The sequence below is a fragment of the Myodes glareolus genome, chromosome 8 (assembly GCF_982192425.1).
Source record: "Myodes glareolus chromosome 8, mMyoGla1.1, whole genome shotgun sequence".
Taxonomy (NCBI): Eukaryota; Metazoa; Chordata; class Mammalia; order Rodentia; family Cricetidae; genus Myodes; species Myodes glareolus.
In genome coordinates this window covers 42319146-42462875 of record NC_142033.1, presented here as the reverse complement: position 1 = coordinate 42462875, position 143730 = coordinate 42319146, and the positions used below count along the sequence as shown (strand labels likewise).

Genomic DNA, 143730 nt, shown 5'->3' with positions numbered 1-143730 from the left:
CTCCACATGTGCACTGTGGCACAAACACATATGTAATACACAAATGGAAACTGAAATTTAAAAAGAAGAAGATTGCTCATGGATCTTGCTGCAGACAGTGATTCCACGCATCCAACGTCTCTTCTGAAGATCTGTTCTCTTGTGGATCTGCGCTCAGGGCCAAACTTAATCAGTCACGGTCTGTGCAACTATTACGCCATCATTCGACTTTTGAAAGGTTTTCCATCCATACAATGAGGCTTGTGCAAAGCTGCATAATGAGAAAGTCCTTTAGCCGTACGCTGACCACACACAATAATTATCAGTTCTCATAGCCAAGGGCAGGACAAGGCTAATGATACACTACTTTTAAGGCGTTTAGCAAAAGCTCAGTCATCAGGATGAATAATGTTTAAATCAAAATTAATGTGAAACCTACATTGAATAAATATCAAAGCTTTCCACAAAGACAGAGTTGGGCCCTCGGATCCCCTCAGGCACCGTTTTGGCTTGGGAAGGTCGCTGGGCTGACAAGGGCGAGGCTGTGTTTTCATGTCTCCGAGCTCTTAGATGGAGAGTCGTGGTCCTTAAAAAACCACAGCGACGCCCACCCTGCTACTTTATGTGGGATCACTTGGCCGGGGATGTCAGAGTTTCTCTCTCTTGAGTGAGGCTTCCTGTCACCCAACGTCACAACCTGCTGTGGAGTTATAACGAGAGAGGAAGCAGCTCCCACTGAACTTCTCTTAATTTAAAGAAATAAGAAGTTCCTGTCCCTCAGGCAATTCACATGTCCTGTGGCATCTCATTAAAGCATTCTGAGTGAGGCATTGACATTACATTATTGCTATTGTTGTACAGAGGATTAAATCAGGGTCACAGGCACACCAAGCGCACACCGTACCATGGAGCTATGACACTCACCCGGCATAAGGCCTCATGAAAGACGCATCCAGTCAGAAAGCAGTACGTACTGTCCCTGCATTGACGCTATTGTCACTGTGCTGAAAGCCCCTGAAAGCAGAGAAAGTCCTCCATTAACAGTTTATAACGCCAAACTCCAACCCAAAGACACTACACAATAGCAGTTGGTAGTTTGCCAAGAAATGTATCCCGGGTCATTTTCCCCTTAATAATTCTAGTAAATGGAGAAAAGCTTAAAAACCCACCATAGGTTGAGTGATCTTGCAAAGTGAATAAGAAAGAGCACTTTTTAGTGTTTCTACATGTCTGACACAGAGCTGTTTGTTTTCCATACACCCTTTTAAAGATCCTTTCAATAATCCAACAAAACGGTGGCCACTATTATTCCTGTTTTTCAGATCCAGAAGTGGAAACTCAGAGATTAAGTAACTTGCCTAGGGCAGCCTAGAAAGTGGTAAAATAGGAATTTGAGTTTGGATCTGTCTGGTCCCTTCCGGCGGGGGTGGGGGGGGTTAAATCCCAACCAAAGCCTTTTCAAACTGACGGAGGTGAGCTCCACACACCTGGCCAGCGGCTATGGGAGCTTTCTCCTCTCACCCCAGTGTCTTCCTCAGTTTCAGTATTGCCGCCTGTGAGGGGATGCTGTGCTACATGTCACACATCACAGAGACTTGGCCTGCATGTAAAAATATATTGAGAGTTATCAGTTCATAAGGTCAGCCCAGGCACTCTGTGAGAATGCTCTTTAGCCCCCAATTCCTCAAGACACCGCAGCAACCCCTTAGCCACTTTTGACCACTTCAGATGCTGGGAGCATCCTTTAGAGCAAGAACTGCAGTGTTGAAGACCCATCCGACCAATCTTTAGACATACAGTGAGGTGCAGAACTTCCCAACAGTAATGGAGCTTTAGGTTGTTGACAGAGAAACTCACCACAATCCCTAGGACCATCCACAGTGGGCAGAAGAGCTGGTCAGGTGCAGTCTGCAGTAAAAATAAATCCAAACCCTCAAGCCCCTGCAAGATAATTCCTCTGATCAATAGCCTATGTTCACTAATCATTCAGCTTTAGGCAAAACAGTAACCACAAAAAACAAAAACAAAAGACAAACCCTAAGTCTGTATGCTCTCATCTGTATTAGCTCTTTAAAAGATTCGGACAACCCCTATTCTTTTTCATGAGTGTCTCTGCAGTTCCTAGCCCAGCTTGCAGGCTCCTGTCTCAGTAGAGATGGAGGTGTGCAGAAGGTTTCTTGGACAAGGTCAGAAATGGCTGTGGGAACAGTCTGAATCAGAGTTCCCTCTAAGGGTCAGACATTTCCCCCTCTGCTGCATGTCGATGGCATTACATGTTACATCAGCTAGCACGGAAGAGCGCTTCTTGTTCTTTTCTTTTTTAATTGAGGCAAACTACACATTAAACTTGCCTTTAAAGACTGTCATTCTGGGTGTTAAGAACATTCCAGAATGTTCTTTTCGTCGTTCATCGTCACAAACCGACACTTTGTGCCCATCAGCACCAGCTCCCCGTTTCTCTCCCTTTTGTCCTCTGATATTTGCTGATCTGTTTTCTGTCTCAAAATATGATGGTTTTAGCTGGGCGGTGGTGGCATACGCCTTTAATCCCAGCACTCAGGAAGCAGAGGCAGGTGGATCCCTGTGAGTTTGAGGCCAGCCTGTTCTACAAGAGCTAGTTCCAGGACAGGCACCAAAAACTATGGAGAAACCCTGTCTCAAAAAAAAAAAAAAAAAAAAAAAAAAGATGGTTTTAGATGCCATCTGTAAGTGAACTCAGACAATATTTGTTCTTTTTAATTATATAGGCTTATTTATTTCACTTAGTGCCTTTCCAATTCCCCACCAACCCACATTCACATTCCAGTGTGCCTCAGAATATCCCCCCCCTTCCAGGATTTCTCTGTGTAACATCCTTGCCTGACCTGGAACTTGCTCTGTAGACCAGGCTGACTCACAGAGATCCCCCTGCCTCTACCTCTCGGGTACTGGGATTAAGGGTGTGTGCCAGCCCGCTTAGTTTACATTTTCTTTTTAAGGCTGAATGATACTAAGTGCACAGACCACATCCTGCTTGTCATCAGACATTCGGATTGCCTTAGGACTCTCGTGGAAAACGCTGCTGTGAACATGGACATTCCTGCAAGTAGTGTCGCTGGATCACCAGGTGTCTCAGGCTTTCTTATCGATTTAACAGAACTGCCATGCTGGCCTCCGAGCCTCTTGGAACACTTTGGTGGTTCTTCCTTCCAGGTTCAGATCAGTTACCTTGCCTCTCAAACTAGGTGGACTAGCAAAAGTAAGAAGAAAGCAGTTCCAGCAGTCAGTTGTGAGAGCGTGGGGAGTAGGCAGAGACTGTCTATTGGAGCGAGTCCTTAAAACAAATGTCAGTCAGCGCCCAGTCACTAGGACAGCTCTGGGAAATCAGCTTACAGAAGAAGAACTTCAGTCTGGCAGATAGAGGCTTCAGTACGAGGTTTCATCGCCCTGTCACTTGGAGTCTGTGCAAAGCGGAACATCATGGCATGGGAATCATTACGAAACAAACATGCTTATCTTGTGGTTCCCATGGAGCAGGTGGGAGGAGGTGACGGGAGGGGATGGGAGGGAAGGAAAAAAGAAGGGAGGGGAAGGGCACCAGAGGAAGGGACTAGAGACAAAATATATCTTTAAAGGGCAGGTGAATACTCATATATATTCATATATATATATATGTGTGTGTGTGTGTGTGTGCACACGTGTACATACATATATATCCACACATATGTGTATATGTATACACACATGTGTGGTATATATGATATATAATGTTGTGTATATTATATTTGTAATTTTATATGTAATACATTTATATATGTAATACAATTATACATAGGTAATACATCTTTACACACACAGAGTGAATAAGGGGTTGACAAAGAGAAAAGAGGAAGGAGGGAAAGTCTGTAAGTCTGTATTTCTCACTAGATGAGTACTTTTTTTGGTTTCGGTTTTGGAGAGTTTGTGTGGGTGTGGTATGCATGTGGGTGCGCACACCCGTGTGAATGTTCATGGAGGTCAGAGGTCAACATCAGATATCTTTCTAAATCACTCTCTATCTTATTATTTTTTCTTTTTTGAATTTAAAAGTTTTAAATTCATTTTACATTCCAACCACAGTTTCCCCTCCCACCCCTCCTTCAGCCCCCACCGCCGCCTCCCCCTCATCTCACCCCCATTCACTCCTCTGAAAGGGTAAGGCCTCCAATGTGGAGTCACCAAAGCCTGGCAGGTTGAGACAGGCCTCTCCCCACTGCACAAGGCTGAGCAAGGCATCCCATCATAGAGAATGGGCTCCAAAAGGCCAGTTCATGCACCAGGGGTAGATCCGGGTCCCACTCCAGGGGCCCCCCAAACAGACCAAGTTACACAACTGTCACCCACATGCAGAGGGCCTAGTTCGGTCCCATGCGGGCTCCCCAGCCGTCGGTCTAGAGTCCAGGAGGGGCCCCTCAAACCGATCAAGCTACACAGCTGTCGTTCTGAAGTGTGTGAGTCCCCACGAACTTGGTTCAACTGTCTCTCTACACCTTGTTTTCTGAGGTAAAGTCTCTCACTGAACCTGCCATGCACCCAGTTTTTACATGGGTGTTGGGGACCCAAATGCAGGGCCTCATGTCTCTGCAGTGAGCACTTTGCCCACTGAGCCGTCTCCCCAGCCCCCCTTCTTTGAGCTTTTTGTTTGTTTGTTCTCATTTTTTGTTTTGGTTTGTTTTTAGGCACAGAGTTTTTTATGTAGCCAGGGGTGTTCTCAAATTTATAGCCCTTTGCTTCAGTTTCTGGAGTTCTGGGATTTCAGGGGTGTGCTCCACGTCTGGCTTCCAGCCCCAACAATGTGTTCTTGTTTGTGGTAGTGGTGATGCTGGGTTTGTGGTAGTGGTGATGCTGGGGATGGAAGCGAAGGTCATGTGTGTGATGGCAAGTCCATACCACTTAACTACACAGGGTACCCAGGAGAGTTGTCTTTGAGACCATGATCGGGAGCTACTGTGGATCTGAGGTTGAACTGCAGAGGTTCATGAGACAAATGGCTTGTCAGACACTTGACTGAGCTCAAGGATTTCCCCCAAGATCCCCTAGTTTGCATGGAAGCCACGTACCATTGCTTTCATTGGATGTGGGAAAAGCCCCACTACACACTGAGTCACGCTTACTAAGAGCTTTTCTAAGGCATACAGGTTTTTATTAACTTGTGAGAGTGAGCTTTTAACTTTCAAGGACTTTGTGAGACAGTTAAAAGCTGCCAGCACTAAGAATGGAGTTGGGTCTACTTGGTGTTTGAACAAATGGCCTTAAAACAAATACCAGAAAGTCCTCCAAGCTCTTCACTGCCTGATCATTCCGTCGTGTGCTCACCGCGGTTGTACCTGATCATTCTGTCGTGTGTTCACCGTGATTGTACCTGATCATTCTGTCGTGTGCTCACCGTGGTTGTGCCTGATCATTCCGTCGTGTGCTCACCATAGTTGTGCCCTAGAGAGCTCTTCTGGCCACTGCTTCAGCATGGGGAAAGCGCTATACTGGGACATTCATGCCTTTCTCATTCCAACTCTACCTTCAATGATATTACAGTGACACCTTGAAATTGACCATGGAGTGTGTGTGTGTGTGTGTGTGTGTGTGTGTGTGTGTGTGAGACAAAATTAGCAAACACTGATCAGAATTTTATTCAATGTTTATTAAATTTCTATATAAAATAATTAAGAGAGTATTACTGCTATTTCAAAGCCCCTCTCCATTGCCAGGCATTTCTCAGCCAGCTGCTGTATCTGTGTTGTTTACATCTGCCATGAAAAAGTGAAAACACTCAGGCTTAGTGGCACACTTTTAAATCCTGGTAGTGGGGAGGTTGAGGCAAGAGGATCATCCTCAATTACATAATGAGTTCAAGGCCAGACTAGAATGTATATGACTCTGTCTCAAATACGAAGCGAAGGTTGGTAAAATGGCTCAGGCAATGAAGATGCTTTCTGTACAAGCCCTGAGTTCAGGCTCCAGAGCCCTGCAAAAGTGGAGGGGGAGCCAAAGTTCTTCTCACATCACAAAGTTGTCCTCAGACATCTGCACACACACCACTCCCACATATACAGAAATAAATAGATAAATATTCACAAAAGAGCATTTCTCTCCCCCCTCCCATTTTTTTATTTTATTGAGCTATACATTTTTCTCTGATCCCTTCTCTTCCTCTCTCCTCCCCTCCTCTCCCCTCCCCTCCAACCCTCTCTCATGGTCCCCATGCTCCCAATTTACTCAGGAGATCTTGTCTTTCTCCACTTCCCATGTAGATTAGATCTATGTAAGTCCCTCTTAGTGTCCTCTTTGTTGTCTAGGTTCTGTGAGATTGTGATTTGTGGGCTGGTTGTCTTTGTTTTATGTCTAAAAGCCACTTACGAGTGAGTCCATATGATATTTGTCTTTCTGGGTCTGGGTTACCTCACTCAATATCCTATTTTCGAGGTCCATCTATTTGCCTGCAAATTTCAAGATGTCAATATTTTTTTCTGCTGTGTAGTACTCCATTGTGTAAATGTACCATATTTTCCTTACCTGTTCTTTGGTTGAGGTGCGTTTAGGTTGTTTCCAGGTTCTGGCTGTGACAGACAATGCTTCTATGAACATAGTTGAGCACATGTCCTTGTGGCATGACTGAACATCCTTTGGATATATACCCAAAAGTGGTATTGCTGGGTCTTGAGGAAGGTTGTTTCCTAATTTTCTGAGAAATCGCCACACTGACATCCAAAGGGACTGTACCAGCTTGCACTCCCATCAGCAATGCAGAAGTGTTCCCTTTACCCCACAACCTCTCAAGCTTAAGTTGTTATCAGTGTTTTTGATCTTGGCCATTCTTACAGGTATAAGATGAAATCTCAGAGTTGTTTTGATTTGCATTTCTCTGATGATTAAAGATGTTGAGCATTTCCTTTAGTGATTCCTTTAGTCTTTCGGTGATTTTAGATTCCTCTATTGAGAGTTCTCTGTTTACATCTGTACTCCATTTTTTTTTTACTGGATTATTTGTTCTTTTGATGATCAATGTCTTAAGTTCTTTTTATATTTTGGAGATCAGTCGTCTGTCCATTGTGTGTTTGGTGAAGATCTTTTCCCATTCTGTAGACTGCTGTTTTGTCTTATTGACTGTGTTCTTTGCTTTATAGAAGGTTTTCAGTTTCAGGAGGTCCCATTTATTAATTGTTTTTCTCAATGTCTGTGTAACTGGGATTATATTTAGGAAGCAGTCTCCTGTGCCAATGCATTCAAGTGTATTTCCCACTTTCTCTTCTATGAGGTTCAGTGTGGCTGACTTTATGTTGAGGTCTTTAATCCATTTGGACTTGAGTTTTGTGGTGATTGATATGGGTCTATTTTTATTCTTCTACATGTTGATATTGAGTTATGCCAGCACATTTGTTAAATATGCTTTATTTTTTCCATTTGATATTTTTTGCTTCTTTGTCAAAAATCATGTGTTTGTAGGTGTGTGGATTAATTCTGGGTCTTTGATCCTCCTGTCTAGGTTGGTTTGTTTGTTTGTCTTGCTTTGTTTTGTTTTTTCGAGACAAGGTTTTTCTGTAGCTTTGGTGCCTGTTCTGGAACTTGCTGTGTAGACCAGACTGGCCTTGAACTCACAGAGATATGCCTGCCTCTGCCTCCTGAGTGCTGGGTTTGAAGGCCACTGCTGCCCGACCTCCTGTTTGTTCTTATGCCAGTACCAGGCTGTTTTTAGTACTGTAACTCTGTAGTAGAATTTGAAGTCAGGGATTGTGATGTCTCCAGAAGTTCCTTTATTGTACAGGATTGTTTTGGCTATCCTGGGTTTTTTTGCTTTTCCATATGAACTTGAGTATCATTCATTCACAGTCTGTGAAGAATTTTGTTGAAATTTTGATGGGCATTTCATTGAATCTGTAGATTACTTTTGGTAAGATTGCCATTTTTACTATGTTAATTCTACCTATCCAAGAACATGGGAGATCTTTCCACTTTCTGGTGTCTTCTTCAATTTCTTCAGAGATTTAAAGTTCTTGTCATACAAGTTTTCCACTTTTTTGGTTAGAGTTACTCTGAGATATTTTATGCTATTTGCGGCTATTGTGAGGGGTGATGTTTCTCTGATTTCTTTCTCAGCCCATTTATTGAGTACTGAGCTACTGAGGGTTTTTTTATTTTTTGTTTTTGTTTTTGTTTTTTTGTTAATCTTGTAGCCTGCTACATTACTGAAAGTGTTTATGACCTGTAGAAGTTCCTTAGTAGATTTTTTTGGGGGTTGTTTATGTAAACTATCATATCATCAGCAAACAGTGAGATTTTGACTACTTCTTTTCTGATTTATATCCCCTTGATCTTCTTTTGGTGTCTTATTGCTCTAGCTAGGACCTCAAGAACTATATTGAATAGATATGGAGGAAGTGGACAACCTTGTCTTGTTTCTGATTTCAGTGGAGTTTCTCTCCTTTTAGTTTGATGTTGACTGTTGGGTTGCTATATATTGCCTTTATTATGTTTAGGTATGTTCCTTGTATCCCTGTTCTCTCAAAGACCTTTATTATGAAGGGATATTGTATTTTGTTAAAGGCTTTTTCGGCATCTAATGAGATGATCATGAGGTTTTTATTTTTCAGTTTGTTCATAAGGTGGATTACATTGACAGATTTTCATATGTTGAACCATCCCTGCATCTCTGGGATGAAGCCGACTTGATCATGGTGGATGATTTTTCTGATGTGTTCTTGGATTTGATTTGTCAGTATTTTGTTTAGTATTTTTGCATCAATGTTCATGTGTAACCTGAGGGGCCGGCTTGTTGGGGTATCTGTCTCACCCGGTACCCCACAGACAACAAGTCCCAAAGAAAATCACTCACAAGACTCCATAAGATTATAAACTGATTGGCACATTAGGTTAGGCTACTTATTAGTTCTTATGACTTATCTTAACCCATTATTCTGATCTATATTAGCCATATGGCTTGGTATCTTTTTCAGCTGTCAGCTCACATGTTGTTTCTTTGGTGATCTGGGCAGGAATGGTGGAGGGACTTTCTCCTTCCTAGCCTTCTCCTCTCCTGTTCTCATCGCCCCGCCTATACTTTCTGTCTGGTTGACCCGCCTATACTTCCTGCCTGGCCAATCAGTGTTTTATTAAAGTACATGATTGACAGAATACAGACAATTCTCCCACACCATTTCCCTCTTCTTATTTTTTAAACAAAGGAAAATACCCATAGTCCATTTGTTGGGAATGTGGGTGCAGTATTTCAGGCTACTTCCTGCTGGTTGGGGGCGCTGATGATCTTAAGGGAACCTAAAGAAAATTTAGAGTTATAATCAAGTTCTGACTGGAGTATCCTGTGAGTCTCAATCATCTCAGGCAGGAGTCTTGAATAAGTTCTGGATGTAGAACTCAGACATCTGGGCCATCTATTCCTACCGGAGATTTTTCAGGTGGCCTCCCTTGGTCAAAGATGATTTTTCTTAACTCTGAATAAATCCAGAGCCTCTCATTTTCTGTGGAAACAAAAGCAAAATCTCTTCTCCAAAGTAACATACCTTTTGACTTCAATTTTGAAGCCAAGGTGTTTTCAAAGTACCTATCTTGGATTAATTCTGCAACATTTATAAGCAAATGTCTTTTGGCAACTGTTGCTCCTTTCTCAGCATTCAAACAATTAAAAGAGAGCATAATAGCATACAGTATCAAGATTCTCTGTGTATTTTCCATCTTTATGCAAATTTACTTTAACCTCTATTTCTTTTATTTTTACTTTGGTTTTTGAGACAGGTTCTCTATATATCTTTGTCCTGGAATAACTCTGTAGACAAGGCTGTCCTTGACCTCACAGAGATCCACTTGCCTCTGCCTCCCAAGTGCTGGGATTAAAGGCGTGTGCTATAACACCTTAAACTCACAGAGATCTGTCTGTCTCTGCCTCCCAGGCATTAGGATTAAAGGTGTGTGCTACCACACCTTGAAGTCACAGAGGTCAATCTACCTCTGCCCCTTGAAGTCACAGAGATCAATATACCTCTGCCTCCCAAGTGTTGGGGTTAAAGGTGTGTACCACCACACCCAACTACTCTCTGTTTTCTTTAACTTTTAGTCTGCATATATTTTTAACACATAGTAAACCATTTAGAGGTTTTTTCATTTTTGAATCTCTCTTTACTGTATATCTCTCCTTTTTTCTGACCACATGAGTCTTTAATGGGTAGGACTAAAGCCGTAGCTTTGACCACTGGATACAGCCCATTCCTTAGCTTTCCAGCCTCATGGCAGAGGTACCGCTGGAGCCATTTTTATTGCCACAACTCTGTGGCATTTCAAGGTCCCTGCCAGCAAGCAAACTGCAGCATTCTGCTCACAGACCACATTCAAATCCTCCATAGTCGGACTGCCTGCCTGAAAGAGGCAGAGTTTGCCCTGGCAGGATAGCCCAGAGAGCCAGCATTTTAAAACAGCATGGCTTTTTTCCTGCTACAACTGAAAACCGAAAAGCATACGTTCAGCTTTTCATCCACATCGTTCATCGTTTAAGTGTTTCGTGGCAGGACCTCTTAAAAGAGCTGCAAGGTTTTGCAGCTAAAGCTGAGTCAGGAAGCCTCTCTTAGATGAGAGCCTTGCTTGCCTCTAGCAAGCAGAGCAGACCCGGGAAATTGCTGCTACCTTGCTCTAATCTGATGATGCCATCGATCATGAAGGCTGACATAGCTGAGAAGGTAGGGGAAACTGCTCTGAAGTGGTGAGGAACCACTGGAAGAAATGATTGGCAGAGAGAACAAGTGTGAACCAGGGAATCCAGCTCCTTTCAGAATTCTAGCAGGCACTACTTTCCTGTCGCCATGCAAGTTGGGAACTCAATGGTTTTACTTATTAGTGAAAAGAAAACAAATGGCTTGTGACTTAGTTTGGTGGGTAGAGTGCTTGCTCGTGTGGACCAAACTCTAGATAAGCTGCATTCGGAAGGTGGAGCAGGGAGAATGACCAAAATTCCATCCTCTGTTACACAGTGACTTTAAAGCCAGCCTGGGCTATGTGAGGCTTGTCTCAAGGAAAAGAAAAAGGAGAGGTAATACCAAAGAACAATCCTTGGGGATACTTCTGGGGACACTTGGATGGGACCAAATTCAGATGAAACCTTTAGTCATTAATTCTGGGTCCATTTGAACAAGAAAACACTAGTGTGTCTATTTTACAGACAAGAAAAAAAGAAACTCCAGAAGATAAAGAAATTTATTCAATGGTACAGAGTTATTGGAAATTGAATGAGGATTTAATAAGAGAAATGTTGTAGGAATTCACTTAGTCGATAGCTTTTGGGGTACCAGCCCTTTGGGCATGGTCTGAGGGGCTACTTGTGAACTGACAGGGCAGAGAAGTACACTTGCTGTCTTGTGTGGTGATTGGAAATATGATGGCAGTTTCCAGCACCTCTAGGCCAGGGACCATGTCAGCTCTCTACCTTATTGTTATTTGTGAATGTACCACAATAAATATTTGATATCCCTTTATTTTAGGATCTCATAAACTCACTTACCCATGCTTATACCAAAGGAGTATAGATGGGATGGGATAATAGGTAGATTAATATATCTACTTGTGAATTATTAGTTATAGACAACTTACATTTGTATAGATTTTTGTATATTAATACATATGTGAAATTATTTTTTAATTCTTGTTTGATACAAAATTCAAATCATGTTTGTTATATTATATTGTATATATTACTATTTCTGTTTACAATGTTTTATACACAAGTTTGAAGCTATTTTGTCATACTGTATATATATTTCTACCTCTGCTTAAGATATTTTGTATATTTATGCAATTTAAGGATATTTTTATTATATTGTATTATAAATTTCTACCTCTGATCAAGATACATTTATATTGATACAATTTCAAGGTCATTGTCCTCATGCTGCATATCTGCTAAAGACTGTTTATGTCATACATAAAGCTTTAGTCTTTTAGTTACACAGGTTATTTAGGAATTACAAATTAATAATCACCCATGTTTGTTGTAATTATAGTTATGTTAGTTAGGTTCTCTAGATACACAAAGATGTACTACAAATAGATAAGTAATCTTCAAACACTTCAAAGACCTACAGAATTTGACATTTAAATATTTTAATAACTCAGGATTCTGTTGATATGATACACAATTGCTCCTGGCGGCACTGACCTATTCCTGAGAGAATGTTTGGTACTAACAATACTCTACTTGGAGTTCGTTTTCTTCTTGGCAAAACTGGCTTTAGGTTAAAGAACTACCCTTGCCTAAACTGCTGACAGTATCCACACTGCCCAACTGGGCAAGCAGGATACAAAAAAGTGACTGTCAAACCTTTCTAAGACAGGGTAGGACAGTCTTTCAAATTTTTCTGCTTCTGAAAATGGTCTGTCAGATAATCTAAGCTGTAGCCAAAGTCATTGTCCCAATGTTGCAAATGAGACCTTGGGTGGCTGTCCAGGTAGCTAGCTGTTTCTGTCATTTCTTGCACCTTTTGGAAGTCACTTGCTTGAACTTCCTGCCTACTTAGGTGATGTGGGATTCCCCTTTTATGCTGTGAATACCATTGATTAATAAAAAGAAACTGCCTTAACCTGTTGATAGGACATAGTAGAACTAGGCAGGAAAAACTAAACTGAATGCTAGAAGAAAGAGGGCAGAGTCAGAGAGAAGTCATGGAGTCACCACCAAAGACAGATGCGCTGAAACTTTGCTGGAAGGCCTTGACCTCATGGTTATGCACAGATTAATGAAGATGGGTTAAATTAAGATGTAAGAGTTAGCCAATAAGAAGCTAGAGTTAATGGGCTAAGCAGTGATTTAAATAATAAAGTTTTTGAGTGATTATTTGGGGAGTTCGGGGAAGTGAACAAGCAGCCTCATAACAACAAATTGGCACACCAATATGTGATACCTAAATCTACATAAAACCTGAGAGGGCTTGGAAAGGAATTCTAGACACTACAAGTCTTTGTCAGGATTCACTTTCTGCCCATAATTTGTTAATTTCATCATTATTAACAGGTATGATAATTTCTGCTGGGTCTATTCCTGTTAATTGATGAAGTATCAATTTCCTTTTAAGAATTAACTCAGAGACCTTTTCCACATAAGTTTTAACTTTTTAACTCAGTTTATGCAGTAAAAAGATCAACTCTAAGATAATATCTTTCCTCTGAATTAAAATTCCTGTAGGGGAATGTTTGGAGGGTAATATGACCAGAATGCAGTTGAGTTTTGAATTCACAGGATCCACATGTGTCTTCTATAATTTCTCTTATATCAAACTCAATTCTCTCTCAGCTTCAGATGATAATTTTCTGGGACTATTTGAGTCCTTATCACCTTCTAAGATTTTGTTTAAATTAATCAGGCCATCAGGATCTATCCCAATAGTGTGCCATAGATGGGAAATTACTCCTAGCAAACTTTGGAAGTTATTAAGAATCTACAATCAATCTTCCTAATTTGCACTTTTTAGGGTCTAACTTTTTTATAACCTATCTTATATCCTAAATAATTAATAGGATATCCTCTTTGTATCAATTTTTTCAGGAGCAATTTATAATCCCCAACAAAGCGAAATTTTTTTCTTCAAACATTCTTTCTAAAGTATCTACATTTGAATCAGATAGTAAAATGTTGTCCATATAATGGTAAACTATAGATTGAGGAAATTGCTTATGTATCATTTCCAATGACTGCCATACAGAATATTGGCACAGGGTGGGGCTATTTAACATTTCCTGTGGGAGAATCTTTCATTGATATTTCTTAGCAGGCTGAGAAATATTATAAGTAGGCATCGTGAAGGCAAATTTTTCACTGTCCTTTTCTCATAAAGGTATAGTGAAGAAGCAGCTTTTTAAATCAATAACTATAAAAGGCCATTCTTTAGGCAATAGAGAAGGCAAAGGAATCCTATACTGTAGAGAGCCCATTGACTGAATCACATTATTAACAGCTCTTAGATCTGTTACCATTCTCCATTTTCCAGATTTCTTTTTAACAACAAATACAGGAGAATTCCAAGGGCTGGTTGATTCTTCAATATGCTGAGCATTTAGTTGCTCCTGCATCAGCTGTTCTAATGCCTGCAGTTTCTCTGTTTCTTAACCCCTACAAGTTTGTCTGTCAACCATTTTAAAGGTAGGGCTGTTGGTACCTTTGAAAGATTAACAGCTGTTATGCCCTATTCTTGTACAATCTTAATGGCCAGTGACTGTTTTTTATCATATCTTGTAATATTTTTCTCAGAAACATATCTTAATTTATGGTTTGGTTCTAAGATTTGGAGAATGTTAATTTGAGTATTCCATTTTAAATCATGTCCCCACAAATTCATTGCTATGCTAACAACATATGGCTTTAATTTTTCCTCTCTGTCTTTCTGGTCCTATACATTTGACCCATCTCATGCTATGTTTTACCTGAGATAAAGTTCAGTCTCTAAAAGCTGAACATTTACCTCCTGGAGAGGTTAATTTGGATGCCAAAATTCTGGTGAAATTATTGTTACACTCACACCTGTGTTTACTAGACCTTCAATGACAATGTCATTTATTCATATTTTTTAATTTGATTCATTTATAGAAGTTTACAAAATACTCACTCTATGGTTTCTCCTGAATTTTTTTTTCTCTTATATAGTTGTTCTATTATCCAGAGCAGTATGATTTCTTACAATAGGCGCTGGAAATGAGTTTCTTCTATGGCTACAGAAAATGACTGAACTGAATTTGTCACAGGGTCCTGCAAGAGGCCCCTCAAGGAGTTTCTCATGGCAAAGGATTACCTTGAATATCTCTTGCTGATCTACATTCATTAGTCCAATGCCTGCCTTTGTCACACCTTCTGATTAATCCAGAAGTGAGGGGCATTCTGAGTGGATTATGCTTAGAAAAAAAAAAAAACCATTGTTTCTAGGACCACCCTGCTTACAGTCCCTTTTAGGATGACCTTGTTTGCCACAACTGAAACACTTGATATTTAAATTTTTCTTCAAACCTCTGAAAATCACTTCTATCCAAGTAACATCATGGTCATGAAATTTAATATTGATTGTATCTCAGATCCAATCCTTCAACAGTGCTGATCTTGCCTTTAAGAGTCTAATTATCCTTTTGTATTAAGAATTAGCATTTCCAAAAGCCAGAGATTCAATTATCATTTGTCTAGCTTTTGAATTTGGTATCATTCTATTTACTATTGATGTCAATCTTCATAAGAAATCTGTGAAGCTTTCTTTTGGGTCCTGTACGACTTTAGTAAATATTCAATATTTACTAAATTATTCAACATTTACTAAAATATTCTTCTTTCCTACTTCTTCAATTCTGTCCCAAGCATTCAAAGATGCTCTGCATGGCATAAACCCAGGATGTGACTATCATATAGAGATTGTCTTTCTATGTAGCATAGTTTCATTCTCCAAGAAGTTGCTCTTGGGAGATTTCCATACCTCAAGCTTTACTCCATTGTTCAACAGTCTTTGAGCCTGAGTGAGCCTGAACTCCTGAAAAAGGAGCAAGAAGGGCTGGCAAAGAAGGTGAGGAATCAGCTCAGTGGATGGAGAACCCTGAATAGAAAACCAGTCAAACCTCGCCCCATGAGGGAAGTAATCGAACTTAGCAGGAAGAGGGTCTCTTCTCCAAGAAGGTGAATGAAGCTGAGGAAAAGAAGCAGGACTCAGAACTCGCAGCAGCAGTTGGAAACAGCAGCTTCCTTTCTTTTAACGTGAAGAGAAAATAAGTACACATATTCATACCTAGTTTTCTTTGAAAGAATGAGGTATTATTTTTAAAATAGTATGCTTTCTATATTTTTTAAAAAAGTAAAATATTTCCCTTTACACTATAAGATCATTATAGAATACTTAAAACATACAGGGAAGATATTTAATAAAACAAAAGCTATATGTATTGATCAGTACCCCACTGGAGAGTAACACTGTAGAAGTTAATTACTACTAATGTTATATTTTCCCATGTGTATGGGTATGCATATTGTCTTAGTTACTTTTCCACTGCTGTGATGGAACACCATAACCAAAAGCAATTGGGGAGGAATTTGTTTTCCATAGCCTGGATCAATAGTTCATTGAGCAAAGCCAAGGCAGAAACTCAAGCAGGCAGGCACCTGGAGGTAGGAGCTGATACAGAAGCCATTTAGGGGTGCTGTTTACTGGCCTGCTCCCCATGCCTTGTACAACCTGCTTTCTTATAGAACCCAGGACTGTCAGTCAAGGGATGTCCCCACCCACAATGGACTGCCCATCCCTCATCAGTCACTAATTAAGAAAACTACAGGCTTGCCAGTTTACAGTCCAACCTTCTGAAGCCATTTTCTCAACTGAGGCTCCCTCCTCAGAAGACTATAGTTTGTGACAAGTGGACCTAAAACTAGCCAGCATATATTTACATATATGTGTGTGAATATGTATGTATATACAGCATTTATGTGTACATATATATAGATTTAGTTTTGAAAACAAAATTCAATTTACATTATATATGTTCTCTGTCTTGTTTCTCACTTTTTGTTACACTGTGAGCATTTTTCCAGGCCAGGAAATGTGCTATGTGTACGCATACATGAGTACACATATGAGTGCATGTGTGTACATACACATACATGTAGAGGCTAGAGAACAGCCTCAGGTGTCATCCTTTGGGTGCTGTCCACCTTTTTAATTAATTTGCTCATTTGAGACAAGTCTCCCCACTGTTTTGGAACTCTCTGGGCTAGCCTGAGACTTACTTGGGCTAGCCTGGCTAACCAGCGAGCTACACAGATCCACCCATCTTTGCCTCCCCCACACTGGGCTTACAAAGGCATTTCACCACACCTGGGCTTCAAATCTTAGTTCTGGAAATCTGGGTCCCTGTCTTTGTAAAGCAAGTGCTTCATTAATAGGGCTATCCCCTAACCTCCAGACCAGTGACATTTTAAAAATCTGACATTAACACAGAACATCCTGCCTACTTCTGTTTGAAGAACCCCACTTTGGATAGAGGACATGATAGTATGTCTCTTTAAAATATTCCCCAGCACCTGCTAAGGGTGGTCCTGACATTCCACTCCGAGCAATTAAGAGATGGACCTGAAAGCCTGCGCAGTAAAGTTGCTGGGTTTTGATGTAAAGGGACAGGCTCGCCAAGCTTGAACCATTGCCCTTAGCTCTTCATCCTTCTGGGAGTGACGATGAAATGAAACCAAGGGCCATTTTAAGACATAAGAATGGGGCCTATTTGCTTTTGGCAGTAATGTGAAAAGGCTGAAGAGGCTTGGACGGTGAGAGTACGTACCAGCTTCGAACGGCTGACCTGCAAAATCAAGGTATGTGAAGAATAACCCCCCTGCTCATTTCAGCAGAGCACTGTGGAGCTGGGTTTTGTTCTTCATGGGTCCTAGTTACGCCCCAAAGGGAAAGGTGTATATCTCACACTCCGGTGCTAAGAAATAGAATGGAGCCCCCATGGAAAGCTTGTAATTTGGGGAACACGTTTGAGCAATTTTAAATTCATATCTGGAAATCTAGAGGTGTTGACTAACTCTCTTAAGGATACTTTTTGAAAAAATCTCTAATATAAATACTAAGATCAGCTTAGAAGGTTGAAGTGGTTTGTTTACGGTCATCGCGAATGAGAGCAGAAGCTAGAGCTGAAACCCACACTGGGTTCATTTGAAATCTACTTTTCTTTTCTTTTTCTTCCTTTCTTTCTTTTTTTTTGGGGGGGGGTTCGTTTGTTTGTTTGTTTGTTTGTTTGTTTGTTTGTTTGAGACAGGGTTTCTCTGTGTAACCCTGGCTGTCCCAGAACTGGCTCTGTAGACCAGGATGGCCACAAACTCAGAAATCCATTTCCTCTGCCTCCCGACTGCTAGGATTAAAGGCCTGTGCCACCTCCACTTTGCTGAATTCTATGTTTCTTACTTTCATTGCTTTTAATCTGTGCTTTGACCCAAGTTCTTCATCTCTCGGCTTGGAATTCTTGGACGGAAGAAGCCAAAAGTGCACCTGCAGACTCTTGGCAGCCCCGGTGAAGCTGCACATGAGTTCCGCTGTCTACATAGAAGACTTGATTTAATGTCTCAACATCCTGACTTTGCTGGATAAACTCTGGGAGTCTTTGAATCATTGCTTCTCACTACAGAGACCGCCTTTTAGACTTTGAGGTGTTGGGGTTGAATTGTATCTTCCAAATTCCTAGGTTGCACCCTTGAAACTCAGTACTTCCGAATGGGGCCTTTCTTGGAAATGGGAACATTGCAGTTATAATTAAGAGAGGAATATTCATATCGGACCAAGGCCAGACCATAGATTTCTATATGGAAATGGGAAATTAGAACATAGAAGCAGACGTGCAAACAGGGAAGACAAAGTGAAGAAATATAGGGAGAAAATAGCCAAATGCAAATCAAGAAGAGACAGGGAGCAGGTCCTTCCTTCCCTCCTCTCACGAGGAACAGACCCCACCCTTATCACGACTGTGAACATCAAGCCCCAGAACCCTGAGACAAGAAACTTCAACTATTCAGTCTGTGAAAACATGGTCTCTGCACAGAAGTGCCCGAAGTTCTATAAAATCAGAAGTTGAAACTGCATTGTAAAATCTAGCAGCATAATTTGGGAAGCTGAGCGGTCCTAGGGGACATGGGAGAATCCAGTTAGAACAACTGTTGCATCACGGAATAACAGGTTCATGGTTGGTGTTCACCCCCACTGTGCTTCCTAGATGTTAAGTTGTGTTTCTTAAATCCCCAGTTCTGACTCAGTAGTCTAATTAGAACCATTGACAACATGCTCCTCCTTTCCTTTGTCCTCCTCTTCCTCCTGGAGACAGGCTCTAACTATGTAATCCAGGCTGGCCTAAAATTCGGGAACCTCCTACCTCAGTCTGGAAGTTACTAGTATTGCAGGCATGACTGCAATGTGGTTTTATTTAACTGCCAACAGCTATATACTAGTTTTATTTGTCGTGAACCTTCATATCCTAGCACAGTGGGACACCAGTCCCAGAATAAGTCTGGGTATCCTAGCCTTTGATCTCTTTATTGTAATGGACTTTCCGTGCTTCCCCATTACATACTGTGACTTCCTTCAACACCCAGCGGAAAATCTAACCCAGGGGCTGGAGAGATGGCTCAGCAGTTAAGAGCACTGACTGCTCTTCCAGAGGTCCTGAGTTCAATGCCCAGTAACCACATAGTGGCTCACAACCACCTATAATGAAATCTGGTGCTTTCTTCTGGCCTACAGGCAGGGTGCTGTATAAATAAATAAAAAAATCTTAAAGAAAAAAAGAAAATCTAACCCACCATTTCTAATTTTTCTCAGCTTTATTTGTGCTTATTTTGAGACAGGGTCTCTCTACAGAGCCTTGGCTGTCCTGGAACTTGCTCTGTAGATGAGGGTGGCCTTGAACTCAGAGATCCATTCACCTCTGTCACCTAGGTGCTGAGATTAACTACCTATTATTTCTAAGATGGCCACACTAAATAATCTCTGAACTCCACTGTATGTTCTTGTTTCATTATTCCTTCTGAATCTGGGGACACACAGGCCTTACTGTGAGCTCCTCAGAAGAAGGGATTTTATTCTGCACACACATGCAGTCATGCATAGACTATGCCATCCTCTGCCCTTCAACCCCTCCATTACATGGAAACCGAGACAAGAGCTTCATGTGCAGGCAATGTATGTGGGAAAAGTACTATCAGGACCTAAGGGTGAAGGGCCTGGCAGGGTGAAGCGAGAAAGAAGGATGGGAAAGTCAACCTGAAGGGAACTGAGTCAGAGTTCGTCTACGGCTGACCTAGCACACAGACACACACACATCTGCAGAAGAAAGGGCTGCTCCCGAGTCTACAGTAACTTCCATGACTGTGGTTATAGCAAAGAAGCCAATGAATCCCTTAAGTGTTTGAAACTGGTTTGGGGCTGGACTAGAGCACTGGGTGCTCTTTCCGAGAACCCAGCTTCGATTCCCAGCACCCACATGGCAGCTCACAGCTACCTGGAACTCCGGTGACTCAAACACCCTCTGCTGGTCTCTGAGGGCACCAGGCATGCATGTGGTATACAGAAATAAATCAGGTAAGATACAACATTTATATACACAAACAGTATTTGTTTTAAAAAAAAAGAAATAAATGATTTCAACAAATATTAAAGTACTCCACTAATTTTTATTACCACACTCTAGTGGTGAACTTAAAAGCACAAATTCCTACATCATAATGTCAAATTATTTTTAGGTTCATGCTGATGCCAATGGCACCACTATCAGAACTGCCCAAGGCAGCAACCTGGAAGAAGTGAATATTCTTATCTCTGTATGTGACATGTGGTTTCTGCTTGGCTAACCAGCTTGACATTAATGGTTGCTCTTAGGTTTGCCCAAAAAAGTCTATGTTTGCTATTCTCCATAGGCCATTCCAAGTAAGTCCTCTGAGCCATGAGAGATTTAAGTTTGTGGTACTTGCTAGGGATGGAGTACTGAGGAATGGACTCCAGCAAGATCAGGATTAAGTTATCAGACCCTTCGTGGAAGAGATTGTGATGGGCAAAGTAGAGCTCATAATGGCACCACTCACTCTGGATGAAGTGGGGAGACAACACAAAGATGGACTTGTAACTCTTCTCGATGAAATGGATGATGTTCTCCATGATGCTCTTGCCAGGGATAAAGTTTCTCTCATGGAGGCAAATCTGTATGCCATCTTTCTCTAGGTTTGGTAGTAATTCATTCTTCACCCAGGTGGAATCATGTCCACTGTATGAGACAAAAGCATGGAATTGGAGTTTCCTCTGGAGTTCCTCTTCAGGGATGTTCCTGGCCCTGTGCCGGGTCTGTGTCCACTGACATATCATCCTTAGGTACCAGGGCAGATCAAAGTAGAGCCAGAGGAAAGCCATGATGGCAACCAACCCCAGCAAAGTGGCCCCGACGGTGACAATCAGCAGAACAGTATCACAGGACAATGGAGACATGTGGAAGTCCTGCAGTGGGGTCCCCTTAGCGCTTTCTGGGGAGTCACACCTGTAAGCATCGGGCCAGCCCTCTACCACTTCCCCTGATATGTGGCCTATGTTTCTGATAAACTCTCTCAGCTCACAGGTGCATCGGAATGGGTTGTTCCCTGCTGTTAAGGACCTGATCTTCTGACAGCTCTGGAAGAAATCCACTGAGGGGTGGGAAACTAAATTATGCTCGATGACCAGCACAGAAAGGCTGCTGAAGGCCCTGCATCCGGGAAGGTCCGTTAAAGAATTGGATGCAACATTGAGTTCCTGCAAATCTTGCAGGTAGGTGATATCTTTAGGGATGCTCATGATTCTGTTGTTGTGAAGGTCAAGGACCTTGACCTTGGGGGGCAAGCATGTGAAGACAGAGTCAGTAAGCATATTTGAAGACAAATTTAAAACTAGCAAACTCTCCGTCCAGGAGCATAGGTTTTCCTCCTCACTGTACTGCAGAAAATTCTGGCTAACATCTAGTTTTTCTAGTGATTTCATCTCCGCAGACATAAGAATTGTATTTTCAAGTTTTTTCAACTGGTTCTTTTGTAAACTCAGTGTTTTCAATTCAACTAAGTTTCTGCAATCTTTAAAGACCGTGTCTGTTAAGAGGTTATCTGTGAAGTCCAAATACAGAAATGGGCTAACTTTGGACGGGCAAAGCATGTGGAGCATGCGTGTTCCAGACACTGTGAAGTTTTGGATGTTCATATTGGAAAAGATACCATAAATGTATTTTTGTGGCAAACTGTACACTTCACTGACAACTTGATGTATTGACAAAGCCTTCAGAGAAGTGTCAGAATAATTGAAATTTCTAAATTCAACTTGCCCCTGTAGTGTCATGTTTGAAATTGAGAAATACTTTACGGGTGAATGCCAAACAGACTGGAGGATCTCAAGGAAGGAATTCCAGGATGTTTCAATGTTGTTTAAGGTAAGACTTGATAGCCCCGGATTCTTTCTAAGCTTTAACAAAGCACTTAAGAAATGAGAACACGTCGAGTTTTCATGTCCACACTTGATGTTAGACAGTTCCAAACTGTTTACAGTGCTGACTGATACATCCAGCATAAAACTAAATTCTCTTTTCTCGGGGAAAACAATATGCAGAGCCCCAGTGTTAATGTGCTGAAGACACTCAGGGTCTTCTCTCTCCCCGTAAGTGTCTCCTAACACCAGCAAAACCTCTGAAATATTCAAGTGAGCAATCGGCTGCACACTCGCACTTTGCACCTGACTACCACTCAGTCCCAGGAAGTTTAACTGGGACATGTTGCCAAACTCTTTGCATATGGGAAGGGCAGCAAACGCATTGAAGGAAAGATCTAAATGCTTGAAGTTGACTGTGGGGTGGCAAGAAATCACCCTTAACTCATTGTGGGACAAATCCAAATATTCCAGTTCCGTGTTGAATTCGAAAACGCCAATATCAAGATACTGGAGTCTGTTGTAGGGCATCATCAAGGCCCTCAGCTTGGACAGCGAGAGGATGTCGGAAGTCTGAAGTTCAGATATGTTGTTTTGTGATAGATCTAAAGTAGTTGTTGTCAAGGGTAGGTCCTTGGGCACATGGGTGAGGTTTGCTCTTGGCCTCTTAATGATGAGTTCACTTCCATCAGATAATTGGATTTTGATAAGTATCAATCCCAAGACAATGATAACATAGAAGATGACAGAATTCATTTTAGTCATTGTATGGCAATAAACATTCCTGCGGCAGCTGTTATATCCTTCAGAGCACTTTCGACATGGGTACAGATCCTAGGAAAAATTCACACGAAATGATTATATGAAGTCAGACATTAAACAGCTTTTGTTATTAGAGATTTATGACGTGAAGGCTACATTCTTTAGAGTTATACAACCCAAAATCAGGAAGACTGATAAATTTGGTAGATGGTGGATAGATGAACAGTAGGTACTGTGTGTGTGTGTGTGTGTGTGTGCCTGAGGTCATGTGTGGAGGAAACTAGTTTATATACCGTAGGAACTGGAGAAAGTCACAGAGAGACCACAGCTCCGCTGATGCCTGTATTTTCAGTCCCCAGAATAAATTACTGTTCTTTTAAGCTACTAAATTCACAATGGCTTATTGCAGGAGCTGTAGAATTGGAACACAGATGGGCCCACGGAAACCCCTTTTGTTGTATAGTTGGATGTTAACTGGACACAAGCTAGAGTCATCTGAAAGGAGGGGACCTCAGTTGAGAAAAAGCCTCCATAAGATCTGGCTGTAGGAATTCGCAAGATGACCCCAGCTAAGACCATAAGCAATAGTGGAGAGGTGCCTGAACTGGCCTTCCCCTGTAATCAGATTGACGATTACCTTAATTGTCGTCATAGAAACTTCATCCAGCAACTGAGGGAAGCAGATGCAGAGGACCACAGCTAGCGCTGGGCCACGCTCCCAGAGTCCAGGAGGAGAGAGAGAAGGGGTCAAGACCATGATGGGGGTGCCCAGAGAAACAGCTGAACTGAGCTAGTCGGAGCTCACTGACTCTGGACTGACAGCAGGGGAACCTGCACAGCACCAAACTAGGCCCTCTGAATGTGGGTGACAGTTGTGTGACTGGGGCAGTCTGTGGAGCCACTGGCAGTGGGACCAGGATTTATGGCATTTTTGGAGTCTATTCTCTTTGAAGGAATACCTTACTCACTCCAGATATGGGAGGGGGGCGGGTGGCTTGGTCCTGCCTCAAAGTGATGTGCCAGACTTTCTTGACTCACCATGGGAAGCCTACCCTCTCTGAGGAGTAGGTGGATGGGTGGGAAGGTGCGGGGAGAGGGAGAAAAGGAGGGAGAGGGAGCTGCAATTGATATGTAAAATGAGAAAAGATTATTTTTAAAAATAAGTTTTAAAAAGGAAAGGAAAGAAGAAATAGAATTCAAATAAATATTTCAACGCTTTTACAAAGGAAAAAAAAGATTGGGCAATAGGGCATTTTCCTAACTAGTGATTGATAGGAGGGGGCCCAGTCCATTGTGGGTGGTACCCTCCCTGGGCTGGTGATTCTGGGTTCTACAAGAAGGCAGACTGAGCAAGGTGTGAGCAGCCCCCCTCCATGGCCTCTGCATCAGCTCTGGCATTCAGATACCCACTCTATTTGAGTTCCTGCCCTGACTTCTCTCAATGACGAACTATGGTGTGGAAGTGTACACCAAAGAAACCCTTTCCTCCCCAAGCTGCTTGGCCATGGGGTTTCATCTCAGCAGCAGTAATCCTAATTAAGACAGTTCCCTGGCTCTGGCCCTGTCAAACACTCATTCAAAACCAAAGCTGAGACTCACTTTGCGTCCTTTAATGCTTTGACGTGGAAAGTTCAGGTGTCCCGTGACTCTCTGAAGAGACCCCCTGGGTGGCAGAGTCGCGACTACCCTGGCATCTCTCGCATCACTGTGATTACCTGTATAAAGTCTTGGACCCAACTTTGGTTCCACTCAAGCTGATAAAGATCACAGTAAAGGTTGTTCATTCATTCATTCATTCATTCATTCATCCAGCCAATATGTATGAGTGTTTTGGGGCCCAGACACAGACCAGGGAAGAAGAGCAACTTCTGTCTCTCAAAACAAAGCCCTGCTAATAAATAACTCATTTTAATTTCATGCAGTAGTTAAAGAGTAATCTAGAAAAATGAGTCAGGGTAACTTCAGGTCTGATACAGTGCTAAGTAATTAGTTTTGACTAATTCGCTGGAGAAAGCCTTTTGAGATGACCTTGGGGTAGAAATTGAAATGAAGCCAAAGAGCCCTTCTAGCAAAAAAAGGGGGGGCAAATATAAAGTCTTGAGATGGACCTGCAGTGAGCTGCTCTGAGGGACAGGGTGGCCAGCAATAGTCCAGGGTAAACAAACGCAAGAGGCCTTGTTGGTCATGACTAGGAAGCAGGGTTAGATCCCCTATTAGATACTTCTGTTGCTGTGATAAATACCCTAACAAGAGCAGCTGAAGGAACAATTGGGTTTATTTTAGTTTGCGGTTCTAGGGGGAAAGAGTCCTAATGGTGGAGAAGGAAGAGCCGCTGAAGGGGCTCCAGGGTTATGGTGGAGAAGGCATGGATGTTGGAGTGGCTGGGGAGGGGGACACAGAGTCATCATGGTGGAAAAGGCAAGGTCACAGGAGCAGGAAGGCCTGGCGATCACCTTTCCATCCATACACAGGAGGCAGAGCGAGAGGAAGGAAGTGAGGTAAGGCTATTAACCTTCAAAACCCATCCCCAGTGACAGATATACTTCCCCCACAAGGCTCCACCTCGTGAAGATTCCATCACCTCCCCAAAGAACACCAACTGGGGACCAAGTGTTCAAGCACACGAGCCTCTGGGGGACATTTCACATTCAAATCCCAACAGATCCTACGAGTCACAAGGATACTGAATCACAAGAATAATTCACTCTTTCAATATTGGGGGGATTCGAGGATGGAAAAACTTCAGAAAATCTTTTTTGTTCATTCATCAAATGAATATGTCCCTCTCAGACATGCCAGACATTTGGGGCTGTGCTCATTGCTCTAGTTATCAGCCCCTACGACCTTGGATGCTGTCCTGTCCCCTTTCCAATGGTGTGAGGGCAGAGGCAGCTGAGTTGAGATAAGCATTAGAGGCTCTTTACAGGCTGCAAGCTCGGCAGCTGTCTCAGGAAACTGATTTAACCCCCTAGACTGGCATTAAAGACAAGCCACCAGGATACCAACAAAGAGCCAAATCCTGTCCACATCACCAGTCATCAAAGGGTGCAGACAGACCTAAAGAATTCAATTCTGAGATGTAGCCCTGTGCTATAAAAGTTCCCCAGGTAGACATGCAGAGGTCTCCCTGGGCTGACCTTTCTGCAGGGGTGTCCACGGATGTTCTGGCTATCTTGAGTTCTCCACCAGCTGCATTCAGGAAATCTCTGAGCAAGAAAGATGACCGCATTAACGTTCACGTGAAAAGCAGGACTAGCCTTTGCACCACATTGATTGCCCTGGGAAAGGCCGAGAAATGCCCCAATTATTCCGCTCCAGCATCCCACAGACCTCCACATGTGCACATGCAAACGCAGGCACACACTCCAGATAAAGAAATAAGTGTTTTTCAAAAAAAATGAAAGTATTATAAACATGAAGAAATCAATTTTAGATATTTGTTGTAGATACTTTTAGACATTTAAATAAATTTAGATATTTGAAGCTATAAATTATAGATAATAAACTTGCTAAAGCCACTGAAAATCAATATCTAAATTTTCTTGTCCAAACAAAACCAAATTCCTGTTGTTGCCATTTTTGTTCTTGAGACTCCTCCCAATATGTAACCCTGGCTATCCTAGAACTTACTTTGTAGCTATGTAAAATGGATGGTCTCAAACTCACAGTGATCCTCCTGTCTCAGCTTCCAAAATGCTGGGATGTATGTAGCACCATGCCCTGCCAAAACATTGTTGAGCAGAGTCTTAACAATAGTCACTAACACCCATTTATTTTAGAACCTCAAAACCATTTTACCATTAAGTAGAAAAGGATGATTCATTAACTGGACAGTGAAAGGGGACTTTCAAAGCATAAAAGCCTTCAGATACATGTACGTCCATTTTTATGATCCAGGACAAGCTTAGCTGCCATCAAATGACACAAGGAACTAACGTGTTTGCGTTACCTCTGCTCAAAAACTCTGGGGATATCAATCAGGGTTTGGTTGATCTTAAATAGGACAACACCCCCACAATGAACCTGACTCATTAAGTTCAGTTCTTCAAACATGTGTGAAGAGTTTTCCCTGAGCTAGGGTAACTATTAACCAGCCCTGGAAGGTCTGGACGGAGGGCAAGCATTTCTGTTGGCTCCCTGTGTGTCTGCGCAAACTCCTGCATTCATCTACTTGGATGTGGCTTGGGGAGCATTTCAAAGTCAAACTTCCACCTCAACCTCTAGCTCCCCAGAACAGTTTCCATAGTCTGGGAAAACATCAAGAATATACAGTAAGAAAAACCCAGAATAAAAATGAAAGTAACCCTCTCCATTAACAAGGAGCTGTTTTGTGTGTTTACAGCGCTTCTCCCAGAGAAACTGAGTTCCACTGTGCAGACTGTTTTCCCTGGTATAACGAAACGCCTGAGACAGACTGCTTGGCAAAGAAACGAAGTCAATTTTACTTACAGTCTTGGTCTACAGTCAAGGGGTCACATCTGGCAGTGACCTTGATAGCAGAATCCTAGGCAGCAAAGGGGCATCTCAAGGCAAAAGATGGGGACATATATATGCATTCTGGTTACTCCCCTCTGCTTTTATTTAGCCACCAGTATTCAACCGTGGGCCTCTACTCTGACGATCTGATTGAATCCAATTCTAGTTTCCTCCCAAAGGGCCACCTCCAAATGCCATCGTCAGATTGAGCTTCCTCTCTCTTGGCGCCTCACAGAGGGTAGTAAGTTCCAACATGTGGAATTCTGATCATTACTTACTGTGACTGTGTGGTCACTCAAATGTATGCAGGTCACAGCTTGTCCATTCTCCTGAACGTTTCATTGAAAGGACTATGGATGGGAAACAGGAGAGGAAAGGGGAAGGGAGAGGATGAGAGGGAAGAAGAGAGAGGAGAGGAGAGGAGAGGAGAGGAGGAGAGGAGAGGAGAGGAGAAGACAGGAGAGGAGAGGAGAGGAGAGGAGAGGAGAGGAGAGGAGAGGAGAGGAGAGGAGAGGAGAGGAGAAGACAGGAGAAGACAGAGAGGAGAGGAGAGGAGAAGACAGGAGAAGACAGAGAGGAGAGGAGAGGAGAAGACAGGAGAGGAGGGGAGAGGAGGGGAGAGGAGGGGAGAGGAGAGGAGAAGAGAGGAGAGGAGAGGAGAGGAGAGGAGAGGAGAGGAGAGGAGAGAAGAAGACAGGAGAGGAGAGGAGAGGAGAAGACAGGAGAGGAGGGGAGAGGAGAGGAGAGGAGAAGACAGGAGAGGAGGGGAGAGGAGAGGAGAGGAGGGGAGGGGAGAGGAGAGGAGAGGAGAGGAGAAGAGAGGTCACTTAAAAAGCAAAAACACCTGTGACCAAATGCTTCTCTCTCTCTCTCTCTCTCTCTCTCTCTCTCTCTCTCTCTCTCTCTCTGTGTGTGTGTGTGTGTGTGTGTGTGTGTGTTACTCCCACTCCCCCACACCCCCACATCGCCCAACACGAGCTGTTAAAAACAAATCTCACAAGATGAAGGTTTTCTCTGCTTTAAGTTGGACAAACACTAGTTTCAAGCCACACAGTTCACAGTAAGTAATCACCAGAAGCAAGCCTACTTAGAGAAACATGCACAACTTGATCATAGAGACATTTTCTATTTCCACGTGGCAACAAGCATTGTCCTTATTTCTAAAGAGAGTAAAGTAATTTGTTTTACTTACCAAGACAACATGCCTCTCTGGCATAGCAATAAGAAATTCAAGCACTTCCTCAACCTCAAGCTTTTTTTTTTTCTTCTGGCAACTGCTTTCAGCATTGCAAAAAGAGACTCATTACTGCCACCTACTGTTAATTACTGGAATTACACCACATTGAAAACTTCAGCCCAGGTTCTGTTCTCTGGCCTATGAAATGACTTTGTAGACTTGTAGTCAAATGCAGTAATCTCGCTCTGCTTCTGTCTTTATCTTTCACTGCAGTAAGTAGGCTCATTTCTGTCTCCACGGGTGAAGCAGCGGTGTTAATAATTCATAGACCGTTGTTGGCTCAATTCAACCTGCTTACGGTGGCCGTTGTGGCAATGCTGTTGTGTTTCTGGTGCGTCTCATCTGCTTTGCTTTTCCTCTGCTCTTTCAGTTTGCTTGTTTTTCGAGACAGGGTCTCTCTGTGTAGCTCTGGATGTCCTGGAACTCATTCTGTAGATCAGGCTGGCCTCGAACTCGCGAAGACTAGCCGGCCTCTGCTGGGATTAAAGACTTGTGCCACCGCTGCCCAGCTTCCTCTTTCGATTAGCTCACTGTCCAGTAACTGAGCGGTAGAAGTCAGGAGGCAAGATTAAAGTTTTGCAAGAGATTTTTTTCTTTCTTCTCATAGAAAAAAGGTGATTTGTGAGCGGTTCCTAGGACAAATGCCAGCCTTTCGATCACTGGCTTTCAGATGCCGTTTGGTACGAGGCTTTCCCATTAATATTTTCTAACTTTCTTCAGAACTTCATCTTCAGCTTTTAAAGTTCTGTGTGAAAAAAAATCAGACAAAACCAAAAGAACCTGCCACCAAAGCCAAGGCCCTGTTTTCTCAAATAAGACCCTCGATACTTCCACTGACTTGATTTCAGTTAGCAAACTCAAATTCTTATCAAACGACCACAACAAATGGGCAATCAAAACTAAAGGATGATGGTGGCCTCCACACTTGTCTGGTCACTGTGTGAATGCGGAGACAGCAAAACCCCTTCCTTCTGCCCCTCCACACATCTCTACCGGAATCAGCTTTGCTACTGGACACACAATGAGGTCTACTTCCCTAAACCGAGAACTCTGGGATTTCCTTTTGACCTCTCTTATGTTCCCCATCTCAGAATCTGTTTAACGGAGAATGTTTAATTCCAGGAGTCGAGCTGGCAACCAAGAACAGCTGCCACAGTTACCAAATGATCCATCGCCACTGCTCGGGGAAGTATGTGGTTAAACATGTTTATAAAACTGAGAAAGAAATGAAGCACACACCCGCCCCATCACTTCTTCCTTTAAAATCGTAACTGGAGACAGAGATGTCTTTGAGAGCTCAGCTCTGGGCTCCTGCATTAGTCAGGGTTTTTTAGACGAACAGACACGACAAAATGCGTCTGTATTTATACACAGGAGATCTGTGGGAGTGGCTTACAGGCTGTGGTCCAGTTAGTTCAGCAATGGCTATCTAAAACAGAAAGTCTGAGAATCCAGTTGTTGCTCAGCCCACGAGACTGGATGTCTTAGCTGGTCTTTAGCACACATCAGGATCTCGAAGAAGTAGGCGCTAAGAACAGTGAGGGAATGAACTTCCCTTAGTCGGACTTTTCCTGTCCTGCCAGCCAGCTCCCAAAGAACCACACTTCTTATTAATTATGAAAGCTCAGCCAATAGCTTAGGCTTGTATATAACCAGTTCTTATAGCTTAAATTAACTATATCTTTTAATCTACATTCTTTTTTTTAAAAAAAATATTTATTTATTTATTATGTATACAATATTCTGTCTGTGTGTATGCTTGAAGGCCAGAAGAGGGCACCAGACCCCCATTACAGATGGTTGTGAGCCACCATGTGGTTGCTGGGAATTGAACTCAGGACCTTTGGAAGAGCAGGCAATGCTCTTAACCTCTGAGCCATCTCTCCAGCTCCTTAATCTACATTCTTTTACGTGGCTTGGCTACCTTTACTTTGTAAAGCCCATGCTGCTTGCTCTGCAACTTCTGGTGTCTCCTCTTGACTCTGCCCCTATACTTCCCAGAGTCCTCTTTGCCCCAAAAACATTGCCTAGCTATTAGCCATTTAGGTTTTTTATTAAATCAATCTGAGTGACATTTCTTCACAGTGTACAAAAAGATTATTCCATAACACTTGTCAGTGAAGCGAGGCAAGTAGGCAAAGGGCAAAATCTTCCTTCTTTCTTATCCTTTAAATAGACTATCATAAGAAGGTGTGGCTCAGATTTAGGGTGGGTCTTCTGATCTCAAATTTAAGGATTTAAGGTGGATCTTCCTACCTCAAAAGATCCAGTTAACTAAAAATCCCTCATAGCAGCTTGAGTTTTCAGTGAATTTCAAATGGAATCAATTTAACAACCAAGAATAGTTATCACAGGTCCTAAAGGCACAGGCTTCAGGATCCATGATCTAAAGAAATGCCTAAGGATGTGCCTACTGGTGCAATAGAGGCCCAAATGTTATGAGGTAATCAACCATTCTTGAGTCAGATCTAATTAACTGGAAGGAAATCCTTCCTAGTACCGTAAACTTGGCCAAACAACTGTGAGTCAGGAGGTTATAGGCCCTATGGAGGAACTTAGACAGCTGTTGTCTTGCTAAATGAACACTTTGTCAAACTGGCTTCTAAATACTAATGTTTATAAACAGAGATTAACGCTGCCTTCACCCTTAGCCAGAGGAGCCTCTCTCTGCAGTGGTCAGCGCTTAATGAAGAGACTCCTCACTCATCAACGTGCTGAGAATAAGGGACTTGAGTGCTCGCCCTAAAAGGGCATCTCTAGCAACCTTCACCCAAGGCTCAGGGAACATCGTGGAAGACAAAGCACTGAGAGCTGAGGGATGGGGAAGAAAGCTGTGGAATGGGGCCTTCAGGACATCCCGTGACCACGCTCCCGAACTCACCACAGGTATGTCTGCTCACGTGAGATCACGAAACCAAGGCAACATCAGTCCACATTCCAACAGGCAGCACTAAAGTATGATGGGAGAGGAGAGGAGAGAGAGGGAGGGAGGGAGAGAAGGAGGGAGGGAGAGAGAGAGAGCCTGAAAAAATGTGTTGGGGGTGGAGAGTTTGAGTAGATATGACTAATATATGTTATAAGCATAATACAAAACTGTCAAAGTATCGAGATACTCTGTTTAAAAAGAAAACGGCCCAAGAAAGGAAATTAAGTAGAGCTCAAGACAGCATGTCATCATCCTAGTGTCCCTCTTCCCTCCAAGCTCACGCCCCACCCTCTATGAGCTGCCTCCTCACCTAATGTCTCCCCTATTATCCAGGGGATACCCACGTGTCAGTACAGCCAGCCCTCCCGGGGAAGCCTTCCCTTCTCGGAGAATATGATCTTTTAAATTTGTAAAAGTATTGAAAGCATTGCAATTTTGACAAGTATATCCGAAATATTATTTCATCATTTGGTCAGTACCAAACATTATTAAAATTAGTGTGTGTGTGTGTGTGTGTGTGTGTGTGTGTGTGTGTGTGTGTTAATGCCAACTGCCAGAGTCTGGTGTGTACATATTCATCTCAATTGGGTCACCCACATTGGAGGAGCTCAATGATCACACGTGGCTGAAGGCTACCATCCTGGACAGCTCCGGATTAGTTGACAGCATCGCAACTTGAAAACACACAAAAGCCGAAGTCCACCCCGTCCTTCAGGCAGCCCCTAACTTTTCGCCACAGCGAGTTCTCTGTCCCATACCCAGGTGTGTGTTCTAGGGTCCAGGGCACTGTAAAGAAACCGTCAAGTAGGTTTAATCTGTGATTAGTTTTTTTTTTCCTAAGCCTTATCGAACTATAAATACTCAAAAAAAAAAACGTAAAAAGTAAACAAAAATATAATATACACACTCATCAACATAAAGACTTTTGATGTATTTAGAGTTGTGTAATCATCGACACAATCAATTTACAAGATTTTCATCATCTTAAAATGAACCACTGCATCATTCTCTACCTGTACAAGCTGGCCCAATTTACTCTACAGAGAACACTACCTCTCTGTGGATTTACCCCTCCCGATGACTTTAGCTGGTGGATTGATACTCTCCAGGTTCCTTTTTGACTGGCTTCCTTCTTAGCATCATGTTTTTATGGCTCAACTATGCTGTTGTACATATTGATATCTCACTCTCTTTCTTTGCTCAATATTTTTAAACATTTTATTTATTTATTTATTTATTTTTGTTTATTTTGCATACCAAGCACAGTTTCCCCTCTCTCCTCTCCTCTCCCACCTCCCTTCTGCTGCGGCTGTCCCCTGCCCATCCTCTCCTCTTCCATCTCCATTCAGAAAGGGGCAGGCCTTCTATGGGAGTCAACAAAGCATGGCACATCAAGTTGAGGCAGGACCAGCAGCCTCCCCTGCATCAAGGTTGGGCAAGGTAACCCAGCATAGGGAATGGGTTCAAGCACCAGGGACAGATCCTGGTCCCACGGCTAGGAGCCCCACAAACAGGCCAAGCTACACTACTGTTACACACATGCAGAGGGCTTAGGTCAGTCTCATGCAGGCTCCCTAACTATTGGTCCAGAGTTGGTGAGCTCCCATGAACTCAGGCCTGCTGTATCTGTGGGTTCCTCTGCCGTGATCTTGAATCCCCTGGCTCATACAATCCTTTCTCTCTCTCTCTCTCTCTCTCTCTCTCTCTCTCTCTCTCTCTCTCTCTCTCTCTCTTCAACAGGACTCCCAGACCTTGGCCCAGTGTTTGGCTAGAAATTTTTGCATTTGCTTCTATCAGTTATTGGATGAATGCTCTCTGATGACCATTAGGATAGTCACCTATCTGATTACAGGAGGAGGCCAGTTCAGGCACCTTCTCCACTATTGTTAGGAGTCTTAGCTGGAGTCATCCTTGTGGGTTCTGGGGAGTTTCCCTGACACCAGGTTTCTCCCTTGCCCCATCAAGATATCTCTTTCATTATTCTCCCCATCTGTCCCACCTTCAAACTGCCCAACCCAATCCTTCATGTCACCATACCTCCACCACCCCAGCCTTTAGTTTACCCAGGACATCTCTTCTATTGCCCATTCCTAGGGAAATCCATGTCCCTCTCTTTGGGCCCTTCTTGCTGCCTGGCTTCTCTGGGGCTGTGGATTGTAGCTTTGTTATCCTTTACTTTGCAACTAATATCCTCTTATGAGTGAGTACACATCATGCTTGTCTTTCTGGGTCTGGGATACCTCACTCGGGATGATTTTTTTCTAGTTCCATCCATTTGCCTGAGAATTTCATGAGGTCATTGTTTAGTTTTTCTCCACTGAGTAATACTCCTCTGTATAGATACACCACATTTTCTTTATCCATTCTTCAGATGAAGGGCATCTAAGCTGTTTCAAAGTTCTGACCTTTACAAAAAACACTGCTATCAACATAGTTGAGCAAGCCTTGTGGTATAATTGAGCATCCTATGGGTATATGTCCAAGAATGGTGTAGCTAGGTCTTGTTTATGTTGTGTGAAAAAATTTTGAGGAGTATTGGTATTAGTTCTTCTTTGAATTTTTGGTAGAATTCTGTGTTGAAACCATTCGGCCCTGGGCTTTGTTGTTGTTGTTGGTGTTGGGAGATTTTAATGATTGTTTCTATTTCCTTAGGTCTATTTAAATTCTATAGGTCTATTTAAATTGTTTATCTGGTCTTGATTTAATTTTGGTATGTGGTACCTATCAAGAAAATTGTTCATTTCTTTTAAATTTTCCAGTTTTGTGGAGTACAAGTTTTTGAAGTATGACCTAACGATTCTCTGGATTTCCTCAGTGTCTGTGGTTACGTCTGTTTCTGATTTTGTTAATTTGGATATTATTTTTCCGCCTTTCGGTTAGTTTGAATAAAGGTTTGTCTATCTTATTGATTTTCTCAAAGAACCAACTCTGCTTCATCGATTCTTTGTATCACTTTCTTTGTTTCTGTTTTATTGATTTCAGACTGGATTTTGGATATTTCCTGCCATTTACTCCTCCTGGGTGAGTGTGCTTCTTTTTGTTTTAAAACTTTCAGGTGTGCTATTAAGTGGCTAGTGTAAGATTTCTCTAAATTCTTTATGTAGCAATAAAGTGCTATGAACTTTCCTCTTAGCACTGCTTTTACAGTGTCCCATAGGTTTGGGTATGATATGGATTAATTTTCATTGATTTCTAGGAAGTTTTTAGTTTCTTTCTCTAATTCTTTCTTGGCCCCGTGGTGATTCAGCTGAGAGTTGTTCAGTTTCCATGAGTTTGAAGATATCTCATTCTTTTCTTTTCAGACAGAATTACTCTATTTAGGCTCAGATGTCCTGGGACTCGTTCTATAGACCAGACTGGCCTTGAACTCACAGAGCTCCATCTGCCTCTGTCTCCCAAGTTATTAAAAGTGTGCACCATAACCAACAGGTCAGTAGTAACTCATTCTTGCTGCAGAACAGTTTTCAGTTATTTGGTCTTTTAGGGTTTCTCTTGCTGTGAAGAGACACCATGACCATGACAACTCTATAAAGGAAAACTGGGAGTCCACTTGTGACTCAGTTTCCATCTGTAGCCCATTCTGACTTAACAGTCGTTTGAGTTTCAGCTTGCCTTCTCTGCTTGCTCCAGTACCCTTGAGAGTGTGAAAGTTCTGGTTAAGCCCATGGGCAAGAGTGTTTTGCCCATGATAGAGAACACATTATGTATTAAGATTCAGGTTGCTGAGTGCCACCCAGTTAAAAACTAAAAACTGTTTGCTGCTAGCAGGACTCACAAGATAGGTAATGAGGCTACATCCTTCCTTCTCTCAAGGACAGTGCAGGGAGGTGAATAACTGATTATGCTGTTCTTTTATCTGCCTTTTGCCTGTAATTAGTATCTATGCTGTCTTAGAAGTAAACTCCGGGCTGGTTGGTATTCACCAACAGGCCTCCCAGATCTATCGTGAATTTTCTGTCTCTATTGTTTTCGATCTGCCATTTCCTCAACCTCGCACCCCTTTCCCGATATGCCACCTGACTTTGTTAGAGCAGCCTCCAACAGAAAACGTTTAACAGAGGTGGTGGCTTACAATGTCAAAGGTTCAGTTCATTATCATCACGGTGTGGAGTGGGGGAGCATGCCGGCAGATGTGGTGCTGGGGGAACAACTGAGAGTCCTCCATCTTGCAGGAAACAGGAAGTTGATTGAGACACTGGGAGATATCCTGAGCATAAGAAAGCCTGCCCCCACCATGGCACACTTTTTCCAACAAGGTCACATGCACTCCAACAAAGACAAGACTCCCAATAGTGCCACTCCCTATGAGATTATGGGGACCATTGCATTCAAACTACCACATATGAATGTGCTACATCTGTCTGTTCATTTTCTCTTGAGATGTGGCCAGGAGACCGATTATTGTATAGAAGAATAATTTTGTTTAGCCTTAGGAAGAGCCACCAGGCGGAGGGCAGCTGCAGCCCTGCCCTATCCAACTGGCTCTGCTTCCCCATTTCCTTGCTAGCACTTGTTTAACCTGGTTGTTTACAGCCCCTACTGGGTACAAAGAGGAACCCCACTTTGGTTTGAATTTGTGTTTTCCTGGCTAATAATAGCATCAACTATCTTTTCACATACATTTTGACCGTTTCTACATCTCCGTTCAGATTCGTTTCCCATTTTTTTTTTAACCTTGTGCTGTCCTTTTGTTTTATTTTGTTTTCCTATTTCTACTTATTTTTTTGTCTCGCATTGCTGGGGTCCAAAACCAGGGCCTTACAATTGATAAGAGGCACTCTACCGTTAAGATACATCCTGAGCCCTACCTGTCTTTTTAATTTTGAATATTATTATTACTCAGGTTGTTGCTGTGCATGCATGCATGTATGATGTGTTAGAGGAGAAGGTGAACATATGGAGGTCGCAGGACAACTTTGTGGAATCAATTCTCTTCCACATTTATATGAATTTCAAAGACTGAACTCGGGTAGCCAAGCTTATACAGCAAGCACATTATATGCTGAGCCTTCTTGGCAGCCCCATGTTGGCCTTTTTAATTTTATTGAGTTGTAACTCTTCTTTACACAGACTCCAGACTTAGATTCCTTATCAGATACATGAATTGCAGTTTTCCCCCTATTTTGGAGTAATCTTCTTTTTCTTGAAACACAAAGACTTTAGTGTTTTGTTGTATATGATTTACCCTTTTTTTCTTTTATTGTTTGTATGGTTGGAATCATATCTAGGGAAACACTGACAGATTCAGTGTATCTCTGTTCTCTGCTGGAAGGTTGTTTTAACTCTTTAGGTCTTTGATATGATTTTTGAGAAAATATCTTGCTATATAGCCCAGGCTAACCTGGAACTCACAGTCCTTCTGCCTTAGCCTCCTGAACTCTGGAGTTATAGGTGTGGACCCCTTTGCCCAGCCTTTTTGCTTTGCTTATCCTGTGGTGGATCTCAAATCCAGATCTTTAAGCTTGCTGGGCAAGCTCTCTATCACCAAGATAATCCTAGTCTGTCAGTGTTCAATGATCCTTCCTCTTTTGTACATGGTACAAGACAGGGATCAAACTGTTTTGGCATGTGGATATCCAATTGTCTCAGCCCCCGATGGAAAAGTCTTCTTTTTTCCTTGGAATGGTCTTGGCACCATTGTTGAAAGTCAATTGACCTTAGATACACAGGCTTACATCTGTACTGTAAATTATACCCTGTTAACTGACTTGTTCGTCCTTGCGTTGGATGGCTCCATTTTGTCACTATAGTCTTGTAGTGAGTTTTAAAATCAGAAGTGTGCAAGCCCTTCCTTCTCAGCTCACGTTGACTATTCTGGATCTCTATATGGTAAGAATTTTACTACCAGCTGCATAATGCTAGGCAGGGATGCTGTCACTTGCTTTGTTCTGTGAAAACAGAGTCTTTCTGTGTAGATCTGTCTGGCTTTGAATTCACAATCCTCTGACTTCACCCCCGAGTGCTGGGATTATGAGGATATACCACCAAGCCTAACTGGGAAGTACACTTTCTTTCTTTTTTAAATTAACTTTTAAAATTGGCATACAAAGTAATGGTCTTTATTATGCATTTGCACACATGTAATTATACGTTGTTCCAATTTGAACAGAGAATTTTAAATATAGGTTCCACCTATGAAAGAAAATGTGGCATTTGTCTTTATTTGTTTGCCTTATTAAGATTAACACAATGATTTGCAGGTCCATCCATTTCCCTGAAAATGCCATGATTCCACTTTTCTTTGGAGCTGAATAATATTCTGTTGTGTATATGAATCATATTTTCTTCATCCACTGAGGGTTGCCTGTGTTAGCTCTTTTCCCTGGTCATTGTAAATGGACAGCAGTAAACATGGGGGCATGTTTGTGGTGTGTTGACTTAGAATCCTGCAGGTTTTGTATTATTTACTTTTCTTGTTATTGCTACAATGTCAGACAAAAGCAATGGAAGGAAGGAAGAGAGGGAAGGAGGGAGGGAGGGAGGGAGGGAGGGAGGGAGGGAGGGAGGGAGGAGGGAAGGAAGAAAGATAGGCTGTTGCGGGATTTGATGGCACTTTGAAACAAAAGAGATGTTAAGTTTATAAGGTTGACAAGCTTAAAAACTTAAATTGTTTATCTAAAATATTTTAAGGTCTAAAAATATATTTCTAGATTGGTAGTACAAGTTAGAAAGTGGTTTAGGCATAGAACTTTGAACTCACCAAGACAGGATAGATAATTGAGTACCTTCCCCAAATTTGCCAAATACTAATGGAGCAGACACTGTGAATGTAATTCTTCATTGAATTCTTATTGCATATAGTTTTACTGTGTTAGAGTTCAAAACCTTTCCTTTTGATTTAGACAAAAAAGGAGGAAATGTTGTTGGATATTTGATTGCACTGTGAAACTCTGAGACTGTGTTAATAAAATTAACTTTGGATGAGGGGGTGAAGCCAGCAACGAATTGACAAGAATTATCCATAGAAAGTATGGAGGACCCAGGAAGATGGGTAAGGAGTTGAGCAGGAAGAAGTAGGGAGAGATTTAGAGATTTGCAGGCTGTTTTGGTTGAATGTGTGGAAAGATGTTTCTCTTAGTGGGTCTCTGGCCAAAAATAAAGGTCAGCTATTTGCTTCTTAGCTTCTCTGATCTAGCAGGTTTTCACCTCAACATCTGACTCCCAAGTCTTTATTGGTAAATAAAACAACTTATTGAAGGTGCAGTTTCTCAGTATGAGGAAGTCATGGCAACAGGTGGGCGAGGTAGTTGGTCACACTACATCCACAGAAAGTAAGAAGATGGATATGAAAGCCGATACTCAGCTTGTCTCCTTTTTATTTAGTTAGGAATCTTAGCCCTTGGAATGAGACCACCCACATCTAGGATGCATCTCTCTCCTCGGTGATCTAAACTCACTCACAGACATGCCCAGAGGTTGTCTCCTAGGTGGTCCTGTATCCTATCAAGTTGATCAGCAACACTAACTACACGGGTTAGTAGGCTTAATTATGGCATCTGCATGTGTGCCATTATACTTATCCCAGCTTGAATATGTAATTCGAATATAATCTGAATTGAGTAACTGGGTCATAGAACAGCTCCATTTTTAGCCTTTTGGTCAGGTTCCATTCTGATTTCCATAGTGACTACACACGTTTGCATTCACACCAAATCTGTGCAAAGATTCCCCCTTTCCACATCCTTGCCGGGATTTGTTGTCATTTGGTTTCTCGATTATGGCCCTTCTGACCAGAGCAGGATAGAATCTTAGCACAGTTTCAATTTGTATTTTCCTAATGCTGAAGGGTGTTGAACACTTTGCAAGCATTTATTGGCAATCTATATCTCTTCTGTTGAGAATTGTCTGTTGGATGCATTAGCTCATTTGGCCCAATGATTTGGGATCTTTAATGTTTAATTCTTGTGCCTCATTATAGATTGCAGCTATTAATTCCACATCACATGTGGAATTGGCAAATATTTTTTTCCCATTCTGTAGGCTGTCTCTTCACTTTGGTTATTGCTTGCTTTTCTGGGCAGGAGGTTTTGATTTCGTGCAACCCCACTCGTTGGTCCTTTGGATTGTTTCCTGTACTACTGGAGTCCTTTTCTATCTGTGTTTTGAAGTTTTTTCCTCTAGCAGTCTCAAGGAGTTAGGCCTTACCTCTGGGTCTCTGACGCATTTTGAATTTCTTTCTGTGTAGGGCCCCGGGGTCTACCCTTGCTCCTTGGGGTGCATCTTGAGGACAGTTTCTGGTCAGCCAGCTAAAACATCCTGTTTGTTCCTGTGCTCCCTCTGCCTCGCCTGGTGATTAGCTGTAGGGCATTGTTTCATCTTTGGTATGGTAATTTCCCACCTGCCTGGGTGGAAATCCTTGTGCAGTAGCTAGGTATAATAGAATTTCCCCAAAGTTGAATAAACAGCATTCGACTGATCTCCTTTAGAATGACCCTGGTCTCTTGTGTGTTCTTTCAATCTCCAGGCCCTTGCCCGACTCATGTATGGTACAGTGGCGCGCGAACTGTACTGAGAGGGTAACACAGAATTGGGTCTTACATTTCTGTACGAGGTGGGAGATATAGATCTAGCTTTATTTTTCTATATGTGGACATCCAGCTTTTTCCTACACCAATTGTTGAAGAGGCTGTCTCTCTCCAGTCTCTGTTTTTGTGGGTGTTAGCTGTCTTTTGTTTCTTTGGTTTGGTGTGTGTGTGTGTGTGTGTGTGTATGCATGCGCGTGCCCGCACATGCGCACACATGCTTGCACACGTGTTTGTATGCATATGCATATGTGTGCACATGGGTGTGAAGGCCAGAAGCTGAAGTTGTACGTCTTGTGTAATTACGCATTACGTTGTATTTTGAGGCAAGGCCTCTCTCACTTGGACCTGGAGCTCTTGGACTCATCTAGTCTAACTAGGTCTGCTTGCCACAGGGATCCCTTGTCTCTGCCTCCCGAGCACTGGTATTATAGGGTTATAGGGCGGTCACCATGCTTGCCTTGCATTTATGAGGGTAAGGCAGATCCATATTCAGACTGTCACACTTATGCAACAAGGGATTTACCTACCTAGAAATCTCTCAATTTCCCTATCCCCAGCAAGGAAAACTCTAAAAACTCATATTAAAAGAAAATAAACTGGGGAGTGGGAACTGGGGACTGGTATGTAAAATTTCGATTAAATAATAAGGAATAAACTGAAAAATCTCCAAAACTTTAAAGGAAAATCTAATATAAATATCCCTCAAACTGTTCCATAAAAGAGAAATATGAAGACTGTAGTTCTTCCTCCTCTGTATATATATTCTAGTGATGTTTCACTTGCATTATAAATAAATAATAAATAAAGCTTGACTGAAGATCAGAATGCAAAACAGCCACACTAGTCACCCATACATGCCAGGCAGTGGTGGTTCACACCTTTAATCCCAGCAGCCACACTAGCAGATATAGAGGCCATGTGGTGGTGGTGCACGCCTTTAATCCCAGCCCTAGAGAGGAATATAAGGGCAGGATGAGACAGCAACTCACTCTCTTTCAGTCTGAAGATTTCATGGAGGCAAGAGCTCTCTAGTGGCTCGGCTGCTTTGCTTTTCTGGTCTTCACGTTGAACCCAGTATCTGTCTCTGGGTTTCATTATTCGTGGTACCATGCATCTTCTACAGTATGAAGCTAGTCATGAGCTGTCAGCTTATGCCTGTCTTGAAGTGCCATTCTTTAGCCACCGATAAATTTAAAAGACAGTTTAATTGGCTATAGCAAGCTGGCTCAGCATGTGTGAGCCATGTGAGGTATATTTCACACTTTCAGAGTGTGAAATATACCTACTGCGTTATCCTGTATTTTATGGTGCTGACAAGAAATTTGATGTTATTCTGACATTTGCTTTTGTGAGTTTTCCCCCACGGCTTTTAGTATAGCTTCTTTGCTTTGCATTGTTGACATTTGGACTATAACACATCCTGGGAAAGGGCTTTTCTGGTCATCTCCACTTGGAGCTCTAAGTGCTTCTTGTTTTTGAATACCCAGATTTTGAGAATTTCTTGCTATAACTTCATTGAACAGATTCTCTATGCATTTGGTGTCTGCCTCGGCCCTTTTTCTACCCCATAGACTCCTAGGCTTGGTCTCTTCTCCGTGTCTCAGCATCCTTAGATGCTGTGGACATGCTCATTGTTTTCCCCATATGACTATTTCAGTGCAGTGTTTTGTCAGCCATATCCTCCATATTCAATTTCTCTCTTCTGCTTGGTTGAGTTGATTAGTGACACCTTCCACTGGGTTTCCATCTCATGCATTGAATTTTTCATTCCTAGATATTTTTTTTCAAATCTCAATTTCCTTGCTGAATTATGCTTCCATGATGTTAGCTTTTTTAATCCATACCGCTAATTTTTCCCCTCCATGTGGGTGACCTTTTCTTCTATGATGCTGACTTCCCTCTCCAGGCTCTGGATGGAATTCTTTTGCTGATTTGCACTCTCTTTCAGGTCATTGATCATATGTAAGTGAAATTTTGAAACCTTTGTCTGGTAGTTTACTTTCTTCAGTAGCTTTTAATTTTTTTTTTTTTAATTCCTTGAGAGTTTTATACAATGTGTTTTGATCAACTTCATCCCCCAAGTCTTCCCAGATCCTCTCCCCTTCCCTAACCTCCCAACTTTGTGTCCTTTAGAAAGGATTCTTCAGGACCGGTCTGTGCTGCTCGGATACTCTTGGATGTGCACTCCTTCACCGGAACATGGTGGCTCACCAGGGCTGCACTATTTCAGTATCTATTGTGTCCCATAGTTGATCTTCTTTTTTCTGATATTCTGGAGGGTTGTGTGCCTTGCTTTCCCATCCTTCTTGTGTCTCTGTGTTGTGATTTCTGTATCTGCTTGTTTAGATAACTTCTGGTTTTATCTGGGCATAATATTATTGAGTAGCTTGTGCACAGAAGCATGATGTCTTCTGGGGGGGCGGGGCACAACCCTGCTGTAATAGCAATAGCATCAAGCATACAAGACCTGGAAACACACAGAAAAGCAGTTGCAGACCATTTACACATCATCTTCTATAATCAGACAACTGACAATGTCATCCCAGGGGCCTCTGCCCTTCACACTCAGGTTTGCAATGTGTAGACTGGGCAGATTCTGTGACCTTCAGTGATGTGGAGCAGTATTTCCTAACTGTTTCTTTTTCACTGTATCATATCATTGAGCTTTTTCCTATTTAGAGAACAATTTGTACCACTTTATTTGTTCATAGAATAAAACTGTTTTTATATTGGGGTCATAGTTTAGTACCTTATGGTACATTCTCTTTTTTGTTTCTGACTTTGGCGCTTCCCACTTCACTCAGACATTTCACTTCCTGTTCATCTTTCACTTTCACAACTTTTTAAAACAAAGTATATTTTATGTCCTTATATTTCCTTTCTTATTGTTGCCATTCAACTGAGTGCTAATGGGTTTGTAGCATTTGTTGATATTTGGAATGCCAGTGTTCCCACTATAGCTGATATCTGGCTGCAGAATTGATGAATATTTAGCAGTTGGCTATTACTAGTCTGTACAAGGTGCCTGTGGTGGTTTGAATAAAAAGGAACTCAATAGGTCCATAGGGAGTGGCACTGTTAGGAGGTGTGGCCTTGTTAGAGTAGGTGTGACCTTGTTGGAGGAAATATGTCTCTATGAGTAGGCTTTGAAGTTTCAGATGCCTTAGCTAGACCCAATGTCACTGTCTCTTCCTGCCGCCTGCTAATCCAGATGTAGAACTCTCAGCTACCTCTCCAGCACCATGTCTGCCTGTGTCCAGCCATGTCCTGCCGTGATGATAATGGATTAAACCTCTGAAACTGTAAGCCAGCTCCAAGTAAATGTTTTCCTTTATCAGAGTTGCTGCAGTCATGGAGTCTCTTCAGACAACAGAAACCCTAACTAAGACGTCCACTTCAGCAAGCCATTGACATTTTGTTTATTTGATTTTGAGACAGGATCTCACGGTATAGTCCAGGTTGGTCTCAAACTCAGAGATCTGACTTCTACTGCTTCCCAAGGACAGGGTTAAAGGTATATGCCCTACTTCTTTGATAATTTAAAAGTTCTTTCCTACAACAAGATCAAATATCTATATCTATGTTTTTCTGACATGAAAGTTCTTAGTAATTTCAATGTTTTATTCTCCAAATAAAACATTCACCAAGAAAAATCAAAACACACAAATAAACGAAAAGAAAAAAATTTAGTCAACAATAACCCCCTCCCCCTCCATTTTTGTAGCATCAGGCGAGAATTTTTTCTTCTCTAAACCTGTGAACATCTTCAGCTCCTCCTGCCTGCTGACGAAGCGTATACCAATCTACCTGAACACACACAGGAGGGTGAAGCCCAGCCGCAGGTCGATAAGCAACTAAGGGACTCTGTGAGGACGGACGCATACCATTGCCCTCTGTCTGGCTCACAGGAAGCCATGTAGAGCTTACTGCTCCATCTGGGAAAGGGAACTCTCTGTGAAGGATAGAGTATTTCCCTAAAAATGACTGTGTCACCGTGAGAACAGACAGGCAAGCCGGATGCAACTGAGCTGCCTCTGACTAATAAACCGAGTGTCGCACCCACCCTGCAGCCTCAGCCCACAGCTCAATGGCACCAGAATGTCCATCTACTCTCTGCCAAAGACACGGAGAAGACAGAAACTGTGTCTGTCAGCCTTTTGCCGCTGTGACTGAAGACCTCATGTGAACAAAGGAGGAAGTGACCATGGCTTCAATCCAAGTTCACCTGAGTCCCTGGCTTTGGGACCTGAGGTCATGCAGAGTATCATGGCAGTGGGGACATGTGTGTGTGGGGAATTATTCACCCTATGGTGATGCTGGAGCACAGGGAAGAGGTGGGGAGAGAGTGCGAGAACACACTCCTAAGCTAACTGTGGCAGCTCATCTCTGTCAATGCCAGCACTGGGAGGCTGAGGCAGGAGGGTCACACTAGGCTCAGGGACAATCTGAACTACATATGGTGAGATCCTGACTTAAGAACAACAAGAAAACCCTGGGCGGTGGTGGCGCACACCTTTAATCCCAGCACTTGGGAGGCAGAGGCAGGTGGATCTCTCTGAGTTCAAGGCCAGCCTGGTTTATGAAGTGAGTTCCAGAACAGCCAAAACTGTGACATAGAAAAACCCGTCTCAAAAAACAAAAAAAAAAAAGCAAGAAAAGAAAGAAAAATGAGCCTTGAAGAAAATATAACCTTCAAAGGCATGTCCTTAATGACCTACTTCCTAGATTTAGGACCCCCATCCTAATGACCCGTACAGCTGTGAACTCAGCGGTGGGTAACTCCATTGATGAAGTTAGCACCTTTGTAAGCTACTTAAGATAGCACCATCAGAATCTTCCTCAAGGCCTTCAAGCATGAGCCGTTAGGGACATTTTATCTCCAAATCATATGTGTTAGGTTTTTGCTTGTTTGTTTGTTTGTTTGTTTTTGTTTGTTTTCGTTTTGTCCACTTGGCACCAGCTAGGGTCACATTTGGGAAGAAAGAACTTCAAATAAGAAAATGTCTCTGTCAGACTGCAGGCAGGCTTGTGGGACATTTTCTTGATTACTATTGATGTGGGAGGGTCCAGCCCCTAGTAGGTGATGCCACCTCTGGGCAGGTGGCCCTCGGTGCGATAAGAAAGCACACGGAACAAGATGCGGAGAGAAAGGTTGAAAGCAGCCCTCTTCCACAGTCTCTGCCTCAATTCCTGCCTCCAGACTCCTGCTTTAAGTTCCTGCCTCGATTCCCCTTCAAGATAGACTGCAACCACAAGCCCGGAGAAGACTTTTCCTCCGTTATGCTGTTTATCAGAGTCACAGACCCGGAACTAGGGCGCCATAAAAGAAGTAGCTCGAGCTAGGGACGTAAAACCACAATGCTCATGGGAGTCCAAGTTGGCAGTTCAGTAAGTTGGAAATCCAAACTTCAAGTTCCCATGTCCTCTTCATGGACTAATATTAACTTTGTACTAAAAGAAGCTCTAAGGTTGGCCCAAAAGAGTCCACGTTTGCTCTTCTCCGCAGGCCATTCCAAGTAAGTTCGCTGTGTCATAAGAGCCCGCAGCTTGTGGTACCTACTGGGAATGTTATCCTGCTGGATGGGCTCCAGCAAGACCAGGATTAAGCTATCAGACCCTTCGTGGAAGAGATTGTGATGGGCAAAGTAGAGCTCATAATGGCACCACTCACTCTGGATGAAGTGGGGAGACAACACAAAGATGGACTTATAACTCTTCTCGATGAAATGGATGATGTTCTCCACGATGCTCTTGCCAGGGATAAAGTTTCTCTCATGGAGGCAAATCTGTATGCCATCTTTCTCTAGGTTTGGTAGTAATTCATTCTTCACCCAGGAGGAATCATGTTCACTGTATGAGACAAAAGCGTGGAATTGAAGCTTCCTCTGGAGTTCCTCTTCAGGGATGTTCCTGGCCCTGTGCCGGGTCTGTGTCCACTGACACATCATCCTTAGGTACCAGGGCAGATCAAAGTAGAGGCAGAGGAAAGCCACGATGGCAACCAACCCCAGCAAAGTGGCCCCGACAGTGACAATCAGCAGAACAGTATCACAGGACAATGGAGACATGTGGAAGTCCTGCAGTGGGGTCCCCTTAGCGCTTTCTGGGGAGTCACACCTGTAAGCATCGGGCCAGCCCTCTACCACATCTCCTGACACATGGCCTATGTTTTTGATAAACTCTCTCAGCTCACAGGTGCATCGGAACGGGTTGTTCCCTGCTGTTAAGGACCTGATCTTCTGACAGCTCTGGAAGAAATCCACTGAGGGGTGGGAAACTAAATTATGCTCGATGACCAGCACAGAAAGGCTGCTGAAGGCCCTGCATCCGGGAAGGTCCGTTAAAGAATTGGATGCAACATTGAGTTCCTGCAAATCTTGCAGGTAGGTGATATCTTTAGGGATGCTCATGATTCTGTTGTTGTGAAGGTCAAGGACCTTGACCTTGGGGGGCAAGCATCTGAAGACAGAGTCAGTAAGTACGTTTGAAGAAAGATTTAACACCGATATGCTCTCAGCCCAAGTGCATGTTCCCTCATATGCATGAGAGTCCAAGGAATTCAAACTAACATCCAAAGTGTCCAGAGAGAACATGTTCTTAGTCATGAGCCCTACCATGGAAAGGTTCTTCAAGCTATTCTTTTGTAAGATAAGTGTCTCCAGTTTCCCTAAGGTGGAACAGCCTTGGAATACACTGTCTGTGAACACATTCTGGGTGAAGTTCAGAAACGTAAACTTGCTTGGGAAGTGAGGGCAGAGCATGTGTATGAAAGGCGTGTGTGAGATGGTCAGCATCCTGATGTTCATGTTCACAAACACGGAGTACAGCGCTTCCTTTGCAAAGATAAACACCTGGTTTGTGACATGCTCTATTGTCAGCGCCTTCAGTGCTGTCTCTGAGTAAATAAACTCTTCATGATTGATGCTTTCAGTTATCGTTAGGTTGTAGATATTGAGATACTCCACTGGTCGGGGCCAAAGAAATTGGAGAAGTTCAACAAAGCACTTCCAGGTTGTTTCCATGTGGTGGAGAGTCAAATTGAATAAGGTTGGACCTCTGGTGAGTTCTGATAAAAATGTAATTAACCTTTGACAGTTTCCATTATTCAATTTAATATTACTCAATTGTAAACATCCCAAAGCATTCACAGATATGTTCACTTGCACAGAGAACAAGCTACTTGGATGAAAGACCAAATGAAGAGTGTTGGTATTCAGAACCTCAAGACCTTCATTCTCACCATCTTTGACATGATAACCCACTAAGTCCAGAAGAATGTAGTTTAGGTGCAAGTGAGCAATCGGGAGCAGATCCAATTGTCGGAACTTCGTAGCACTTAATCCCAAGAAACTCAGGTGTGTCAAGTTGGCAAATTCCTTATACACGGGCAGCACGTCGAAGTCGTTGAATGAGAGGTCTAAATGCTTCAAGCTCACCGTAGGGCAGCCAAAGATGTTTCGCAACTGATTGTGAGAGACATCCAGATATTCTAAATCCGGGCTGAACTTGAACACACCAAAATCAAGCCTCTGGATTCTGTTATGGGAGAGCCTCAGAGCCCTCAGCTCCGGTAGAAAGCGGACATCAGACATCTGGAGCTCGGGGATGGAGTTTTGAGACAGATTTAAGGATTTTGTTCCTGGCGGCAGGTCTTTGGGGACACGAGTTAGGTTCCTGTTTGAATAGTCTACTGCAGACTCACGTTCATCAGAGAACTGGATCATGATTCCAACTATGAAGGCCAGGATGCAAACAAAATGGAAACTTCCCGCAGTGGGTTCTCTACGTCGGGTCATGATGCAGTGGTTATCCCAAAGGGACTGTACCACTTGTTTCATAGTATTTTTACTTGAGTTCAAGTCCTAGAAATGAGAGAGACTTTAAGGTGAATAAAGATTAGATAATGGCTTTTAAGCTTCCACTTCTCAGAAACTCGGATATTTTCTTCATCCTCTCTAGCACTCGTCACTAGCCCATGTTTTTATGTGAAATTTTCTCAGGGGACAACATGAACTTTCAATCAAAGTACCGTGATTGTTTTGACTAGTCTGGGGGCTAAAGGATTAACCCCAAAAATCCTTCCTAAAGGGTTTTTTGGGGGAAGGGCAACACCTTTATTCCATACTCAGAACTTTCTCAGGACTGGAGCAACCTCCTGGGTAGTGATTGTCAGAAAACAAAAGTCGAGGACAAATCCACTAGCTGCAGTCACCTGAGCCAGAGGTAAGAAAACATAGACACACCAGAAGGCCAGAGAAGTAAGAGAAAGGGAGACACCGGGAAAGTGGGGCGAGGAGAGACAGGAAGAGGGGACAGAGGCAAAGAAGGGAAGGCAAAGAGGTGTAGAGGCATCAACATAGATACACATGCAAGAATCCATACCACTCTGGTTCTGAATTGCATAGAAAAATATCTGAGCCACACGGGGGCCAAAAGCCAGCCAGAGACTGTGTACTGGCCTTTGGAGTCAAAGAAGTCTACACCAACAACTTAATTCTCACAGTGGCATCCCACCCTCCTACCCTCGCCCATCCCGTTACAATCACCTTGACAACTCAGTGTCAGCAGACGCGTTTCAGGGAAACAGGAGCATTTGGGTCCTGGCAAAGGTTCATTTCATTGATTCTTTTGATGGCAGAGATTTATTTTTAGCCCCTGGACCTCGGCTCTTTGGCATGTGTTTCATAAAAAGAAGCATGCATTTCCCGACAACTATTAGCCTAGAAGCTATAGAGGTAAGGAAATGAGATTCAGCGGGTGACAATCAGAAGCTTGGGAAGTTCCTACAGTTCACACAAAATGGGAGAAGAGAGAGAACGATGTCAAAACACACGGGAGGAACCAGCCACAGTGATGCAGGGTAATCTGCCCCAGGGAAGCCCAGGAAAGGGGATTAAGAGTTTCAGGCCAGCCTTGGCTACATGGGGAGAGCATGTTTCAGGAAGAAAAGATAAAGCCCATGGAAGAATCTAGAAGGTGTGTGAGGTTAAAGTATGTCAGCAATAACTATTTTTTCCAGAGCCCAGAAGGCCTCATGTGCATCTCATCAGATCACAGACATCGATGTACATATCAATGACATTGAGTGACGAGAAAAGATTACCTGAGGGAGACACAGAGGCAGGTGCCCAAGCCCGCAGACCTCGTCTTTCAGGGAAGACAAATGACTGAGACTCCCTGGCTGGCTCCACCCTCTCTTGGGTTCTATTCCATATGTAAAATTATTTGTGAGCTTGGGGCACAAAAGTAGACATTTCTTAAACAGAGCCTTGGATCGCAGAATAACTGGGAGAGGCTTCATCTAGCAACTGATGGGAACAGATGGAGAGGCCCACAACTGAACACTAGGCAGAGATCAAGAAACCCTGCAGAAGAGGGGGAGGAAGGATTGCAAGAGCCAGGGGGAGTCAAGGATACCAGAAGAACGTGGTCCACAGAATCAACTAAGCAAGGTTCATAGGGGCTCACAGAGACTGAAGCGACAATCAGGGAGTCTGCTCTGAGTGGCTCTGAGTTAGATCCTCTGTGTATATATTATGGTTGTGGAGTTTGGTGTTCTTGTGGGACTCCTAACAGTGGGAGTGGAGGCTGTCTCTGACTCTTTTGCCTACTTTTGGGACCCCATTCCTTCTGCTGGGTTGCCTGGTCCAGCCTTGATATGAGAATATGTGCCCAGTCTTACTGTAACTTGTTACGCCATTTGGTTGATATCTCTGAGAGGTCTGCTCTTTTCTAAAGGAAAATGGAGGAGGAATGGTTCTGGGGGAGAGGAGAAGTTTAGGAGAGGCATTGGGAGGAGTAGAGAGAGGGGAAACTGAGGTTAGGATGTAATATATGTTGGGGGAGTCAGTCTTCTTTCAGGGTGGAGCCCTTGGTAGGTCTGACACACTCCAGTGGAAGGTCACATGCCCAAGAGTATAAGATGGCAAAATAGGTCTTGATGTGTTTAGGGGGAAAAAAGAGACCTCTAAGGTGGGTAGATAGGGAAGAGGGGTGGGTCAGGCAGGAGTTGGGGGGGTGCATACAATCAAAATACATTGTACGACATTCTCAAAGAACTAATACGTTAGAAAAATTTAAAATCCACTTGAAATATACCCAAAATAAAATGTTATGTGTAAATAAGCATGCTTGCATTATTTATAGTATTAATACATACATAAAGAGGGCCGGCATTTTCAACACAATGGTAGAGAATTGATTTTCACGGATGAAGTCCCATCCTACAAATTCTTCTGACAGCTTGTGTGTCTTGTTCAGGGGATCTGCCATTCAGCCGTCTTGTGACCACGAGGACACATGTGAGTCCTGGAAGTTGCTCAAAACCTCAAGCAGTTCTTAGAGTACACATTCTGAGAAGCAGCCCCCAACTTCAGTGTATACGTGGTTGAGGGGGCATGACAACCGGAAGATCTCCCTGGAAAATTCAAGAGTTTCTGTCTTTCCAAAGGAAGTCGAAAAGAACAGGAGTAAGATTTATACATCAAACAAAAAGTGAAAGAAAAAAGGAACAGTCAACACAACCCCTATTTCAAAAACCACAAAGGTGGCGGGTGGAGGGAGTCGCTGTGAAAATTAAAGCTACCGGAAAGGGGAAGGGGAGTTAAACGGTAAGCAAGGGCAAGTTTGAGAAGAATTTTGTCATTAAGTCAACACAAACGCAAGAGAAACCTGGTTTTGTCAGACTTTAGGCGGAGGAAGAGAGCTGAACTCAAGGTCACAGAGTTTAGGAATCCGGTCTCAGTCACTTCCACCACTTAAATCATATTTGTTCAGTGTCCTCTACGGCCACGGGGCACGGTAGAGACTAGCGCTGGGGATATGAAATAACATAGGAGCGACTCAATTAGCCTCTCCTCCAAAACGCTCACGAATCAGTGAGAGGTACCGACCAATTAAGATTATAGTGCTACGTGACTGGGAAATGAAACACTGTCTCCACACACCAGTACAGACGGTGTGCTGTCGCGTCTACAAACGGCTACAAACTCCGTGAACAGAGAAAACAACCCAAACCAGGGTGGAAAAATCACACGAGTCTGCTCACTTCCTTAGCTACTGCTGAAATGCCAGCTGCCTTCTGTCTAGCGTTAAGTCACACATTTGTCTTAGGTAGTTCAAACGATAACCACACTTTAAAACACCAAACACAAAATCATTTTGCAAAAATTTCAAAGAGAGGTTACCTATTCCCTACACTGACGTTACCATTTTCTTTCTCATTTAAAGCGTCAACACAATAATTTGAAAAATCCAGAAAAGTCTTCTTACTCACCAAGACTTCCTTCTCAGAAAAGAAAGCAACCTCTGAAGTGCTCTGAAAAAAATATGTGCTTGACCAAGCCCACTCCTTAGCCCGGGAACAGCGGTACGTGAGTGGTTTGGCGCCATCTCCTGGCCCTCGGTGGAATTACCCCACGTATAAAATCATTCCAGAGCAGGGCTGCCGTCTAAAAGAGCTTATAAATCCTTGGAGCAAATTATGAACTTTTTGTTATTACTAGAAGTATTTATCTAAGGCACGTTTTACATTTTCAGACTAAATCTTAAATCGCTGCCAGGACAGGAAGTTATGAGACTCGATTCTCTGCTACGACAATCCTTCACGTTTACCCCCAGAATAGCCTCTGTCATTCAAGCACGGTTTGAGCATCTTGGGACTGACAGAGATACTTTAAAAATAAAATAAGCTTAAGCTCGTCATTTGCTTTTTGGAAAGTCAATTGTCAAGAGATGTTTTGTGATTGATACACAATTAGCCTGACTTCACAGTCTGACAACATTGGATACTATTGGGTGTTCTAGTTTGTTTTGTTTTGTTTTGTTTTTGTTTTTGTTTTTTGAGACAGGGTTTTTATGTAGCTTTGGGGACTGTCCTGGAACTAACTCTTGTAGACCAGGCCGGTCTCGAACTGACAGAGATCCGCCTGCCTCTGCCTCCCGAGTGCTGGGATTAAGGGCGTGCATCACCTCTGCCCAGCTGCATGCTCTAATTTTTAATCCTGGAAGAGCAAGCAATGCTGGAATCCTTCTAGACCAGACTAGAAATTAGTTTTATAAAGACTGTTTAGAATTTGAGAATGCTTCCAGTCCAGGTTGGAAGGCAAAGAGAAGGAAGGCCAGACCCTTCAGCCGGGTGTTCCCTTCCCAAGCCTTCTCACTCCTTTAGCTTGTGCGAAGAACTAAATACATGAGTAATTAAGCATTAATTGATCTCACTGCCAAAGCACGTTAAGACTGTGCATTGCATTGGACAATGCTGAGCATAGGAAGAAATTACTTCTACTTTCAGGAGAAAGGGAAGAGAAAGCTCTTACTGTTCATCCTTACTCACCGAACATAAGAGGAAGTCTGCTGAGAACTGGGGAGGCTCAGCAAGCAGGGAGGGAGGCAAGGCTGGCAGCTTGTGAGCAGTGGGTGTCGGGGGGGGGGGGTCACCAGGAGAGGGGACACAGGCGGAGGGGAGAGGAGCCAGAGACGGGGAGGGATTGCAGGCAGCACTGGGCCTGCTTCTTAAGGAAACATATGATACATATATTTACACATAAACTTGTGGACACACACGCACGCACGCACACACGCATGCAGGCGCACACGTACACATCACTGAAAACTGGTCACATGACTCATGTCTCAACTGTGTTGCATAATAATGTTGACATTTGGGGAGGCAGGCGCTTTTCTCGCTGAGGTTGCTGCAATCCTCAGAAACGCTTTCAAGGGGAAGACCAAACCAGTCAAATTCGAGTAACATGGAAGAGCCCACATGACAGCGGAATGGGCAGAGGCGAGAACACAGTGGGCTGACTTCCTCCCGTGGCTACTTGCGAGCTGTGAGGCTTTGGCCAAGTTGTCTAACCTTGCGGAGACTGTTTTTATCTGCAGAATGATCAGAGTTGTGACTTTCAGGGATGATAATGAACATCAGGTGTCTGGACCAGGGACCACCCAGAAGAGAAGGCAGGAGAGAAAGGGGATTTGAATCCTGTGAAAGCCGTGTGTTTCAGTGGGGAAGAAGGGAGATCAGAGGACACTGTGGCCAAATGAAGCAAAGCAAGCTTCAGCACCATGGCCTGGCACACGTGAACAGGGCTAGTCTTCCCAGCTTTACCTGGAACACTTCACAAGGACCCATCAAGTTCCTGCCAACCCTCAGAAAGATGCTGGGAGAGCAATGCTTTCATCACCCATACCTAATGCCAATTCGGGAGCAGCGAGGAAACAGATGGATAGGGGTGGGTGGTCCCAAGACTGCGTGCCAAATTCCAAGACTCACATGAAGAGGCACAGGCAGACACCCATTTGACTGGGACACAGAGCCTGACGCCAGAGCCAATGAATGCCTGCAGCCAGGGGCTGGAGGGAGCACCACCCTGCATTCATTTCCAATTCTCTGATTTCTGGAACCTTAAGCAGAATAAACTGCTGTTGTTTTAAGCCTGAGGGAAATTTATTATGTCAACACGGGAGATTAACACCAGGATTGCACACATATCCTGGAACAGGCAATAATTCTTTTCTCAGAGGTTACTTCAGAACTCTTGTCTTCCAACAGCAGAGCTAAGAACCATTACCATCGTATGACCCTCTCACCTGAAAAAAAAATACCATACACATACGTCATTTTTTTGAGATAGTATCTCACAAGTGGGCCTCAAATTTGCAGTTGTCCTGCCTCTGCTCCCCAGTGTTGACAATGTAAGCATGTGCCAACTTTATGTTATTTTATTTTTTAAAATGCCACAGCGGGATAAATAAGATAACATGGCCTGAGGCCAGCTAATATCCTGTCCCAGTTCAGACAGAAGCAAAACATTACGTCCTGATATTAAAGCTAACATTTGCTATTGAATTCGTGGGGGAGACAAGCCACGGCTGTGCTAAAAAAAAAAAATGTATTTGTAGTACTGCAACCATATGATAGTATCCAAAATATATAAAGTTTCCAACAAATCAGTAGAAATGTGACTGAGAAACCCGAAGGGGAGGGCAAGGTAAGCCAAGGATGTAAACAGACAGATAGCAGAGGAAGTCAAAGCGGGTCTAACATGGGGAAGTACACAGCCAAGCATCCTCACCACCCTCGGGAAAACACGGATTCAGATACCTCTGGTTGTGTATCAGTGCCCACTCCTGAGACAGACAGAAATCCAGACCCTTGGTGATGCCAAGCCTGAGTGAGAATGATAGGAAACAGACTTTCTCAAGCTGCCAACAAGCCCAGGGGCCTGATTTGTTTATAAATGGTCAGAGGAGCCAGGCATTGGTGCCACTTTTGAAGCTCTTCTTCTGATATCGATGTCATAGAAGGATCTAGGAGCTGAGACCTGTACACTAGCCTGCTGTCTGGTTTCCTTACAGGGCGCTCCCAGGGGCCTGGAGGTATTTGTCCTTGACTTTCTTACTCATCTCCCCATCTCTGTCTCCAATCCTTGAAATCTGGTGTTTCGTTCACCAAGTTGAGCCCCACCACGAGCCCCACCAGCCCTTCACTAATTCCAGGGTCTTCAGCAGTTACGCAGAAAACCCCCGATTATAGCCCAGATACTTTTAATCCCAGCGGATGCGCTCCAGCTCCAGCCACGATCTGACTTTGTCAGCGTTCTGATTTCCATTTCTACCTCTGATGCCAGCAATTCCCCAGCCTCGCTGTGTCCGTCTGCATTCCTGCTCCGTTACCTTATGCCCTCTCCTAAACCCGTGTTAAGTCGCTCTCTCCTCTGGATCACGGAGCCCAAGTGGCTTAAGGGAGTTGGTAGTAAATACATGCACCACCTAGAGCTGGTCTCATATGAAATGCATACTGTGTCCCAACCTAAAGGGGTGCGATTGTATCAGCCTCCCCACCGCCCTTCCCTGGCCCAACTCTCTCCTCCCCTTTCTCAAGCTCCACCCTCGCCCTCCTCTAACTGTCTGACCTTTCTCCCCTTCATTCTTCCTTCCTGGCTGATGAGGCTTCATATCGCACACGGAAAACAGACCTGTCCCTAGGACAGGGTCCTGCCCTCTGCGAAGCTCTGCCAGCCTGGCTGCTCCCGGGGCAGAGGACTCGCTCCTGCCTTGTCTCCTCAGGAAGTCGCTCTCCTCTCGCTGCCTTAGTGCCAGCATTACTCTGCACTCAGCATGGCGCTTTCTCTAGAAAGCAAAGCCCTCACTTTAAACATACAGCCTCCTCATCCTTGTTCCTCCTCACACCGGAACACGGCTGATATTTTTCTCAGTCCCTCTCACAGTTAGTCTCCTTCTGTTCCCTTAAACAGACACCATTCCGGTGTCCTTCCCTGCTGCTCAAGAGAGAGAACGCTTTTCAAGGTCGTAAACGGACTATCATAATGTCCAACACAGTGGTCGAGTTTTCTTTTCCATCTCATTCGGATTATCAAGCAACATTTCACATGGCCAAAACATCTGGGCGTTCTGGACACCCAGCTTCCCTCCCCTTGCCTTGAATTAAATCCCTGTGAACTCACTGACATTGCTCCCCATTCTATGGTCCTTTCTGTTTTGAACTTCTCTTCTTTCTCCCATCCTGTCTCCTGGCATCAATGCCAGTGACTCCCCAGTAATCATCTCCAACCCAGGTTTCCCTGAACTGCCGACCCTCCTATCCAATTGCCTGCTAAACACGTACCAGGACATTCTTGGCGGAGAACCAAACACTTACTTCCTCACTACCTTAATCTCCCAAACTACCTTTACATCCTTTCTCATTTCTCTTTGTTCTTTCTACTTGCCCAAAATCTCAGTCCAAGATCCTGGGAGTAATTGGTGACTCCTTTCTCTTGTTGAAGTTATCAAAATTTACATCCAATCCAAGAACTAATTTTCCTGTGCTTTCTTCAAAATAGATTAGTAAACAAAGTCCTTTTCATGCTCCAAATCACATTCTCCTGATGATGAGATTGCTGAGGTCAAGGCCATCATCACCATCATTGGGTCACAGGGAGAAGCTAAGCATTTCCTTACTGGCTTCTGCATTTGCCTCTCCCCATTCAGTTCCATCCACCCCAACCCAGCCAGACTCAGACCCCATAATCACAGCAGCAGTCTTCTATTAAAAACTGCAAGGCTTTCCTTCTACTCAGAAGTGTAGACGGACCCCAATCCTTCTCACCCACCACACTCTAGGCCTCACAGGTTCTACAAAGCCTTTATTCCTCCTGGTGTGCTATCAAGGTGGGGTCTCCAGAGTAGAGCCAGCATTACTTGCTACATAATACATGCTTTTGAAAAGTTGTGTTGCAAGGGTGGAGGGATGACTCAGGGGTGAAAGTGCTTGCCACACAGAAGTGTGAGGCCTGGAGTTCAGATCCCCAGAACCCCAGTAAACACAGGGTAGACCTGGCAGCCCACTGTAATTCTAGCCTTGATAGGCAGAGCTAGGATGCTTAGAGCAAGCAGGCTGTGGACTAGCCAGTTCAGTGAGCGCTGGGTTTGAACAATAAGTTCTGCCTCCTTGAATAAGATGAAGAGCAATGGAAGATGTTTCCCAACCTCAACCTTGAACCTCCATATGCATGTGCACACACACACGTACCCAAAAACGAAGAGATGCACACACACATACACACATGCACACGCATGCACACACACACACACACACACCATATATACACACAAAAAGAGAAAAAGAAAGAAAAACATTGACTAGGGCCAGAAAGATGGCTCAGCAGTTAAGAGCACTGCCTGCTCTTCCAGAGGTCCTGGGTTCAAATCCTAGTAGCCACATGGTGGCTCACAACCATCTGTAGTAAGATCTGGCACCCTCTTCTGGCCTGCAGACATACATGCAGACAGAACAATTGTATACATAATAAATTTAAAGATCTTTTTTTTTTTTTTAAAAAAAAAAAAAGAACATAGCAAGCCAGGGATGGTGGTGCACACCTTAAAAAGAAAGAAAGGAAGGAAGGAAGGAAGGAAGGAAGGAAGGAAGGAAGGAAGGAAGGAAGGAAGGAAGGAAGAAAAGAAAAGAGGAAAAACATTGACTAAATTGTTCAGTTATGCTGAATCCCAGCAGAGGACAACTGGGCCATGCCCTGTAAAGGCAGTCTGACTACTGCAGAATTCTCTGTTTAGAAGTGAACTAGGAAACATACTAAATATCCACTAAGTAGGAAACCGATACATTGTGACACAGAATGGGTGTCTAAAGTACATCAAAATGACTGTCCTAGAATTACATGGATGAACATGATTATTCTCAGGCAAAACTTACTGTTAGAACTGGGAATGCCCTAAGGTGGTAGAGTGGTTGCCTGGTATGCAGGATGCCCTGGCTGTGATCCCCAGCACTATCTAAACTGGATACAGAGGAGAATTCCTGTACTCTAGCACTGAGGAGGTAGGGTCAGAGGAATCAGGAGCTTCTTTTGAGGGGGGCAGTTTAGAGGCAGGGTTTGTGTAACAACAGCCCTGGCCGTCCTGGAACTTGTTGTGTAGATCAGGCTGGCCTCGAACTCACAGAGCTCCACCTGAGTGCTGGGATTAAAGGTGAGTGCCACCATGCTTGGTTGAGAATCATCAGTTTAAGGACATCTTTGTCTACATAACAAGTGTGAAGCTAGCCTGAGATACTTGAGACCCTATCTCAAATAAACAAGTAATTTAATGTTGAATTAACAAGTATCTATAGTTATCTGTAAAATTCTAACTGATTTACATATACTTTAAATAATTTATAGCATTTAAATGAATTTTTATGTATTTATCAGTAAGGATATTGGCAGTAAACACTCAAAAATATGGGTGAAGAGGTTCACAACTACCTCGGGACAGCGGTGACCTTCAAAGAAAGTGGAGAAAGAAAGGAAGGTGCTTTCAAACAGATCCATAACACTTTTTCTTTCGAAATAAAAGTCATAAAATAAATAAGTCAAAAAACTTAAGACTTGATACACCTGAGCTTCGTTGTGGCATTTTCTCCCTTTTTTGCCCACAAAGAAGTATTTATCCTATTATCTTTGACTTCTCTATATGTTTCAGACAGCCCAAGATGTTTTAAATCAATAAAAAAAAAATTAAGTTTCAAAAAAGTGAAACATCTGGAAAAGACCCAATTGGCTTGGAAGCAGCTGCTTTTGGATACGGGCATAATCTACAATGGGGCGCGGCACGAGGAACCGCCTCGTTGCTGGGATTGTTCAGCTGATAATTCTTTGCTGCACAGGTGTGGATTTTCAGTTAAGGAGAAAAAGGAAGTCCTCCCTGGCTGGCTGGGTTGCTGCCCTCAGCTGAGTGGCAGGGGAACAGAGGCAATGGCTGGCTCTCAGAAGGCACAGCGCAGAGACCGAAGCTAGCAGTTCATTGAAACCTACCTGACCCACCTGGAATACAATTCGGTAAGGATCACAGTTTCAGAACTGGAAGAAATGGGGGGTGGATGCTCTGTGCTCTGTTTTTGAAGTGGAAAGTGGGGTGCAAGGGTCAAGCACTAGGACGGGTATTAAGTTCTGGCTCAAATCACAAAGACCAATCTTGATTTAAAGCCGTTTCCACCCTTTGTGACATCCAGAGGACTTCCCAGTTTTTCTCTGAATATAAAAATAAAAAACATTTATTAGCTTTAATTTCTTTATTCCATATGGAAAATATAAGGAAATGACCTGATTATGATCACATACGTTGGTATACCAACAAAATACAATGTTGCTCTTAAAAGAACGCTTTGATTGACACGTCGACCAAGAAAGATGATTGTAGGAAAAATAAAAAGTATGTGATAATCTTGACGTAACTTTTTTTTAAAAAAAAAACTTTTGCGATAGGGTGTCTATATGCAGCTCATGGCTGTGTGGCCCTGGCTGACCTCACGCTTGCAATTCTTCTGCCTCACTCTGCATTCCAGACGTATAGACATGCCCATCGTCCCCACCTCCAGCATCTTGCCAGTTTTGTAACAAGAAAAAGAGCTGTCTATGTATCTATGTCTTTATACCAGTGGAGAAGAGCTATAGTAGAATCCACACTCTTAAAGTGATAGTGAAGTCAGGCGGTGGTGGCGCATGCCGAGCAAGACCCTGTCTCAACAATTAAAAATTTAAAAACGGTTAGGAATGTAGCTTATGTTTAGCATTAATAAATCCTTAGTACTGCCAAAATGGTGGTGACAAAGAAGATGATGATAATGCAGAAGATGAAGATAATGGTGAAAAAAGTAACATTAAAGGGACAAAAATGAGGTTGTTGCCATTTTCTTTAATTTTGCACTTATAATTTATTTAATTTTTAGGTAAAGGCTTTCCCGTTAGTCAGTTGAGACTAAATACATAATATTAATGTGTTCAAATTCGCTGATAGGATTAAAGATTAGGAATAAAAATTGGAAGGATATGCAATATCATGCATTATTTAATTGTTACAAAATTCAAAGGAATGACATATTCTCACCAGAAATTTTTTTCAAAGAAGTTGACATACTTTTGTGAAAATCAGACTAGAAGATTAGTAGAAGATCAGAGGCTTTTCTTTTTTGGAGACAAAGATTAGAAAATTGGCCCATCTGATTAAAAATAAAATAAAACTTTCTTTTCCAAAAAGATGAATTTCAGATAGTTGGTAAGTGTCGTACAAAAGTTAGTGTTCAATACAGCCTGGCGACAACCGGTGGCAACAAGGGTTTGAGGGCTCAGAACAGACAATGTCAACATATGGTGTAACAGGTAAGATTTTCAGCCCTATTTAGTAGTCTCAATAAGAGAGAAAAACAAACAAACAAAACAAAATTAACAGAAGCAACTGAAACTACCTTAACTAGTTTAGAAATCCAAAAGCATCAGTCTTGAATATCTCCACTTGCAGCCACTCTGAAAGTTCTATCTCATTTGTAGTAAAGAGGTCACTTGGCCCTGAAATAACCACACAGAAACTGTATTAATTAAATCACTGTTTGGCCCATTAGTTTAGCTTCTTATTGGCTAGCTTTATATTAATTTAATCCATTTCTATATTTGTATATTGCCACGTGGTTGTGGCCTACTGGGTAAAGTTCTCAGCATCTGTCTCAGGCAGCTCCATGGCCTCTCTGTCACTTCGCCCTTCTTTCTCCCAGCATTCAGCCTAGCTTTCCCTACCTACCTAAGTTCTATAGGTCCAAAGCAGTTTCTTTATTCATTAATGGTAATCACAGCACACAGAGAGGACTCCCACATCACCTCCCCTTTTCTGTTTAAATAAGAAGGAAGGTTTTAACTTTAACACAGTAAAATTACATATAACAAAGCAGGTATCCAACAAGAATTACAGTTACAATATTTATATCTATCTTTTATCTTAACTAAGGAAAACTATAACTATAAATTCTTCAACTCCATCAAAGACTCCGGAAGGATATGATATTAAAGTAATAGTAAACAGAGGGAGTACATTGTAAGCAACTTCCAAAACTCTAGAATTGACAGAGACTTCTTGCTGCCTGGATAGTCACCCAAAGTTTTCTGTCCCGTTGGGGCATCCATCTTCAGCTACAGGCCCATAGTATCTAGCAGACTTTTCCATGAAGCAGGAAATTTTAAAGACAGTTCCACCTATATTGGCAGTTTGTCAGTCACTTTCTTCTGTATCCTGCAGAATGTCTAGCAGACTCTTTCATGTAGCAGGAAGCCCAAAGGATCACGTCACCTTTAGGCAAGTTCAACACTCATTTCTCTGTGGGCCCTTCCTGCATGTTCAGTTCATCAAGCAGTCCAGGCAAGAGCAGTTTCCTGCCCAAATGGCTAGCCAAGGCCATAAGGAGCCTCTTCGATGCCCATCTTCCTCTTGAAGTAGCTTGGTGCTACCAGGAGCAGATGTGTCTCACTGTCGTGAAAACTCTTAACATTTTAAACATTTTAAATGTCATATTCTGAAGGTCTCTAAAAGATTTGAAGAATACCTATCTAGCTGAAATATATCTCTACACATCTAGAAAATCTAACTAACATGACTATAAACTTAAGTATTATAGATGAGTATTTATTAACTTACATTTCTGAATTGTTACATTTTTACATGAGCTACACAAACACAATACCTTTTGTATTTTTGTTTTTTAATTGATTTTTTTAATTTTTTATTTTTAATGAGCTCTACATTTTTCTCTGCTCCCCTTCCTGCCTCTCCCCTCCCCTTCAACCCTCTCCCAAGGTCCCCATGCTCCGAGTTTACTCATGAGATCTTGTCTTTTTCTATTACCCATGTAGATTAGATCTATGTATGTCTCTTTTAGGGTCTTCATTGTTGTCTAGGTTCTCTGGGATTGTGATTTGTGGGCTGGTTGTCTTTGTTTTATGTTTAAAAACTGCATGTGATAATTGTCTTTCTGGGTCTGGGTTACCTCATTCAAAATGATGTTTTCTAGCTCCATCCATTTGCCTACAAAATTCAAGATGTTTTTATTTTTTTCTGATGTGTAGTACTCCATTATGTAAATGGATCACATTTTCCTAATCCATTCTTCAGTTGAAGGGCATTTAGGTTGTTTCCAGGTTCTGGCTATGACAAACAATGCTTCTATGAACATAGTTGAGCACATGTCTTTGTGGCACGATTGAGCATCCTTTGGATATATACCCAAAAGTGGTATTACAGGTCTTGAGTAAAGTTGTTTCCTAATTTTCTGAGAAATCACCACACTGACATCCAAAGGAGTTGTACCAGCTTGCACTCCCACCAGCAATGCAGAGGTGTTCCCTTTACCCACAACCTCTCCAGCATAAATTGTCATCAGTGTTTTTGATCTTGGCCATTCTTACATGTATAAGATGGAATCTTAGAGTTGTTTTGATTTGCATTTCTCTGATTGCTAAGGATGTTGAGCATTTCCTTAAAAGTCTTCCAGTCATTTTAGAGTCTTCTGTTGAGAGTTCTCTGTCAAGGTCTGTACTCCATTTATTTATTTATTTTTTCAATTATTGGTTCTTTTGATGATCAATTTCTTGAGTTCTTTGTATATTTTGGAAATCAGACCTCTGTCTGATTGACATTAGTGAATATCTTTTCCCATTCTGTAGGCCGTCATTTTATCTTGTTGACTGTGTTCTTTGTTTTAAAGAAACTTTTCAGTTTCAGGAGATCCCATTTATTAATTGTTTCTCTCAGTGTCTGTGCTCCTGTGGTTATATTTAGGAAGTGGTAGCCTCCTGTGCCAATGTGTTCAACTGTACTTCCCACTTCTCTTCTATAAGATTTTGTGTGAATAATTTTATGTTGAGGTCTTTGATCCATTTGGACTTGAGTTTTGTGCATGGTGGTAGCTATGGGTCGATTTTCATTCTTCTACGTGTTAATATCCAGTTATGCCAGCACCATTTGTTAAATATGCTTTATTTTTTCCATTTGATATTTTTTGCTTCTTTGTCAAAAATCAGGTGTTCAAAGGTGTGTGTATTGATATCTGGCTCTTCTATTCAGTTCCATTGGTCCTCCTCTCTGTTTTTATGTCAATACCAGGCTGTTTTCAGTACTGTAGCTGTGAGTAGATTTTGAAGTCAGTGATTGTGATGCCTCCTGAAGTTCTTTTATTGTGCAAGATTGTTTTGGTTATCCTGGGTTTTTTGCTTTTCCATATGAAGTTGAGTACCGTTCTTTTGAGGTCTGTGAAGAATTTTGTTGGGATTTTGATGGGCATTGCGTTGAATCTGTAGACTGCTTTTTGGTAAGATTGCCATTTTTTCTATGTTAATTCTACCTACCAAAGAGCATGGGAAATCTTTCTACTTTCTAGTGTCTTCTTCAATTTCTTTCTTCGAAGATTTAAAGTTCTTATCATACAAGTCTTCCACTTGTTTGGTTAGAGTTACTCTGAGATGTTTTATGCTATTTGTGGCTATTGTGAAGGGTGATATTTCTCTGATTTCTTTTTCGGCCCTTTTATTATCTGTGTACAGGAGGGCTACTGATTTTTTTTTAGTTAATCTTGTATCCTGCTACATTACTTGTAACATGAAAGCCGGCTTGTTGGGGTATCTGTTCCCGCCCGGTACCCCACAACCGGCAAGTCCCAGAGAAAATCAATCACACAGAAATCTCTATAAGTTATAAAGCTGATTGGCCCATTAGGTCAGGCTTCTTGTTAGTCCTTATAACTTATGTTACCCCATTATCCTTATCTACGTTAGCACATGGCTCCGTACCTTTCTCAGCTGGGCAAGTTACATGCTGTCTCTTCGGTGGTCTGCACAGGAGTGACGGAGGAACCTCCCTGCTTCCTAGAATTCTCCTGTTCTCATTGCCCCACCTCTACTTCCTGTCTGTTTGACCCACCTATACTGCCTGCCTGGCCAATCAGCGTTTTATTAAAATATGATTGAAAGAATACAGATAATTCTCCCGTACCATTTCCCTCTTTTTTTTTTTAAACAAAGGAAAATACCCATAGTCCATTTGTTAGGAATGTGGGCGTAGTATTTCAGGCTACTTCCTGCTGGTTGGGGTGCTGATGATCTTATGGGGACCTAAAGAAAATTTAAAGTTATAATCAAGTCCTGACTGGAGTATCCTGTGAGTCTTAATCATCTCAGGCAGCAGTCTTGAATCTGTTCTGGATGTAGAACTCAGACATCTGGGCCATCTGTTCCTGTTGGAGATTTCTCGGGTGGTCTCCCTTGGTCATACTGGATTTTTCTTAGCTCAGAATGAATCCACAGCCTCTCATTTCCTGTGGAAACAAAAGCAAAATCTCTTCTCCAAAGTAACATACCTTTTGACTTCAGTTTTGAAGCCAAGGTACTTTCAAAATACCTATCTTGGGTTAGTTCAGCAGTATTTATAAACAACAGTCCTTTAGCAGCTGTTGCTCCTTCCTCAGCATTCAAACCAATTACTGAGTTTATGAGTTGTAGAAGTTCCTTGGTAGATTTTTGGGGTCGCTTATGTGAACTATCATATCATCAGCAAATAGTGAGAGTTTGACTTCTTCTTTTCTGATTTTATTCCCTTGATCTCCTTCTGGTGTCTTATTGTTCTAGCTAGAACCTCAGGTACTATATTGAATAGATATGGAGAGAGTGAACACCCTTGTCTTGTTCCTGATTTCAGTGGGATTGCTGGGAGTTTCTCTCCATTTAGTTTGGTGTTGGCTGTTGGCTTGTTGTATATTGCCTGTATTATGTTTAGTTATATTCCTTGTATCGCTGATCTCTCGAAGACCTTTATCATGAAGGGATGTTGTATTTTGTTTAAAGCTTTTTTGACATATAATGAGATGATCATATGGTTTTTATTTTTCAGTTTGTTTATATGCTGGGTTACATTGACAGATTTTCATATGTTGAACCATCCCTGTATCTCTGGAATGAAACCAACCTGACCATGGTGGATGATGGTTCTGATGTGTTCTTAGATTCGATTTGCCAGTACTTTATTTGGTATTTGTGCATCAGTGTTCATAAGTGAGATTGGTCTGTAATTCTCTTTCTTAGTGATGCCTTTCTATGGTTTGGGCATCAGGGTAATTATAGTCTCATAAAAAGAGTTTGGCAGTGTCTCTTCTGTTTCTATTGTGTGGAACAATTTGAGGAATATTGGTATAAGTTCTTCTTTGAAAATTTTGTAGAATTCTGAGCTGATACCATCTAGTTCTTTGCTTCTTTTGGTTGGGAGACTTTTGATGACTGTTTCTATTTCTTTAGCAGTTATAGGTCTGTTTGATTTGCTTATCTGGTCTTGATTTAATTTTGATAAGTGATATTTATTCAGAAAGTTGTCCATTTCCTTTAAGTTTTTCAGTTTTGTGGAGTACAGGTTTTCGAAATATTACCTGATGATTCTCTGGATTTCCTCCGTGTCTGTTGTTATGTCCCCCTTTTTATTTATGATTTTGTTAATTTGGATATTCTCTCTTTGTCTTTTGGTCAGTTTGTTGATTTTTTTCAAATAACCAACTCTTTTTCTCATTGATTCTTTGTATTGTTTTCTTAGTTTTTACTTTGTTGATTTCAGTTCTCAATTTGATTATTTCCTGCTGCCTAGTTCTCCTGGGTGAGTTTGCTTCTTTTTGTTCTAAAGTTTTCAAATATTCTGTTAATTTGCTAGTGTGGGATTTTTTTCCCAGCTTCTTTCTATAGGCAGTTAGTGTTTTGAACGTTCCTCTTAACATTGCTTTCATTGTGTTCCATAAATTTGGGTATGTTGTGTGGTCATTTTCATTGAATTTTAAGAAGTCTTTAATTTCTCCCCTTATTTCTTCCTTGATCCATTGATGATTCAGGTGAGCATTGTTTAATTTCCATGTGTTTGTGGGATTTCTGAAATTAGTATTACTGTTGAATTCTAGTTTTAAACCATGGGGATATGATAACATACATAAGGTTAATCCAAATTTTTTTGTATTTGTTGAGGTTTGTTTTGTTACTGAGTGTATGGACAATTTTTGAGAAAGTTCCATGAGGAGCTGCTGAAAAGAAGGTATATTCTTTTCTGTTTAGATGGAATATTCTTTAGATGTCTGTTAAGTCCATTTGAGTTATAACATCTGTTTCTTGTTTCTCTGTTCATTTTTTGTCTGACTGACCCACCCAGTGGTGAGAGTGGTGAGAGTGTTTAAGTCTCCCACTATTAGTGTGCGGGGTTTAATGTATGATTTAAGCTTTAGAAGTGTTTCTGTTACATATGAGGGTGTCCTTGTATTTGGGGCATAGATGTTCAGTATTGAGGTTTTTCTCTTAATGGATTTTTTCTGTGACTAATATGAAATGTCCTTCTTTGTCTCTTTTGATTGATTTTAGACAAACACAATGCATTAATCAAGATCAGAAATACATATACATATAACAAAACTGACCTCACATTTTTATCAATAACCCAAGATCCATACCAATGTAAATTATTTATATTTATATCATATCCCCTTTAAATGTAAACAAACATTTATAGACAATATTTGGGAATATGGGCATAGTTTTCTCAATTCTGCTTCCTGCTGATTGTTGGGCATAGTAATTTGGGGGTGTTTACAGCAACCTATGGGGATCTTGTTCCATGAAACCACATCAGTCTGGAAGCAATCCACAGGTTCTCATCCTCTGTGGAAACAAGAGAATAACCTCTTTTCCAAAGCAACATATCCTTAGACCCAAATTAGAAAGTCATGATACCTTTATAATATACGTGCTGGTTTGGCATTCACAGTCAAAAGATTTAAAGATAATACAATAAGATATATAATCCAGAATTTTTCATTTTTACGTGGCTTATTTTTCTTTATTTTTTAATCTATGACTATCTGTACTCTGTCTCTTTAAAGACTTACCCTTTTTTAAAGTATTAACTTTATTTTATGACTCTCTATACTCTTTTTCTTCTCTCTTCCAAGCCTACATACATTTATTCAATACTATGACTCATCTGAATTTATCTTTATTGCATATCTGTAATTATTTACTGTCCAGGAGTGCTTTTTAAAATGCTAAGCTCTTCTTAAAACTTAAGGTGCTCCATTACTATGGTATATATGGTACTTCTTGCTTGCCTGCCCAGACTAAAACTTAAGTTGTGCCATTACTATGGTATATATGGTACTTCCTGCTTGTCCACCAAATCCAGCATGGTGGAGCCACTTGCACATCTGAGAGCCATGCACACAGCCCCATTCTCAGGCACACAGCCAGTCCATGTCACCAGTAAGCAAGTTGCAGCAGTCTGCTCACCAACCCCGTCTAAATGCTCGGTCTCTGGAAAGAGTCAGAGGTCACGCTGGCAGCAAGGCCTAGAAAGTGGTATTTTAAAATGGCATAGCTTTTTTTTCTGCTACAGCTGAGTCAGGAAAACCTCTCTTAAAGGAGCTGTGACACTCTGCCAGTAAACAGCAAGAAACTGTGTTAAACTCTGTTTTTTTTTTTTGTGTGTGTGTGTGTGTGTGTGTGTGTGTGTCTAGAATTAAGCTCTTTCAGGTTTTAAAGTTTAGTTTTCAGGTTTAAATTTTAGTTTTCCATGTGGCACCAATCTGTAGTAAAGAGGCTGCTTGTTTGTCCTGGCTACTTAGCCCCAAAATAATCACACAGAAACTGTATTAATTAAATCATTGTGTGGCCCATTAGTTTTAGCTTCTTATTGGCTAACTCTTATACTAATTTAATCCATTTCTATTAATCTGTATATTATGTGGCTGTGGCTTGCAAGGTAAAGTTCCCAGCACTTGTCTCAGGCGGCTCCATGGCTTCTCTCTGACTCTGCCCTTCTTTCTCCCAGCATTCAGCCTAGCTTTCCCTGCCTAGCTAAATTCTGCCTTTCTATCAGTCCAAAGTAGTTTCTTTATTCGTTAATGGTAATCACAGCACAGAGAGGGGACTCCCACATCACTCATTTTTCCTTAAAAAAAATAAAATAAAAAGTAGCAAGCTTTCTAGTAAAAGTCAACTGTCTATACTAAAATTAAGAATGTCTGGTTGGTGAAAAATCTCCCTAAATACACAAAGTCCTAATCTAAGGGGTGTTGTTATTGTTGTTTGCAATTGCCCAGAAATGGACAAGCAATTCTTCAAAGGAAAAAAACACATGTAAATGGAAGTTTTACAAGAAAGTGAGCAACTTACAGAGAGAGAGAGAGGGAGAGAGAGAGAGAGAGAAAGAGAGAGAGAGAGAGAGGCAGGCACATCAGTGAGTTCAAGGCCAGCCTGGGCTACAGAGCAAGTTCCAAGACAACCAGGACTACACATTGAAACCGTGTCTCTAATACCACACCAACCCCCCCTCCAAATGGTGAGCAGATAAAGGAATGTTAAGATATGTAGCACTTTATATGAAATGGACTGGCAATATCAGAAAGGTCAACAGCACCAAATGCTGAAAAAAGAGAGAAGCCCCATAAAGGAGGCAGTCGTCATTCAGAAGAAAAATCTAGAAAACAAGAAAAATGAACCTGTATAACCCACAGTCCCATCCTGGACACGTACGACAGAGAACTATCCCAGAAAGGGGCACAGAAAAGGATCTTTGCTATGGCCGGACATGTGGTCCCAAGAAGCTGGAAGCCCAGACATCCACCAATTAAGGCATCGTGTACATAAAATTCGTCTGATGCCATTATGAGGCACCCTGGTAACAGATCAGAGCAACAGAAGATCTAGAAGGCACCCGGCTAGTTAATCACTCATACTGAGTGAAGACAGAATGGTTATTGCGTAATATCATCTAGGTACAGTAAAAAGCACACACACACTCAGACATGTATCTTATAATGAATGACATTCATGTTCAAAGACCACATACATTCAATGGATGCTAACAGGAGAAAGGCCATGAAGGACAGAGGATCGCAAAACTAGAGAAATGTGTGCTTGGGTGTGGCTTGAATGTAGATGCCAGGAGGTGTGTACCAGCTATTGGCTGGCATCCTAGAAGAATGGGTGTCCTGGGTTGCAGACACAACTACCGTTATCCATGTACTATTACCCGACTTGTCCACCAGGTCCTCCAATTTGCTATATGTGTCCTCACTTGTTTGTTCCCCTGTATCTGAGGCTCCCCATCAGAGAATGGGGGAGCAAGCTATGTTCCCAGGCCCCAGGTGAGAATTAAAGTAACCCTTGGCTCCAGTGTGGCACCCAAATGCAACTTTCATTCAGTTCAACTCACTCAATATGTGCAAAGTTTCGTAGAACAGGTATTTGATGGAGCAAAAGGCAATAGCGGAGGGGAAATGGTAGGGAACTGAGATCCCTTCTCTCCAGGGGCTACCACACACTGCACAAGCAAGCGTACACAGCCACAGGTTGCCTAAGGCAGCCACACAACTACCAAGCCATTAACTGCTTGAGCCTGGCGTTAACAAGAGACAGGTCAAAGGTCACACCTTGGTTTTACCTCAGCTTCATAAATTCTTAGCATGTGCATGCCATTTTTTAAAAGAAGATTGTGACTCGTAAAGGGAAAAGGAGAAAATTAGCCTTAAACACATCAGTCAGAGACCCATTGTTTCTAAACTGTTTTCCTGAATTTGAATCATGCACACATACATATTTACAAAAGTAGTTTTGATACAGCTGACCCGATTGTTTGGCATTACTAAAGGTCATGTCATTAATCCCTGATTGTGGGGTATCCAGTGTGCTTCTGGCTACCCACAGTATAAGTAGTTAAAACACACACACACACACACCACACACACAATTTGTTTGCTCAGGACAAATATATTTTTCCATGCCAAATGCAGATGTTCAATCCCCAAGCCAAAGAGAATGAACTTGATCCATATTTTCAAGTTGACCTACTACAAAGTGTGGTCTGTTTGATTGATTCCTTTTGCTATTGTGTTTAATAACATCCCACTCCCACCGATGACGTGGTCAAAGATTTCCACCTAACTTAGAACCTGGGGATCCCACAGTGCAGCCTAAGGAAGGGGGACTCCTTCCTTAGGACCGTGCAGGGCTTTCCTAGTGTTTCTGAAGGAAGGCAAGGGACCCGGCGTACTTCCTGGACCACCGAGCTGGGACAGCTGAGTTCGCCACAGGTCAGGTTGCAGTGGGCCGGGCCCGGGCGTAGGCGGGTGGCCCGGGGCGGGGCAGCTCGGTCGGTCCCACCCCTGCAGCCGCGTCCCCGCCGGTCCTGCCGACGTGGCGGGGCGGGACCCGGGGCTCCGGCGCGCACTCGGCGGCCAAGCGGTAAGAGCCCGGGGCGCCTTCTCCCCATCCCTTCCCGGGCGGGCGGGGACCCAAGCGCCGCGACCCCTGTCCTCTTTGGGGCGCGAGAAGCCTGCAGCGGAAAAGTGGTCCAGAGATACCCACTTGCTTGGGGACGAAGGTCGGGGGAGACTCGGGCGACGCGGCCGAGGGCCTTGAGTGGGTGCGGGCGTGTGAGTGTGTGTGTGTGAGTGTGTGTCGCTCCGTGTCCACGCTCATGCACACACCCACACGCCCGCACGCCGGGTCTGCACCCTCGTCCCGCCTGGAGCTCCGGCTGCTGGAGTCTTGGCACAAGCCAGTCTGAAAAGTTTCCCCAAGTGTCCCAAGTCGGGGAGCGAGCGGTGGGATCTTCCCAGGGCTAAGCACTGAGTGATCCGGTCCCTGCAAGGCAAAGGCCTCCATCCCTAGGGTGTGCCTGCCCTTGCCCTCGGAAAACCGAGCTCAGGCCTTGGTCTCTATCCTGGTCCATCACCCCTCCCCGGCGTACCCCGAGCTTGCCTGCTCTCCTGCCCAAACAATATCCTGGGTTCTCCTCTTGGGTTCCCTCTTCCCCACCCCAAATGCAGTCCTTCAACCCAGCCGGCTTGTCTTCTCCAAGGAATCTGGTGAGTATTTCTCAGCCATCAGTCAGCGCCAGAATTCCACCGGCTTTTCTTAAAGGAGGACTTTCTGCAGGTTGTGGGAGCATTATCTCGGCCATAATAGTTTCCACCCTGAACCTCTTGATTGGAGCAGATGGCTTTTTAAATCAGCACTCCTTGAACTCCTCCCTGCGACTCCCCAGCTCAAGGGTCATCCTGAGGGGCCTCTCCACGCTCTCTGGGCTTTCTAGAGACTCCTTCCTCACCAGCCCCTATCCCTAGGCTCTCTCCTTCATCTATTAATCCCGAGATGTTATGATTAACTTCTTACACTGAAAGCCGTCAGAGTCAGTGAAGGAATGAAGGGTGAAATTTGAAGCACAAGTGAGCCCCTGTAGAAGGAATTAGAAGGGGGGAGGGGAACCTCCCTGAATTTCGGGAATTCAGACGTGTAAGTAGCTATTTCTTTCATCAGACCAGGCTTATGTGAAATATCACTTCTTTCGAATCAAAATCAAACGCAGTATATTTCAGTCCAGTAAATGTTTGTGGGTCAGAATGAAACAGGGTCCTGTGCATCGCAGCAAGGCCTGAAGGATGACAGGAGAGACTTCTAAAGGCAATAGAGCAGTCTGTGAAAGTCTCAGGACAGAGACGGAGGAGCGGTTCATTGTTAGGAGGGTGTGGAGTACACAAAGAGCAATTTCCAAGTTAAGGGTGACATTAGATGTTGGGTAGCGAAGGGACTGGGAATTAGCTTGACAGGAAGACATGACATCAGTGGTGGCAACCAGCCTGAGGGTTTAGGAGCCCTGTGAATAGGGAGGGACAGTGTGAGAAGTCAGAAGTGCAAGAAGTATTGGGGTGCAAGAGGCCACATGAAGGGCCACAGAATATCCGTAGTGGAACGTGTGTGTGTGTGTGTGTGTGTGTGTGTGTGTGTGTGTGTGTGTGTGTAGGTGGGAGGATATATGGCCTGCATACGTGTATCTGTGGGCCTTGTACATGCAGCGCCCATGAAGACCAGAAGGTGGCATTGGAGCCCCTGGGGCTAGACTTACAGAGGGTTGTGAGCTGCTATGTGGGTGCTGGGAATCCACCCCTCCCGGAGACCTCTGGAAGAGCAGCCAGTGCGCTTAACCACCAAGCCATCTCTTCAGGCCCGCTTAGTTTTTAAGTCAAGCAAAAATAGGTCTCCTCTGTGGTTCAGAAAATGCCTGTCAGGTGTAGAGACAGGCCTAGGGGCTCAGAGCCTGTGTGCACTGTGAAAACCGGACAGGTCTGGGAGCCTCTCCTCTGTAGGTTCACCCCGTCATTCTCTGAGCCCCACTTTTGTAAAGTAAGGGAGGCCACCTGGGACAGAGTGTCATGTTACCACATTTGCATCTCACCAAGTGAGCTCAGTTAGACAGTAAGCCATCTACTGTCTTTCATGACAGTTTAATACCAAGAAAAAGCATGGACGCTAAATGGCACGAGGAAGGCGGAGCGTTACTTTGAATAAATTTAGATTTGGGAAAACCTTAAAACCCTGCCCTGATTTTTCTCTGTAGTCAGGACTTGGGAACAAAGTTTCCAGATCATGTTATCCGCTCCAGCTTCACAGAAGAGGGAGTAGGAAGCCCAGTGCGAATGAGCAAACCCTGTTTGCCTACAAAGAGACACTGCAGTCAGACGGAGGCCTCTGCCTAGTCCTTCCCATTTCAGAATGTACCTCACTGTTCCTCCATGCAGCCATGCATGTGTAGTCTCAGCCACACAGACGTGCATCCTGACTGCCGAGAGCTCATTTCTCATCCTAGGTATTTGTACGTAATCCCACCCGCCTGAACACTTATGCCAAGCCGGGGTCACAATTCTCCTTTGCACTAGTTCAGGGGTATTGTTTATGTATTATGCTATTTTACATAGTTTTCTTTCCATCTTCCCTTCCTTCTTCTAGTTTGATTTTCTTTTTCTCAGTGCTAGGAATCAACCCAGTGCCTTGTATGTGTTGGACAATCACTCCCCTACTGAGCCACCCTCCACCCCTGAATGGCTTTTTAATGGATTTGTTTTAGCCCCTGGCACCTTTCTCATTTCCGAAATCTAGTCCCATGCCTTCTACACTCTCTTGGGGTGCTGTGATATATCTGTTCCGATGGGCCCAGGAGCATTTTAGGTGATGAATACATTTGCTCATGAAAAACTAACTTATTCCCACCCTACAAAGACTTCATTATGTGTTCCCCCTCCTCTCCTTGGAGCTTCCTGAAGCAGCCTCCTTGTTTCTGTGGGTCAAAGCCACGGACACGGATGACTGCAGATCAGTGTTCCAAACCAAAATCAGAAGAGACTTCCGAACTGTGCAGATAGGAAGTGATGTACCTCTCCGGGACACGTGGTCCTCGCTACAGCTGTGTCCCGTGCGATTCACAAGTCCCTGCTCAGAATCAGCTGTCTATCTAGAGCACAGTTTCAGCTAGCTTCAGGCTTCGGAGTTCTGCAGTCAGCGAGGAGCTCTCGAAAAACGCAACTTCAAAGGGCCATGGGCTGCTGACTTGACATAATCTTAGGCCCTGGACGTAGAAAGACAGGGAACACCAGTGCATTATTTCTGCCAGGAGCACATGTCTTAAGGACTTGCTATGTCATGTGGAAATGGATTTCTACCTTTATGCAATTTGACATACCCTAAAGCATACATCCAAGAGTATGGCGGCTGAGATCTCTCAAAGGTCAGACACCCTGTGGTAAACTTTGAATGCTTACTAAAGACCTCTGGATAGTGTGTCTCTGGACAGAGCAACATAGGTATTAGCCAGTCAGCATACAGGTCATATGACATATGTCACAGTATGTTAGAATATCTGTAAGTGTTATAATAGCATAATTAAGACAAATCACAGAAGTGATCCGTTATGGTTTTCATTTGCCCATTAATGTTTATCGTGGCCACATTTGTTCTCATATTCCTGCTTACAGAAAAGTTAAAATTGCTGTACATGGTGATACACGCCTTTAATCCCAGCACTTGGGAGGCTGAAGCAGGCAGATCGCTGTGAGTTTGAGGCCAGCCTCGCTACAGAGCAAGTTCTCGGTCAGTTTGCGTAGTAAGACGCTGTTTCAAAAAGAAAGAAAGGAGAAAGAAATAAGCTAAAGAAAACTAATTGGAGCCGGGTGTTGGCGCACACCTTTAATCCTAGCACTCGGGAGACAGAGGCAGGTGGATCCAAGGTCAACCTGGTCTACAAGAGCTAGTTCTAGGACTTGCACCAAAGCTACAGAGAAACCTTGTCTGGAGGGGGGGAGAAAGAAAGAAAGAAAGAAAGAAAGAAAGAAAGAAAGAAAGAAAGAAAGAAAGAAAGAAAGAAAGAAAGAAAGAAAGAAAACTAATTGGTGCTTCTTAATGATCCAGACTAATAATAGGGGTGTTCAAATTAGTTTATGAAGAAGTAAAGGTCTCAGATAAAGCCTGTGACCAGTTATAGTTGAAAATAAATAAGTAAATAAAAGAAACAAACAAAAAAAACAGAGATAAAGATGATGTTCGTGTGTGGATGTGCTATTTCTTCTTGAAAGATTGTCTCTGGAAGCTCTGGCACGAAGGCAAGGGTAAGAAAGAGAAACTCCAGGCGCCAGGTCCAGGGCTAGTGTTCTCTGTGCTGGACTCCACTGTATTTCCATCTCAGTTTCTTTGCAGCCTCCTGGTCTGTGTTGTGTCTGCAGTGATTTGCCTTTACAGAGAAACAGTAGCTGCATGTGAATAGGAAGGTTCATCTGTGGTCAATAAAACTTTATTTACCCGGGCTGGGCAGGGCAGGGCAAAGGTCAAGACTGGAGCAGCAAGGTGTACTTTGGCAGCCTCTTACCCTAGGCCAAGCCCAACTCCAGAAGTTTTCATTACCGCTTCTAAATGACAATACCTTTTCAGGTGTCCCCTGCTAGCCAGTTCCATTCTATTGAGGTTTTGGACAGACTCCTTGACTGCCCACAGCCCACAAACCCTGCCTTAGACTTCACACACTAGCTCGAGCAAAGTGAACAACCTTTGCCTTTCCTATCTGTAGACTTGCTCACAGGAGTGCTGAAGTCCCAGAACATAGTTTGGCTTTAAAAAGAGATATTCTAATTTAATTTTAGAGTTTATATTTAAAATCCAGTTTTCTTGCAAGGCTCGTGGGCTCACAGCTCAGCCCTTCGCGTGGCACTAAAGGGAGGCGGGAACTTGAGAAGTGGAGCCCCTTAGAAGGAGTTCCAGGCATTGGGAGTCTGCTCGGGAAGGAGAGGGTGAGACCTCACTTCTGTTTTTCTTCCTGACTATGAAGTGAGAGGTTCTGGCCACCAAGTGACATCCATTATTGTTATGATGTGTGACTTCACTCAGAAGTTAGGGACTAAGCAGGCATAGGCCAAACCCTCCCAAGATGAGAGTCCTCATAGGCTGACTCTGTCTGGCACTGGCTGTAGTGACAGAACACAGCTGAGAAGGCACTTCTCATCATAGGGCCATTTGAAACCACCTACCGTAAAAGAGCACCGACATTCTCTACACAGTCTTAAGTGTTGAGCATGTTTCTTGAGCTTCCCAATATATGCAAAAAAGACACACGTAAAATATTTTGAAAAATCAAGATCTTCATTGAATTTGCAGAGTAAGAACAATGCCTCGAGTAACTGTAATCAGGGAGTTCTAATTGCCCAAGATGCCGTAGAAGCAAAGCATTCTCAGAATAAGAAGAAACAGTAAATCTATTTGGGAGACACAAAGAAGGAAGGACATGATGGTTTTACCTGGACTTTAAAAATATAAGCAAACAATACCTTAACCCAATTTAGAAAAAGTAAACACTTAACAGACTGATTCTCTGATCGATCAGCCGTTACGAAAGCCCATAGCGTCATACAAGCCCTCATAGACATTTGCTTTGCTTGTCCTGCCTGTCACAGTAACTACATACAGCTCACCTGGCCTTTGGTGAGTCAGTGTTGCTCTGGCAACCAGGCTACTCTAGGCCCAGTTAAACCCAGTACATTTAATTCATTCCAACTGAACAGCAGTGTCTTCAACTCTGAGGTTCGGTAAAAGAGAAGAGCAAAGCCAAAGCCCTTCACGTCTGCTGGTGCCTCATCGTTTTGGGTCTTACAGCGTGTGTGGAGGATTAGGTTTCAGTAGCCAGCTGCAGTCTGTTGTGAATGTATCGGCAGATTGTAGTGTCTCATCTTGTGTTTGGAAAGGTATAGTGGGAGCCAGTCCTAATGGGATCAGAGCGCCGTCCTCAGATGCCAGTAGAAGCGTGACTGCACCTCAGTGGGGCTAGGAATAGGGAGTCTCTAGGATGTAGACAGCAAAGCTGTGTAATTAGACAGCAAAGAATGTGGACTTGGGGAATAGCCAAAGGGGAGAAGGAAAACCCAAAGCAGGCCCACAATGAGGTTCTGGAGGTGAATAAGAAGGAAAATGGGCATGGCTTCTGAACCCCGAAGGCTCTGATGGGGTTCAATCTCAAGGTCACACATTTCTCAAACTAATTCTGTCAGCTACTGAAGGCGTGCCCTCTATGCCTCAGTTTTCTGCTCTGGAAAATGGAGCTCAGTGTATCTAATTCACAGAAAACAATACATTTGCATATCCTGGCTACTGTAAGCACTCAGTAAATCATAGCTCTGGATGTTCTATAGTCTCTTTCTTAATTTACAATTGATTAAAATTTTATGCACGAATATTTTATTTACAGCATTTTCACCATCATCACCCCCTCCAGGTCCTTCCATGTTCCCCATTGCCTCAAATTCATGATCTCATCTTTAATGATTTTTACATATATGTGTACATATATGTGTGTAACTATGGATACACATGTGTATATATGAATACACACTTAGTGCTGCTCATATGTGTATTTACTTATGGCTGACCGCTTGGGCTCAGGTAACCTATCGGAGTCTCCTCTCAGCAGCCATTAGTCACCTGTAGCTCTTCATTTAGGGGCGGAGCCTTGTGAGATTCCTCCCACCCACTTCACCTTGTCAGCCGGTGTTGTCGTTAGGCAGGTCTTGATCAGGTGACTATAGTGTTAAGATTTCATGAGTGCAGCTTCCCCAACATATGGATGACTCTACCTCACAGCAGACGTCCTGGTCCTGTGGATCTTACGATCTCTCTGTCCTTGCTTCCACGGTGTCCTCTGAACCTTAGGTGTAAGAGTTATGTTGTTAATGCATTGGCTGGGGTCAGGCACTCCACAGACCGGTTTGGGCTTTCTGAAATGATCTTCGTCGGCTGCAAATAAGCTGCCATGATGAAGGGCAGGAGCTGCTTCCCTGTGGACAGAAGGATAATGATTTAGAACGCAGCTAGAAATTGGGCTGCTTTAGGAAACTGTCAGTGGTGGTGTTCTTTAGAGTCTGTGCCTTCAATATACTGTGTATTCTTAAGAGGGTGAAGGTTCCCTGGACAACAGCATTGATATTCTAAGCCTGTTGTTGGCAGAAATATAGGATTTGTTGTGAGAAACACATAAGACAAAGAGGCCTGCCGTTAAGAATAAGACACGCAGAGAGATTCAGTTGGCTACTAGTGTTATTTATCTGGCTGTAGACCTTTCTCTGTGTCAGCATATTAAGCTATAATTCACAGATCACAAAACTCACACTCTTTTTAGGCATTCTGGTCGGTGTTTTTTGGTATATTTTACACACCTATACAACCACTGCCACTACTCTTGTCCCCTCCAAAAGAACCCTTCAGTAGCTGTCACTTCTTCCCCTTTCTCTGAGTCTCTAAAACCGTCGCTTGCCTATTCCATGTCTGTGGAAGAGGGCAGGAGTCTGAGAGCCATGACAAGCTCTTAACTGTTACAAAGAACAGTGGAGCCATGTGTGTCTGTAAGTCCTTGCGTGTATTTGACGACTCCGCAAAACTAATAGCACTTTTTAAACAAGTTCACAGATACATTTTTTATTCTTCAAAGAAAAATTCATTCATTCATTTGGTCGTTCGTTCTTCCGTTTGTTGTGGTGGCTTCCCACGTGTAACAATTCACTTGTGGAGTCAGAGGGCCACTTGGCAGGAGTGGGTTCTCTCTTTCTACCATGTGGGGCTGGGATAAAACTCAGCTGGTTACCAGCCATTCTGTGTTCTTTTCTTTATCTTTTTGTTTTGATTTGTTTGTTTGTTTTGAGACATGGTATATCTATAGGCAGCCCAGACTGGCCTCAAAATCAGCTTCCAGATCAGAAAACCGACGCTTAAAAGGTACACTTTCAGTAAGTGATAAGATGGGAGTTTGAGCTCCGTAAGATCTTGAGATCGAATCCCATCAGAGCCCTATCTGCAGTGCTGGCTGTCTCTCCCAACAGACTCCATGACTTACACAACACACATTTGCAGTGTAGATGTCAGATATGGATTTCCCCTGAGCTTGGATCAAGATGGCGCCAAGGCTGGTTCCTCCTAGTCTCTGGAAGGGAAGAATAGTTTCCTTGACTTCTTCAGCCTTTGGTAGCTGCCTGAGTCCTTGGCTTGTGGCCCCTCCCTCTATTCTCAAAGTGCATCCCTTCAGTCTCTGCTCGTACATCCTGTCACCTTCTTCTCCACATGTCACTCTGCTTCTCCATCATGTCCAACCTTCTTTTGTTCACTCTGGTGAGGACACTGTGACGACGAGGAACTTGTGACTACAGTTGGGGCCACTTCGAGAAACGAAGACAGCTTTCCCATGCCAAGATCCTTAGCAGCAACCAGAGTTCCTATTGCCATGTAAGGCAGCAGCAACAGGGACCAAGGTTAAAAAGTAGATATCTTTATAAGCTATTATTCTGGCTACATAAGATCACATAGAGTTACTTCTTGGTAGACAAGAGGCTTACCCCCACTTGGCATAATTGAATTGAGTGAAAATTGCCAACACAAGTGTTTCTGATCCCCTTGACAGATATTAAAATGTCTGATGATGCCAGTGACATCATAGCCAATGAAATCAGAGAAGATGCTGCTGAGATGCCCCAGGGTGACTCCCCAGTTGAAGATGCAGAAGTGCAGTGTGGTCCAGCTACGACTTCAGATGAGCCAGTGTCAGCTGACCACACCGGAGAGCAGCATGAGACCACAGCTGCATGTGCAGAGACTGCTCCTACAGGGCTTCTAGAGCAGGCCAAGGTCAGTGATGCTGAGGAGGCCCCCCTCAATGGAGAAGTGACCGAGGACACGCTGGCTGAGTGCATTGATTCCGTCAGCCTCGAGGGAGATACTGGATCTGATATTCCTCTGATGGAACAGAACGATGTGGTAAGAGCAACCATGTTTTTTGTTTGTTTCTTTGGTTGGTTTTTGTTTTTTTACAGGATTTCTCTGTAGCATGCTTAGATGTCTTGGAACTAGCTCTTGTAGACCAGGCTGGTCTAGAACTCATGGAGATTCACCTGCCTCTGCCTCCCGAGTGCTGGGATTAAAGGCATGAGCCACCACCACCTGGCAAGAGTTACCATGTTTTAACCTAAACTCTTGCTGATACCCAGTCTCTGGCTGCTAGCTGTTGCTAATAACACGGTGTCACAGATTGGATAAATTCTCAGTAAATGAGATTTATTCTGATTCACATCTCTACAGCAGGGATGAGGGGTGATATAAGATGATGGCCTTCTCGCAGGCAGTGTCCCAAGGTAACTCAAGGCATCACTTAACAAGAGATAAGCTGTACAAGAGAGACCTTGCCAACTGGCTGTTAAAGTTGCCCATTCCCGAGCTAACCCACTGATGGACTGAGCCCATGAATGAGTTCATCCGTTTATGGTGGCAGAGCCCTGATCACCTGTGTTTGTTTGTTTTGAGTGCTGGTAATCAAACCCTGGGTCTCTCCAATTCTAGGGAAGTTCACTACCGCTGAGCTACATCCTTGATCTTTTAGCTAGTCCTGAAAGGTCCTACTTCTTACTGTCTCAGGGAAATTAGATTCCAGCGTAAACTTCATAGGGAAGTTCAGAACCATATTCTGAAGTGGTACCATATCAACCCACCAAGGGCAGCCCTTTGAGCCAAACTCTGCCGCTGGGACATGAGAGTTCACAACGTGCTGTGACACCACACGTGCCCTTAAAGCCTGCTGTGTGGTGGGAAGGGAGACATTCAGAAGAGGAACTTGTGGATCTGATTTTGTGTTTTGATCCTTGTGTTAAGAATCATGACAGCCATCAATTACTGGGCATGGCCTGTATGCCAGGAGCTCTGCTGGCCTCCCCGCGTGCTGCGCGGTTCACTCCATGCAGTGGTTCAAAGCTAGGTATTTCTGACTCCAGTTGATAGGTGAGGCACCTAAACTCAAAGATGACAAGCAGCCAGTCCTGGACTGCTCCGTGGGTAACAAAGGATATAGTGTTAGCCTTAATAATCCCAAATGACAAGCACCGGGGGTCGCTGCAGAACTCTTGGAGTTCTGCTGCATAACCAAAGGTCCACTGTGGAGGTCCTCTGCATTTAGATCGCAAGTCTGTTATCACCTGTCACCTTCCTGGGAACCAGAAGCAGAGCTCACTTGGTGCCCCTCCCCGCAGTGCCTGCACTTGTCCCTCTGTAGGTAGGATAAGCTGGGCCAGTGTCTCCCCATAGGTACCTTGGTTTTTGTAGGGAGAGGGGGTTTTGAGACAAGGTTTTGCCATGTTCCCCAGGCTGGCCTCTAATTCATCCTCCCGCCTTAGCCTCCCAAGTGCTGGGATTATAGGCATTCCTTGTGCTCCGACAACATGGCCATCCAAGCTTTGTTTCCTGGTGCTTTCCCTGCAGGCGTGGCACAGGCGGGAGGCATTTAGGAAGGTGGAAGACGAGCTGTTCGGGTGATCTAGAATGATGGGACATGAGAGGGTTGGGGCTCAGCTCTCACCAAGGACTAGCCTCGTTAATCTCGAGGTGTGCACCTCAAGTCCCTTAGAAGTGACTGAGGGGGGTGTTCCGAGAATAGACATGAAACAGGGAACCAAGAAGTCTGACCATCCATTTTCCAGTTTGTCGTTTGGTCAAGAAATATCAATTCCCTTTGTCTTGATTTTTTTTCTCTATAAAATGAGGGCTTTTCACATGACGTCTCTGATGATTGATCCAATGATTTATGACTTGTATTCAGGGTGTGGCTTTTTTTTTTTATCATCCTCAAAGGTTTGACCCTCAGACCTGCCCAAAGATAGTATGAGCTTCCAGAGGGAGAAGGGATTGGTCTCGTATCCCTGGAAACAACCAGCCTTTGGCAATGCAACAGGTTACCTACAAAGTCTATTCAAGAGCCACACAATCAAATTACAAAAACAAAAAACAAAAACAAAATGCAAAACAGTCTCACAGTATCTTAAGAAAGTTTGCAGTTTTGTATTGAGTTGCACTCATAGCTCTCCTGGTACAGAGTGGACAGGCCTGGAATTCTAACCAAGCTAAATGGTCATTCTGTGGAGATGGTGTGGAGGAGACTTAAGAACCAGCTAGGCATTTGGATCAGATATGGAAAATATCCATAAAAGTTTGTCTCCCCTGAGAGGTCACGTCTAAAGTCTTTGAGGCCAGCCGTGACCCTCTAAGGACCACAGACTCCCAGAACAGAGGGTCTCAACTCTAGACAAGCATCCCAGTCACCAGGGATGCTTAAAATGAACTGACTCCTGAGTGCCACCCTAATGGAGTCTGACACATGGATGGGGCCTTTTAAGGAGCTTCAGATAGTTCTCATGTTTGTCCAGGATTTAAAATAATTGTTGCAGAACAAAGAACCTTGAAGAAACTCTTAATGACTCTTTGAGGAGGTGGTCAATCTCTTGTTCTTCAGTTCTAAAATTCTGTGGTGCCAATCCAGTGCTTCAGAAACATCTGAAGAGGAGCGAGTGTTTGGCACAGTGATAGAGCATTTGAATAGCACGGGCATGGTCCAGGAATACGATCCTCAGCACCACAAAAATGAAACTAAAGATAATGACATTGAAAGAGAGCAAGTCAACTCATCCTTTCTCTAGGTAGCTTTTTGAAAACTAGTCTTTAAATAGAAACAATAGCTGTAACATACCCAGAGGTAGGAGTGGGATACTGTGGGTGGGGATTTCTGTCCCGCCAGCTCACTCGGCCAATAGCTTAGGCTGGTTACTAACTAGCTCTTTTTTTGGGAGGGGGGTTCAAGCTGAAGATAAGAAAAGCAAAGCAGCCAAGCTACTAAAGAGCTCTTACCTCTATGAAATCTTTAGACTGAAACGAGAGCAAGTTCCTGTCTCATCTGCCTTATATTCTTCTCTAGTGCTGGGATTAAAGGTGTGCGCTACCATTGCCTGGACGCTATGGCTGACTAGTGTGGCTGCTGGGATTAAAAGTGTGTACCACCACTGCCTGACCTGTATGGCTGACTAGTGTGACTAGCTTTGTACTCTGATCTTCAGGCAAGCTTTATTTATTCAAACACAAATAAAATGTCACCATATGTCCTCTTTTTTGTCTAAAATAAAAAGAAGGCTATAACAAATATAAGAAAAACTATAAACAATAAGTACAGTAACTATGTCATAAATAATGCATCACTAGTACATGAGTTCACACGAGTCCATGAAATGACAACTCAGAGACACCCTGAGAATGAATTTAGCCTTTGCAGCTGCAGGGGCTTCAGCCTACATGGACTGAAGTGTTTTCCCTTTGCCTCTTGGCATCTTTAATTTTTTTCCATATTTACACTTTAGCTATTAGATTTCCATATCTCAAAACAAATTGAGTGAAGTTTCCGAAAATACAATGCCAGGTGCAAATACCTGACTCATGAGGTATCACCGTTTTTCAGTTTTTCTCTAAACCAAGTTTCTCATAGGCTTTGTATCCATGGGAAATTCTCATGACAAGAGTCACGTAGGGCAACAAAAGTTATCTGCAACGCAAAGGGTGGATTAGGGACTGAGTGAAAACTCCAGAGCTAGGCCAGGTGTCACCCAGCGGGGCTTCATGGCTAGAGGAAGTTGCTTGCTATCCCTCTGGCACCAGACCAGCGGGACATTATGCCATTGAAAGGGGTTTCCCTTATACAAATTTTCATTGTTTCCAAGGTAATGTAGCCTCACAGTATATGCAGTTTTTTTCTATTGATCTTCTTACAATCTTACGTAAGACCAAACATATTTTAAAACTAGTGAGGCTATTATTGCTAGGACAAGAGCAACACCTGCTGCAATAAGAGTTCTGTTAAAATGAATCATAGGGTTGAATGAAGCTACGGTATCTGCAAGACTTTCCATAATATCCATTCCTGTCTTATCAGGTAACTTTTTTGTAGAAGTCTCCCTAATTTCTTTCTGTAAATCATAGACCATTTGAGAAAATTAGGGTGACCCAACAAATGCTTCTTAACCTTATCCCAATCATACTTGCTTTCATTAAATCTTAAGGGTATAATACAATAAGAAGAAACATTTCAAATACATTTTAATTTTATCTGCTCCTTCAAAATTTCTTCTTTTTTTTTAGGATACTTAGCAATATTTTATTTACTACATGTAAGTCTGATATTCTTTATTTTTATAATTTTTTTTCCTTTTTTACTGAGCTCTACATTTTTCTCTGCTCCCCTCTTACCTCTCCCCTCCCCCGCTTCAACCCTCCCCCAAGGTCCCCATGCTCCCAGTTTACTCAGAAGATCTTTTTCTACTTTTCATGTAGATTAGATCTATGTAAGTCTCTCTTGATGTCCTCATTGTTGTCTAAATTCTCTGGGATTGTGGTTTGTAGGCTGGTTTTCTTTGCTTTGTGTTTTAAAACCACCTATGAGTGAGTACATGTGAGAATTGTCTTTCTGGGTCTGGGTTACCTCACTCAATATAATGTTTTCTAGCTCCATTCATTTTCCTGCAAAAGTCAAGATGTCATTATTTTTTTCTGCTGTGTAGTACTCCATTGTATAAATATACCACATTTTCCTTATCCAGTCTTTGCTCAAGGGGCATTTAGGTTGTTTCCAGGTTCTGGCTATGACAAACAAAGCTGCGATGAACATAGTTGAGCAAATATCCTTGTGGCACGATTGAGCATCCTTTGTAAATTTCTTTTTTTTTTTCACTCATAAGTGGTTTTTATTTTTTATTTTTTTTAAATTTACTTATCTATTTATTTATAAAAATTTCCACTTCCTCCCCTCCTCTTAATACCCTGTAAATTTCTAACTGATCCCCTAACAATACAGAGGTGCAAGCGGGACGGTGCCTCTGATGGTCACTGAGGCAGCTGTGCTTCTTTCCAGTTTCAGTCAGGTCAAAGGCTCCGGGGGTCACAGATGTGGTGGGGGATGGTTGCAGGTATGGGGAGGCTGCTCCCAGGTCTCTGGGGCTTTGCAGGGTGGGGTTGGGGTGCAGGATGTGTGTCCAGGGGCTAGGATCTAGAGAGCAAGGCCCTCTGGCCTAGATCCCAGCGGTCTCTCAGTTTGGCTCTCCCAGCTAACCTTTTCTTGCTTAGTTATTGGCATGTCAGCTCTTTATTAATAATGAGAGTTATTTCACAGTGTTTAAAATGATTATTCTATAACAGGACACACCTAAGTGCCAAGCTGGCAAATTGTGTACTATTAACCAGGTTCGGGAACAAGAGAACTTGTTATTCCCAGAAGAGAGCAGAGTAGGGAAGAGTGGAGATCCACACTAAGTCTTCCTAATTCTGAGTCCATCCTACATACTTGTTTCTACTGCAAGAAAGAGGTTTGAACCTATAAGTAGTACTGCTGATATATAGGGACAGGGTGAGGACATAGCTCACTAGGCGGGGTGCTTGCCTAGTGCGTAAAGCAAGCTCTGGGTTCAACCCTTAGTGTCAGGTGAAACTGGTAAACTCAGCAGGATGAGGAAGCAGGAGGATCAAGTTCAAGGTCATCCTGAACTATAGTGAGGCCAGCCTAGGCAAGATGAGATCCTGTCTACAATAATAATAATAACAACAACAATAATAATAAAGGTATGGTTTTAAAAGTATAACCAAATCATCTCATTTGTTAGGAAAGGCTTGAAGAAACTACACTCAATCACTTAAAAAAAATTCCACTAGGAGCTGGAGAGATGGTGCGACAGTTAAGAACACTTGCTGCTCTTGCAGAGAACCCAGGTTCGGGTCCCAGCACCCACACAGTGTAACAACAGTTGTGGAGGAAATGATGTCCTCCTCAGATCTCTTCAGGTGCCAAACTGAAGGCGTCTTCCAGGTACCAGGTCCACACGTGGTACATAGACATACCTGGAGACAAAATATGTATACACAGAAAATAAAACTTGAAAAAAATATCTAAAAAGTTTTCATTTAAAAAATTGACTCTGCTAATTCAGAATCAATGTGTTGATGAATAAATTATACATTCCAAACTGCAGGCATCTGATAACAATAATAGGATTGTTGGTGAAAAGAAGTGTAAAAGACACCACTGTGCCCCTGCTGTGTCTGCCTTCACAGGCGGCTTGAACAAATGGAGTGACATGGGATGGCACTTGCTTTGAACACACCGCATACAGCTTTGCTGTACAGGAGTAGAACTGACAGGCAACTCACATCCCACCTTTTCCCCTACGCCACGCACGCAGGCACGTGCGCACACACCTCCCGGCTAGCATTGCAAGAACTTTGGGAAGGTGTGAACATACACAATGAAATATTATCACATCGTCTCCTAATTCCACCTCTGTCATTCCCCCCTTTTCCCCCAGACAAATTCATGTATTTTTTAATAGTTCCCTGAGTTGAGTTAGTTTTGCCCATTTGTACACGGGTGTGGAGCCACCCACTGGAACATAGGAAATCTCTCAGAGGCTACACCCTCCAAAAAGAAGATCTGCCGCCCCCAGCAACTCTTCAATACTAATAGATCTTCAACAAGGGGTGGGGCCTGAAACATTCCACACACCCCACACATACCACCCACCCCACCCCCATCTATGTCAGAATTTTGGCTGGCTTGATCTTGTGCCGGTGACCAGAGCGGCTCTACATTCATGGTTGTATTAACCCTATCTCCGGTCCAGAAGACAGCACCCCTCAAAGATCCTCTTCACCGTTCAGTTCTTACACTCTTTCCGCCTCTCTGATAGCCCCTAAGTCTTGGGCTTGGTGGGGTTGATATCGAGGAACCGTCTAGGGCATAACGCTCAGTCTCTTACTCAGCACTTAGATGAGTTACATCTCTCTGTGTCAACTACTGCAAAGAGAAGCTTCTCTGACCAAGGTTGCAGGACTACGGGTGAAATCTGGGATGGAAGGGATGGGCTAAGCCCCAGAAGCAGGATATGGTATGGAAGCTATTATCTCAAAGCCAACTTAAAATGTAAAGTGGAGGGCTGGAGAGATGGCTCAGAGGTTAAGAGCATTGCCTGCTCTTCCAGAGGTCCTGAGTTCAATTCCCAGCAACCACATGGTGGCTCACAACCATCTGTAATGAGGTCTGGTGCCCTCTTCTGGTCTGCAGACATACACACAGACAGAATATTGTATACATAATAAATAAATAAATAAATATTTTTAAAAAATGTAAAGTGGAAGGTGAGTAGAACACACGTGAAATGAAAGAAGTGACAACGGGGCGCGGGACTGAATGTCAAAGAATTAAGTAAGGATAGGAGCCAGGGAATGGGGGAGAGGAAAGAGGTGGGTTAGCTAAAGCTAAGGGTCTATTTAATAGCTTTATGAAAACCCACTAGTTAGTAAGGTAATTTCAAAATACAACTTAATAAAAAAGAATTAGAGCAGAATTTTACCCCGCTCTAATTGTCCAACCCTGGTGGACAGTGTTGCTTCTAGAAGACATAGGTTATTAAATGAATATCACAGTTACCCTGAGATATGCCAAACAACATAGGCTATCACCACTGTCGTTGACTGTCAACCATCATGACATGCTGTGACTCTATTGCTGAAGATACCATACACTTTGGCTGTAGAACATAGAGAAATCAATGTCAACTTCCTGGGGAAACTTCTTTCCTTTGGCTAGCTTTCAGAGTGCTGGAAGTTACTATGGGAGCTGTTGTGGGAGAGAAGACATCAGTGGTCTCCCTCAACACTGCACCCTGATTGCTGCAATACTAACCTGGTAGGCTAGAGGTGCTGCTGGTACAATAGTGGCATGGGAGTAACCAGAGAAACCAACCTCTCTGTGATTTGCTGTAAGGCCTGTTCCACAGGAAAGAATTTCAAGTTTGGTACCATAAACCTCGTGAAAAGCTCATGGCTTAGGTAGTCATAGTCTCTAAGGTAGAACTTGCTATTATTTGAGTAAATGATCATGCTGTCTAATTGCCTTCAAAATATTTACACTTATTCTTTAGAGTCAGATTTTAGCCCTCTGTGTGGGGGCAAATTTAGCCTTACTTAAAGAATTGCTTACTTAAGAAAAGGATATTGTAGTGATAGTTCATGTGTATTTAAATAAATAAATCTTGCCTGAAGTTCAGAGAATAAAACAGCCCCACTGATCAGCCTTACAGACCAGGCAGCGGTGACACACACCTTTAATCCCAGTAGCCACACTAGTTTGCCATAGAAACTGGGCAGTACTTGCCTTTCATACCAGTGGTGCACGTCTTTAATCCCGGCCCTAGAGAGTAATATAAGACAGGGGGAGACAGCTCTCACACACAGTCTCATTCTGAGATCCCTGGAGGCAGGATCGCCATTTCGGACTGAGGTCAAGGTAAGAGCCAGTGGCTGGGTGCTTTTCTTTTCTGACCTTCAGGTTGAACCCTACTTTCTGTCTACAGGACATTCTATTCTCTTCCTTAGTTTCTTATCCTGAGTTCCTTAACTTATTATTAGAAATGATCAATTTTGTGCCTAATCTTCAAATACTGGTCTTTTATTATATTTGCCTTTTGTTGACTATTTACAGGAAATCTTTTTGCAATGAAGAAAATAACCATCAAGCCAGATAGTTTTTCTTTAATAAATTCTTTAGAAAAGAATAGAAACAGGCAGGCAGGAAGGAAGCGCTTGAAATAGAAGTTCATTTCTAAATTGGTTACTTGGCTACTGAACATAGTATGAAAGACTCTATTGGAAAATAGTCAAGCTCAAAAGTCTCCTTGATTCTAAGGTAGCTAAGCGTGATAAAGTCTCATCAACCCCTTTAAAGATGTCCTTGTAGGAAAAATGTCTTCTAGAAGGCATTAGAGTTTGTCATACCGTGCATAAATGTCTATCTTTAAGTGACCTGTGTCTGCATTGCATAGTTGCTTTGAATCCAGGTCCTACCATTCTGTCACTTTTACCAGACTGAGTGGAGTCTATACCTTGACAGTAGAGTGGTGTTGACCAGGACGAGGCCAGAGGACAGGATGTGGCCAGCAGTCTGCCAGTGACGACTGGATCAGTTATTTTGTGTTGCTGTGCACAAACACTCAGCACAGGCAATCTAAAGGGAGGAAATATTTCCTCTGACTCATAGTTTCAGAGGGCATGGGCCATGGTGACTTTGTGTAAACATCACAGCGGCAAGAACATATGACAGAGAGCGTGTTTCACCTTGTGGTAGACAGGAAGCAGAGAGAAGGAAGATACCGGAAGAGACTAGGACCAATCGAGCTCCCCAGACTATGTACCCCAGTGGCGTCCTGCTTCATATGTTTACCATCTGCTAATAATGCCGTAGTATTATGACTCCACCAAGGGATTGGTGTACTCACAAGGTTGGTGCCCTCATGTGTGATTGCCTCTGAGAACACCCTCAGACACACTCACAGACAGCACTCCTAGGTTTTCTTTGTTCAATCACGTTGTCAGTCGGGACTTCCCATCACACTGCTCTGAAGGATCGCACCATTTCTGCTCTCAGGGAAACTATCATTTATGCTCCCAAGGGAACTGCCTTCAGGACTCCTTGTCTGTCCCCAGGAACCATGGCGTTAAGCCTTTCTGCACAATTTAGTCAAAACATCTGCAGGAGAGAGTCCCCATCCTCCCTTGAACCTGGGTGTTAGGATCCCTCCTCCTCTTCCAGCTGCATGCCACCAGAAAGCTGAGGAATGTGGCATCTACAGGATTTCTGCAGTCTAGCTAGGGCAGGCAGTCATAGAGGAGCAGTGGCCACTGCCATGTGAGGGAAGCGTTCCCTGGAGCCTAATTTAACCCAGTCTTGACGCTCAGGTCAGTCTTCCCCAGTTCAGAAAGGTTAGTCTTCGCTGAGGATGATACGAATGGTACTTGTTTTATGGATCTTGCAAGATTTGATGATGTACCAGCCTAGTAATCCTTAAAAGACTCTCAGCCCAGATCAAGTTTCTCTAGATTCTGGGGTGTGTGTGTGTGTGTGTGTGTGTGTATGTGTGTATGGTATATATGAGTGCACATGTGCACATTACAGTGCTTGCACACGTGTGCACACATTTGTGGAGGCTAGAGGTTAACCCTGAGTCCTACACCTTTGTATTCCAACCTTATTTTTTGAGACAGTATCCTTCACTGAACCCAGAGCCCACTGATTGGCTAGACTAGCTGGCCCAAAAGGCTTCCTTATACCTGGACATGTAAAGGTGGGAAGACTCTCTTAAATGTATTTAACCATCTACGAATAATGAACACCTTTCTTTTCAGATATTTGGGATGCTAGTAAAAAGTACACTGTGTTCGCCAATTAAAATCAGTTCTGCAATGCAGAAGGCTAACTAGCAAAGCATCAGATGTTAACGGAGGCAGAGATAATAGAGTTGCTCATTATGACTGCCTCGGGAGCGTGACTTTCCTAATGAGGATGCCCTGCTGACCTCGACTGTACGTATTTTATTGGAATTAACTTAGTTGTAGCTTAATCTAAGAAGCATACATAATATCTACTATGTATGTAAGAATTTCTAAAAATAACTGAAATCATAGTCCTAAATGCTGACAATAAAAAAGTAATGATGAGAAGATAGGGCAGAGGCAGTGCTGTTGAATAGAGTTTAACTTGGATCTCCGTGGTAGCTTGAATGTAATTGGTCTCCTTAATCTCATAAGGTATAGCACGATTAGGAGGTGTGGCTTTGTTGGGGTGGGTATGGCTTTGTTAGAGGAAGTGTGTCATTGTGGGGGCAGGCTTTGGGGTTTCCTATGCTCAGGATACTGCCCAGTGTCTTAGTTGACTTCCTGTTGCCCTGGAGATGTAGCATTCTCAGCTACTGCTCCAGCACCATGTCTGCCTGCATGCTGCCATGCTCCCCATCATGATGAAAATGGACTGGACCTCTGAACTGTAAGCCGATGCCTCAATTAAATGTTTTCCTTTATAAGAGTTGCCGTGGTGTCTCTTCACAGCAATAGAAACCCTAACCAAGACAACCTCTAAGAGATAAGATTAGAAGGTCGGTTCTCAGTGTGGTGATGTTGGAAAGCTGGACCTTTGGGAAGTAGAGCTCAGTGGGCATCCCTTAGGTTCCTGGGGAAGCTGTCCTAAGAAAGGGTTAAGGTACCTCTCATGAGACTCTTGAGCTCTCACAAGAATGAGTTGTTGGGCTGAAGAGATGGCTCAGAGGTTAAGAGCACTGACTGTTCTTCCAGAGGTTCTGAGTTCAAGTCCCAGCAACCACATGATGGCTCACAACCATCTGTAATGAGATCTGGTGCCCTCTTCTGGCCTGCAGGGATACATGCAAGTAGAATGTTGTATATATAATTAAATAAATTTTTTTTAAAAAAAGAATGAGTTGTTATGATGAGCCTAAGCCCTGAGTTGTTCTCTGACTTCCTATTTTGAGATGTAATTCCTTCCTCACATGCTCCCACTATCCACCATCCACCGTGAGGGTCTCAGCAGCCAGTAGTGGAGCTTGTTTTGAGATCTCCAGATCTTTGAGCTAAGTTAACACTTTCTCCTCATAAAATGTGCCTGCCTCTTATATTTTGTTATAATAAAGAAAAGTGGACTGGCTCTGCTGCTATGAAACTAGAGAGCTTTAAATCTAAATATGGTTAAGCTTCAGATCCTACTGGGAGGTCAAACAATAACGACTAACATGAATCCTTGACACCAAGGAAGTCATTGTGACTTCGACGCAAGTAGCTCCATGAGGTGCTGCCAGGAGGAATCTTGCTGTGTTTGCTGGAGGAGTGGTGACAGCAGCGGGCACGGAAGTGGGCACCTTTCCGAAGAGGTGGAGAAGAAAGACGTGTGGAGCATAAACCAGAGAAGTCTGGAAGAAACCCCTTGCTTCTGCAGCAGTGCCGTGGTGGCGACACTGGACATGATTAGATGTGAAGAGTCACTGGATTTGTTTGGAGAAAAACAAAGGCAGGGGACGGAGAACCACCCATCTCCAACCCTGCAGGAGTCAGGTGGAAAAGACGGTGTAACTACGAGGATGACACTGTTTCCATGACAACAGAAAGGGCTTTGGGATCCTTAGATTTAGGTCCTTAGATGGGTTTTGGTGTAAGCTGGTGTGCATGCTGTATATAAAAGGATCTGCTTAGATGCCTAGTTAATTTAAACAATTAGTGTTTAGTTTATTAAGACTGCAATTTTAAACACTCAATTCTTCCTTGGGATTATGTTCATCTCACAAATCGTGATTCTGTATGCAAGCCAAGCAAAACTGAGAAGCCACTTTCCAGGAAGATTTGATTAATGTTTGGTCCTTTTTTCCCCAACTGGACTACATTCAAATGTTTTAAATAACAAAAATGTGATACATTCTATTTCCTTTTTAAGTACATCATTTATCTACAAGTTACAAAACTGTGTTGAGTACTTAATAATTGTTATAAAGCTATTAAGTTTATAGAGTAGATTTAAAGACCTAAATGTTAATATAGTAATCCTAAATGTGGCACAGTTTTGGCTTAAAGTCTCTAAGGTGATAATTCAGCTATTCATTGTAAATTGGTTTTCAAACCTTGTCACCCTGTTAAGTTCCATAAATATTAGTAGGGCAGAAAAGGTCAAATGTGCTCAGAAAAACATTAACAGTGTGGCCTTGGGGCTTTAGACTTTCTACATTTAATTTTTAAATCTTCCTAGAGTTGAGTTGTGTATATTCATCAGGGAAGAAAATTACTTGGTAATACCTGAGGCTGTTGCAAGTCAGACCTTCTAACAGGGCTGTAGGTACCCAACCCAGGACAGCTTGCAACCTCCCTACTGAGGCTCTTTTCAGAGTATCTGTGCCGTGAGTTACAGAACTGGAGGAAGGCTTGGTCTCCTGAATCCAATGGCCAGCATCCCTGTTTCAAAGATTACACAGTACCAGATTCCTTATTTGTCTTGGGGGTGAGGCATACAGGTTGGTCTTTTATCTTTAACATAGGAATATATATTTTCCACCTAACTATGGATGATCTTTGTATTTGGTGATGGTTTTTACTTTCTGTCTGTTTATAGTTTTGGACATGTTCACCTAAATAAATAAGTAGTTCATTGTTTTCCTAGAAATCTAACTCAGGGTTTCACGTGTAAGCTAGGCAAACGCTTTGTGATCGAGCCACACTTGCAGCCTCAGTAAATAATGTCGTCGTTTTGCTGGTGATATTGATGGTGTGAGGGATGAAACTTGGGGCCTTGCTTCTTTCAGTCAAGTACCCTACCACTAAGTCACAGCTCCATCCAAAAAAAGTTCCTTTTATTTGATGCTAAGCAGGATGCTAGGTATTTAAATGTCTTTTCTAACTGAGGAACTTTGAGCTCCATGGAATCCTGCATTGTTAGATATGCTTAGTACCACACAGTGGTGGCTATTATTCAAAGAACCAACCAGATTTTATTTTTTATATTAATTTTATTTATTTATTTTATGTATATGGGTGTTTTGTCTACATATATGTCTGTGCTTTACATGCATGGCTGGTGCCTGCAGATTTCAGAAGAGGGGATTGGATCCCCTGAGACTGAATTATAGATGGTTATGAGCCACCTTGTGAGTGCTGGGAATTAAACCCAGGCTAGCTGAAAGAACAGTCAGTGCTCTTAACCGCTGAGCCATCTCTCCAGCCCTTCTTCTGTTTTGTTTTTTCGAGACAGGGTTTCTGTGTATAGCCCTGGCTGTCCTGGAACTCTCTTTGTAAACCAGGCTGGCCTCAAACTCACAGAAATCTGCCTGCCTCTACCTCTGAGTGCTGGGATTAAAGGCATGCACTCTTAACAGCTGAGCCATCAACTGGTTCTCGCTCCAGCCCTTCTAATGAGGTTTTAGATGTTCTTGATAAATCCAAGCCTGATTTGCTCCTACTATCCAAGCTCGTTCTTCTGACTCTGTGAGAAGGAAAAAAAGTGCAGAGTTCTCATAGGATGATATCTGAGTTAGGCCGCGATGGTCTCTGTTGTAGGAGGTGGGAGATATATAGGCAAAGGATGAGATAGAAAGCTTTACGACAACATTTAATAATGCGAGATGCGAGTTGACCCAGTCTGCTTATTTTATTTTTATTTAACTGTGTATGTGTGTGTTTGCATATTATCATAGTGCACATGTAGAGGTCAGAGAACTTTGTGGAGAAGGTTCTTTCCTTCTGCCCTCACCAGGGCTTGAACACAGGACATCAGGCCTGCATGGCAATTGCTTTTACCCACTGAGCCATCTCGGCGGTCCTACGTTACAATTTTATAGGCTTCTAAGTGTGTGGCATAATGACCAGTTAGTGGAGACAATATTCATGGTGAGATATATAATTCACGATTAATCTTTAGTTTGTGATTTTTGTTAAATGTATACAGCTGGCCACTTGAGGATTTCTCTGTTGGTTACAAATATTCCTTACAACTTGTCTAGACACCCCAGCTCGATGTCAAGGACTTTAATAAAGCAGCTGGAGTATCGCTTATTACACGGCAAAACATTCTAGAGTCATTTGACATTTCTTTTCCATTTGCTAGTCAATTGTCAACTGTCAGGGCATATTAAATATTGTATAGGTTTCAGTCAGAAACTGTCACCCCGTGTGTATTGTCCTTCCTAGTCATGGGCAGTGATTGGCCATGTGAATAGATGATGTTAGTCATCAACTTACATCTGTGTTCCTGATGGCACGAAATGGCCACTGGATTCAGTTGTCAGGTGAGGTGATCAATGCAGTCACCACAAACGAGTTACAGACTGTCATGAGTCATGAGTGTTCCACTCACCTTAACAAGCCTCTCTGTTTCCAGACAGAGGGAAAAACTGACAGCCAGCTTGCAAACCTCTCTACATCGTAGCCTTAAGGCTGGCCTTCCGTGTTGTTACTATCTAACACCCATAGACTGTTTATATGACAGGGATTCCACTCACAACTTTATATGAAATAATTATTTTAATCTTTACAAAACCTGCAGGGGTTATTGGTTCTGAGAGTTCACACACACACACACATATATATACATATATATTTCACTAGGTATCTTCTGTGTACAATTTCATAAAAGTCTATGGTAGCACTGAGTGATCCCCTGCCCCATTCTGAAAGCTCTCTTCTGCCACGTCTTGCATTTTGTAATGAATGAATGAGGGTTTAGAGAATCTTTAGTAACTCATCCTCCAGAACGGCAGAACCTAGACCCAAGCTTAAGCAGTTCAAGTCTGTGACCTTTTCTATTTCCCATGTCTCTGCTGATGGATGCTGTTTGGTGTTTACTGGATAAGTCAGTTAGGAATGAATCAAGATATAAATAACTAAAATCCAACACACAGTGGTTTACAGAGCAGCAATGTATTTTTCTCCCATAAAAGGGAAGATGGAGACAGGCAGCTCCTGGTGTTGGCATAGTGCCCCATCAGCATCAGGACCAGGGTTGCTGCTTCCCTGACCTTTCCTTGAAGCAGCAAAAGTGGCTGCTCCACTGTTAAGCACCATATCGACATCAGGGCCCAAGAAAGAGAAAGAGTTGGCAACGGCCATAACTGAAAACTTATCACAAAAGCCAACGTTTCCTCATTTATACACATCTTGGTGGAAAACTGGGCGCGATAATGCCTTTATCTGTAAGAGTAAGAGGCAGCAGGGAGAAGGGAGCAGGGATGACTGACGGCCAGTCTCAGAGCTACAGAATCTATGGATTATATAGGCCTCCTTCCCTTCGTTCCTATTAAAAAGCTCAAATACTTGGTCGATGTATTTATTCTTCCTTTGCTTTCTATGATGTTTGTGAACAGTAGAGGAAGCTGTGCTTCCGCTAACTGTGTCGGACTCACTTGATGCGATTAACAGAATCTCCTGCAGACCTGAGAGAGAAAATGGATGACTGTCGGCAATTTATCCAACAAATACCATTGAGCACCCAGCTCGACTCTGGGGATGGATTAGTGACCAGAACAAGAAAGAAAGGAAGGGAGACAAAAAGAGAGATCAAGAGGGAAGGAAGAGCTTAAGTCAAACTGAGGGAATCTTCCAGAACACAAAGCTGGGAATGAGGCCGGTCCCAAAACTAGAAACCACAGGTCTGAGATACTTCAGAAAATCTGTGCTGTGGCCTGGGTGCAGCTCCATCCTGCACAGCCTGCTCTCCCTTCACTGGCTCAGCGAATAGACTAGGGTGGCCCACGTCACCTGAATTTTCACATTCTGTCGAAACACACAACTCACACTAAACCACAGTCTCCAGTCTATAGTTGGGAAACCAGGGAGACAGAATTTGACTGCATAGGCCAGGAAGAGTTTCACCCTTGCAGGTAAGGATTGGGTGACATGGGTCATTTGAGTGAAGCCGGCAGCTTGAATTCAAATATCCTATAAAGCTTTCTGTCGTCACCAGTTCTCTCCAGGCTAGTTGATGCCCCGTTGTACACTTAGTGGTGTTGGGCACCACCACCCACCAACCACACTACCATTCCCATCCCCACTCCACAAGTCTGGACATTAACTGTCTTGAAAGACACACTTATTTAGCTCTGTAAGAATGGGCTAAATCAGGATCATTTAAAGTATTTTCCACCACTTTTGTATTCTAATGTGTTACATTTCCCTGCCCCCCTCCACTCCCCTAACCCCACCCCTCAGCCCTACCAGTCCTTGCCGCTGTCTTTCATGGGATGGGAGGAGTACAGTTCCCTTCTCACATTGGGCCAAGTCCACAGGAGCCAGCACCTCCATTACTACGTTTGGTTCCAAAGTACATACTGCAATGTGGGTCAAGATACTCTTTTATGACCCATATAAACTATATGCCCAGGAGATATGGTTAACTTGGTGTTTTTTGTTCTGAAATCTTCTCTGCATCTCTGAATGAATGTTTTTCCACTCAGGGACAAAGTAAATATCTGACTTGCTGCTAATTTTTGTTTCTGCAGGCTGTGGACTCTCCACCCCGGGCAGGAGGATGGGCAGGCTGGGGATCCTGGGGGAAATCTCTGCTCTCGTCTGCATCAGCCACAGTGGGTAAGTGTTCGGTGTTGTACCAGAACAGAGTTCAGAAGCTTGATGGGACAAGAGACAGTGACATAGCATATATTGGTGGAGTTTAACATTTGCCCATGAGAAATCCATTTTCAGTGTTCAAGTCAGTATTGTTTGGGGTGGGATTTGGAAGCCACGTAATGTGGTTTTAAACCACTATCTTTTATTATCCCTAAAAGTATAGATTTAAGATATAGATAAATGCATATATACACACATTTTTATGCATATACATAAATATAAATGCACATACAGACTTTTTTAAAGATTGAGTTTTATTGTGTAGTCTAGGTTGACCTTGAACTTGTGATTCTCCTGTGTCAGCCTCCTGAGTGCTGAAATTACATGTATGCACCACCACACCCAGCTTACTTATAGCTATGTGTTTATCATCCAACTCTAATAGTTTTTGTTTGTTTTATGTCATTTTGATGTTCTTATTGTTTGAGAGAGGACCTTGCCATCCCTTGAATGCTTTTAGCTGAACAACTCTCTTCTTCTCTTTGCATAGTTAAATAAATATTCAGCAACATTTTACCTTTTTGTCTAAATGAAAAGGAAAATAATTTTTTAGCTTTGACATAGTACAACTATATACAATAAGAACAATTATCAAGTAAAGATTACATTTATAATATCTAGTCCATTTGCATTTGGAAAATTCATAGAAAATACTTTATCCTATTTTGGTGAATCCAAAGTTGTATACCTAATTACTTTCTATCATAACTTGTATTACTAACCCAAAATGAAAGCAAACTCCATATGGAGATTCTTCAATACCCATCATCCTTCTATGACGTAGATTGGTGCTGTCAGGAGCAATGTCTCACTAAGTCTTAGGTTATTAAACATCTTAATGCCATATTCTGTAGGTCTCTGAAGCATTTGAAAATCACCTATCTATCTAAAATACATCTGTTTAACTTTGAAAACATATGTAACGTGTTTGATTGTTATAGATGACTATTACTAACCTGTACTCTTAAATTATCCTAAACATTCTGTAATAATAGTTTTCAAGAACTAGAACTTCATATTACATTTTTGAATGAACTGCATAGGTACAACACCCTAAGCCTTGCCTATCCTTTCTCCTGCCTTGCTATTGGCCATTCAGCTCTTTGTTAGACCAGCAGCAGCAGGTGTTTTATACAGGCAAAGTAACACAGCTTCACGAGTTAAATGCAACATAAAAGAAGACAACACATCTTTGCGTCATTAAAACAAATGTTCCACAGCATGCACAAATATAACAGATCTTAAAATAATATTTTACAACAGAACTGTATAACCAAACTTCTACCCATGCTATATGAAAAGATGTCATGTAATAGTAAGGCATGAGGACTGTGTAACCAAGATTTACCATGTCTCATCTAGTCTCAGAGCTGTTCCCATGTCAAGGGATCAGCATAGACGTCACCTGTTTAGGTTTTCTAGGTTTATTTCTTTATGTCTGTAGCCAGGATCTTTCAGGGGGTCTCCCTCAGTCAAATCTGATCTCTATCAATTTTGAAGGAATCCATAGTCTTTCATTTCCTGTGGAAACAAAAACATAATCTCTCCCCCAACGCAATACACTTTCTGAATTCCATTTTAAAGTTAAGGCATCCCTAAAGTATCTCGGCTGATTTACTTCAGCAGCTCCTTTTACAGTCATTGTCCCTTAGCAGCTGTGGTTCACTCATAGAATTCAAAAAAATCCAAAGTCAACAAAGCACCATACAGGATCCGGACTCCCTGTGTATCTCCCATCTTTACATGGCTTATTCTTTTTATACCACTTTACTCTTTTTTAAAGACTTTACTTAATTATTTTTAAACTATTTATTTTTTCTGTGACTGTCTATACCCATTTCCTTTTTATTCTTAAGTACCTGTTCACACTGTAACCTGCTTAAAGATTTTTTTTTTCGGTCTGGACCTCTTTCATTGTGCACCCGTAGTGCTCTCTGAGCATGTGAGCCAAACCTTAAGCTGTTAAGTAACAGATAGGCCCTCCACCGTGAAACTCTGGCAGGTGGCTCTGCCCCCTCCTTGGTCTGTGAAAGCCAAGCCTTAAGCCCACAGGCCTGGCCAAGGTCTGCATTTAGAGACTTATTGTTAATTGTGACTACTAGGCCTTAGCTTAGGCTTGTCCCACTAGTTCTTTTTTAACTTTATTTAACCTGTTTCTATTCGTCTATGTTTTGCCTCAGGGCTTTTTATCTTTCTTTTATTCTGTGCGTCCTACTTTTCTGCTTCCTCCATGTCTGGTTGATTGGCCCCTGGTTTCTCACTGGCATTTCCTTTTCTTTCTTTCTCAAGCCTAAATTCCTCCTCCTACTTATTCCCCCTGCCCGGAAGTTACACCTATACTTCCTCCCTTACTATTGACCATCCAGCCTTTTATTAGACCAATCGGATGCCTTAGGCAGGCAAGGTAAAACAGCACCACATCTTTACATAATTAAACAAATACTACACATCTTTATATAGTTAAACAAATATCCTGCAACAAAAACAAATGCAACAAATCTTTCCATAGTTAAACAAATATTCCACAACAGAAGGTTCTCTTTAAACTGTCAATACACAGTCTACAGTGCACAAAGAAATCATCATCCCTGTGGGAATGAATGGTCATGGGTCCTTTCTGAGCACACCTTGAAGTGCTCTCCTGCAGCTACTCCCCAACACCCCAGTGAGTCCTCCATTATGTCTCACCCATCAGTGGTTCACCTATTCACTGGATCTGGATTTCCCTGAACTTTTGTGGGGCTTCTCAGCACTGACAGGTTGCTTTCTGTTAGTGCAACATCCCAGCATTCTCTTTTATGCCATCTGGCCTTGGCAGGTGGACACCTTGCTTCTGGTGAACTATACCCCAGAGCATCTGCTTCTGTTACCTGCTTCAGGTGTAACCAGTAGATGCGGTTCTGCCTGTGCTTAGAAGGCAGGCTGTGACTTCTGTGTGCATCACACTCTGTCCTTTAGGCCTTGTCGGCAGTATCTCCCATCTCAACCTTCGCTTGTGCTTGGTGTTACTTCTGAACTCCCTCTACCTGAGGCGCCGTGAAGATGATAAGTACAGTATCTTGCTGCCTTCTCAGCCACTTAAAAGCCCCGTTGGTTGCCCCCAGCTTAACAGTTGACCCAACAGAGCCTACAGCTTATGGTGCTGCCCATGGACCAACATCACCATTGTGCCAGTTGCTGTCACCCCCTTCCCATTGTCACCCCCTTCCCACTGTCACCCTATTCCCACTGTCACCCCCTTCCCACTGTCACCCCCTTCCCACTGTCACCCTATTCCCACTGTCACCCCCTTCCCACTGTCACCCTATTCCCACTGTCACCCCCTTCCCACTGTCACCCCCTTCCCACTGTCACTTCCTTTCTTTCCCTGTTGCTGTTGCACAACATCTTAACAAAAGCAACTTAAGGAGAAGAGTTTCTCACAGTTCTAGGGTACAGTCCATCATGGCAGGGAAGACATGACTGTGGGAGCCTGAGATGACTTATCATATTCCAACTTTGGCCAGACTGTATTTGCTTAATGATTAATACTTGTATTTGGTCCACTTTTTCCTTTTTCTTCTTAAACTTTTTTTTTGCATTGTTTTATTATTATGGTTGGGGAGAGGGGAGCACAGTCCACATATGGAGATCAGAAGACAGCCTGCAGGAGGCAGCTCTCCTTCCACCATGTTGGTCCTGGAGATTGAACTCAGGTCATCAGACTTAGTGGCAAGAACTTTGACTGTATAGCCATCCTGCTGGCCAATTTTCTCATTTTTATACAGTCCAGGATCACACCCCAGAGAATGGACCCACCCAGAATGTGTCGAGGTCCAGTACCAGCCTGGACCATAAATTATTTCTCTGGACCAGAGAGGAGACATGGGATTAAAGACACAACTCACAAGTTTTTATCGGGAGGGAGATTTTCAGAGATCCCTTACGAAATCCTGAGTTCACATCCTGAAAATTCACCTGCATTTATTCTCCAAACAGCTTTTATACCAAACCATAAACTGAGGGGGAAATTCATTAGCATTCTGTTTCCTAGGTAACGAGACAAAGGTCTAAGGTCACATCCACACCTATCTATGCCTCCTCTGTCAAGTAGGCTGAATTAACATCTCCTCCAAATTACAAAGAAGGAGCAGAACAACATTAGCTTATCCTGACCCTTTGTTAGGTTTGTCTGGAAAGGTTAGGTGACTGCCTTCTGTGAGGCCAGGTGCAAGCTATGGCCTGAGAGTCTGACCGCCATACAATGTAGGCATATGGGCCTGTATAATATATGACCCCACAACACTGGGCGGGTCTTCCCTTAATTAACTTAACAAGATAATCCCCATAGACAAACTCAGCGATACAGGAAAGGTATGCCTGGAGGATTGTCTCCTAGGTGACTCTAGAGCTGATCCAGCTGTCACTAACCATCTGGCTCTCGTGTGGTCAGGCTAAGCTTCCATGCAGTCATATTTACAGACCCCCGTAAACTCGAATGGAGTTTAATATACCTGCCTTGTATTCGTTTCCATTTCTTTTAAGACACTACCAGAGGTGGGTGATGATGATGGCACACCCCTCTAATCCCAGCACTCGGAGGCAGAGGCAGGAGGATCTCTGTGAGTCTGTATTCCAGGACAGCCAAAGCCACACAGAGAAACCCTGTCTCAAACAAAACAAAACAAATAAACAACAACGCTACACAAAAATTTTGGAGACTTAAAATCAGTCTACACTTACCGTCTTACAGCCCCTTTGGGTCAAGAGTCCAGGTAGAGGTATTGACCACTCGGTGTCATTGGACAAACTTTAGGGAAGCTAATACTAGCATTATTCATCACCACTCACTGTCACTGCCCCAGTGACTACAGAAGAAATGTCACTGAGTATCCTTCCTGGATTGCTCTCAGCGCATATTTTATAGACGTCCAGTCAATGCATAGCATAGCTAGTGTAGCTCTACAATGTACTTGACAGCAATGGGCTGTAATAGTGACCTTTGCGCCACTGTGGCCAAATGCCTGAGGGTAACTTAAAGGGAGGAACCACACGTTGGCCAGGACTTCAGAGGTGCACTCTGTGGTCACTGGCCTCAGTGTTGCTGCATCCAGGATGAGGTCACCATGGTGACAGGAGCCTGTTTCAGGGGAAATTCTTTCTCACCTTATAGACACAGAAGGCAGGACAGGGGGAACTCAGGAGGGAGACAAACTGAATAGAGTTCCAAGGACACACTCCATGAGACTCATTTCCTCCACATTGGCTCTTTTCATCACCTCCCAGCAATGTTATTCTGGAAATTCATCAAGGGATTAATCATCAACCCTCTCTGGAGAACACCATCAAAGACACATCCAAAGACATCCAGTATTTGTCTAGGTGTTTCTTAATCCGGTGAAGTTGATAACCAGCATTAACCATCACAGATCCCAAGTAACAGCAATGGATGCTGCTTTTTCTGTCCTTGAATCTGTTTCTATACTGTGCTTGCACTGATTGATTTGTGTGTGTTGAACTACCCTAAAATCAGTACACTTTAAACATAGGTGAATTTTTTTGCAGAGCTTACACAGAACTAAACAGCATGAGAGGAGATGGTGTTAGGGGTCTCAAGGCTGGAACCAGAAAGGAGCGGTCGGGACTTGGATTCTCAAAAGACAATGGAAAAGTCACTGCCGGAGTAGGAGTTGGAGTGGGACCATCGGTGAATAGGGATTCTGTGAAGTTATGGGTTCCATTGCTCCTGATGCTCCAAATCCATGGTCACACGGGCTGCTCTGATTAATCTCAGTGGAACACATACAAATGCATGAGTGTGTGTGTGTGTGCGCGCGCGTGCACATACACGCACACACACAGAGATATGAGTGGGTGAGGAGTGGTAGGTGAGGTTAATCAGTAAGTACGCCAAGTGTACATATGTAAAATTGTAAATATATATATATACATATATATATATATATATATATATAAAGATTTAGAAATAGAAAAACACTTTTTTTTTAAGTTATAGGTTCCTGCCTGAGCTGCTAATTTGGTGTTGAGAGGTAACTTCCATGACATTCAAAAACAAGGGCAATCCCAGGCCTTTGCTGCATGAGCAGTTTATCATTGTGAGGCAAAGAAACTTATTAGAAGGCAGGGCACTCATAGCCACAGAGACGCTCTTGAAGATTTATAAATTGCCTGCAGACAGGAAAGAAAGAAAGTAACCACATTCAACTGCGATTGATTTCCACTCAAAGCCTCTTGTTACCCCCAGGGTAATCCATTTGCAGAGAGGCAGCAGAACACAGTCCTTCACATATGGCTGCCCACAGTGCTAGACACACAAGCGAAGCTCACAAGGCAGGATACTGCAGTACAGGGTGTGAGTCTTCAGAGTTGGCAGGAAAGAAAGCAGAACAGAAACATTGGAAGGTGGTGCTTTCTTGGAGTGAACACTGAACCATGCTTCTAGGACATGAGACTCAAGCCTTGAGTTCCTCTAACCTGTCGTGGTAAGACACCGTGACACAGTAGCTACACCTAGCAGGTGCGCTTTGTGACACCTAGGTTCTCTATTTGAAAAAGAGTGAGCAGGGAACTTGAGAAAGACTAAGGTCCCTTCCCACTTTCCACCTCATAGTCACCTGCAGAAGGAATTACGTAGTGTAGCCACTGGGCCACTGGGCCGACTGGAAACATCAGCACACTGCTGGGCGTCTGTCTCCTCTGCATGGTTATATCTTGTCTTGTGGCTTATTGTGAAAAAAAAAAAAAGAAACAACCGTTTCAATGTATATGTGGAATCAAATTTCTCAGCCAACAGTTCTTTTCAGGGGACTCCCCCTCTTTTTATTCATTTATTTATTTCTTAAGATTATTTATCATGTACAGTGTTCTGTCTGCATGTATGTCTGCAGGCCAGAAGAGGGCACCAGATCTCATTATAGATGGTTGTGAGCCACCATGCGGTTGTTGGGAATTGAACTCAGGACCTCTGGAAGAGCAGCCAGTGCTCTTAACCACTGAGTCATCTCTCCAGCCCGGGACCGTCCCTCTTAAAAGTCATTTGTGCCACTCACAGACAAATTGTGTCATAGTCTAGGAGGACTTAATCATCTGCCGCTCATGCCTGTGGGAAAATTCATAAAATGCAATAAAAATCTCCATCATTCCATATAGAAACCAAAGGGAGAAAATGCCAAAAATTCAGAAAAATGACCAAAGAATTAATAATATTGATAACTTCAAAGCGATATCATGAAAATCAGCTCTGACTTTCTGCAAGCACTTTGTGGACATAGCTTACCTTTAGAATGTATTGTTGAACGCGCTGCCTTTGAGCCCCCGGCACTCCTCCACGTGGTGCCAGGGGTTAAGCTGCGGCGCTATATCATTGCTAGCGCATAACTGGGGCCGCCTGCCCATTGCGGGCGGTCCTTTTAACTGCTAGCTACAGATCGAAAAAAAGCAAAACAAAACAAAAAAAAAATTAAAAAATAGAATGTATTGTTGAGAATAAAGCAGTGGTCCAGTCTTCCAAACGAGAGCTGGCAGTGCCAAGACATGAAGATTCCAGAACCAAACTACTACAGAATGGAGAAATTTACTACTAGATCCACCGAAGGCCTGAGTGTTTATTTGAAAAGTTGGCTGTGACAGTTTTAGGGCTCTGCACATCCAAGGCGAGAATTTCCAGAATGCATCTGGGTTGTACGAAGGTATTTACTCTCTCAGAACCCATTCTTCTCGTTTCCATCCTTGCCCTAGGTGCAGTTTCTCACATCCTAATGGCACCCCCCACCTGTCCAAATACACCAGTGTTTATTACAAAGAATGGCGAACATCCAAGCGGTGCTACTGTGAAAACTCCCCTCTGTACAAATCACTATTAGCTGCAAGGGAGTTTTTATATTTTATATCTCTCCATTTATTGTGAAGTGATGCTGACGATGTAAACATTCCTGAGGGTTAAGGATTTTAGAGAACCCTGTATCAGCCAGGTTTCTCTAGAGGAACAGAACTTATAGAATGAATATAGATGTGAATATAGATAGAAACTTATTAGCGTTGCTTGGTTTACAGACTGTGGTTCAGCTAGCCCCACAATGGCTGTCCACCAGTGGAAAGCCTAAGAATCCAGCAGTTGTCCAGTCCACAAGGCTGGTTGTCTCAACTGGTCTTCTGAATCCCAAAGAAGCAAGCTCTAATGTCAGTGAGGGGATGGGCTAGCTTCCCTCTGCCATGTCCTTTATACAGGCTGCCCGCAGAAGGTGTGGCCCAGACAAAAGGTGGATCTTCCCACCTCAAAAGATCTGGATTAGAAGTGAGTCTTCCAACTTCAAAGGATTTAGTTAAGAAAAAAAAAAAAGTCTCACAAGTGTGCTCAACCATTTGTATTTTAGTTAATTCCAGATGTAGTCAAGTCAAGGCAGCCAAGAAGAGCCATCACAGGGTCAGCTATGGAAAGGGTGATGGGACTGATGCTACTGTTTCCCACAGTGCTTTGCAATCTCTGTATTAGAAACAAGCCTGGTGGATTTCTGGTGGACTTTAATGCAAACACTGTTAGTTCAATAACACTTAGCATTCATCCTGTCCCTAGGGTAGGGGTCTGGGTGAGTATTTGACTTCAGAGACCCTTGGCCATCATGTTGGAGAGGGAAGAGGTTTTCAGAAGGAAAGTTGGTTGGCATGTTTTTAAAGCTGCCTTTAGTTTGCTTTAGTTGAGCAAGGCAACGTCAACTGCACGTTTTTCTAAAAACGAGGAAACAAGCAAACTACGTTCGGCTACTTGTTATAACAAGAAGAGGACTTAAGAAGGAAATGAAACTGGTGTGTGGTATCACCCCAGGCCTCATGGCCCCAAGTCAACCGCAGCCCCAGCGCAACTTACAGCGCGGGTGATTCCACACTGTAAGCCCTGGCCCTGTAAGGCACGGGCTGGGCAAGGTAGCAGGAGTGAGGTTGCCCTGAGAAGGTGAACTTCCCCTTTCCCTCAGTCACAGTGAGGTAAGTCAAATTCAAAATCAAAATGCTTTAGAGGAGAAAGTTCTTGACTGAGGCTCTGACTTCTGAGGAGTTAGAGAATCAAGGTTAAACGGCACTCGCTATGACTGGCACATACAACTTCCTCGGTGTGTAGGGAGCACACATGTTAGTTCTGGTGTCATACGGACTGGGTTTGAATCCTGCCACCACCTATCAACTCAGGAGCAAGTGATGCCGTCTTGACAGCCCTCCGTTTTCTCAGTTATGGAAGGGATGTAACGTCACCTCTTAATTTCTAGAACGTATATATTATAATTCTCCTGGCAGAGAAAGCACAGCGGCAGGGACACAAGAGGTGAATTAATTAACATCGCCCAGCTGAGAAGTGGTGGAACCAACGTTCCTAGGTTGACTTCGGTGCGGACTGCTTGACCTTAGAGAGTCAGTACAGGTGACCGAAGTACCAGCTGACCGCTGAGGGCTTCTAAGTGATGCTGTCCTGCTCCGGTCTTGCAGTCATGGTGTTTGATTTGGGTTTGTTGTTTCTCTGGTTTTGCTTTGGTTGTTGGTTTTGCTTTCCAGTGCTCACCTTCTACTGCAGCACAGAAACCAGCCCCAGCCCCAGCCTCAAAGCCTTGGGATTCTGGGGCCTTCTGCGTTTTAGGATAGCTAGTGGTGGTGTGAAGTTAATCCACAAATTACGCTAACTAGTGTCGCATACTTTTGTTGTCTTTCTCTTGCCGAAAATGGAGTCATCAAAGTGCCAGAGGCTCTGCTATGATTTCCTTCTTCTGGGCACTAGATGTCACACTAAGACAAGCTTTAGAAGTGACTTGGCTTATGTAGGGTGTGGCAATCTCTACATATATATATAAAACCTACAGCTTTTGGGGAAACATAAAACTTAACTTTGAGTTTCTAGTAGAATTCAGAAAATATTTTCTTTTACTCACATACAAACAATTAGAACTGTTAATCAGAGAGCAGCAGCTTCTTGTTATCTCTGTTCAACTAAATACACCTTGCTTACATGCACATAAAAACTATTTCAGCCCTAAAACAAAGGGATTGTTCTAGAGACAGTTCATGCACACTTGTAGGCGGTCATTTGTGAGGCTCTCTCCCCCTTTTTTCGGTTTGTGTTGTTTGAGACAGTGTCTCACGTAGCCCAGGTAGGCCTTGCACTTGTTAGATAGCTGACACTGGTCTTGAACTCCTGATCCTCCTACCTCTGCCTTCCAGGTGCTGGAACTACAAACTGATAGTCCTCTGTGCTCTGAGATGAGGAGAGGCTGTTCTTCCCTACAGAGAAACAGACAGGATCCTAACCTGCCAGGGATGCAGAAGGTCAAAGGGTGATGATGATGTAAAGCTTCCTGAGCTCCCAGATCAGGCTGTGCCCCCACCCACAGCCTCCAGAGCTCACTTACTCTGTTTGGTGCTCTCAGAGATCGATAGCTGTGCATCCTGGCTGGAGATTTGCCTGTGCAGTCTTTTTGTTCTTGTTATTTGTCTTGTTTGTTGTTGTTGTTGTTGTTGTTTTTAAAAAAAAAGACCTTAAAGAATCTGAAGTCAATGACTTAAATGTTTGCTGAAATTTTGATGAAATTCTATTGAAATGCTTGGAATTCATTGGAGGCTAGAAAGAATTAATTCAAGCCAGATTGAAAGCTTATAATTAAGTCGTAGGCTTTGCAGTTTGTTTTTTCAAGTAACTCAGTAATGAGTCTGAGCTGTATTTAATTATCTGCATGAGTGTGGGCACATATTCCTATTGTAATTAAGGTTGTAAATCATGTTTCCTAGGTTTTCAGGGGTTGTAGGTAATCTGTGATGACAAATGATCTTCGCTGGAACCAACGAAAATACCATTGCCTTGTGCTGAGGCTGCTTTGATAAATCAGGTTCTAATTGATAAAATAGCATTTTGTGTATAGCATGCGTTGGTATGTGGGTGTGCATGTGTGAGTATGTGCAGGGGCCAGAGTTAGCCTCAGAAGCCATTCCTCAGGATGCTGTCCACCTTGCCTTTGGGGACAGCATGGTTCACTTGGCCTGCAACTTACGAATTTGATCAGAATGTCTGACCATCAGGCCCCAGGGATTCACCTGTCTCTCCCGGCATCCCTAGTTCTGAGACTACAAACTCATGCCTCCACCTCCAGATTTTTATATGGGTTGTAGGTCTTGACATCAGGTACAGAATACTACTCTTTGGATTCATCTGTATCTTCCTCTAACTCTGGAAATGGATGAACATGAGTCATTTGGACATGTTTTGTGATTTTGACTGGTTCTGCTTTGTTCTGATTTGGCACTTTGCCCATAGGTTTTATGATTACCACTGCCTCGTGTTTGAACAACCCAAGGTCCCTGGAGACGTCCTTCCTTTCTTCTTGCATGCCAAGGCAGGTGGCAGGCAACCAGATGGAGATAATACAGGCCGCTTTTCCTTCTAGAACTTGGATAGCCATGAGGATCACACATGTTTTGGTTGCTTCATCCTGTCTGGCAATACAGAAAGGCTACGGCTCATCTTAGTGGAGGATGTCAGGCTGTCTTTGGATGAAATGGGGACAAGACTGTTTCCTACCAAGTCAAGGGTTGATTTTTGCTCAGTGGTTGAGAAGGTCTGCTCTGTATTCATCAAGGACTTTGTAAGTCAGTGGCTTGGAAATAAAGGACCGCCCCTTCTTAGAAATACAGGTGTTAGCTGCCCAGTGGGATAAAACCAGTGACCTTCAGTCTATTTTGTACTGTTTGCTTCCTGATTTTCCCACTGACTGACCTTTTTAATTTAGAACCTTCAGGTCAGTCCAAGATTCCTCATGGTGCACTTTTAAGAAAATGCAGTGGGTTTTGTTTGTTTGTTTGTTCGTCCGTTTTGATTTGATTTGATTTGGGGGCTTTATTTTGTTTTGCTTTGCTTTAAGACAGGAGCTTGCTAGGTAGCTCGCACTGACCTATAATGCTATGTAGACCAGGCTAACCTCAAACTTGCATCCTTCTGCCTCGGCCTCCTGAGTGTTGGGATCATGGACGTGTGCCACCATGCCTAGGTTCACACATGTACTGAAATGTACTGAAACTCATCTGACTTCAGTTCAGCCCGGGTTAACTGAGCACCTGCGACATGCTAGGACCTCAAAAAACAAGCAACAACGAAAACGAATGGAGTGTCAGTCACGAGACACTTAGAAAAGCATGAGAAAGATGAGACAGCCATGCCATTCAAAAACGCTGGCTTGAATTTGGAATCTTAGTGTGAAAGACAGTCAGTGTGAGAGGCAGAAGGCAAATGGGTCTGGATACATAGTAAGGAAACTGAGTCACAAAAGGAGGGTGGCATCTTTATGGTCCCTCAGCCTTGACCAAGCTGAGCTCATCCTTGGGCCCTAACCCAGGGAATCTAAATGCCATGCTGCTGAATATTTTGTTTTATTCAGGGTGGACACCCACAAGGCCAGATGGGTTTGTGTGGTTTTGTGAGATCAGCCCAGGGGTTAGAGACCATGTGGGCTTCTAATGTATCTGTCAACTATATATTTATTTCCCTACAGGTCATGGATTAACAGCAGTCAAAGAAAAGGCTGGGGCAACCCTACGAATCCACAGTGCTAATTCCAGATCTCCTGAAGGGGTCCCAACTGATGCCGACAACGGACTCTCTGAAAGTGAGTGGTGTGTTCACCTAGTGTTCAGGGGATTTTATTATGCTGTGTGCACAACTGCACAGTGGGGGAAAAAAGCCCAAGTTCAGATCAGCAAAACACATTCTAACGGGGTCTTCTCTCTTGCTGTGACAGATGTGACTCCAGATCAGGACCCTGCCGGAGGCCCCCACACTTCTCCTCCACCAGGGGCAGCAGGGTCGAGGGGCATGCTGTCAGCCCTCACCAACGCAGTTCAAAACACTGTGAGTCCCGAGCTGGTCCTGTTTTCCCTAGTGGCTCATTTCTTTTGATCTCTCCATCTCGTGACCCAGATACATCAGAGAAAAGGCAGCCTTGCTCATGACTTTGGATTACAGTTTGTTATGCTGTTTTGCTACAGAGTAGGTATGACCTTGGATCTGAAGTAATAAGGGCAAGATGAAATACAGCCCATGTTTAAAAGAAGAGAGTGATTTAGAAGGGACATTTTCCCCCAATCTGATTTAACAGTGTCCTTCCCAGCAGCTGCAAGGGTAACATCTGGGTGGAGGAAGGAACTCAGAGCCGGGACAGCTGCTCTTCCTGGATCATGTCTCAGTTTTCTTAAAATTATGAAATAGCCTACATACAAATCGTAACAAGTCAGGAGGAATAGCCCAGAGACCCGCCCTGCCATACCCCTGCAGCCCCTACTCTGCCCTTCCTTGCAGAACCCTAATGTATCCCTGCAAGTCCTGCCCTTCCTGTTTATTTATTCATCTTTACTTAAGTTGATTTTTAAAAAGATGGATACATAACCATCCTCACTTCTGAAGGAAGCTTGTTCTCCTATTGACAACAAAACGCTGATAGTGTTGAAAGGAAGCCGAGGCACCCCAGGTGAGATGAGGGAGCTAGCTGGTCCTCAGGGCCAGGAAGAAAAGACTCAATCTACTATCTAGCACAAACTAACTAGATTTTCTAAAATTTGGCTCATGTCCTTTTAAATTACTTATCTGTTTGTGACTTTAAAGAGAGGTGATTGTCCTCCGTGTGCACCAGGAACCAAGAGCTGACGCCAGAGTTCAACAGTGGAGTGCAGTGCACTATGGGAGAAAAGGGGACTATAGACAAGCAGGGGACGTTATCTCACACAGTTGTTAGAGGGAAAGTCTGCCAGCTGTAAAGAAAATGACTGTTCTGTACTTGCATCTCAAGACCCCTAGGCTGGGCAGGAAGAAGGAGGAATACTAAGAATGTTTTAGGAGTCCTGCGGCAGAGCCGTTCAAGGCACCCTTGAACGTGGGAGTGGAGGAAACTCACTTGGTAACTCTGGCTTAAAAACACGACCTCATGGCTTGTCACCCCCCCCCCTTTTTTAAATTAAATTAATTATTGTGTACGCATGTGATAGGGGAGGGGCACCTGTACTGTGATTCTCCTATGAACATGAGAGAACAGCTTTATGGAGTCAATTCTCTCCTTCTGCTTTATGTGGTTTCTGGGCATGGAACTCACACAGTACAATTGCCTTTACCCAAGGAGCCATCTTGCCAGTCCTGAGCAATCGATCCACCGTCCACATCCTCAGCTCCCTTCCCGTGTCCTCCTGAACCTGCACGGCCCCCTTCCCACAGTCCCCACCCCATCTGTTGCCCTCGCCCAGCAATGCACATATGCTTCCTGTTTGCACTTTATTCTCTACGACCTCATGTGGCAGGCTGTTGGGGTCCCGGTAAAAAAAAGCGCACGAAAGTACCAGCTGCTGAGGAGCCACCGTCCTCTGTATTAGTTGCTTTTATCGTTGCTGGTACAAAACGCCTAGCAGAAATAACACAGGGAAGAAGGTTTTGCTTGTGGTTTGAGAGGCTTTGGCCACAGCTGCTTGGCCCCACGTGCTTGGACAGGACGTTGCGGGAGTGGGAGTAAGAACACAGGGGGCTCTTTGCCTTCTGGCAGCCGGGATGCAGAGAAAGAGGAAGGACTGAAGCCTAAATATAACCTTTAAGGGACACCCCCCAGTAGCATACTTCCTCCAATGAGGCTCCACCTCCTGAAGTTTCTAGAACTTCCTCAAATAACACGAGTAGCTGAGGACCAAGGATGTTCATGAGCCAGTAGGGGACACTTTAGAGTGAAGCCCTAGCATCCTTCAAAGTGTCTGCTTTACCAATCTGATTCCATTGTGTAAGTATTGATTTGGTCTCAGATTTGAAAACAAATTCTAAATGCCAGAAATGGAAATGTCTGATAAAGTGAATCCACTCAGCAAGGTTGAAAACTGCCGTTTAAGTAATTATGGTGATTGAAAAGCACATATAGATGATATAAAAATAAAATCTGGCATTTTCATGTAAGGTGAGAAAAATACAGATGTTTGCAGGTTGCAATTCATGTTGTTTTGCTGCGATTCTGTCCGGAGGCTTCAGAGCAATGTGATTCTGTTCATCTGAGCAGTGTGTGCACGCCTCGGTTGTTCTAATTTCCGCTAAGAGGAAGACAATGTCTGGCAAAGGGATTTTCCAGAGTGACACCTGACTAACAGAACAATTTCTACACCTAGAGGTCCATGGAAGGCAAGCTGTCTTCCTTCATTAATGTACTAATTATATTTGGTGTTCACCGGTTTCCGAAAGTACGCAAGAACCATCTGAAACAGCCTGAGGGGCTGCTGCTTAGGGACCCTGGATTAAAAAAATCATCTAAATCAGCCTGCGTATTTGACATTTTAATAACCCACCCCAAATAATGCTATTACTTATACTAAAATTCTTTCAAACAAACAAGGCAATTGGGTCATTTGTTAATTTTATATCTTAGATACATATCTATTGATAGCCCAGAGCTACTGACGCAAATCCCTGATGTGCACTGTTTCCCCACTTCAGCACCATTTTTTAAATAATACCACAGTTATACAACACATGGTTTTTCAAGAAAAACAAACAGAATGTATATAGATGTTCAATCTCATGGTGTGGGAAACTTGTGGCTTTCTATTGATTTAGTATTTGAAGAGAGTGACGGGTACATGGGAACTGCGGGCCACTGCAAAACAGCAAGCTGTAGGAAAATCTAATCTCATGTGGTTTTCTCATTTGCAGGGCAAAAGCGTCTTAAGCGGAGGTCTGGATGCTCTAGAATTCATTGGAAAGAAAACCATGAATGTCCTCGCAGAAAGCGACCCAGGGTTTAAGCGCACCAAGACGCTGATGGAGAGAACCGTGTCCTTGTCCCAGGTTGGACTAGATCCTCTATCGATTTTCTCCTTTCGGCCAATGAAGTCAAAACACGCATTCAAACTTGAGTGGCACAAAAAGTAGAAAAAAAGCTAAGTTTCTAACACACTCCACTGAAATCCTCATGGGAAGCAAGCACTGTTAATGGTCCCTTGTGCACACTGTCAGTAAACACAGACATTGTGATAAATACGCATTTGGGTATAGGAGCATGCATGTTGCTGTGCATATAGATGGAACATATGTACATGCGTGTGCGCTCTCTCTCTCTCTCCCCCTCCCTCCCTCTCTCTCGCCAAAGGGCAGCATATTGGTCACACTTGCATACTTATCATACTTATTTATTTAGTAATCTGTTGATGATCTTTCCACGCTTTCCAGCTCTGTGCCTCAGTTTATCCCCTGTGCAACGAGGTGACAGCAATACTTCCTAATAACTATGCTGTGACAGTTACACGAGCTAGCACAGAACCTGATAAAGACACACATGTGTACATACATGTATAACTTCTGTTCCAGGTAAGATGATGATGATGATGTTGGATCTGTAAAACTTGAGTCTAAAATCTGGCAAATTCTAGCTACCTTTGTTGTAAAATGAAGAGGGGGCCTGAGTTCCTTTCCCAAACTACCATAATTTTTTTGGTCACAGCTGTCGGCTAGCTATATTTAAAAGGCTGCACCGTGCAGGGCAATGTGTTGCCCAGCGCCCACTAAGGCCAGCGAGGACGCTACAGTTGAAAGAGTGAGCCACAATGGGAGTTGTCAAAGACGAGAACAGGGTGGCAATGGCTGCAGATGTTGACGCCTCAGGGAGGGCATGTGCAGGGCTGTCAGTGAGCGGGGGGGGGGGGGCTGCTGCAGCATTGGGAGAGGGTGACGGAAACTGACCTGGGCTCAGAAGGGATCACTGTGGCTACTCTGGTGAAAAGAGAGTGGCGGAGGGAGGACCTAGGACAGGGAAGCCTTTCAGCCAGTGGATCGCTCTTGTTTCTCACAGAGTAGATCGTGAGGTGGGCTGAGATGTTCAAGGATTTACTATCTGAGAGAAAATAGGCAGGAAACTTCGGAAGCCTGGGAGGACCATCAGAGCAAGTTCCTGTCAGAGCCCAGTGATGGAGGACCAGTGGGACCTGGGAGGACCATCAGAGCAGGTTCACATCAGAGTCCAGTGTAGGAGGATCAATGGGGCCTGGGAGGACCATCAGAGCAGGTTCACATCAGAGTCCAGTGAAGGAGGACCATTGGGGCCTGGGAGGACCATCAGAGCAGGTTCCTGTCAGAGCCCAGTGAAGGAGGACCATTGGGGCCTGGGAGGACCATCAGAGCAGGTTCCTGTCAGAGTCCAGTGAAGGAGGGCCTGGGAGGACCATCAGAGCAGGTTCCTGTCAGAGCCCAGTGAAGGAGGACCATTGGGGCCTGGGAGGACCATCAGAGCAGGTGCATGTCAGAGCCCCAGTGAAGGAGGACCAAAGGGAAGACTGTTTGGAAGTGTGCCAGATTCCACACAGCTTAAGGAGATTGGAGAGGGCATGGGTCCTCTGGGTATTGTCAACTAATGCCAGTAGGACAACCCCACCTCCACCCCTAATGCTCTGAAGTCAGGGCAGCTGCTGAGTTTTATTACAAGTGTTAAACCTTACCAGTGATGGTTTCACTGGGTTATTTTGAAAATCTTAACAGTCAGAACCTTACTAATTTAGTCCTCAAGAGAGACAGGAGAGAGAATTCCTTCCACGGCCTAGCGAGTTAGTTCTTGGCTAACAACCTTAAGAACCCCAAAGGAAAATGAGGCTGCCTGTTTTATTGGCACATAATAAACACCAGCCTCTATTCCTGGATGATCTTCCCCCATGTGACCTTGTGGCCTTGGCCCGTGTATTTATGGGGCTCTCTGCAGATATTAAAGGACTCCATAAACTTAATGTCCTTGTAAACTTAATGAGAAATCAAATAAAAGATGCCTAGCACCAAAGCAAGCAAGTGCAGAGTATTGTTAATAATGGATAGACCATGTCCATTCTGTCGTCTCTGTATTTAAACAACAAAATAACTGGAGGGGCTGGGGGGAGTCCCTTTCTTAGTGTACACAAGGCCTGGGTTCCATCTCCAACACTGCAAATGTAGGTGATAGGAGGGAAGAGGAAGGGAAGTGAAGGGAAAGGAGAGGAAAGGAGAAAAGAAGGGAAGGGAGGAAGGAAAGACAGAAGTTATTAATGTGAACGGAAATTCCTCCCAAACATCTATAAGCCGATTTCTATTCGGTGTTCATTTATTAACTCTTCTCATTGAAGTCGTCTCGTGCTTCATCCATGAGAATTTTTTTTTTTAATTTAATAGAGGAAACTCAGGCCAGCCTCTTTCTGTTTTGAAATCTGCCTGGGCACAGAATTCTCAGTAAGATAACAAAGAATTGGCATTTCCCAGTGTCAGGCTAACTGTGGTGCTGTTGGCATACAAAGTGCATGCTGGCCTCCAGGCACACTCAGTACCTGTGGTTCCTCTCAGCTCTTCCCACCCCACCTCCCCACCCCTGTACCCCAAACTTCTTCAGTCTGTGGGCTTCCCTTCCTCCAGCTTCTCATTCCTGTATAGCCCCGCCATTTCTGCCCTTTCTGCCACGCTCTCTTTTTGCTCTTTGCTTCCTCTCTCTCTCTCTCTCTCTCTCTCTCTCTCTCTCTCTCTCTCCCCCCCCCCTTTGCTCTTGGCCCTCTCTCCTCTTTGCTGTCTCTCTTTCCTTCCTCTCTCGCTCTCCCCGTCTCTCTCCTGTCGTGGCTGCATTAAGTCTACCAGCCGGCCATGTTTGTCTATTACTTCCTCTCCCACTCTGGACTCATCCACTGCCTCTGGCAGTTCTCTCTCTCATATCTACAATAATCACCTCCTCAACCACCCCTCGGAGCAGTCATTTCCTCACTTTATTCATCCAGTGCACTGAAAACTGTCAGTATTGAAAATGTGGACACTTGAGGAAAGAATCAACCTCGTGTGGGAAGACCTCAGTGGGCAGCAGCCAAAGCCCATGTGTGCTTCCTTTTGCTCTTACTACTAGGCTCTGAGGCTTGATTTGTTTGGCTCAGAGGAAAAATGAAACAGAACAGGTAAACATTAGTAAACAGTACCAATCGCATATCTATTTACCATTCTTTTAAAATGTACTTTTAAAATAAGATATAATTACAATGTCTTCCCCCTCCTTTTCCTCCCTCTAGCCCTTTCCATGGGCCCCTTACTCTCTCTCAAATTTGTGGCCTCTATTTCATTAACATGTGTGTGTTTATTTCCTTAATTACTGTAATGTGTGCATGTGTATAATTTCTAAGTATATAAACACAACCTGCTTAGTCTGTTTATATATATGTTTTCAGACTGACCATTCGGTTTGGGATATTTGGGGGCCCTTCCCTGGGAAGACTATTTTTCTCAGTATTCCTTAGTTGCCTATAAATTTTTGCATAGGGTTGAGGCCCCACAAGCTCCTCCCTTCACATTAGCATATTCATTGGTGTTGTCTTTGTTCGTGCCTTGTTTCGGTAGCCATGGTGATAAGACTTCATGGGGAACCTGAAAAACTCTTCCCTGAGGACTAATTTTTTATGGTAACAGAAGGCACCATGCAAGCTTCCAAGGCATAGTTCTACCCAGTTCTGATGCCCATGAACTAAAGCAGTGACCAGCATTGGGAAGGGTGTAATAGTGGCACAGATACCTAGGCAGTAACCAACAGCTTTCTAGTTGGACCTGATGTCCTCTCAATAACAGGGAAATTATACCTGGAACTGGAAACCAAACCACTCACTCAGAGCTAGTGAGGTCATGGGGGAGAACCCACTACTACCTACTCACAAAGAATCATTTTGAGAAATCCCAAGTGATAAAGGTGGTTTTTCAAATAATGTCCATCTTCCCCGCCCCCTCTGTATCTTGCACAGGAAGGCAGTGTAGAAGGAGCTGTCTAGTGCATGATCATTGTGTCTCTGCAGATGCTGAGAGAGGCCAAGGAGAAGGAGAAGCAGAGGCTGGCCCAGCAGCTCACAGTGGAGAGGACTGCACACTACGGGTTGCTTTTTGATGAATATCAAGGTTTGTCACACCTGGAAGCCCTGGAAATTCTGTCCAATGAGAGTGAGAGCAAGGTACATCCACATGGGTCATTTGAGCAGCCTTGTTGGGTGATGTGTTTCCTTGGATGTTTTCTCACCTCGTGGCTTACGCTGAGGTCTCACGTGCTGCCCAGCTTGATGTCCCCTCTAGCTGCTTACGGCTTCCTCTCTGCCCTGTGCTCGCCTGTTATTCCGCCCAGCCCAGAAGGCTCAGCAAATCCAGAGTCCTTTCTACCCCTCCTCAGGGCAGAAAAGGCTGCTCAGAGACCCCTCACCAGCCCGTGCCTTTATTCTACCCGACAAAGACAGAATGGCTTGTGTTTCTACTAGACTGTGGATCTTGAGTGTACGTTGTTTCATGAGCCCAGTGTTTCTTATTTGGTCACTTCATCAGAATATCTGGGTCATAAAAGACAAGCCATCCCTCCAAGACCTATTTGAAAATGCTCCTGCTGAGAGCCCTATGAAGCCTAGATCACCAAACAGACAGCCTCATACATTCATACTCTCCCACGTGACCCCAGGAAGACAATTCGCTATGGATTGGAGGCAAGCCTAGGCTACGTGAGACTCTGTCTCAGGAAAGAAGCCGACAGTGCTAGCGGGATGGCTCCACGGGCAAAGGCACATGCTACCAAGCCTGACTACCCGAGTTCAATCTCCAGGACACCCAAGGTGGACGGAGAACTGATTCACGCCTGCAGGTTGTCCTCTTGCCTCCGTGTGCACACACAACTAGAATTAAAAAATTAAACTATTAAAAAAAAAAAAGCAAGCGAGCAAACAAAACACTGTTCAAGGATAATTTTTTTTAAAAAGATGAAACAAAAAGATAAAAATCATGACTCTCATGCTGATACAAAATAAGCACCTAATACAGGTCTTATTTAGCTCATTAATTAAATGAGGAAAACAGGCAGGTGTTATCGCCAGCTGTAAAGAAAACCAGAGAAAGAATGTTGAATCAGAGTTGCAAATAGACCCAAGCTTGCCAACCAGGGGGTGGGGCAAACTACCCTCCACCTGCAAAACTCGCCTAAAATCCGTCTACGTGTCTGCAGAGAGATGGCTTTGCACAGCCTTCCATAATTTGTACGGTGGTAAAATTGCTTCCTACATTCAGAATCTCATAATCCGGTAAAATAAAAAAAAATGCAATTTCCCACCAAAGCACAAAATTCTCCCCGTGAAAGCTGAGTCTGGAATCAGCCTTTATGTGATTATACATCAATTTGAGGCTGTGGGATTAGGGCCTCTCTTATTGCAATCTGCTCGACATGGCAATGATGGTAAAGCCCGCCTCGCAGGGTTTCTAAAGGGATTCCGTGAGACAGCCTGCGTAAGAGCTGGCAGCAGCACGTCTGATACAAACAAGGTGCTCAGGAAATGCTAGCTGCTGTTTAGCACACCCCCAGGTTTGAGTAAACATAATGATGACAGCATTGTATTTTACATGCGCTCTGATGCTGTAAATATCTGTTGTTGCTGTTGTTATTATTTACAACATTACAGGAGCAGACTGGCCCCTACCCTGACAATAACAGAGAGGTTGCGTTCTGGTTGGTTCCATCGCAGACCTCAGTTGCAAAACAGCCCTTGGGTTCTTCAAACAATCCTCCTGCCTCAGCCTCTTGAGTGCTGAGATTACAGATGTGAGCTTCATAAGGTCTCATCCATGAGGAGTTGGCTATGTTGCTCTGGGCCATGCAGCGAGACAGCACAAGAGAGTGGAGCGACCCTCTCACACAGGCCTAGGAGGCAAAAAAGAGGAAGAGGCCAAGGCCAAGACCTCACAGCCCTCCAAGGATAGGTCTCCAGTGACCTAACATCTCTCCCGACCCCCATCCCCAAAGGCTCCACCACCTTCCAGTAGCTCCAAGTTAGGAAGCAAGCCTTCAACTCAGGGGCCTTTGGGGAACATCCTAGAGGGGTCCATATCTTCCTTCTCTTTGTGCATTGTTTCCGCAAGCTTTACTTTCTTTCCCCAGCCTGGATCTTTCTGTGACATTCAGAGACGAATGTAGAACTTTTTAAAAGTTCTGAATGGTGCTGCCATCAGCAGTCCTACAAATCTGTATGAAAACCAGCAGAAGTCATTTTTTTTCACTCCTGTGACAGCCCAGAACGGAGAACCTGGCCAGCAGGAGGCTTCCTGTACTCAGGGGTTAGATTAAAGGACACAGGCCCCCAGCAAGAATACAAGCGGAGCCCTTATTGAGGTCTTCAGGCACAGCTAATGGCACACTGTGGCTACCAGAGATGTCTTTGTAGCACGGTGACTGCGGGTGATGGAAATGCACACATTTCAAAATTGCTGGAAGCATAAACTTGAAACATTCTCACCACAAAAATGGTGTGAGGCGATGTATTCATAGATACGTTCACTGGCATGATGCACCCAGTGTGCACACTTGTCAGGTCACCACCCTGTGCCCATAGATACAAGCATGGTGATGTGGGCCTGAATCCCAGCTACTGAGGAGCCTGAGGCAGATTGACTTCAAGTTTGAGGCTTCTCTGGGTTACAGCGTGAGTTCAAGGCCAGCCTTGACAACCCAAGGAGACTGTCTCAGATTAAAAAATGGATGAAAAGAAATTTAAAAATGACGGCAGATAAAGCTCAGGGATAAATCACGCACAGGTCCTGGGTTTGGTCCCTAGCACTGAAAAAAAGTTATTTAAATTCAGTCTAAACTTAGAAACAAGGGCCAGCAAGATGGCACATCAGTAAAAACACTTGCCGCCAAGACTGTGACCTGAGTTTGATCCCTGGAACCCACGGGGCAGAGGGAGAAAATCTCTGCTCTTTATGTGCACACACACACACACACACACACACACACACACACACACAAAACATATGAGAAACTATAGTGAATAAGAAAAGGGCTTCAGGCCTTTGTAGTTTGGAGGGAGGTAAAAGGCTTACCTAGCATATGCGGGGTCCTGAGTTCAAGTCTCAACCACCTTGAAAACAGACAGTAGACAAAAAAGCTCACAGGATGACTCCCTAAAATCGAACTCTCAATAAATGCATCCTACAAATTATTCGAGACACACTTACACTAAGAAAATAATCATTGCATGTCTGAAACACAATTTAACTAAGTTGTCTATGTTTACCTGGCAACCTTACATGTGTAAGGTTTCCACTGTCTTTTGCTTCAAACTGCTGTGCACAAGTAAGGGAGATACCATTGTTCCAGCTCCACCCACATCCCCTTGCAAGCAACTGCCTCTAGTCATCACCTGGGTTCATACTGGCCTCAACACAGCTCAGGAAAGAGGCCCACTCAGTAACCTGTAGGGCGCTCTGGAAGTGGAAGCATCCCGTATGTCCTGTGGACTCCCCTGTGTCCAAGTCTAAAAGGAGTATTGGATGGCACCATTCTCTAGTGCTTTACGGTCTTCTGAGTCCTGTCAACCCGAGGAAGTAGAGAGGATGCTGCCATTTGAAAGCCGTGGACAAGAAAGGACACTCGTTATGTCCTCTGTTATTTCATTGACAGAGACTCAGGCACAGCAAGGGAAAAGAAAGGCAGGAAGAACTGGTGCTGGAGAGAGGGCTCAGTGGTTAAAAGTGCCTGCTATGTAATCATGAGGAAGGACTGGGGTTCAGACCTTAACACTCACATAACAACATAACAATTCGTGCACATACCCACACCACACCGTTGTCATGTACGCACATCGTCATCATGTACATACACACTGTCATCGTGCACACACACACATCGTCATTGTGCACACCCACACCACACCATCGTCATGCCCACACATCGTCATTGTGCACACACACCACACCTTCATTGTGCACACACACACTCTTCATACACGCACACACCACACCTTCATTATGCACACACACACCACACTGTCATTGTGCACACACACACCATCATCATGCACACACACACCACACCTTCATCATGCACACACACACACCACATCGTCATTGTGCACACACATACCACACCTTCATCATACACACACACACAATAATAAATAGGATCAGACTGGTTCTAAGTGAGACCTGGCAGTGCGATACATAATAAACATGAAAAACAAATCATTTTGTTTCCATTACACTCAGTTGCATTTTTTTTCTTTTCATGGACACCCCATGTACCCTCATGTGACCTGAACAACACTCTACCTAGAAGTCAATCAGCATTCCTTTAGTATTGAAGAATGCATGATTATTTATTATTTATTCTTGAATCCAACTACAATTCAGTGCACATCACTGTGGCCCACTGGAGAAAGCTCAGAGGGAGAAACAGAAGCCTAGTAAAAGGCAGGTTCTCAGCAGACCAAGGCCAGAAGGACTGGCCAGGAGCCATAGAGCGGGGTACATTTGCTGCTACCTGCCGAACTACATGGCAAATGGGCTTCGTGTTGATTTCCTGCCAAGCATCCTCCCAGAGCCTTGGGCAGGCACCCAGGGATGTGCTTAAGCACACAGGAAAATGGAGTCTGTCAGCCTGGATGCCCTGCCTGACTCTTAGCCTGGTCTGTTGATCTACTGCCACGTGAACATTGCAACCTAATACAGGGAGGACTGAGCTCCTCTGCCGGTGCTCCCTCCAGCATCTGACTTGAAAAATGAAAAAATAAAAACTTACAGCCTTACCTCATTTTCTAATATGATATTCCATGTCCCGTGACCAATCTGGAAATTCAAATTAGTCTTCAGAGGATGGTTGGCCATCTGTACTTGTTTTGAAGTGTGCACAGAGGGTACTGTCAAAAGAGAGACTCCAAAGGGGAGCAGGGGTGAGGTCAGTCCTCCTCTCCCAAGCTCTCCCTGCACAAATCCTTGGCTCCCCTAAGGCAGAGTGACTCTGCTGTGCCCTTCTTCCATAATTATTCAGGCTGAAACTGGTTGATTTGGGCTTCTTCCTTCCTCCACAGCAGAGGTTCTCAGCCTTCCTGATGCTGTAACCCTTTAATATAGCTCCTCAGGTTGTGCTGACCCCCAACCATATAATTATTTCACTGCTGCTTCCTAACTGTAATTCTGTGACTGTTATGAATCGTAATGTTATGAATCTGGCATTCAGGATATCCAATACGCAACCCACAGTTTGAGAAACTGTTCTAGACTCTTAGCTCTCAGAAATGGAAAAAGTATCTTGGACATTTTTGTAAACTTAGTAAGTCTTGTCTAATAAGTACTTATGTGGCTATGTGTGTGTTTGATATTTCATTTATTGAGCATCATAGGTTTTAAGCCAGTTGTTTTGCTTTAATGATCAAGGTGACCTTGTAAGATGGATATAAACAGTCCCTACTTCACAGATAGAGCCAAGGCATAGGAATATAAATTAGTGAGTGAGGAACTGATATTTGAGCTGTCTGGAGGTCAAAGTATGTTTTAACCACTATGATAAATGATCCCCACCCCCACTGACCAGTGCCATTTGCTTCATATTTGTTTTTTACCACACAAAGGAAGTGCGGGTCCTGCTTTAGGAACAAGATAATTAGTCCTGCATAGTAACTTGTTCCTATAACAGTAATTCAGACGCTGGGGCAAGAGGAGCTCAAATTCAAGACCAGCCTGGACCTTAAAGTCAGTCCAAGGCTAGTCTGGAGTCTATACTGAGATGTAATAGGAATAGCAAAGGAACGAAAAGCCTGCAGCCCAGGGAGCTGATGCTCTGAACGGGTGGGCACAGCGCCAACTCTCCCTTACCTCCCATACTGTTGCCTGCTCATTTCAGTCTTGGGAAAACTGGAGACAGGCAAGTGGTTCTCTGTGAGTTCAAGGCCAACCTGGTCTGTGTTCACGAGAAGAAACAATGACACTTAAGATGACCTATTTTTTTTCCAGGTTCAGTCGTTTTTAGCATCGCTGGATGGAGAGAAGCTGGAACTCTTGAAAAATGACCTGATTTCTATCAAAGACATCTTTGTAGCCAAAGAATCAGAGAGTGAAGCAAGTCCAGAAGAACAAGGTAAAGAGATGTAAAGAGTGGGACGCAGTTGCTAAGAAAGCGCCCTTTGAACTGGGTGGGGTTTACTTAATTCTGGTGCTTGTCTTGTGCAGCTGTTGGGGGTACCTGGGCTGGTCACAGCAGAGTCCTCTCTTCGCTGAGCAGGAGCCCCTTCCTTTCTCTGGTGTTTGGCATAGTTCCTGGCTCGTCACCAGCCCAAAGTCAAATGATAAGAGCACAGTTGGCTGGGCCTAAATGACTACCGTGGCCTTTGCGCTTTCTAACTCCGTGCGTGGATATTGTTGGCTGTGGCTGATGACCATGGTGCCTAAGTCTTGATAACTTTGTTATTCCTTTTCATCCCTGTGTGGAGGAGTTGTGCATCTACTTGTGTCCCATGTGAATACATGGGACACAGGGAGATCTGAACAGTACAGCTCTGGTGTGGGAGGCTGGTAGCCTAGCAGTACAACAGTGCCTGGCCCTATGAGAGCCCAAGTTCAGTTCCCGGCACCACACAAGAAATACAGTTCTGCCCTGGTTGTGCCATTTCTCCAAGTGCCCCAAGATGAGGTGTTTCAAGTTGAAGACGGAGTGAGTGAGGTATACACATCTCTGTAATTGTTTGCTTGATTTGGGAAATAACCAGGCTAGCTTAAAGATAAACAATTATATTTTTAATTGTTATAAGGGGAAACTCATGCCACAAAAATGGGAAGTCCAAGTTCCGCTGTGTCCCATGGGAATCTCCCAGAGAGAGTGCACACCTGGTCCGTCCCAGTTTTCTTCCTGGGCTCCAGGTAGCCACGCCTTAACTAGGTTCCACTTCTTAAAGGTGACTGGATAACAGAGCTTCCCCCATCACCTCCCCCTTTTGTCTAAACAAGATGGATCCAAACCCAATACAACTATATACAATAGGAACAGATACCAAATATAAAATTACAAATAATATAAGCAATATTAAGCAAGGAACATAGTTCGGGACAATTCTATATTCTTTCAATTATATTTTAAATAAATGCTGATTGGCCAGTAGCCAGGCAGGAAATATAGGCAGAAAAACCAGACGGGAAGTACAGGTGGGACAATGAGAACAGGAGTATTCTGGGAAGAAGGAAGCTCTTTCCTCAGTCCTGCCCAGACCATGAAAGAAGCAGGATGTGACCTGCCCTGCTGAAAAAGGTACTGAGCCATGTGGCTAACATAGATAAGAATAATGGGTTAATATAAGTTATAAGAGCTAATAAAAAGCCTGAGCTAATGGGCCAATCAGTTTTATAACTTATGGAGACCTCTAACTTATGGAGATCTCTGTGTGATTTTCTTTGGGACTTGCTGGCTGTGGGAACTGGTCAGGACAGAAACCCCAACAAGCAGCCCCTCCTGTTACAGGGACACATAACAAAAGTTTTAATAAACATTCTATTTTAAGGAGTCTAAATCTTTCATCAGAATTAAGCTTGGCTAAATCATGAGAAAGATAACTATGACTATCTAATCTTCAACCTCATCTAAGATCTGAGAAGGGAAACAATATTACTTGAGCAAGCAGGAAGTGCAATCAAGCAACTTCCAAAATGTGTAACAAATGACAGAGACAACTGGCTACCTGGGCAATCACCCAAAGTCTCATTTGCAACATTGAAGCAACTTTGGCTAAGGCCTAAAATGACTGACAGATCATTTTCAAAGGCAAGAAACTTTTTAAAACTATCTTACCCTGTCTTGGCAGGATTTGACAGTCCTGTTTTATCCATTTACGGATACTATGTATCTTTGTCAGTGGTTGAGGTATGGGCATTTCTTTACCAAAGGCTAGTTCTGCCAAGAAGAAAACAAGCTCCAGGTGGAGTGTCTTTGGGGCTCAACATTCTCTCGGGAAAAGATCGGTGCTTCCAGGAGCAATTATGTCTTATTTTAACAGAACTCTAAGTTATTTAAATACCATTTTCTACAATTCATTGAAGTGACTGAAGATTATGTAGAATATAATCTCTATGTATCTAAAGAACCTGATTAGTCTAACTGTAAGTATGACAAACATAGATGACTATTGATCTATAATTCTTAATACGTATCTAACTTAAAGACTAAGACAATAAACAACTGTGCAATAAATGAGGATAATGACCTCCAAATGTAAACAATGTGTAAGTATCTTGATCAGAGGTAGAAATGTACACTGCAATATTGTAACTATATATCAATATATAAAAAATGTTTTAAACAGAGGTAGAAACAGAGGTAGAAGCATGCATGTATACAATATTTAATGTAATTTAACTTTGTGTCAATGTACAAGAATCTATACCAATGTAATTGTCAACAAATAATAACTCACAAGTGTTTACTCTATTACGCACTATTATTAGTAGTGTGAGTAAGTTCATACCAATCTATTATCCCATAAAACCTCCTATACCACATCTCAACAGTCTTCCCCCTTGTCTTAGTTACTTCTCTATTGCCATGAAGAGACACCATGATGAAGGCAGTTTATAAAAGAAGGCATTTAATTACAGTTTCAGAAGATTGGTCCGTGACCACTGTGGTGGCGAATGTGGAGGCAAGCAGACAGGCATGGAGCTGGAGCAGTAGCTAAGAACTTACATCCTGATCTTCAGGAGAGAGAGAGAGAGAGAGAGAGAGAGAGAGAGACAGACAGACAGACAGACAGACAGACAGACAGACAGACAGACAGACACTAGGCCTAGCAAAGATCTTTGAAACCTCAAAGGCACCTCCCAGTGATACACCTTCTCCTCCAACAAGGCCACACCTCCTAATCCATCCTAAACAGTCCACAACTGGAGACAGCATTCAAATATATGAGTCTATGCAGCCATTCTCATTCAAACCACCAACCCTCAGAAGTGACCTGAACCCACAGGCATCCAGAGCCTGTGTAAGAGAAGTGAGGCTTCTTTTAACAAGAGAAAAGAAATTCTCAAAGTTGGCCATTACCAGTTACCACACTGGTCATCCACTTGGGAGTGGAATAGAGTCAAGCATTTGCTGTATACAGGGTCCCTTCCTACAGATATGACAGTAATAGGCACCATACCACAGGGGCTTCCTGGAGTTTGTACCAATGGTCAGAGCAACCGCAGATTCAGGGTTCGCTGCTTCTAGGACCAATAGAAAATCCCACTGGAAACCTTTTCAGTAATTTCTTGAACAAGTCCCCCGGCCCTGATGAAAGGAGTATATATCTCTACTACATCCTGGAGACAGTGCTGCATAGTCCAGGAGCTGTCGGAAGGCTCAGAGTAAAAGCCATACATAAAAATATACATTACGGATCTTGGCATACAGAACTGCTCAAATACATTAGCTGGTGTTATTGGTGTGCAGTTGTCAGTGCAATGCCGGGGAGACCTGGGAGTCAGAGTAAGCTGAGCTTATTTTATTTATCATTGTACCTGTCATGCCCTACCATGCAGAGTAATGACAATACGCATTCACACTGTCACCGTCAAGTCACAGAAACGTTTTGTTCCCAGATGCAGTATTACATGCCTTTAATCAAAGCTCAAACACAAGGGCTTTGGGGACCCAAGATAAACTATAGATGCCCCTTTCCAGCCCTACCCGTCACCCCAATCAGGCCCTTCTTCAAGCTCATGATACTGAGTTAGATCTTGTTCTTGCTGGCGTGACATTCAGAAAGGATTTTTAAAAATGGACCCCAGGGCTGAGGAGAGGGCTCAGCCAATAGAGTGCTTGCCAGAATCGGTGACATGCTTCTGTAATCTCAGCTGGGAAGAGGTGGCAGAAGCAAGCTTCTGGGCCAGCTAGTCTGGCCTCTCCCTCTTCTGTGAAGTTCCTGGCCAGTGAGAAACCTGGTCTCCAACAACATGGGAAAGACCCCTGAGGAATGAGCCGATATTGTCCTCTGGCCTCTCCAGGCATGCTGTGCATGCACATACCCACAGCCACAGGTGCATCCACACCCACACGGGGACACATGAACACACACACACACATGCACACCCAGAATGCCATATTTTCATAGACATCAGAGACGTTGCTAATGCAGAGTGAAATCTCACTGCTTCTCATCGGTGCCACTCTTTAGAGAGGAGACTTGAATCTACTGCAGAAAGAAAACGTTGCCACAGGCAACGTGGTATGTTCTCATAATATAGAGCCTTGTTCCGTAAATTGAGGTTTTTTGGATTTCACACACAGACACGCAAACACGCACATGCACACATGTGCACGCACACACACCGAAGTGCTGAATGTCATATTTTGAGAAAATTGAGGGCTGGAAGGTGGAGAGGTGGCAAATTTGTCTCTCTTTCCATGACAAAAGCCTATTAGTTCCTGTAACAGATCCATTTTCCCCAAAGGGCATCTCCAGATGATCAAAACACTATTAATTTTCATTAACTTAATTTAATAAATAAATGTCATTCAGACTCTTAATGAGGCACTGGGGGTGAATACCAGAGGTGTTGTTGTAGAACCAACCCGATCCCGTGGCGTGTGACAGCTCCATCAGGATGGAGGGGTTACCCAGACACACAGGAAAGGGATCTTACCAGTGGAATGTGAAAAAAAAAAATCCAACAGCAAAATTCTGGCAGAAATCTAAGCATTTTCACCAGGTTCCTTTTGTTATTGTTGTGATTTTTTTCTTATAAATGCACTTATATTTCTAAAAGCCTCTAACAACTAAATAATTTATTTGGTAGTCTCAGGAAGTATAATAATAAACTGCCATCTTCTAGATGTATTTAATATTGGGCTCCTGCACACTAAATGACACTGGCTCTTGGTTTGCACGCTTGTCTTTCCGGCACAGTGCAGTCTCATCAAACAGCGTGACTCTCTAATTTGCCTTACTGTGACTGCGAGGAGAATTTAAAAGTCCATTTTCTGTTTTTATTGCCTTGGGGAAATTCTCTTGGCCACGTATACAGGCCGAGAATAGCAGTAATAGTCTTCATGGCAACATTTATTTTCATCTGCTTTTATCTCTTTATTTCTAGTGATTTTTCTCCCTCTGAAATCCATGCTAAAACTTACTGGTATATGTCTAGTAGAATTGATGCACATTTAAAAGCTGGGCCCTCCTGAAGTACTTGTGTTCTGATTTACTGTCGATTCCCACCAAATGTATTTAACCTTGTGTGTCCGTGTCAGTGTGGTGCATGACAGTCCCTTTACGTAGTTTTCCATTTTTACAAGACAACTCAACAATGTTGTGCTTGGCTCTTACAGTAACTGAAGGGGGAAGGATGGTGTTGCCCTAACTCAGTGACACAATGCTCGCTTAGCGTGAGTGACTCTCCAAAAGTACAAAATAAAATTTACAAAAGGACTAAGGGGAGTTTGATTATCCCCAGCTAATGGGGTATGGGGCATGGCGGAACAGGAAGTGGTAAGCTGAGGAAGTCTGGTGGCTGCTTTCCAGCCCCAGAGGCTAAGGAATGGGCTGAGGTGGAAGCCAGGTGCCGGCCTCAGCCAAGGGCCGCTACACCGCAGTGCAGCCTCTCACAGGCCTTGCCAGCCACTTTTTGTGGAATCTCCCTTCTTTCTTCTCTCTCCTTCCTCCTCCTTCTTACCCTCCCTTCCCATCTCCCCCTCCTTGGCTAATGGAGTCTCATTCTCACTTCTCTTCAGGCATTGCCGTAGGAAGCTTTCTCCACACTCCTGCTCTGAGAACCACAGTAGAGAAGAGCAGTTCCTTCCTGGCTAAAGAGTTTTCCCCTCTTTGCCTCATCATGAGGCTCTGTCTACCCCCAGCACACACACCTCACTACTGGCTCCTTAGTGTTCCCTGAACTTGACAGGCACATTCCCTGCTGAACGGTACTGCCACTGCCAGTCTGTGCCTCCCCTGACCTCTGAGGCTGTCTGTCCTTAGGTGGTGGCTACACCAATTCCATCTTTCCCTTTTTAGTTACCATATGAACCAAACACAACAATGTTGAACTATTTGCAAAACTGGAAAATTCGGGTGAGTGAGTTCTTATGTACTACACCGACAGGAACACACAAACACTAAATGTGTTTGGCGGAAACTGATGCTAAATCAGAACAGAAATTCTTCAAAAGGATCAGGCTTTTAAGGGTGCGTCTGTTCTTCATAGCTTCCCTCCTTCCTTCCCCCCCTTATCTGTTCAGGCCCCCACAGCGAGCACCACAGTGCGCCTCATAAACAGCAGGGACTTTTTCTCACGGTTTAGATGGATTTCTAAGATCCAGGTGCTGGCAGATCTGGTGTCTAGTCGGGGTCCATCTCTGGACCACAGGCACTGTCCGCTAGCTATGTCCTTCCATGGGGGCAGAGGTCAGCCAGCTCTCGGGGACTCTTTCAAAGGACACTAATCTATTCCCGAAGATGCTGTGGTGCTCCTGACCTAAAGCCCGGCTGCTCATGCTTTCGCATAGTGATGAGGTGTCTACATGAGTTTTAGGGACACACAAACATTCAGAGTAAAGCTCTTGCTGTAGTCTGGGAGCTGGGTTCAGTTCCCGGCACCAACTGGGCTCACAGCTGTGCATCCAACATCCTCTTCCGGCCTCCACTGACCTCCATGGGTACCAGACATGCACGTGGTCCACATACATATACATGCAAGCAAGCACTCATACACATAACAATAACATAAATAAATATAAATAAATAAATAAATAAATATTTTAAAGTTGTAATAAAGTTCCTAAGTTATAGCCACCCCTAGCCTTCTCCCATGGTTTATACTTCTCCATAAAAATTTACTACTTGACATAAATGTTTTGTTTATCCATTTGTTTATTGACCTGTCTCCCTTGTGAGAATGTAGATCGTAATAAACAGATCAAAGATAAACATTTTGAGCAGACCCACAGGCCACCCTGGCTTATCTTTCTGAGCTGCCCATTAACCATTTTTCTGTAAAGCTGAAACTAGCGTATGCAGGCAAGTGTGAGGTACAGTGTTTCTCGCATGACTTAGCCTTCCCCAGAGGTACACCTGGGGTCTAGCGTGAGCCTGGGTGTGTTCTTCACAGAGGGCTTTGCACACGTACCGTCAGGCCAGATTACTGCTGTGTTTATTCTCCCCGCAAGGGGGCTGATAAATCCATTATGGAGTCCATACTCCAGCACCTGCCTGAAGTTTTAAGATGGCTTTGGCTTGAAGTCACAAAGGAGAGAAAGACACTGCGACTTTCAAAACTCTTTGTTGCTTACCAGGAATATCTATTTTCATTTCATGATATATGACTATACTATATAACAAATATTATGTGATTATTGTGTTGTAGATCATATGATAGATAATAGATCATCAAGATGATATTTCCTTTAGCATGTACTATGTTCCAGTCGCTGGGTTAGGAATGAGTTAAACTCCTCTCTGTCCTTAGATAGCTTCCAGTCTGAGAAAATAGACCATTAAAAAGTATTAGAATGTCACTCAGGTATCTTAGGGAACCTTGGGAAATTTCTCTAGAGTACACACCCAGCTGAGAATTCTGCTCACTCAGCCCTGCAGCCCATCCTCAGCAGGGCACCCTGGGCATTATCAGAGTTACAGCCAGAAGCCTAGCAACACTCTGGGCACCAGGCCTCTGAGGCCTGACGTGGGTCGTGCATCTATCTGCCCTCTTACGCTTTTACCAACTAGCACTGGGACACTAGAGCTGTGGTCCCAAAACGCGCAAGGCCTCCCCCTACCCTCTGTGGTGTCTGAGCCAGCCTAGAGGTGCCCTGGTGCCAGAGGCCTGCAGCTAGGCCTTGGCAGGCCTCTCTGGGCAGCCTGCTGCTTCCCTGCTGTGCTCACCCATGGAAGACCTGACATCCGTCTTCCCGGGCAGCCCCAGGGCACGCTGCCACAGTCTCTCCTTAGTCTACCGCACGTACAGGCTGCAAAGTCAGGAGAGCTGCCACATTCTGAAGGATGAACAATAAATAAATCACGCTCCTTACTTCTGTCGTGTTCTATTTCTAGGCCTAGAAGAAAAGGGCGAAGAATTTGCTAGCATGCTTACCGAACTCCTGTTCGAATTACACGTCGCCGCCACACCTGACAAACTCAATAAGGTCAGAACCAACCCATTCTGTGCCTTTGATTTTGAAGGGACTTGGGGAGGTAGGGTCTCGGTTGTGAGATTCCACAGAAACGGAAAAACACCAAACCCCTATGGCACAGCCTCGGGAGGGGAGTCTGAGGTCGGTAATTAGTAGCTGAGGGGCAACGTGATGTCTGCAGGAATTCTGGGACCTGCCTTCTGTAATTTTACTAGTGATTATCTCTGACCTTGAAAAAGTCAGTTAATCTCTCACAGCGAAATAGAAATTTCTGTCAGAGGACGGTTATCTTCAAAGTGAGGTGGAGGGGAATCATCAGGGACCTTTCCCAGACTCTACTCTTTGCCCTGCCTCTTAAAAAGACAGGCCAGTTTTGAGAGTTGAGAGTCATACCTCTCCTCCCACTGGGGCGGCTGATGCTGCTAGAACTGTCTTAGGACGGTCCAGCTTTGGCGGTCCAGCTTCCTTTAACACCACAGTGCATTTTGAAAGTTAGTACAGGGTCTTGCTCTTTTGTTTCTTCAGAAGACACTGAGCACTACTTACTCTAAGTTATATAATGGTTCTTTTTTCTCTCCTTCTCTCTTACCTTATCTAGCAGAGGTTTGGATAGCCTCACCTATTACAATGCGCGAAGAAAGGACAGAATGAGGTATAGAGCTGGCGGATGAGTAATTTCTTTCTCTCTGTTAGGGGTCACTGATCTGGCAACTCGGGGACTTGAACACTAGGAAATTGCCTCGTTCATCTCCTTGCAGCACCTGCCACTGCTTGGAGAGGAGCGTGGGAACTTCTCGCTTGCATGGGTCAGCCTTTATTCCCCAAAGAGGACATTTTAGGATGCCTCTCCCCTAATCTCCTAGCTCTTAAGTTTCCGCCCCCCAACATTCTGACATGTTAAGCTTGGATGCATAGGCTTTATGGTAAGTAGTTCAGCGTCAGATGAGTGACGGCGTCTACTTAAGGAAACAGCGTGAAGGATCCAATGGGCCCTGAGTGAGGCTGACCTTTCTCTGAGTTCTGGACGCCACAGACCGGACTGGAGAGATGGTTTCTGCAGCTTCCAATTCGCCACGATTTTGTGGGTCACGGGTTGTTTATGCTGCACTCCTGGTAGAGGTTGGAGGACCTGCCCTGAGTCAGAAGGAGCAAAGCCATGGTTCTTCCTTCCGTCATTATACATTATCGGTTTCTGAGATGATTAGGAAAACCACTACATGAGGAAATTTGCTGTAGCCACAACCCTTTACTAATTTCTAATGCCTACAAGAGAAGCTGCAGCTTCTCTTCTGTCGCTGGCCATGAAACACGAAGACTGCACCGTACATGGTGCAGTCTGACTGTCATTTTTATTCTCATCTGAATATCATTCTTAAAAATTCTGTTTAGGATCTGGAGCGATGGCTCAGAGGTTAAGAGCACTGACTGCTCTTCCAAAGGACCCGGGTTCAATTCCCAGCACACGCATGGCAACTCACTGCTGTCTGTAACTCCAAGATCTGAAACCCTCACACAGACATACATGCAGGCAAGACACCAATTCACATACAATAAAAATAAATTAATTATTTTAAATGACCTTTCTAAACTTCTAAGGCCCTTCAACACGCTCTATGCATTTCCCTTCCACCCTCTTGCCCTCGTCTATAGTTTCTACAAACAACGAGGCTGCCATCTAAGGACCTGAAAGAATGGCCCCACACATCCACCCTGGAGGGTCCAGCTTGAAATGACTTGGTTTCCCCATTCCCATGGCAAATGTCTTGTTTGTTTGGGGCCTTTGCAGGCCATGAAGAAAGCTCATGACTGGGTGGAAGAGGATCAAAGCCTGGTGCCAATAGATGTAACCAAAAGACCAGAGGAAGAAGAGAAGAAGGAAGAAAAGGAAGAGCGAGCAGAAGAACCCGAAGAAGACAAAACCGGGGGGAGAGGAACTAAGACTGTAGAGGTAAACCCACACCACGTCACCCATAGTTATCAATAATTGCTTTATGTCAGCTTCATTTCAAGTGTGCATAGCCACTTTCCATTCACACCGTGCCCTGCATTCTAGAAAGTGAGAGTCTCCCTGCTCCAAGTCGACGTGTGGCTTCACTTCCTGTACGTCTCCTGTACATTTTGTAGCTTGTCTCCACAACTTTATAATTTAGAAGCAGCAAGATCTTCCAGAGCATAATTGATTTATCTATACAGTAAATCTCCATCTTACGTGCAAATTTGTTACTATAAATTTTCTTTATGTTCCCTCACTAAGGAGGTAATTGAAGCTCTTTTCTTCCCCTTAAAAATGTTCGTGCTGTGGCTTCTTTGCTGCAGTTTAATGTCTGTGTGATACTTTATGTCCTGCCCATGCTCCAAAGTCATCTGCACTAATTGCTCATTATGCCGAGTTCTAACACACACTGCATGCGCGGTTTGTCTCTGTGCGGAGGTCAGAGGTTGACTTTTCCCATCCTTTTTAGTCCCTCTCCACCTTATTTCTTTTTGAGTTCAGGTCTCACACTGAACCTGGAGCCCCCAAACTGTCTATGGCCCATGAGCCTCAGGGGTCAGCTTGTCTCCATCCTTCAGTCCGGGGGTTAGAGGTGTGCAGGTGAGGATCCATACCCGGTCCTCATGCGTATGCAGAAGCACTTCACTGACTAAAGCATCACCCCACTCCTTAAGTTATATAAGGATACAGGATCACATCATCTAGGGGCTGGGGGTAGCTCAGTAGTATAGTATGTGCTTAGCAGCATGTCCTTTTTTTTTTTTTGAAAGGTGACAGGAATTTTTGGAAAGAGGCTTGTTTGTGAATAATTCCCTTGTGTGCACTCATTTCAGGAAGTGTACATGTTATCCATCGAAAGTCTGGCGGAAGTAACCGCGCGCTGTATTGAGCAACTTCATAAAGTGGCAGAGTTAATTCTTCATGGACAGGAAGAGGAGAAACCAGCTCAGGACCAAGCAAAAGTTCTGATAAAGTAAATGCCACTTTTAATGTTTACTTTTTAAATTGTGTGTGTGTGTGTGTGTGTGTATACGTGTGTGCGTGTGTGTTTATGCCATTCAAATGCACATATGCACATACTCCAAGCAGCTGAAGATTTAGATTTTCATGTCAACTGTTCTGTTATTCGCTAGTCATTTCAAAAGATCAGGAATCCCTTAGGAAATATGTTATACAGCAATAAATAATAATATTATAACATAGGAGTTGTTTATGAAATTTGAGAAGAGACATAATAAGTTGGATGTTAGTGGTGCACACCTTTAATCCTGGCACTCAGGAGGCAGAGGCAGGTGAGTCTCTGTGAGTTCAAGGCCAGCCTGGTCTACAGAGTGAGTTCCAGGACATCCAGGGCTACACGGGGAAACCTTGTCTTGAAATTTAAAAAAAAGGAGACACACTAAATCATTCAGCACAGAACATTGAGGGGAATTCTACTTTTATGCCACACCAACAGAGAAAGGATAAAAGTAGGCAAAAATACACCACCCGTTTAGAGACTTTACCGGCCCTCTATAGTCTATATTTCTGGACATGATAGTCACTGATGCAAGTCAGTTCTCTGTAGGCTGCATTCCTGTATCACGCATTGTAGTTTATGTTCTTCACTAAGCAGTTGTTGTTATTAGTTTATCTAGTGTTATACAAACACTACACACACACACACACACACACACATATATATATGTGCACGTGCACACTGGAAAACAGTTGGTGTGGAATCTTCTTGAAAATCAAAAACAGCTAAAAGTAAGTCATTAACTTTTATGTATGTAATTATATATTATGACATGGAATGTTAGCTGATGTCCAAATATCCCTCCATTCTTACTGAAACAAGGGAGCCCAAGTAACCCCCAAGAAAATACATTGGGACACACACACACACACACACACACACACACACACACACACACGCACACACACATTATCCACACTCACTTTCCAGCTTGCTAATCTTACTACATCTGACAAGGCAAATTATGTATTTAGAAAGAAATTATATCTTATGCAATAATTCTAGAGAGATTGTGTACTTTCTAACATACAAAAGGAAAAGAGAACGACAAAGCATGAAGCTTTGAAATGCTGAAGACGGCATCTAGAGACAGCTTTGTCTTCACCATACAGAGTGGAAGGAGGGCTGAGGCTCATGAACCCTGGACCTTGTTCTCAGCACCTTTTTGACCCCTGTCCTGTTTGTGCCAACCTCCTCAAGCTGCACCGGCCCCCAGCTGGTCAGTTCAGTGAGTGCCCTTCTACCACCTGCCCAAGAACACACAGCATCGTTCTCTACTGTCTCCTGGCCTTGCCCATGATGCTTCCTAGGTACAAATTTCAGATGGATGGATGCCTCCATAGAGTCCATCAACCTACTATCTAGGCCTAGGAGAGTAGTTCAGTGACAAGGCTGGATTAGCACATGGGAGGTCCTAGGTCTATTCCACAGCAACATACAGAAGGAGTGGGGGACTGGGAAGATGACGGATTCAGTAAAGTACTTGCTGTGTTCACCTGAGGAGCTGACTTCATCCTCAGTCCTCTTACAAAGAGTCAGACAAGGTTGCAGGCACCTGCAGTCTCAGAGCTGGAGAAGTGGAGGGAGGGGAGCCCAGGGGCTTAAGCTGAACTTGCGAGTTTTCATGTTCAACGAGAGAGCTTGTCTCAGGAAATAAGATCAGATCCAGCTGGATTGGTGGTGCACATCTTTAGTTCCAGCACTCGGGAGGCAGATGCAGGTAGATCTCCGAGTTTTAGGCCAGCCTGGTCTAAAGAGTGAGTTCTAGGATGACCAGGGCTACACAGAGATGCCCTGTCTTGAAAATCAAAGAAAGAAAGTAAAGGAGGAAGGGAAGGAGGGAGGGAGGAAGGAAGGGAGGAAAGAAGGAAAGAAGGAAGGAAGGAAGGAAGGAAGGAAGGAAGGAAGGAAGGAAGAAAGGAAGGGGGAGGGCAGGAGGGAGGGAGACTGGACAGATTAAGGAATGTTCAGATATTGACCTCTGACCTCCACACACATGTAAACACACACCTCCTTCCCCCAACATGTGGCATATGACCTACATACACAAAAAAGGAAACTGAATATGCAGTTTAGACAGAGTCCCTATCTATCAAAACAGAAAACAATCCTTCGCTGACTTTAGGAGATCTTCTAACATGGAACTTTCATTTTTCTAATAGCCTTTTAATCACCATGAAATCACCCACTCTAATTGTTAGGACAAAATCAGACAGAACACACATTGTGTGGCAATTACATTGTTTTCAGTTTTTGTCATCTGTGGTGTTAGGATAAACACTCTTACTAATTTTGTCTGTCTTGCTTTATTTGGAGTAAAGACTTAGAAGTAGAATGGCCAAAGTGAAGTTCGAATTTTGAGATATCCTAAAGACATTTTCCAGAGGATCATTATTTTGAGGCATATAGTAAAAATGTAATCAGGATACAGAGAGAAGCTGAATGGTGGAACCTGCCCATAGTTCCAACTCTCTGAAAGCTGAGGCAGGAGATCTCTGGTTATTCAAGGCAGGTCAGTCTGGACCACACAGTGACACACTGCTTAAAGGGGAGGGAAGGGGTAGAGCACTTGCTTCATCAATGCAAGACCCTAGGTTGTTCCCTCGCAACAGAAAGTGTGGAGGGGGGTGTGCGTGCGTGGAATACCTGCATTTTAATCCCCTCTCTGTGATTACTGCTGTATGCGCCATGCAGGTTACTTGGCAGGTTGAGCTAGTCACTGGGTGACATGTGATTAAATGCCTCTGTGAGCAGCCATTATTTTAAAATGACCCAGATGCTGGAGGAAAGCCACCTGGCCTGAATTTCCAGTCCTATGAAAATGATGCTCGGGCCTGATATTTCCCTGCACATGGCTTTGATTCTAAAAGGAGGGCAAACCAATTAGATGATTATTCCTTAATTAAACTGGAAAGGAAACTGTGCCTGTGGACAACTGTTGAGGAAAACTGCTCATTTCTGCTAAGTGACTTCAGACTTAGGCGCTGTCCTTTTGGTGTCGCGCTGCGTTCATGTCAATAATTGTCTCAAGGGTTAAGTTCCTTTACTTTGTGAAAAACTCCCAAACCTCTTTGTTCTTATTTCAGATTGACCACAGCAATGTGCAGTGAAGTAGCCTCCTTATCAAAGAAGTTTACAAATTCTCTAACCACTGTGGGGGTAAGAATACAGTTTGGACCATTTTCTTGCATTGTTTAGGGAAGCGGAGCTGTAAAGAGAAGTCAGGAATATGACACCTTTGAAGACAACTCCATAAGTAGAGCTGTGTCGTGCTGTTTGCTAAAATCAGGCCGAGGGCTCTCCTCCGTCTGGGCCACGGGCTCCAGTGTGCTGTCCGTCTGGGCCGCGGGCTCCAGTCCACTGTCTGTCTGGGCCACTGGCTCCAGTCTGCTGTCTGTCTGGGCTGTAGGTTCCAGCCTGTTGTCCGTCTGGGCTGCGGTTTCCAGTCTGCTGTCTGTCTGACTTGTGGGGTGAGTGATCAGATCTTTGTGGGCCTCATTTTATTTGTCTATCAAAGAAAGAGTATGAAATGAAGGCTCTTTCCCATTGCTTATCATCTATGATTTCACTACTCGAGAGTCTCTACTAACACAATTAACTTTAAATATTATCACTCATGTTGTCCTCTCTATTATAAGTTACATATGATAAGAGTTTCAAAAGGAAAATAAAATGTCAGTTAAGATCTAGGTGTTTCTGTTCTCAAGATAATCGCGTTGAAAAGCTCTCCATTTATTTCAGTGTGGGGCTTCTGATTACATATCCAGGTTGCTTTTTTCTGTCCCTTTTCTGGCCCGGGTGGTCTTTATGGGCTGGGAAGATGGCTTAGTAGATGAAGTACTTGATGTGCGGGGATGAGAATCTGAGTTCAGATCCCCAGAACCTGCCTGTATGTCAGTGCTCTGGGGGGATGGGGAGACTAGGGGCTCCCTCAAGGCAAGCTGGCTAGCTAGAGTAGCCAAGTTGGCTAGCTCCAGGTTCAGCAAGAGACCCTGTCTCAGTAAACAGAGTATGGTTGAGGAAGACCCAACATCAACCTCTGGCCTCCATGCCTATGTTCATACACATGTACCTCCATGCTACACACATATATATAGCGGGAGAAAGAACTTGGTCATATTATAAAGCCCCGTCTTCATAGGGTAGTAAGAGACAAGTGGGAACCATTTTTCTTTAGTCTTCCTACTTCTCTTTTAAAGTCCTGGATGCAATATCTGGTCCTCCCCAGAGACACAGGAGACAGGTTTTAGTTAGGGTATCTGTGATTGCAATGTACGGTTTTCTGGGGATGCCTGGAAGTCTGACACTAGGGTTCTGCTCTCTCCTAGGCCCCTAGGATGGATATATAAATTCCTCAGATAAGTGGGGGGCTTTATGAAAGGCACTGGAAGACTGTGCACAGCCCTGGAGACCCAAGAATAGAGCTCACCTACAGTCTCTGAAACATTGCTGGAATGTGTTTCTCCTTTCCCATTCCTTTTTCCTGGGTGAGAAGTTTCAGAAGGACCATTGGCTGGGTCAGATGGTGTCACTCAGCAGTGACTGGGGACAAGACTGTCACACAGACTAACTAGCTGCTGTGATGTAACTGCGCATTAGATCCAAAGCAAGTTCTTACAAGAAATAGGATATCTGTCTCCATACTTCCGTAAGTGAGCCTGAATAAAGAGTGAGCTGCAGGCCGCCAATCCATTCGGCTGTCAGGAGTCTGGCTTGCCTGTCATATCTTGGGCTTATCTAATTTTAGGCCTTCAGCAATGGTGTCTCCTTGTCTGTAAGCAGCGTGATGGGGCGATGGACTCCATTGGCATGGCAGGCGAGATGACGCACACTCTGTACTCCCAGTTACTTGGTGAAAGTCTTTGGTGGGAATCGTGTGTTTACCCCGCAGTAGAGAGCTGACCTCACCTATTCAGGTCCCCAACCTCCTCTATTCCAGCTCCTCACTTCTACAGTTCACCAGCTGGGGAACCCAAGTCCCAGAGAGGTGACCACACGCGTCCAGCCCCCGTCGTTGGTCTCTCGGCTCCCCACCGCAGCTCGTCAAGCATCAGATAACCAACTGTTGGATGTCCCAGGGGTGTCTGTGGTGTTTCTATGATTTGTATTAAAACAGGCCTTTCCCTGGGGTGGGTAGTGTTTGTGACAGTGTTTTCTTCTCCTCGTGCCATATCATACTCTAACATAATGCTCCCCAAACCTTACCCATGACATCGACCACCTGGAGGCCTCGTTCAAATGCAGATTCTCGCGCAGTCAGTCTCTGTGAGCTCAGGAGGGAGATTCTGCATTGTTAATAAGCCCTAAGGTTACCAAGCCAAGGTCCACGCCTGCACCAGGGTCTCCACTGGCTGAACCAAGTTTCCAGCAGGTGGGCATGTGCTTGGACTCACAATTGTGTGCAGATACAAACACACGCACAGACATTCTCAGGTGCAAAAATCAGCAAATGTGTTGTCCGTTTGGAGACAGTGAAAGCTATATCTTAGAATGTAGCTACAGGGATGCCACCACACCACAGCAGAGCCCCCATCTGCAGCTGTGATGAATCATTCGCATCCGTCATTGTTTCTGTCCTCCAAAACAGCCATTATTCATAACTTGAAACTAATGAGTGCGTATTGCTCTCCAGACTCCATTTAAATTGCTCACACATCTCATTGATTCCGAAAACCAATGTCATTTTACTGCCCTCGTTTTGATTATATCTTAGAGGTTTATTGATAATCCCATAAACGTGAAAGCATGTCCTATAATGGATTTGCAGGTTACTTACTAAAATGACTGCATTTTTAAAGAGGTTCTCCCCCCACCTCCCGCAAGACTCCATTGCGGTTCCCTCAAAAAGCCTAACCCTCTGTAGAGTAACACAATGCCAGCGAAGGGAGGCTTCTCTGGGAAGAAATATTTAATTCATGTGCTTTTGTTTGCCATAGAGCCTCCCAGGAATGGTAGGGGAAGGCAACCCACGAAGATGCCCCATTAATGATTCATTGTTGTAGGAGTAGATTGAGCAGTTTAGATAGGGAAGTCTGCTGACTGACAGCCGAATAGTACAAATAAGGATAATGATCGTCTCTGCCTTTCGGAGCGCTGAAGTAGGGATTTGTTCCCTATGCTTTCCATACCCTTGTGCTCTTCAAACCTGATTCTGCAGACGTGTTTGGAAGTTGTATTTGAGGGTGTTTGCACCTTATTGCTCTTCTGTTATGTTTGGGGGTGTTTGCACCTGATTGCTCTGCTGGTAGATAACCTGGAACTCATGTTTGCAGCGAGGTGGGGGAAGAAGGAAAGAGGGAACAAAGGGAACGAAGAAAGGACAGACAGACAGACTGGACTACCAGGATAAATAAGGGAAGGGCGTAACCCGCCCAAAAATTTTGAAAAAGCCAAAATATGAAACTAAAATAAAAAAAAAAAGACATACAAAAACTCAGGGCCTGGAGCGATGACTCAGTAGTTAATAGCATGGACTACGTTTGCAGAAGACCCGAGTTCAGTTCCAAGCACCCACATGGAGCAGATCATAACTGCCTATGATTGCAGCTCCAGGGAATCCAGTGCCCTCTTCTGGCCCCCGAGGGCACCTGTTCTTATATGCACATACTCCACACCAACAAATATACTCATAATTAAAAATAAATAAAATAAAACTCTCAAGAATAAAGATTTCAGTAAGCTATATAGCTGTCTTAATTAAAATGAGCAGTGAGGCATGATGCATGTCTGTAATTCCAGTCTCTGGAAGTCTAAGGCAGGAGAATCATGAGTTTGAGGCCAATCTGGGCTACGTAAAGACCAAAACGTTTTCAAACACAGTAATTAAAATCATGACTAATTCACTATCAGCACTGGAAGTGTAGGGTGTAGGATGGTCTCAGGCAAATTGTGCAAGTACAAGACAGGATCCAATCAGCTATAAATTTCCAACAATTGGAAAGATCTGAGTTTACATTTCTAGCAAAGTGCCCAGCCTTCAGGATTGCTATTTTTTCATCTACCACCTAGGCTTATCACAGCACCAATCCCCTACTGGGATTGCAGGTAGAACTAGAGCCCACATCAGAAGGTGCAGACACGAAACCTGGTCTATAGCAAGCACACACTGCCCTTCTTCCTCTCCCTAAGACCTCCCTCTGCAAAGCAATGTCGTACATTTGATGTACTAAACCTTATGGTATGAGCCCTTAATCTGTCAATTTCATATTTTCAATTTCACAGAGCAACAAGAAGGCTGAAGTCCTTAACCCCATGATCAATAGTGTGTTTTTAGAGGTAAGTAGCCCCCAGAGAGAAAAGTACTCCAAATCAAAGCGAATGTCACAGCTGTGTTCTTTTTTTTCTTCTTTCTCCCAGTCAGCAAGTGTTATCAAAAGTCTAAGTTTTATCACCAATAGTCTAACAGTCGTGTGTGTGTGCATGTGAGTGTGTGTGTGTGTGTGTGTGTGTGTGCGCGCGCGCATTTCTGTTGCTCAGCAGCTGTAAAACCTCTGGTGGAGCCACAATGCCTAATTTTCATGATTTCCTGGTTATAAAGAAAATGCTGAGTTTGCAGGTTATTTCCTGCTACTGTCTCTCCCTCACTCCCGCCCCCCCAGAGGCAGATTTCTGCTGCCAACTTTGACACTGTGATTATTGGCTGCCATGGAGGATTATTGTCCACTGGTGATTTCCATAAAGGCAGACATTTCCCATCGTTCACTATAACTTTCGGTGTAGCTGAGTCTAAGCTCCAGATTAGCAAAAATGATGCAGCATGCCTGCCTGTTCAGTAACAAGGGTAGAATACGTGATGAAGACTCACTGCCCGGCCCGCCTGCTCACTAGGACTTCATAGCATTAGCTGCACAAAGGGGAGGCTGTCCCAGCACTGCTGTGGCTCTGCCAAAACGACCCCAGTGATGTAAGAGGGAAGCAGCCCAAGATGCCTTCTTCCTCTTAGAACTTGGGCACTGTGTTCTGCATGCGGTCAGCGGAGGAGGGTCTTCCACACGAGATCAGACTGTAAAACACTCGCAGTGGGTAGCCACAGGGCCGGACAAGCAGATGCAGGACACGGGCAATGCACATACCATTGTCTTCACATTAGATGTCGATGGAAAACTCCGGAGATTACAGAGCATCAGAAATGCTGTCTAAGAATTCATGGCAATATTGCTGGGTATTGTGCCTCGTTGTTAAGCAAAACTGTCAATGGACAAAAGTTAACAAAGCGGTGGCGGTGAGTGTCATTGCTTAGGTCCCAGCCACACAACAGAGTGGAATCAACCAGGAGGGGCAGGAACTGTAGGGACAAATCCAGAAGAACAGACACAGCTAATAAAAAACCCTGGAGGTCAAAAACAGAATGCAGTATTAGAAAATCTACCTCCTGGAAAGCCAGGTATAGTGCTGTATACCAGCAATCCTAGCACTCAGAGGTCTGAGGCAGGAGGATGGTGAGTTCAAGGCCAACACAAGCTGTGTAGTGAGATTCTGTCTCAATTCTCAGTCTCCCACCCCAAATCCCTGTCCTGGCTTCCAAATTAAATGTGCACATTAGCACAGTAATGGACCATATGTGTGCACCACAATTATGAGACTCAATATCTATTCACTGACCCAGAAGAAATGTTCATGTTCTAGATACCCTAAATTTCACCATTTTTATGGTAATCTCTCCAGGGCACTCTGTGCAGAGTTTTCTATAAATCCTCTGTGGTTTAGACTCTAGTCTCTTTTGTCCTGTGATTTGAGGGTCATAAGGTTGACCTGAGAAAGGGGTGGATAATAATGGCCCTACTGGGCCATGGATCTACACATACTGGCATCCCTTAAAAGTCCATGGCAATGATTTATCTCATTTCGAATGAAGTCCCTTCATTAATTTACATAATTAAGACCCAGGCATGTGCCATCCAAAAATGTGTTTGCATTTGCTCCATGGACGAACATTCTAAGAATTTCGTGACATAGTTTGATAGTTGGTGTTCCCTCTCTTCAGACGGAAAAGAATGTTGTCAAAAGGTGACAGCCATCGAAGCTGAACTATGAAACTATCCCTCAGCTCCATTTTTGCTTCTTGCAGGGCTGCAATAGCACCACGTACATCCAGGACGCCCTCCAGCTGCTGCTCCCGGTATTGCAGGTCTCCCACATCCACACCAGCTGTTCGAAGGTGGAGACCCAGCCAGATTCCAGCTAGTTGGGGGGGGGGGGGGGGCGGGGTAAGGCCAAGCCTCTTCACTACACACCCTTTAAAGGCGATGCTCTTCAAAGCCACAGGCGGGACCACCCTTCTGAGGACACTACAAGCAATTTTGCACAGTTTCGCAAATACAGAGGGTTAACTTTTCCCTTGATGTATATTGTTTTATCAAGAATTATATTTTCTTTATATTAACTTAAACTTATACTTCTTATATTGAAATTTTCCTTTAATTTTCAGTTCATTCACAAATACGTGTTTCCCTAGTTGAACATGCTTTATTTAGAAGTTAATGGGATGACCCTAGGTTTTTGTTCATCTTTGAAATGTCTACCTTTAAATGCCCTGTTTTGCTAAAGCATGCTTTTAAGTCAGTTCTTATACTGAGCTTCATTTTGTTGCATAAATACCACAAGCAAAAATAACACTACTTATTCGGTTTTTAAAAAGGGCATAAATTTATTTTTGTGGTCCTTTGCTTTGTGACAAGATTTACTGATCACCTACTATGTGTATACCGTAAAGGATGTGACCTCACTCCAATAGACATGTTCTGAAAGATGATTTATAATAACCCGTAACATATTCTAAGATATGAAGACGTTTTCTAAACTTTAAAATACTTGAAGAACCAAGTAAACTGTTAGTGACTTAAAATGTGCTACCCTTCAATTTATTTCAGTTTTTCAACCTCTTTGAACTTCTTTTAAATACCAAAATTACCTCTAGGGTAAAAATATGTATGAAAAGGGGTATGAAAGAATATTTATTTTTGAGACAGGATCTCACTATGTAGATGGATAGCCAGGAACTCCTTATGTAGAACAGGCTGGCCTCAGATTCACTAAGATCTGCCTGGCTCTGCCTCCCAGGTACTGGGGTTAAAGGTGTGCACAGCCACACCTGCCTGGCCTGAAGACGTATTTTAGTTTAGGGTCTGCGGTGGCAAAGTTAGAAAGCTTGAATGCATTTCAGTAGAAAATTAAAGGGGTTTTAGCATAGTGGAAGCCCAGACCTGCGTTCCAAAACTACCCACTAAACCGATCCCACGCACTGTGGTGGCAAGGGTAGAAAATACTGATGCGTGCTGGTATATTGGTTCAGCGAGATGCCTCAACGATCTTGCAGCCGGCAGTAGCAATGCTGCACCTGTTCTTGGCAGGTTGGGAGTCTGTGGCATGCTTCTGTTCCAGACCCTCACTGGCATTCGTACCAGCAGTGTCCAAAATAGTCATGCCCAGTGGTTGTCCCAGGGCAAATGATACGTGCAGTCTCAAAAGGGAGAAAGTCCCTTTGCCTTTATATCTGTGATAGAATCAACTCTCCCTGTTCCCTACAGGTCGGGTAGACATCTGAGGTCTCTGCAGCATTTTTGTGTGTCCCTATTTTGTTTCTCAGCTGTATGTCTCCTGAAACAACCAAATAAAAACGTAAAGACAATTTATTTGCGACCTAGAAAAAATAAAGTTCTGTTATAAAACCAAGGAAAGATTCACTTCTCCTTTCCTGACACCTGGAGTGTTTCTGATATTAAGTATGGTGGTGATTAACTGGTAACAATGTGGCATTTGCCTTTATGACTTCTATAATTCTTATGTATAGAGCAGAAGAAAGCTCTAGATGTGGACATTTTTTTCACATCAGATGGGTTTGTACATTAACTAGAAATATAGAAGAAAAACAAATGCCTCAAAGGAATTCTATTCCCAGACTTGGTCTCTCAGCTGTCAGTGTTGGGGCGGTGGCTCAGCAGCAAAGTGTTGAGAAAAATGTAAGAACCTGTGTTTGGATCCCTAGCACCCATATAAAATCTGGGTGCACACCTGTAATCCCAGCAGCAGGTGATGGAGACAGGAAGACCTTGGGGCTCACTGGTCACCCAGCCTAATTGATGAGCTCCAGGTTCAGTGGAAGGTCAAGTCTCAAAAGAAAATAACATGAAGAACTGTAGAGAAGATGGCCAAGGTGGATCTGTGACACGCGTGCGTGCACAAATGTGTGTGTGCACCAGACACACACCTGAAAGAGAAGCTCAAAACACATGGTGGTGTATGACAGTGATCCTAGCACTCAGAAGGTCAGGTAGGAGGATCAAAAGTTCAAGATCATCCTTGGCTACATAGCAAGTTCAAGGCCAGCCTGGGCTACATTAGACCCTGTTTTTAAAACGCTACCTACGCATCTATTTATTGTACAGCAGAAGTTTTAGTTATACAACAAAGTTTTTTAAAACTCTTTAAAATAATAACTATTTTTAAAGAAAGCAACATTATTGACATTCCACTTATTTA

The 143730-nt window shown here is 43.6% G+C and overlaps 3 protein-coding genes, 2 long non-coding RNA genes and 1 other non-coding gene across 23 annotated transcripts in view; 3 read left to right on the top strand and 3 right to left on the bottom strand.

The window, feature by feature from the left end:
- LOC148121159 (uncharacterized) overlaps positions 1-451 on the top strand; it is a 780-nt gene extending 329 nt beyond the window's left edge. The window contains exon 2 of the long non-coding RNA XR_015738569.1: positions 1-451. This exon is cut by the window's left edge and continues 82 nt beyond it. This is a non-coding gene — a long non-coding RNA (uncharacterized LOC148121159).
- Positions 1-2216, bottom strand: part of LOC125387385 (uncharacterized) — a 2331-nt gene extending 115 nt beyond the window's left edge. The window contains exons 1-4 of one of the 2 annotated variants that reach the window (XR_015002708.2): positions 1837-2216; positions 1467-1579; positions 904-993; positions 1-250 (exon numbers count right to left, since the gene is read on the bottom strand). The exon at positions 1-250 is cut by the window's left edge and continues 115 nt beyond it. This is a non-coding gene — a long non-coding RNA (uncharacterized LOC125387385). The remainder of the gene's footprint in view (positions 251-903; positions 994-1466; positions 1580-1836) is intronic. The other variant, XR_007227845.3, reaches the window with a different exon arrangement.
- A 17928-nt stretch (positions 2217-20144) lies between these two features.
- On the bottom strand, positions 20145-29351 carry Tlr1 (toll like receptor 1). Of its 14 annotated transcripts, none has more exons than XM_087909014.1 (5): positions 28357-29351; positions 27443-27514; positions 26319-26408; positions 25826-25894; positions 20145-22760 (listed from the first exon to the last, which is right to left on the bottom strand). In XM_087909014.1, exon 5 carries the CDS (start codon positions 22689-22691, stop codon positions 20304-20306), a length of 2388 nt encoding a protein of 795 aa, XP_087765140.1. In that variant the 5' UTR covers positions 22692-22760; positions 25826-25894; positions 26319-26408; positions 27443-27514; positions 28357-29351; the 3' UTR covers positions 20145-20303. The 14 variants fall into 14 exon arrangements, with proteins under 14 accessions (XP_087765140.1, XP_087765144.1, XP_087765148.1 ...); XM_087909018.1 differs by having other exon boundaries at positions 26355-26408; XM_087909022.1 differs by lacking the exon at positions 26319-26408.
- A 13896-nt stretch (positions 29352-43247) lies between these two features.
- On the bottom strand, positions 43248-52263 carry Tlr6 (toll like receptor 6). 4 transcript variants are annotated; one of them, XM_087909009.1, is made up of 4 exons: positions 52187-52263; positions 50012-50269; positions 48399-48579; positions 43248-47714 (listed from the first exon to the last, which is right to left on the bottom strand). In XM_087909009.1, exon 4 carries the CDS (start codon positions 47688-47690, stop codon positions 45261-45263), a length of 2430 nt encoding a protein of 809 aa, XP_087765135.1. In that variant the 5' UTR covers positions 47691-47714; positions 48399-48579; positions 50012-50269; positions 52187-52263; the 3' UTR covers positions 43248-45260. The 4 variants fall into 4 exon arrangements, with proteins under 4 accessions (XP_087765135.1, XP_087765134.1, XP_087765136.1 ...); XM_087909008.1 differs by lacking the exon at positions 52187-52263 and adding an exon at positions 51128-51214; XM_087909010.1 differs by lacking the exons at positions 48399-48579; positions 52187-52263 and adding an exon at positions 51128-51214.
- A 17078-nt stretch (positions 52264-69341) lies between these two features.
- On the top strand, positions 69342-142928 carry Fam114a1 (family with sequence similarity 114 member A1). The gene is made up of 14 exons (XM_048414929.3): positions 69342-69431; positions 77950-78302; positions 95216-95303; positions 107861-107974; positions 108107-108216; positions 111037-111171; positions 115155-115307; positions 121111-121234; positions 129162-129253; positions 131028-131189; positions 132068-132207; positions 135339-135411; positions 139474-139527; positions 141320-142928. The coding sequence occupies exons 2-14, from the start codon at positions 77958-77960 to the stop codon at positions 141434-141436; spliced, it is 1707 nt and encodes a 568-aa protein (XP_048270886.3). The 5' UTR covers positions 69342-69431; positions 77950-77957; the 3' UTR covers positions 141437-142928.
- LOC125387668 (small nucleolar RNA SNORA76) lies at positions 102640-102770 on the top strand. The gene has a single exon (XR_007227950.3). It is a non-coding gene; the product is annotated as a small nucleolar RNA SNORA76 (small nucleolar RNA).
- Positions 142929-143730: the final 802 nt, after the last annotated feature.

Excerpts from the sequence above, each read along its gene's own strand:
- Fam114a1 (XM_048414929.3), top strand. The coding sequence starts at position 77,958 with ATGTCTGATGATGCCAGTGACATCATAGCCAATGAAATCAGAGAAGAT. Across the intron at positions 95,304-107,860 it reads GTCTGCATCAGCCACAGTGG|GTCATGGATTAACAGCAGTC; the intron begins GTAAGTGTTCGG and ends ATTTCCCTACAG. Across the intron at positions 131,190-132,067 it reads GAGGAACTAAGACTGTAGAG|GAAGTGTACATGTTATCCAT; the intron begins GTAAACCCACAC and ends CACTCATTTCAG.
- Tlr1 (XM_087909011.1), bottom strand. The coding sequence starts at position 28,380 with ATGCCAGAGAGGCATGTTGTCTTG. Across the intron at positions 25,895-28,356 it reads CAGAGAGGCATGTTGTCTTG|AGATTTCCTGAATGCAGCTG; the intron begins GTAAGTAAAACA and ends TTTCTTGCTCAG. Across the intron at positions 22,761-25,825 it reads GTGGACACCCCTGCAGAAAG|GATCTGTACCCATGTCGAAA; the intron begins GTCAGCCCAGGG and ends AATTTTTCCTAG.
- Tlr6 (XM_087909009.1), bottom strand. The coding sequence starts at position 47,690 with ATGAAACAAGTGGTACAGTCCCTTTGGGATAACCACTGCATCATGACC.